At 35.9% G+C, this 123,983-nt stretch overlaps 2 protein-coding genes, 1 long non-coding RNA gene and 1 other non-coding gene across 5 annotated transcripts; 3 read left to right on the forward strand and 1 right to left on the reverse strand.

Annotated features, from left to right (window-relative positions):
* The first annotated feature begins 22,049 nt into the window (after window positions 1-22,049).
* On the forward strand, window positions 22,050-37,284 carry PRRG4 (proline rich and Gla domain 4). Its single transcript, XM_032488415.1, has 6 exons — window positions 22,050-22,319; window positions 22,677-22,798; window positions 27,306-27,469; window positions 28,832-28,880; window positions 29,741-29,873; window positions 33,805-37,284. Exons 2-6 carry the CDS (start codon window positions 22,699-22,701, stop codon window positions 34,037-34,039), a joined length of 681 nt encoding a protein of 226 aa, XP_032344306.1. The 5' UTR covers window positions 22,050-22,319; window positions 22,677-22,698; the 3' UTR covers window positions 34,040-37,284.
* A 13,315-nt stretch (window positions 37,285-50,599) lies between these two features.
* On the forward strand, window positions 50,600-116,169 carry QSER1 (glutamine and serine rich 1). 2 transcript variants are annotated; one of them, XM_032488416.1, is made up of 13 exons: window positions 50,600-51,321; window positions 79,736-79,848; window positions 80,250-80,411; window positions 82,785-86,480; window positions 95,194-95,522; window positions 96,445-96,561; window positions 97,303-97,436; window positions 98,577-98,794; window positions 104,042-104,179; window positions 106,597-106,694; window positions 109,826-109,978; window positions 111,235-111,330; window positions 112,535-116,169. In XM_032488416.1, the coding sequence occupies exons 1-13, from the start codon at window positions 51,140-51,142 to the stop codon at window positions 112,673-112,675; spliced, it is 5,577 nt and encodes a 1,858-aa protein (XP_032344307.1). In that variant the 5' UTR covers window positions 50,600-51,139; the 3' UTR covers window positions 112,676-116,169. The 2 variants fall into 2 exon arrangements, with proteins under 2 accessions (XP_032344307.1, XP_014423573.1); XM_014568087.2 differs by lacking the exon at window positions 50,600-51,321 and adding an exon at window positions 53,070-53,171.
* LOC116666338 lies at window positions 79,457-89,867 on the reverse strand. The gene is made up of 3 exons (XR_004323144.1): window positions 89,773-89,867; window positions 79,665-79,668; window positions 79,457-79,467 (listed from the first exon to the last, which is right to left on the reverse strand). It is a non-coding gene; the product is annotated as an uncharacterized LOC116666338 (long non-coding RNA).
* A 4,084-nt stretch (window positions 116,170-120,253) lies between the features above and the next one.
* LOC116666745 lies at window positions 120,254-120,357 on the forward strand. The gene has a single exon (XR_004323642.1). It is a non-coding gene; the product is annotated as a U6 spliceosomal RNA (small nuclear RNA).
* Window positions 120,358-123,983: the final 3,626 nt, after the last annotated feature.

The raw sequence follows: 123,983 nt of genomic DNA on the forward strand, positions 1-123,983 counted from the left end.
CCCCTATCTTGCCCCGTCCCCCTCCCCTCTCTGCACTGGTAACCACTAGTTTGGTCTCTGTATCTGGGATTGCTTCTTTTTTGTTAAATTCAATAGTTTGTTGTATTTTTTAGATTCCATATATAAATGGTATCATATGATATTCCTGTTTCTTTGTCTGACTTATTTCACTTAGCATAATACCCTCCAAGTCCATCCATATTGCTGCAAATAGCAAAGTTTCCTTACTTTTTATGGCTGAGTAGTAAGTATTCCATTGAATATATATACTACATCTTCTTTATCCATTCACCTGTTGATGCACACTTAGGTTGCTTCCATATCTTGGCTATTGTAAATAGTGCTGCTCTGAACATAAGGGTGCATGTATTCTTTTGAATCAGTGTTTTGGGGGTTTTTTTTAGATATATACCCGGAAGTAGAATTGCTGGATCATGTGATAGTTCTATTTTTAGTTTTCTGAGAAAACTCCATACTGTTTTTCACAGCGGCTACACCAATTTACATTCCCACCAACAGTGTATGAGCGTTCACTTTTCTCCACACGCAACATTTGTTATTTGTCATTTTTTTTGATGATAGCCATTCTGACAAGTGTGAGGTGATATCTCACTGTGGTTTTAATGTATACTTCCCTGATAATTAGCAAAGTTGAACATCTTTTCACGTTCCTGTTGGCCATCCACGTGTCCGCTTTGGAAAAATGTCCATTTAGTTCTTCTGCCCACTTTTTAATTGGATTGTCTGTATTTTTAAGGTTGAGTTGTATGAGCTGTTTATATATTTTGGATATTGACCCCTTATCAGTCATATCATTTGCAAATATTTTCTCCCATTCAGTAGGTTGTCTTTTCATTTTGTTGATGGTTTCCTTTGCTGAGTAGTTTTGTTCACTCCTGCATACCAAATTCTCAAAAAGTGCCTGGCCAAATAAATGAATGTATGAACTATGACCTTTTGATTTGGTGTATGCCAACTATAACATCTGTACTATAATAGCGACTAATATTTACTGATAATGTACTATGTGTCATACGATGAGCTAAGTGTTTTACATATATATTATCTGGTTTTAGTCTCCACAACAACACTATTATTATATACTTTTTGCACAGTAAGAAATTAAGGTGTACAGAGGTTAAGGAATTGAACTTAATGACTCCTGATCCCCTTCTAATTCTATGCAAATTTCCCAATGATTGATAAATTTAAATTATAACTTGTTCCTAAAAGAAAGATTTAAAATAATTTTTGGAAGTGCTTTTTGCCATTTTTCCTTTTCTAAAATATTCATTATAGATACGTCTAGTTCAATGGAAAGCACCTTGGTTTCCATTAAAGTGCCTATTTTAAAACAAGAGCAGTTAATCACTTTAAAATAACCTCATTATTATGTTAACAACAATAAAATTAAAAACATCCTTTCATCCCCAAGTCTCACTTTTGAGATAACATTCCAAGGGCAATAATCAAATAGAGACTGGAGAAGGAAGGATAGTAATTGTACAAAGGTGTTCATAACAGTGCTACTTCTAGTAATAAAAATTTTGAAATAATCATTCTGAAATAGCTGGATATTTAGAAAACTACATAGTATACCAATATATTCAAACCCTTTATAACCTTTAAAAAATAAGTATACCATTTCAATGCATAAAAATGTAAGTAATCTCAAAGAACAATGGGTACACTGATTAAAACTGTGATCATATCTTTGAATTCTGAGAAAGATCATAGAAAATTTGAGCACAATGTAACTTATCACTCAAATTTATGGAATCATTTTTTTTAATCGTTGAAGTATTTAACAAAACTTGATAAATTCTAACACCTTTTTCTTTCGAGTTATAACTATATAGACTTGCCTTAGGCCATAATTGAAATTTTCTTCTACATACAATAAGAGAACCCACAAAATGGTGATCCTTGTACTTCCTCAAAGAATTGCAAGTCGAAATAAACTTGAGGTACTATTTCACGCCTATTATGTTAGAAATTTTTGTTGTTGAATTGTAATAACCAACACTGGTGAAGTACGTGATTAAATTGGTTGCTCATACTTTTGGTGACTTTATGATTGGTATTCCCTTCTTGGAAAGCAATATGGTAATGCACGAGAAGAGCTATGAAATATTGTTTTTTTTCTCTCATTCCTGGGAATTTGTACTAAGGAAATAAAATGAAGGAAAAAATATGTATGCAAAGTTACTTATCATGGCATTATCCATAATGGCATGAAATTGGAAATAAATTAATTAAAATTTAAAAATGAGTAAATTACAATGCACTAAAATGATATTTTGAAGATTGCACAAAAAATAATAGGGAAATTATTGTGAGAGAACAAACCCCTTTTTATTATAATCATAACATTGTTAAGCATATAATTTTATCATATGATTGCCATAATACTTAACTACATAATTATCATATGATTAGTTAATGGGCTCATACTAGAAACAGTGCTACCTACCCCGCTATATCTGTCAGTGATCTAACTCATGGTATCAGTCAATTGTATGGGAAGAGGTGAAAGGAAGAGTCTAAAAACTAAAAGTGGAAAATCCTAAAGAAGGGCTTTAGAATTCTTTGGCAGCCTTGGATTCTTTATGAAACGGTCTGGAAAACTCAAAAGACCTAAGTGAGGATTCATTTTAAGCTAGACATGTAGAGATTTTTCTGTCTCATACCTCATAGACAGAAGCCTTAAAACTTCATTCTGTAAGTTATGAATTGATACAAATTCTGACTCTGCCTTTTACTAGCTGATGACCTTGGGAAAGGCACTCAAACTCTCTCTACCTCAAAATCCACATGAGTAAAATGGGAATAATGATAGTACCCAACTCTAAGATATAAATATGATAGATAAGGTGCATAAAGAGCACACTACTGTGCCTGGCAGGTAGTAAGCACTCAATATGTGATGGTATTATTATTTATTATTATTATCATTATTGTGCCTGTTATTTTTAAGAATTCAATAAATATTAATTAATTAAATTAATTGACTGGGTGAGATAAATATTCGGTGGCTATCAGGCATCTAAGTCAGAGCCCAGTTGATAGGACATTCTTCCTCTTTCCTCTGCACTCTCTCTTTTCCCTTTTAGCTCTCTGTCCTCATGTCCTCCTCTCAATTAATCTGATGTAACTTTACCTATATGCAGAGTAAAAGCTTTCTTCACTGCAAAGTGTGTGTTCTTTTATGAAGAGATTGTGAATCTTTATTATAATGTGGAGTCATTTTTACACTTAACGTAGGTTAAGGCTTCAGAATCTTAATCCAGCCCTAGCCATAATTGTCAGAGAGTGAAAGTATGTCATTTTTACTTGATGTAGTAAAGGGAGTGAGCATATTTACATGTCTCCCAAACTGGTTTCTATATAATCACAGTTTTCACATCCTATATTAATAGGCCTGGAACTACTTAGAATTTGTCATGAATAAGCACAATGACTCCCTAGGAGAATAACAGGAGATGATATGTACATTGAAGAAAGATGTTTTATACACAAAGTAAATGAACAGGTTTCTGTAGCTTAATATAAATGCTATAGTGAATACAAGTGCTTATAACTTGTTAGTCACAGCACTTATCACACGTCATCATAGTTATTTGTTTCCATGTTTGTGGGAAGGGATTTGTATCTTATTCATCTTTGTATCTGCAACCTGACCACGGTGCTTGGCACATGATATACATTTAATAAATATTTATGGATATATACTTAAATTTAAAGTCAAAGTTGCATATAACTTAAAAAATTTCATGTAATGGTAGTACCACACGGTCAAAAATCTCTCTAATATTTTTTAACATATTTGGTTTTCACTCTGGCTTTTCTCTTTGACATGCATAAGAATGTAACACGTCAATTAGCTATTGAATTTTAAGTGTCAATATCAAAGTATGGATTAATCAACTACAAAACATTCACTGTATGTATTACATACACTATGGGAGAGGCATTATTGTAGGCTTATGATTTGTTGACTTTACTTAATCTTATTTTGTACATATACTACATAGGAGAACAAATCAAAAATTATTCATATCAGAAAATTTGCATTAAACATGTTCTTCCTAAAACTTCTAAATTTCTTTAAATTTTATACAATTTTTAAAGATTACTTTCCATTTTCAGTTATTACAAAGTATTCACTATATTCTCCACTTTGTACAATGCATCCTTGAGCCTATCTCACACCCAGCAGTCTATACCTCTCTCTCTCCCACCCTTATATTGCCCCTCCCACTAGTAACCACTAGTTTGTTCTCTATATCTGTAAGTCGGCTTCTTTTTTGTTATATTCATGAATTTGTTGTATTTTTAGAGCCCACATGTAAGTGATATCATGCAGTATTTGTCTTTCCCTGTCTGACTTATTTTACCTAACATAATTCCCTCCAAGTCTATCCATGTTGCTTCAATGGCAAAATTTCATTCTTTTTTATGGCTGAGTAGTATTTTATTGTGTGTCTGTGTGTATGTATATGTATATGTATATGTATATGTATATGTATATGTGTATATATATCAATCACATCTTCTTTATCCATCTACTCTTCCTGAAACTTTAATTTTTTTCTAATATACTGGATTTTTCCTTTAACTTCCAATTCAAATCTTAAGGAAAAGCAATAAGACAAACCCAGCGAGTGTATGAAATCTATCTTCTCTACCCCTTCAACCAGATCCTGTCTCTGACCCCTTTACTTATGCCATTTTTGTAGCATTAGTCTCCTAGTTAATCAAAATAAAGACTTCAGAGTAACAATATTCTTGTCTTTTCCTCTCTCTTACTCCTTTCCTCCAGGTTTCAGGACTTACTTATGTATCTTGAATGATGTAGATGAAGGAAAGTGAAATATTGACTCCTAAGACCAATTGGGTCTTAGCATCCAGAAAAGACAAAAACAATGTGACTAACAAGGGCTTAATTTCCAAAATATACAAATAGCTCATACAACTCAATAACAAAAAAACAAACAACCCAATCCAAAAATGGGCAGAAGACCTAAGTAGATATTTCTTCAAAGAGGACATTTGACTGCGTGAAAAGATGCTCAACATCACTAATCACTGTAGAAATGAAAAACTACAATGAGGTATCACCTCAGACTGGTCAGAATGGCCATTATTAAAAAGTCTACAATTAACACTGGAGAGGGTATGGAGAAAAGGAAACCATCCTACACTGTTGATGGGAATGTAAATTGGTGCAACCACTATGGAAAGCAGTATGAGGTTCCTTAAAAAACTAAAAATAGAGTTACCAATCCCAGTCTTAAGCATATATCCAGAAAAGACAAAAACTCTAATTAGAAAAGATACATGCACCCCAATGTTCATAGTAGCACTATTTATAGCCAAGACATGGAGGCAACCTAAATGTCCATCCATAAATGAATGGGTAAAGAAGATGTGGTATATGTACACAACGAAATATTACTCAGCCATAAAAAATCAAATAATGTCATTTGCAGTCCATTTGGATGGACTTAGAGATTATCATACTAAGTGAATTAAGTCAGACAGAGAAAGACAAACACCGTATATCAATTACATGTGGAATCCAAAAAAAATGATACAAATGAACTTACTTACAAAACAAACAGACTCACTAACATAGAAAACAAACTTACTGTTACCAAAGGGGAAATGGGGTCAAGAAGGGATAAATTAAGAGTTTGGGGTTAGCAGATACAAACTACTATATATAAAATGGATAAACAACAAGGTCATACTATATAGCAAAGGAAACTATATTCAATATTTTGTAATAAACCATAATGGAAAATAATATGAAAGAAAAATATATATGCACGTATATATCTGAATCACTTTGCTGTATGCTAGAAACACAACATTATAAAGTACATTCAATAAAAAAATAAAATCTGGAAAAAATATTTAGTTCATATCCTCCAACAAAAGTTTACTTAAGCCTTGTCTGTATTGAATAAGTGAAGAAGGGATATTCCTCACTGAGTATTTATACTGAGATAAAAAAGAGACACTGATGCTAGAATATGTAATGGAATGTTCAATCTCTACCCCTTCTTTCACCAAAATTAGCTTTAGAATATAGATAAAACACCCACCTGTTTTTCCTTTACTCAAACTGTGGGACAAAGGAATGGATGCAGAGACAAACCATCTTAAGAGAACAGGAGCGGCACTAGGAGGGTGGGGTGGTATAGCTCACTGGTAGGTCTCATGCTGAGCATGCACGAGGTCCTGAGTTCAATCCCCAGTACCTCCATATAAATAAGTAAGTAAGTAAATGAAAACCTAATTACCTCCTACCCCCAAGTTAAAAAAAAAATTTAAAGAGAACAAGGAAAAAAAATTTATCGGGAAGAAAGTAGTTCTACCCTTGCAATCTTTGATATACTAACTCAAACACAGGGAACCTTATATCTGAAAGAAGGCACTTCCATTACTCAGCTTGAGCAGTAGGCCTCTCCCAGTACTTTGTCCCAAACTTAAAGTGAAAAAAACAAGGCAGTTACCCAGATAATTAATTCAATTCCCCCTCCAATTCTCTTCAGTTGCTAATATAGACATATCTTTAACATCTTATTTTATTCTGTTCATGTTACTGCTGTTTAAACTTTTATATGTTTTTCATAAATATATAATACCATTTACGTATCTAAAGACTGCTTACAAACTTTTCAGGGACACAGACTCCCTTCATTTCAATCACAGTAAATCCCTCTGACATTAATAGGAGTTCCACGTAAGTAGGGAAAGGATGAAAGAGCTCTTAAAACTTATACTGCTATAATATACACTAAAATGCTTGTTGGGCCCCTTTATTCACAGAGTTCAGTAAGTAAGAAACTGTATCCAAAACGTGGGTCTAAGTTAAATAAAGATATAAAACACAAGGCCAACTTGAGGTAATTTTTGCAAGATCAGATTTATCTAACAAATTCATATTCTGGCCAAATATGGCTTGAAACATCCTTAGTAAGTCAGCTGAAAATGACATCATAGGACCTAGTAAGAGAGACCTGGACCAGTCTTGGGGAAAACTATAGTACTGTTTTTCAATGATTTTCTACATTGTTATGCCTTTCCCTACTTCCTGCCCAGCCATCTGAGCCACCAAGGGCTCCTCTGTGAGACCCACTGGAGCTGAGCACTATTCCAGGCTCCAGGACTGTACCCAGGTGTTGTTACAGTAAAGAATTTTAGAGCCAGAAAGAAATAAAATTCTCAATTCCTACCACAATTCTGAAGCTTGAAGAACCAGAAGGGCAGAAAATTCAGATTTTATCCTCCCAAGACAATAATGGTGTTTAACTCACATTGCCTTATGTGAACTTCCTAACAGGTGTATGATCTATACTATGGGTGGGAAACCAATTAAAGGAGGTTAAAAATGCAAGTTTATTTCAGTTACTGGTCATAGCTATTTATGTCAAGCCAAAGCTGCTTAAAGTAACATTTTGATTCCTGTCAGTTTGTACTAACATAGAGGAGAAACAGGGAAAAGCATGGAGAAAAAAGCTAGTCTTCCAAGCAGACTTCATCCAGGCAGTTAGCCTCTGCAGGTATAAATCACAGAGCTGGCCATAAAGGCAGATGCTCAGGGCATCTTCCAGACAGTGGAACCAGGGTAGTGAGAGGAAGAAGGTTGGCACAAAAGAGAATTCAGATTTGGTAGGTCTAATGGGGGAATCCAGGCAGGCAGAATTTGAGAGGGCCCCCTTTTGATTCTGGTACTAACCCCTTGTTCATAATCCTTATTGATATGCAAATAAAGAAAAATCTCGGGACCTATGAAAACATCCTGAAATTCAAAGTAAGACACGACCTAGAAAAGTAGTTAACAAGCTTTTTCTGTAAAAGGCCAGATAGTAAATATCTTCTTAGCTTCTGCAGGCCATGCAGTCTTTGGCAACTAGACAGAGTTGTATTGTCACAGGAAAGCAGCTATTGTAGCCTTTCCAGTGCAAAAGCAGTCAGAGACTCTACGTAAATGGGGGAGCATGGCTGTATTACAATAAAACTCTATTTTTAAAAACAGGCACCTGAGAGCTGTAGTTTGACCACCCCAATCCAGAATAATCAAAGGAATGACTCCCTCTAAAATAAACTCACTACAGAAACACGAAATGTCTAGAAAAATTTCTGACTCTTTTTCGTAATGATTAAAGAATAGATTGCATTTATGAGAACAAAATAAGCCTTCATAAAAATGAAAGAATTTGAGAATAAACAAGATTGGACTTAAAATTGCACTAAAGGCAGCACACAACAAGGCTGGAAGCAGAATTATTAAAGCAGGAGGCAAACTCAGAAATTTAATCAAAATAAAGAGGTAAAGGAAAAAGGAAAGAAAATTTTGAGAATTATGTTCAGGAGTGAAAGAAGGTGTTGATTAAGAATTCCTAAAAGGGAGAATAACATATGGGAAAGAAGGAATAATCATTAAATTATTATTAATTAAATGAAAAAAAAAGTCTCTGAGCTGATAATTTATCATGAGTGGGAATAGGGCACATATCAGATGAAACAAGAAGGGGCACATAGAAACCAAATGATGACTACTTTTTTCTCTATGTTTGTAAGATGAAGACTGGTCTTTTTCTATTTCTGTCTTGTTAAAATCACCAGATGAGGTCCAAGATGGAGTTCATGCAAAGCCTCCTGCCAGTAAACCAAAACTGAACTGTTTCTATGCTTGGCTCTCCTAAAAGAGGAAGTCCTAGGTCAACCAATCATCGCTTGTCTGCTCAGCAAGTTACCTGACATGCTCCAAGAACGCACTTTTACTCTGTATAAGGAAAATAACCTGCTTCAACCAACCAGTAAATGCCCAATATAACTTCCTTGTTTCTGCTCACTCTGGTCTATAAAAATCTCTCATTTTATATAGCTCCTCTCTATCTACCAGTTTGGTTGCTAACCAATTCATGAATCACTGAAGTAAAAGCCTGCTAAATCAGTAAATTGTCTGTGGAAATGTTTATTGTAACAGTAAATTTCTATAAGACACAGAATTTTAAGTTACTATGGGTTTTCCTAATTATGAAATAATGTGTTAATTTTGTAATGTCAAAATAAAGCACAAAGAAATCTAACCTATATTTCCACCACACTAATATTTTCATTTTCTACTTTCTTCTGTTCATAAATATGTTTATCAAATTGGTAATATTTTATACATTCTGCTTTGTATCTTGCTTTTCTTTGCTTATATAATGGAAATATTTTCAATCTATAATACCATTTTAACTTTATTAATTAGGCCCAGTAAAAAATATGTGACTGACATTATCCTAAAGGCTTTGTACATAGGCTTGTGATTTTGTTCCTAGACTTCAACTAATATGGTAGAGAATTTTTTTAATTTAGTGCAAAACTTAAACATCCTGATTATATAAGACAATACAGTGATTAAAATATGGTGCTTTCAGAAGCAATAAGATTAAGGAAATCTGTGTTCTTGTGTGCATGCAATTGAAATCAACTCTGGCTAACATAAGCAGAAGAGGAATTTATTGGAAGAGTATTGGGCAGCTCACAAAATCCCTGAGAAGCTTGAAGGAGGAGATTCAGGAAATGGACAGAAGCCAAGGAAGCCTGAGCATCAGGAGCCACAACCCAGACAACACTGGGGGAACAGTTTGGTTAGGACACTGGTTAGAGGTCACATCATAGGACATGACTGACAACAGACACCCAACACCATTGTAGATTCTTGCTGTTTTTCTACTATGCACAAGTAATTTCTGCCTCTGTGTGTTACTCTCTCATGATTCAAGGCCCTGAGCTGAAGTGCCCCCAAATCCTGGTTCCTGGATAAGGTGCCCTTACTCTGGCTTCCCCAAGCCCTGGAGAGGGAACATCACCCCTCTTCGGTTTCAGTAGTAGGAGGCAGGCCCCTGCATCCCACTAGGGTTGCACACAATGGGGAATTACCCCTAAAAAGGAAGTGGATGGGGGAGGATTATATATATATGAGAGAGAGATAATCCTAATGTTCATAACAAAAATTACTACATGATCATGACCTATGATCATTGACTTTTAATATTCTCCTCTAAATTATGAGAACAATACTTGCTTCTACTGGCTTCACTGATATGCTGTAAAGATAAATGATTTAATATCTGCTAATTACACTGAACACCTTAGGAAGACATAGGCACTTTGGATACAAGTTATTTTCATTAGGAAAACTATAATTAGTAAAGACTGTAATATCTGCTGTGCTTCAGACAAAGATAATAACAAATGTTACAAAGTCAAAGATACTGGAAACTGTCTGCAGGTATTTTGTTCTAACTATAATATACAGTAATATATATATATATATATATTTAAGTTTTAAAACTGCATTCATTTTTAGTTAACTTTTTAAACTTTGTTTACATAAAATACAGTTCCTGGGCTTGGAATTGGTGAGGGGAAGAAAGATGCATGGATGGTTCAGTTGGTTGGATCTGTTACATTAATTTCACAGTCTGTGAAGGAGTGGATTGCCCCTTGAATGGTAATGGAAAATTAGTTTCCTTATTTCTTCATTAAGACTGTGGGAGGAAAATTAATACTCTCTTCGGCTTTTCCAAATTAATAGAATATATCTTTATTAAAATGATGAATGTACATGCCTCCTTTCTTTTTGGTTGAGAGGCTCTCTAACTTACAGAATGACTGAACTTAAAGCTGAGCCTTAGAAATCATCTTGTTAAGGAAACAGATTCAGTGAGAAGAAATTAGTTACCCAAGGTCACACAATTTATTAAGGACAGAGCAAAACTAGGAACTTGGGTCTCTGACCCTTGATCCAGTGCTCTTTCAAATTTATCAAGTCATTCCTTTATTATACTTTCCACATTGTTATTGTATGTAGTGTTTTCAATTCCTATGCCCTGAGGGGTGACAATCCCTTATACAAAATGTTAAAACAAAATATGTACCTTTTCCCAATTTTCTTTTTGTGAGCTTCAGATGTAAAGAAATAGAATCCCCTATCTTGCAAAAAGCCAATCTTGGGTAAAACTTTGAAAAGGAGATTTTCTTCAATCCTCCCCCTTTCCCATTTTATACTCTTATGCAAACCCAGATTCCCAATTAATCTATGCCTCTTCCCACCATTCTTCTTCATGAGAACTCCTCTGAGATTTTATTTTACTATTTCGTACATAAACAATGTGTACAGACACACATCATTTATATACCACTTTTTCTTTATCCCTACTTGATTGCACCTTCTCTCCCATGCTCAGAAGTAATTAACCACTCTCCTGCCATTTCTTTCTCTATTCTATCATTTCTTTACTTTTCTTCATGGTTTTACTACATGTGAATGTACTCGTAATCAATATATTGTTTAATTTGCATGTGATTTCAAACGTAATAAAATTGGCATATGGTAATGTAAATATGTTCCTATACTTTCTTTTTTCACTCAACATTTCATTTGTTAAAAATTGTTATATGTTGCCTTAAGGTATTTGTTTTCGGTGCTGAAGTGCATGCCATTAGATGAATACCAAAGTATATTTATCTATTCTTCTGTTTACTGTAAGAGTCAGTATTCATAATTAAGCCAAATGGCTTTAACCAGGACCTGAAAACTCAATTATCTATGGAGCCAAGTTTTAAAAAAAACAATGTGGAAAGCAGCCCAAGTGTAAGACAGTGGATGATGATGAAGATTGGAGGGCCTCTGCTCAGCCCCAGCCAGTCGTTTCCCACTGTTACCAAAACTTCCAAATATTCCAGACTTTCTAGAAATTTCCCAATTTTTAAAACACTGTGTAGGCTGCCATTTTCAACCATCCGTAGATGATTTAAAATGAAGAATAAGGATAAGGGAAATGTCCTCATGCAAATAATTTTTGGATTTGGGGTAGGAAAAAGGAAAGAATCAAGAATGCCTAGAAGTTTCTGGCTTTAGCAACTTTTCCAATTGTACTGCCATTTTCCAAGTTTGGGAAGACCAGGGTCATGGAGGACCAGGTTTAACATGGTAAGTCTGAGCTGTCTGTGAGACGTCAAGTGGAGGTATCAAGTACAGATGTATTAGTCTGCAGTGAGATAATATGCGTCTGAAATACAGAGGAGAGATTTGTGCTAGAGGTATGAATCTGGGAGTTGTGAGCATGTAAGTAATGTTTAAAACCATGAGAATGAACACAGTCACCTAGGGAGGAAATGTTTCCAAAGAGTGCTCAGTAAGTTAAACAAGTTGTACCATAGTTTATTACACAAATCCGTCTGTTTTAACATATGTGTTCCCCATGTTTTGTGTAATTCATAAGTAATTTTTATATCCTCCACAAATATTTATGACACTTTTTTTTTCTAATACAAATTCGGTTTTTCTAATAGAAACCTACTCAGAATGGATTTTGATTCTCAAAGAAAAGAACTCAAAACAGTTAAAAGAGGTAAGAGGAAAGGGAGCAGGGCTTAGGGCTGTGTGGGGAAGGGTCAGAGATATGAGCATCCTTGCTCAGCACTGTGAAAAAGCAGAAATGTCTAAGGAGTATTTATCACGTTTACTGAGCGTTTTTTCAGTTGTGTGTGTGTGGTTTTTTTAAATCTCTCTTCCTTCTCCCTTGCTGTAATCATTAGTAAATTCAACACTTCTAACTTAATGGTTTTCATGCAGTGACTTCTTTACTGTGAGTTAAATGCTGAGTCCTGACTCAGGTGGGCTGGTGACAAGAAGGGAAACTGCACAGCCAGTATCTGGGCTATATTTGTTTTTCAAAATGGCAATGCAGTGAACAACTTTGGAGCTACATCTCTGCATATTTTCAGAATTACTTCCTTGGCATAAATTTCCAGATACTGGATTTAAAAGAATAAACCATTTTAAAGGCTTTTTATACATGTTACCAAAATGCCCTCCAGGAAAGCTGAACTAATGTATCACCAACAGAACATTAGAGTGTTCATTTCCTCACACCTATATTTTAATCTTTATCAAATTAATGGGAAAAAATGGTAGTTTCCTGTTTTAACATGGCTTTATCGCCACCCACTAAATTTTTTAACATCTGCCTAAATGGTCTCCTTGTTTCTAATCTTTCTCCATGTCAATTCATTCTGTATGCCACTGCCAGATTAATCTTCTTATAGTAGGATTCCTATGACAGCATTCTTCTGCTCAAAAATCTTCAATGACTCCTCACTGTCTCCTGAGTTAAGTACAAACTCATTTAATGTCTGTCATTTAAGACACAGCACAATATGGCCTCATCACGTATTTCCAATCTTATCTGAGCCTCTACTTTCCTACACATATCCTGTGATCCAGTCAAAAACCATGTAAATCATCGTTTTCCAGAACATGACCCATAATTTCTCATCTCCATGGCGTAATAGTCTGGTGATGAAAATTCGTATCACGAGGTCTTTAAATCTCCCCTCCCTTGCCCATGGCAGATTTTGCTGATTACTCATCATACTCTTTCCCACTGAGCTGGCATACAATATCTTAATACAGTGCTACAGACAGTCACTGCTGATCAACTGGGATTGGCACTTGATATAAAACTAGCTTGCCATCCCTGTAATAGTCCTTTCACCTAGTTGGCCTTCACCCCAGCTCCTCTTCTTGAATTTGTTCCCATAAATTAAGGTTCACTTCAAATGTCCCCTCTTCTAGAAAGCCTTTCCTGAGACTTTCAATTCTCTGAACACATTACACGGTGCTTATACTTCTTAGTTCATTTCACCATGTTTTATTACTTGTGAGCTATCTTCTGCTCACAATTGAACACTTCTGCTCACTATTTGAACAATACGTGTCTTAAGGTAATGAGTAGTAAAGAGTTCAGCTTCTGGAGCCAGACTGACCGTTGTATACTGTATGGTTGCATGTATATGAAATGTCCGGGTCAGGCAAATCCATGGAGATTGAAGTAGATGAGTAGTTGACAGGGGTGTGAGGATGAGGGGGTATGAGGACTGATTGATTAAGGGGTATGAGGCTTCATTTGGAGTGTTGAAAATGTGCTAGAATTAGATAGTGGTGATGGTTGCACACCATGGTGCATTTTTAAGTGGTTAAAGTAATGAATTTTATGTTTTCTGAATTTTACCTCAGTTATTTGATGTTATTTATATTACTATTCACTTTCATATCCCCTAGAGTGCCTAAAGAGATATCATTAAGAAAGTGGGGGTTTTTTTTTAAGGGAAAGATATTTAATATGGTCTTAAAAGCAAAGGTGAAATGATTCGAGCAACTTCTATAAATTACAGTGATCATAGTTTGCATACAGAACAAACCAGAGATAAATGGTAATTTATTGCTCTATAGAAACTCCAAGAACAGACTAGGCCCAAGTGAAACTAAACAGTGGGATTACACTTGACCAAAATACAATCCAGCAAAAAATATTAATAAGGAACTCAAAAAGAACTATAAATATCCATTGAGTATGTTTAAAAAAAAATCTAATTAAAACAAGAGGCTATTTTAAAACCATTTTTGGCAAAAGGAAATTATAGTCTTGCTTGTCATTTCCCATTATATGTAAGTGGGCATATGCACTTATAATATTCTGGAGGTTAATTTGACAATGTACATAGTACATATAGTTATGGCTAGAAAAAGGCCTAGAATGAAGTACTCCAAGTGGTACACTTGTAGGTGGAATGAGGCATCTTTGGGCAATCTCCCTTGTTCTTATCCCCTAAATTTTTCTTCAATAAACATAAGTATTGTTTTTGTAATAGAAAATAATAAAAATTACTTCTTAAGTTTTTTGAAAAGTCATGGAGGCAGGAAGAATCAGTTTACTTTCTTGAAGTCAAGTTGTTAATTCTTTTAAACTTTTATGAATAAACTAGAACTTTATTGAGCTTGTTAGTGGTATACACAGAAAATGATAAATAGGTGAAATACGGAAATAACTGAGGAGACTGTTAGAGCTACAGTTGGATAGATGACCCATGAGATATTATCTTTACAAATCAGCAATGCAAAAGTGCAATAGTTAGGTGGATGCAAATAGACAAGGCAATAATCTCTTGTGATGTTTCAGAGCAAAATCTCCATGTTTATTGAAGTGAATTGCTAAATTGCCTCCTCAAATGCTTATTCCAGTAGTGAACAGAGAATGCCCTCTTTACCACACCCTTCTCAGTACTGAATGTAACTAGCAAAAAAGGAATCTCATTTTACTTTTCATCTCTTTGATTATTAGTGAAACTGAACATTTTCTGAGGTTTATTTATTAGCTATCCATATTTCTTCTTATGTGAGTTGTCTGTTCATGTGTTATATCTGTTTTTTAAGTGATCTTTTTTCTTATTGGTTTGTTACAATACTTTAAAGGGTAAAGATCTAAACTCCTTATCTGTCATATATGTTTCAAATATTTTTCCCATTTTGTCATTTGCCTTTCATTTTAATGATGTCTTATAATATCTAAAAATGTTTAATTTTTATGAGGTCAAGTATATCAATCTTTTCCTTAATCATGTTTCCTTTGCTTTTATTATTAGCGAGTCCTTCTTCACTCTACAGTAGATATTATCCACCTATATTTTCTTCTAATTCTTTTATGGGGTCATTTTTTCATTTTATTCTTAAGTTACCTGGAGTTCACTCTGGAGTAAGATGTGAGAGAGACAGCTCTTAAAAACACATTAAAAAAAAAGTTACACATTACAACAGATTCTGTGCAAAGAAAATATTTGAAATATTTAATGTGTCCAAGGAGTAATCACTTAACATAACAAAATTTCCTAAAAGACATAAGCATTTAAACAGTTCTTCAGCATTCATTTAAAAAGTATTGGGCTGTGTAAAAACCTACTTTAATAGTTTCCTTTTGGAGCAGTTGTCTTTTTACTAATTAACTTCCACAGTATTTAGATATTTTACCAAGTGTACATATTGCTTTGCTATGAAATACTTGGAAATACATTTTTTAAAAAGGAAAGAAAAAGTATGCCCTTCATTGCATGAGTGGTTGATGCCACATGTCAGAGTTAGATCTTGAATTTCACCTTTTAGTGACTAAAAGAGGACAAAGAAACTCTTCATGAATCATAGGGTGTGAATCATAAATGAAATTACTGAATGATTAAGTAGAATTCTAATGACAACAGGGTGAAGTGGAAATCCTATTGGGTAGAAACCAGAAATCCAAGTTTCAATGCTCCCCCTGATTCACTTACTAAATGTCCTCAGATAAATTTCTTAAAATTTCTGCACCTGTTTGTCAGTGCATGAAACAAAGATCTTAGTTGTCAGAAAAGATGGGCTTATGAATGAGCATATTAAAGTATTAAAAGCATCTTGAACTGAAACTCTCCATGGACAGTAATTCCAGTCATTTGCAACTCAGGAAACTTACAATGTTTCCTCAATTAATGCCTCCTCTCCAGGGCTCAGCTGTCATTTCAGTGTGCGTAAATCTCAGAGGCCCATTGAGGGTAGTGGAATATCAGAGGTGAATGTTCTAGGAATAACAGGCATTTCATCTTACTGCTAATGAGACTAAAATAGTATTTTAAGAAACCTAACCTTACTTTCATTTTCTGCTGCGTCTCTTTTAACATATTTCAGCTTTTTGAGCTGCTAATCACATATATATCCACAAAAGCTCACAAAAAGACACATGCTCCAAAAATTTACATTTACTAATATTCGTGCATATATGTATATAATAACATTGATGTGAGTAACCACATGCCTGCTCATAGGCATATCCTCAGGTTGACTTTTAGCATATTAATGAAAAAGCTAGTAAAAATCAGGTAATGATCAAATCAGTAAGATTATTGACGAAAAAACTTCTGAGTCCACAACTGGTAAAGCATTCTCTCCTTAATGATATCCAGGCCTTCAGAAAAACCAGTGGAAAGGAGAATTTATTTATTAATTCACTCAACAAATATCAATTGAGCATCTGCCAGGCTCTGTGCTAGGCACTGAGGAAAACTATTATGTTGAACCATATGAAACTGCTGATATTCGAGCATTTTTTTTACCTATGACAATGGCAATTTCATTTGGTTCAAACTAAGAAAATTACAAAAATTCCTTAAAGAAAATGAGTTGAAAATCATGAGAAAAACAACATTTTCCAAAATAACAACTTAGAAGAAATAAGAGGGAATGAAAGGAAAAAGAAAAAAAATTGAATTGGAAAATGGAAAAAATGGAACATACAAACAAAAATAGAACAATAAAAACATATAGCAATAAAAACAAATAAATTCTTTTAAAAATTTTTATTGAAGTATAACTGACATACTTTATATTAGTTTCAGTGGTACAACATAATAATTCAATATTTGTGTATACTATTGTGAAATGATTATCCCATAAGTCTAGTTAGCATATGTCAAACATATTTACAAAAAAATGTTTTTCTTGTGATGAGGACTTTTAAGATCTACTCACTTAGCAACTTTCAAATATGCAATACAGTATTGTTAACTGTAGTCACCATGCTGTACATTACACCCCCATGAGATTTATTTTAGAACTGGAAGTTTGTACCTACTGACTCCCTTCACCCATCTCACCCACTCCCCACCCTCTGCCTCTGTCAACCACCAATCTGTTCTCTGTATCTATGAGCTTGGGTTTCTGTTTATTTGCTTAAAAACTAATAAATTCTTAATAATTAATTCATTCGATATATACTGAGTGTCTGACACTATATAGATAATCTCATGGTAGGCAGGATATGTGCCTCAAAAGAAGAGAAAACATTATTCCCCTTAAAGAAGAAAGAGATCAACGTGCCCCATACTTTTAAATTCCTAGGATAAAAGAGAAAAGGAAAAAAATATTGAGATAGTAGGAGAGTTAAAACATGGAAAATGGTAGTAGAAATACTATATATATAAATTCAATACAAATCGAAGAAAAAGACAGTAAAGTTGGAAATAAATAAAATACGATCCCTGATGGTAAGAAAAAGATTCTGCAGCAACGTCACCTGATAACATGAGACTGAAAAGTACAAATCAGGTTATCAGAATAGAGAGGCCAATGAAAGTAAATCTAAAAATGTTTTAATATCTCTTTTATCACATAGAAAATTTGTCAATTTCCAATTTTCTATAACTATGGGCGAACAAATAATAAAATATGTAATTTGTGAATATAGACAAATTCTAAAATTTATGTTTTGATATGATTGGTTTCCTTTTAAATGACATAAATTATACAAAAGGAAATAATCCAAGACTATCCAGACAGGAAAGAACAGCTAGGAAATTATTTAAATAGAGCCTTCTTTACACTTTTATCATTAAGGATGATCAAAGAAACATAAAATTTTAGCATAGGAAGGAGGCTTAGAGTTCATTCAGACCAAACAATGTCTTAGAAGAGGCAGGGAGACTTCTAAGAAGGGATTTGTTCAAGCTAGAGAGGAGACCTAGGACAAGATCTTACTCATTCTTTCCTTCACTTAGCAGTCAGGAAATCCTGCCATGTGCTTAATAAGGTACAAAGATTGGTAAATTTGGTTCCTGGCTCTCAGGTTGTTGTTGGAGTGGTAGGGTTGAGGGTGGGAAAAGGAGAGCCATAAACTCCACTAAAGCCATTAGTGCACATAGGAAAAGAAACAATGCTTAAAACGCCACATATTATATGTCAAAACTCAGTCATTGAGAACTCTCATTTGGAAGTGTCAAGCCAAGCTGGTACATGATAACAGAGGAAATTCCTTCACCAAAGGAGGATAAGCAGGATTCTGGGTTGTAGATATCCTAACAGGTTTTCCATACAATGTGTGTCTTTAATTGGTACCAGCAACATCAACACTGCATTATTATCCTTCTTAGATGCAGAATAAATGAATAATTCTCATTCTGATTATACACCATCAATTGTATAGCTAAAAATTTGTCTATGTTTCACACATTTTGCACAAATTTGTAACAGTTTCACACATTTTGCATCAAAGTATGGTTTGATGATGCCAAATAAACTTAGGTATGAAAAAAAAAATCTGTGTTTACTTAGAACATTATGATTACCTGAACATGGGTTCACTAAAAAAAGAGGCCAAAAAATTTTTGAGAGTAAGATTATGATGATAAATCAGGTCCCGTGAGTGAAAGAATTAATTATACCTATAAAAATGCCAAAGTCTGACCAAAGAGTGAAAGTTTTGTGATCAACTGTGACACAAGTCCTTGGCACAAGCCCCTGAGGGTAGCTCCAGAACCACATTGATTCAAGTTTCTATGTGTCCTGTACAGACAACAAGGATTATGATTATTTTTTTAACATGATGTGTAGTTCTTATTACTACCCACAGCATGACATGAAACCAGATGACCAGGAAATCAGCCAACCTCTCACACTTTTTTATTTCATTTAATCATTGTTCTAAAATGATAGAATTAAATGTGAGCCCTAGTCAAAAGTTCCTTTAGAGGGCTGTAAGAAAAGGTTTAAAATAAAATCTTTAACCCTTTTGCCTAGGTGTTGAATCTGAAAATACTTGTATATGGATATATAATCCATCTTGAACAGTCAGAGTTTTTCATTTTCCACCTACTGATTTTACTGGGATAAATTAAAACAACAACTGATGTTGAAATGTCAAGGCTAAAATGTCATAGAAACGTAAGTTCAGTAAAGTTGCATTTCCTGTTCTGAGTAATCCAATGACACAGTTATCACTGTGCCTTTAAAGATGTGGATGTGACCATAACACTGCAGAGTTTTATGGCTGCAACCTTAACATTTCCTGTCACAGTCTTTGAGTCAATCCTCATGCCCACACAATCGAGCAAGTTTCCATTTCATTCTTGAGTTCACACAGGTAAGTGGGTGGGTTTGTGCTCAAATTCAGAGATGTTTTATCACGTTAATCCAAGTCCATTAATCACATTGCTCTGATTGTTTTTTTCTTTTGAAAATAAATAATTCTTTACCTCCTGGTCTCCACTGCTTGGTAGTAGCACAAAAAAGCACTGAAAAGAGGAAAGAGCTGGGTTACTACTTGGCCAATGACTGTGCAAGATCCTTTACTTCTTCATGCTTCAGTATCCTTCTTTGTAAAATAAGAGTCATAATATCTGGCCTAACTCCTCAAATGGCCAGAATAAAAGCTCTTAAAATGTTTTGGGAGAAAGGCATAAGAATATTGTGACTTTTAAATGTATCCCCCAAATGGTATAAAATGAGAAAATGAAAACGGCAAGTAAATAACAGAAGAAATTGACAATCTTGGACAATGTTGTTGCTGACTATTCTCTTTCCTCTCTTTGCTTCCTGATCTCAAAATATCTTGCAGCTCCATAGTGGCTGAAGTTTGTGTGCCCGTGCCAAATGGTTTAATACTCTTTAGGATCCAACATTACAGAGAAACATACAGGGATGTAACTTACCACTGAGAAACAGACTTTTGCTTCCATATCTGACTTCCTCTCAGATTGTAAACTCTGGTATTTGATGTAAGCACAAAGCCTCATTAGTTTTGGTCCAAATATTCGGATATATGGGTGAACGAATTCTACCAAGAAATGTCTACCAAAGTTCTGCAGCATGAGGCATTTGACTATTTGCCTCTCCAAATACAGTGTGAAGCACTTTTCTGATCTGAAAATAAACTGCTTCTACCCTCGCCCCCCTAGAAAAAGTGTATTGAGCATGAACAACGCAAAAGGTACTCTGCTGGGAACTGTGGAGGATATAAAGATGAGTAAGTCAGTTCTCCCCTGCGATAAGAACTTTACGGGCTCACATTCTTAGATACAGATCTTAGACTAAATTCTACCGCCAAACAGAAACTATGGTGTTTACCTTTCTATCCTCAGGGCTTAGTCTGGCTAAGCAAATGAATAAATAGTAGAACAGGTCTTCTAAGGAGATGTTTCCTGTTCCTTGCTTCTAGCAAGTAACAAGCCACTTTGGCCATAGCATGGAAACTTGAATAATGTTCTGAAGAGCTGTTAACCATGTTGTTCAGACAAGGAAGTCTGTGAACATCATCTGGCACAGGTGATCTTCATTACCTGAGGCAGCAGTCCTCAAACTCTTAGATCTCTGGAGCTCTTTACACTCCTCAACATTATTGAGGACCCCTTATGTGATTTATATCTACTAGTATTTATCATCTTACATACTAAAATTGAGAAATTTTCAAAATATTATTTCAAATCAAGACAACAAAGTACTTACTTCTTGTTGTGTTCCTGTATGGGCTCAAAGAAAAGCTCAAGATTTCAGGTAACTATTTGAGCATAATGAAGTTACAGCTATCTTAGCAGGTATGACTAAATTAAAGGTAGCTAATAAAAGTACAGAAACACTGAGAACAAGCAGATTTCATTAATCTCTCTAAATCTCTGTAACAAATGTTCATATTAATATTTAAACCCACTACCATAGAAAGTGCTGGAAAACACAATACACGTGCAAGCATTCTATTAGGGAGCTGAGTGATAACATCATTACACGTCAAATGGCCTCTGGAAATTTCCGTACATTCATGAGAGAATGAAAGTGAAAAAGGCAAATCGTGTCTTTGTACCATAATGGAAATAGTTTTGGCCTCGGCCTCTTGAACGGATCTTGGAGATGACCCAAACCCAGAGGACCACAGTTTGAGAACCGATGTAATTGATTAATTTTAAGCACTTTCCATTTCATATTACTAATAGTGTATTTTCTCTGATGACTATCTTGTTCTCGTTCCCGAACCACATTTTTGAAACCTAAGGTTGCCCCAAGACAGACCCTCTTGCCTCGGGGTCTAGTGGAACCCAAAGCCAAAAGCCCGGGACGCGCCGTGGTCTGGGTTGGGGCCGGGAGGGTAAGGGCTCTGTTTAGCACTGGGAGCTGAACACGCTCCCCTGAGTTGGCAGAGGACGCAGGATCCAGAAAGGAATCTAAAACCTGCCACCCGCGCGCCAAGGCGGGGCCAGAAGTGGCTGCAGGCGGCCAGGCTCGCCCAGCACTCAGGGCAGAAGCAGTGGCGGCGACAACGAGGCGTAGGCTTCCTGGAGACTCCTGCCAACTGCCCGCCCGCCGCAGGCAGGCCGGCCCCTGGGAGGAGGAGCGCGGGCAGGTACTCCCAGGTAGCTGCCTCCTCCCTTTCCCACCGCTCTACTCCGCGGCCTCCCGGGATCCAGGCAGGACTCAGCGCCGCGCGTCCCCGGAGTGGCCAGGGCGCCCCTCTGCCGACCTCAGGGGCTTTCTCTGCCCGAGCGCGGGGGCCTCCCCGACTCTTCGGAGAGAGACGCACGGATCTGGGTGGCGCCGAGACAGAGGGTCTGGCGGCCTCGGGGACTACCCAAGCACGGGGCTCCGGCCCGGGAGCTGCTGGAACATGCGCCCGGAGCTGCAGGTGCGGGGTCCGACGGCCCGGCCCCCGGGTGGGGAGTGGGTGACTCGGAGGCGGCCACCTCGGTAGACTGGGTCCGATTCGAACACAAAGCAGAGGGTCACCCACGGCAACAGGTGCCCGCTCAGCGGTCTGTAAAGTCCTGGGGGCGGGGCGGCGGGAGGTGGCATTTATTCCCCGGCGCTGCTTCCAGGCGCTGGTCCGACCCTGGAGACCGAAACCGCGCTCGAGACACAGTCGCGCGGTGGCTTTGAGCACAACAGGTCGGTGACTCAGTTCCCACAGAAACTCCAAGTGCTGAGCCAGGGGCTTTTTTGACATGTTTTCTTGTTTGCTTGTTGGTTATTTTGTTTGTTTCAGTTTGTCTGACAGTTGCTGGACTATGTTTATACTTCTGGTGCTACTCAGCCAATTGACCATAGTTACCTTCGCGTTTCCTCATTGCGCAAGAAGTCCGGAGGAGTCGAGGCATGAGGAAGAAGGTAAGCCTGGCTTCAGTTTCCAAGAAAACTGTAGTGGAAACCCGAGCCGCGTATTACAGGACTTAAAGGAGAAAGTGTAGTCTTTGAGATTACAAGCCACCATCAATCATAGAAGCACTAAAACATCCTTCAATTTACGGCTTATTTGGTAATGTTGTGGTTTGTTATGTTAAGCGCATTTTATACACATTTGTTTCTGTGAGTTACTTTTGATAAACATATATATTTAAAACCGGGTTTGTGGTTAACTGAATGGAAAACCTATTTCAACTTCTGAAAATCAATGAGTGCCCTTGTTCTAGATGAGGCTATGTGGTAATTATAATAAACATAATTACTTGTTCTTCCTGGAAAGACGGACAGGGAGTCCAGGATCTAGTCTGGATTTGTTGTGAGGCCCTGGGCAAGTTACTTCACCCCTTCCAAGCTTGTAAAATGAGGGGGTGGGGAGTGGAATGATCTCTGAGATCCTTTTTAACTTTAAAATGTCTGGTTATCTGGGTAAAGCCAGATGGTGTGAGAAGATTAGGTTTGGGGCATGCTAACCTAGAATTCCACACCTAGTGGGCTCCAGGTCACAAACAGACTGATTCCTGACCACATTTTAAAAGGCCAACCTAGAAAAAAACAGAAAAGAGAGAAGAAGAAGAAAAAAAGGCTTTCATTTCTTCTTGTCTAGTCACTGTGCTTCCCTACACAGTGCCAGTGCTTTGGATCCACCTCCTGTCCTACACATTCCTGTCCCTATTCATTCTCATCAGATCCTACTCACCTCATTTTCTTTTGGGAAGGATCTAGTTACACTAATATTACTGGATGACTTATTAATAATACAGATTAGGGTGTCAAACCTTCTAGGAGTCTGTGTGTGTATTAAGATAAGGAAGTGTCCTAACCCGAAGGAGTCAAGCGCTGACAGCAGAATTCTAGGCAGTTGGATAGTCTAGCTGCTGGGATAGGGGAGATTTGGAAGGAGAGCCTTCTTGGTGCCTCCCAGGTTGCACTATATAAGGTTGACAGTCCACTCGTATATAAAGTTGATGATCTATACTCAGTGGGACCAGATGCTGATCCCCAGAGTGTTTGTGAGTGTGTTCATTCATTCACATGATATAGGCACAAAAGACACTCTTAAGGACATCACAAACTACAGAAGGAATTTAGAGATCATACTTGAGTGTGGAAGGCTGGAGAGATCTGTGGGAAATGTAAATGAGGAATCCTATATTAAAAAGCTGATTTGTTCGGTTAATAACTAATTTATCAATACATAGAACGTGCCAGGTATGGGAGATGTAGAAATGAAAGACTACAATCCCTGCCCCGGAGGATCGGAGGATTGCTTCATCTGGTGGGAGAGGTAGGGTGTAAACCTATGGCACAGAAGCCAGTGCTCTCTATCTTCATATGAGATATAATAAATAGAGATATGAGAAGCAGTTAGGAAAATAAAGAACCTTCAGCTACATTCTGACAAAACCCAAGAGGAGGGTTGAAATGACTGAAAAGGATTTTATTTAGAAAACATGGGGAGACAGGAGAGAGGGAGAGAATGGAATATCTCAGTTGGTGGGTTAAAAACAGCAGAATCCACATGCAGCCTCTTAATATGGTCTAAGACTGGAGAAAGAGATGGGAAGAAAATCTGAAGGAGGCAGATACAAAAGTTCAAGGCTAGTGCATCTTCCAGCAATGGCCAGAGGGAAAACAGAATTCTCACTGAGAGTTCAGGATACTCCAGAGGCAAGGAAGTTTACTTCTTTCAACTATAAGCAAATCCAAGGCTACTTAGAACCCAAATATCAAAGGATAGTATTTCTCCTAAGATCATAAGGGAGGCAGGAAGAAATCTGATAAGGCATTGAAGGTCTAAGGTCAACTGTGGACTGAATCAGAACTTTGACACTCAGGGAAGTGATAAACAGCAGCCCTTGGAAGGCACGTTTTACACAGTGGTAGAGACCTTCATTGGCATAAATATCATTTCAGGAACAATCAAAATGTTTATGACTCTCTTATTTTCCTTTCAAGCTGAGAATCCCATTTGGAGGGCAGAGGTGTTTTACAACTCAGATAACTGACTTGAACAGGAGACTGACAATGAGAAATTTGGCATTGCTCTTCTAGCCAATAAAATGTAAATATCTGGGCATATCTGAGAAGCAACAATACAGAGGCAGATTGCTAATTCTCCATTCTAGAATTAGATTTCATGTAGTAAGTACATTATAGCTAAGTTAGGCAAGCTCAGAGTTACTTTATCATTGGTTTAGTATTGTAAACCCATGCCAAGCTGAGTAGCAGGCTATACCTCTGAATTGCTTCAACTGGTAGAATTTCGGTCTAAGAGCTCCTTCCCACTATAGGAATGTCGCATATATTCATGTAATTTATAAGTAATTTTTTGGGCACCTCTGTGTGTTGGGAACCAACATCCCTGCTCTAATGGAAATTTCCTTCTAGTGAGGGGAACAGAGTGGTAACAAATAAGTAAGTAAAGCATAGGGACCACCAGATGGTCATAAGTGTTGCGGAGAAAAACAAAGTATAATAGGGAGTGGGGATTGTGGAAGCGGGTGGTTGAGGATGGGTTTCAAGGTAATATTGAACAAAGTCCTGAAGGAGGTGACAGAGAAAACTGAAAGAAGGAAGTTCTATTGAGAGGAAATAGCAGGTACAAAGGCAGGAGATAACCAGGCATATTGGAATCCAGTGCAGCTGTAGGGCACAAGGAGACCCCCTTAGAGGACCGTTGCAAGAATCCCAATGAGAGATAGTGGAGACTTGGAAAATTTTTCGTTCTGTCTCCATTTAGTGGTAACATAACATCTACAAGAAAGGGAAGGAAATGGAGAAGAAAAAACAAAAATGTTTCATCACACTGGTCTACCTCTTAGAATATTTCTCAAAGCAGTGATCACTAATGACCCCATTCTAGCTTCCTGCTTGGTTCAGATAGCCCATGTATTTTATTTATAACATAAAAATGAATCTGCTAGAGTAGCACTGGCCAACAGAAATAAAATATGAACCATATACATAATTAAAAATTTTCTAGTAGTCACATTAAAAAAGTAAAAAGAAATAGGTGAAATTGATTTTAATAATGAATTTAATTTAACCCAATATATCCAAAATATCTTTTCCAAATATAAGCAATATAAAACATTGAGATATTTCACTTTCTTTCTTTCTTTTTTTCACTATGTCTTTGCAGTCCCATGTATATCTCCGTTCAGACAAGCCACATTTCAAGTGCTCAATAGGCACATGTGGCTAGTGGCTACTGTATTGAACAAAACAGCTCTATAAGATTCAAACCAGCTTGGAAAAGTGATTGATTAGTAGGAAAAATATCCTGGCCAAGGTGTGACTGTTCTCAAAGGCTAAGAATAAATAGCCAACCTGAGGTCACTCTCAAATCAGTCTTAGTCTTCCAGGCCATGCGCTGTCCTCAGTCTTGATCTGTCTTTCAGTCGCCCATTTGAACTTGTTCCTCCTTTCGTAATGGTTAGCAATGAGAAATACCAACGCTTTTAAATTCTTTTCAGCACCGGATGTAGTTCTCAGAGTTTCTGAATTCCAGTCTCTGTAATGTGATCTGGGGCCAGATCCCTTCAGCTTTGTTTGTGACACCAGAACGAGTTTGAAGTCTGTGGGTTTTGAAAATACTGCCATGGTAGGATATTTTGGTTTTGTGTCAACTTGTGATTAACTATCATGTTTACCATTTACCTTCCCAGCAAATGTAAAAGGAGTCCTTGTAAAGCTTTGTAGACACGTGTTTAGGGACTGGGTGGAGGGAGCTACTCCTTTGGGAAGGACTGAATGGCTTTTAATGAATCTTACAATTAATTTATAATTTTATCAACTTAGAAGTTTAAACATTTTTAGTATAAACTTGATACAACAATTTTAACATGTATCAAATTTAAAATTTAAAATGTATCAATTTAAAAATTTAAAACATTAAGAGATCTTAGTGATTATTTAGTTCATATTCCAATTTTACAAATAAAGAAATGGCAACCCAGAGATGTAAGTGACTTATCCCAGGATATACAGCTGATAACTAAGCCAAATCAAAAAAGAAGAATCTCTGTCTTCTAACTCTTAATCCAATACTCTGTTCATTACACCAGACTAATTTTTCTCAGTCAAGATAATAGGAAACCAACACTTTAGAAATAGAATAGTCTGGCCTGTCATTTATTGGAGAAATAATTGTCTAGAAGGAAAAGTGATACTAAACAATTTTCATTTATGCTGATAATTTTGGACATAATCAACTCATGTATGTTCTGGAGTTTTGCTAATATCTGTATTTCATGATTAGCAGAAATTATTTTTATTTATGATTTTTCTTTTTGTCAGATTTTAAAACCACACAAGAAAATTTGGTATAATTTAACCACATCAAGAGAACTATTCGGTTTTCCCACAAATAAAACAGGAATTTTCTGCCTTGTTTTTATTAATGTGTGAAATCTTTCTGTTTCTTCGTTAGTCTTTACATCAAAAGAAGAGGCAAACTCATTCATCCATAGACACCTTCTATACAATAGATTTGATTTGGAGCTCTTCACTCCCGGTGACCTAGAAAGAGAGTGCAGAGAAGAACTTTGTAATTATGAGGAAGCCAGAGAGATTTTTGTGGATGAAGATAAAACGGTAATTTGGTTGATGATGTTAATTGGCTAGACATTTATTAAATTGCACTTAAGAAAATGGCACTTTCATTTCCGTAAGTCATTAGAGATTGTACGCCTTAAATAAAACTAGGATTGTATACCTGTTATCTCTTTCTACTTTCCTAAAATGCTAATTACCCCATTTAGACTTGACTTTATACTTAGCTGGGTTATGTAATTAGCAAAGTATCAATTATGTTGTGATTTTGTGTGTTTAACGTTTATGATGTTCAAAAACAATCATGAAGCAGAGTAGATTAAACTTCAGGATATTATTTGAGTTAGCTCTCTGACTTAGGCTTTAATCATTCAAGACTTAACAATTTTTCCTATTGGACTTACTTTTTTTGATTACCTTATGTATACTTCCAGTACTTACTGACAATCTGCTATGTGCCAAGTGCTCTGCTAGAGACTGAGGGTACAGAATATATAGTCTCACCTTCAGGAGTTTATTGCTTGGCAGTGAACTTTTAGAAGCTCTCCCTTAAAATATAATTAAATCCTGTCTTTTAATCCTGAAAAAGTACAAAAGAAGCAGCACTATCTCTGTTATAATCTGGCATATTCTTTTAAAATGTAAAGTGACTTAAATTATTTAGTTTTGTATCTTAAAGAACCGCTTTCTCCTTTTCCCCTTCCTCAAGAACCCCATTTTACACTTTAGTCAATTAGAACCTCTCTGTGTATCCTTCAAATGCAGGTGTTACTGGAACTAAGTTCTTTTTCCTCCCAAAATTGTGCCCAGGCTCCCGTTCCCTGCCATCATCTGCTGCATCTGTCAGAGAAGGGAAACAAAGTCTGTACCTTGTAGCTGTGTCTGTTGAAATTTTACTCTGTTTTTCACAAACCCATTTTCTAATTGTATCACAGTTCCTTAAAATCGGCTTCCATTCTGTCAAGTGACACTGAACTGAAACCGTCCCAGGGATGTCTTTCCAAACCAGTAAATACCTTTCAGTAAAATCTCCTAGCAAACTGAGGGCCCATCTAGTGTAGAAAAATATCAGACTCCTTTTCAAACGTGATAGTGAGTCCCCTGTTTCAACGTTCACCTTTGCTACTTTCATCTACTTTCTAATGTGACAGTTTTCCCTGATGCCTGAGTGAGGGCTCTGGGCCAGCGAAGGGAGAATAGCAGAGGACAGTGGTAGAAAGCTGGCAGAAACAGTGGTGGGTGCAGTGCTTTAATGAGAGTGAGTCACTCCCTCCAGCTTGAATGGACTGGTATCCTACCTGTGGCACATGCCAGGAATTTTGTACCCCTAGTCTGGGTCACCGAGACCAAATGAAATTATAATAAAGCAATTAAATAAACTTGGAATATTTACCTTTCTTTTAGATGGCATTTTGGCAAGAATACTCTATTAAAGGACCAACCACAAAATCAGGTAAGGCAAGAATCGATCAATTTTAATGTTTTTTTTTTCCCACCCTCTCTCTGTTATAATACATTTTTCATTTCATTGTTTTAAGTATGGTTGTTGCACAATATACATACCTTGTAAATCCGAGGAAGATTTCTCAATTATACACTGGGCTGTCTAAGACAGAAAAGGTCACATGCATCTATTTATACACTGAAAATCAAGTTTGGTGAGATACTAGGGAAACGAGATAATAGGCTTAATGCTGTTTTTAACAGATCAGCTAAGTCAAGACTTGCACAGAATAAAAGTAGGACTCTGTTAGTTTCAAGTAGTAAACTGTTTTAATTCTTTTCTTTATACAAGTGACTAGAATACTTATGCTAGTAGGTAAGTTAACATTGTTAGAATTAAATAACTCATAGAAAGGCGAGATCCTTTATTTTATTCACATTGATCATCTCTAACTGCTTTTCAGTCAGGTTTTTGTTTTGTTTTGTTTCGTTTTTGCCAGCTATTTTTTCATCCCCTCTAGGTAGGTCCCCACTGTAGGGAGACTACATGGCTCCACTGGAGCTGCATAGGACACTTATTTTAGTAGTTAATACCAAAATACGTATCACTGAACAAAGAATGTTTATCCCACTTAGTCTTGAATGTTATCCATTTAATATGACTTGTTTAAAATAAATGAAGCCATAACTAGGGCTTTTAGAAAGTGAATTGAAATTTTTTCTGGTCATGTCTTTAGCACAGACTTTTAAAAGTAATCAATATTAATTATTAGATGCTTAATAGTGTGCATACATTCAGTATGAAATTTATTGAAATCATAGGTGGTGCTTTTCAGTTATACTTATGTTATTTTAATGATTTCTCTTAAGATGGCAACAGAGAGAAAATTGATGTTATGGGTCTTCTGACTGGCTTAATTGCTGCTGGAGTATTTTTGGTTATTTTTGGATTACTTGGTTACTATCTTTGTATCACTAAGTGTAACCAGCATCAATATCCAGGGTAAGTACCAAGTAAAAATACTCAATTCACTATTATACATTCTATACTGTTATTTTTAAATGGCTTTAAAAACGGTTGCCTATTTTTTAAAATACTCTTTTGATTTTGGAATAATTTTAGATATTCAGAAAAGTTGCAAAGAAAGCACAGAGACTCCCATATATCCTTCACCCAGTTCCCTTGTTGTTAATATCTTATGTTGCCAGAACATGTTTGTAAAACTAACAAATCAATATTGGTACATAGCTATAAAATGAACTCCAGTGCATGAGGAAAGCTTCCTAAAGCTTCATAAAGGCCACAACTGTCTGCATAATACAATCTCAACATCCTTATTAGAATAAAAAGTTATTATCTTCTATACTATCCATAGTATCTTCTCTGTAAGTATAGATGGGAGAGTGTAGAAATAACCTTTATTCAAAAAAAGCACCAGGTGCTAAACAGGCTATCAAAATTTATGCTTTTGTGTCCCTATTCACACTTACAAATTCTGTGAAGAAGCTCATGATGGTAACCAGGTAATGAAAAGATTATGGAAACAGATCTTGGTGATGGTTGCACAACATTGTGAATATAATTGATACCACTGAGTTGTACAATTATAATGGTTAAAGTGGCAAGTTTTATGTTATACATATTTTACCACAATAAATACTTTTTCTTTATTGTTGAGGTAAGAGTTTAGGACAACAGATGTGGAATTAGGATTCCTCCATTTGGGATAAATTAGGAGTCTGGAATTAATAGATACACACTACTATATATAAAATAGATAAACAAGAAGGACTGACTGTATAGCACAGGGAACTATATTCAATTTCTTGTAATAAACTGTAATGGGAAAGAATCTGAAAAATATATGTATGTATGTGTGTATATTTAACTGAATCACTTTGCTATACATCTGGAACTAACACTGTAAATCAACTAAACGTCAATAAAAAATAAAATAATTTTAAAAAAAAAAAGGGATTCCTCCATGAGAGGATTAAAGCTAAGCCATGAGAGTAGGCAAGTTCTCTGAGTGTGATGAAACGACAGAAGGCAAGGGACAGAACTTTAAAGGATGCCTCGGTAAGGGTGCAGAGGAGGACATGGCAGCAAAGAAGGCAGAGGACAGGGGCACCACAATTGTAATTCTGTGCCCAAGCTGGAATTCCTGAACAGTTCCCCAAGGCATTAATGTGATTGATGGGCAGGGACTAAGGAGATTGTCAGAGACCTTTGTAAATCCTATAAAATTTCGAAAAGTGAGAGAAAGTAAGAAAGAACTTGTGCAGTTTTTCTTAAGCCACTGTCTTTTAAGCTGAGAGAGTTCTACTAATTTCCCTTACTTAACAGACAGGAAATGACTCTTCACTAAGGTTTTACTCAATACGGCTTTTTCCACAAGCTGCGGGATACCTAGAAACTCACAGTTAATGAAGAAATAGGCAAAATGGGTCTTTGGAAACTCTTCTTGCCTTTTAGCTTTCCTTCTTTTCCACCTCATCCACAATATTTTGCCAAAACAGTCCATGTATGCACCTCGTGTTTAATCATTTCCCTCAAGGTATGTGATAGCAAAGCCGTTATTCAGTATCCTCATGACATTTTATTCTCTCTTCTCCCCAGTTTTTCTTCGTTTTTCTACTTTTCTGCACTCACTACATCTTCTTACCTTATGCCTTTTTTCTGCAAAACCTCTCGCTTCTTTCCTGCGTGAGGTTGGAAGACGAATTCAAAAACACAGAGAGCAAAGAGGTGTCATTATTATGTGTGTTTTCTGAGTATGTTATCATAAGATTAAAAAAAAAAACTAGCTATCTCATTTTAAAAGTAAGATTGGTTATACTTAATGTTAGTACAGTATAATGCTGTACCATTTACAGATCATTTTTATGTCTATTGTCTCACTTTGATCCTCAAAGCAACACTTTATAAGGGACGTTTCAAACTAGGTTTACTAGACATTCACTTATGTCAGAACTAACTTTTAAATACTTACTAAAGTGCTTTTCATCAATTGTCCCAAGACATTTCTTCCAGCAGAAGTATTTGTTCTCTTTCTATAGTCTGCAAGTCTGGAAATGGTGGATGGGCGAAGGACTATTTGAAAAAGAAAAGAGTAAAAAATAAGCTCATTGTTACAATAGTTTGCCTCATTCTTCTGTAATACATGCCAAGAAATGGGAAACAAGATCTTTTCATTTCTTAGTCCCTATATTTTATGGAGGAAAATTGGCATAATATGATGTTGTCAGTTTATTTGAGATGTTCTTGGTGGGTACTTACTGATTTCAGTCATTTAAGATGTGCGTAAAAAATCACTGTCTAGACACTTAATGACTTTAATATAATTATACTGTTCCTATAACTTAAATTTTGAAGGCCAACATGGAAAAATTTATTTGCTCAAATAAAACATGTCTCTCCTGTCTCCTATAAGCAAACAAGTAGCACTTTTCGTCACAAGCTAATGAATGTGGCAAGTGACGAGCCTGCCATGAATACATTCCAGATTTCTGACAGAGGAGGAATTGTGTTGAGCCCGCTAAGTAAACTTCTGATGCTGTCCGTCACCTCTCAACTATCGAAGGGTTAATTATTCAGTTCCTAGATTTACGCAGATCTTTTTCTTTTTGTCTCTCTCTCTCTGCAATTTTCTTCTCTCCTTCTGTCCAGTTTCAGATCTCACTATTACCTACAAAGGAAAAGGTATCTTATGGGGCAAATTGACTAATTTAGTTTGCAAAAGTTTACAGTATTTTGGGTCGGCTGAACTATGTCTTGTGGGAAGAATATTGTAAATATTGAGTAGAGGTTGGGGATTACCCATAGATTTTAATTATATTATCAGCTGTAACTGTAGGAGGTAAATTTATGCATAGATACTTCATAGACAGCCAACTTCACAGTCTAACCAGATCGGCTTACTGATGTTTAAATTATAATTTGTAATTCACAAGTAAGAAGGGAAAATGTAGTTTCAAAACACCAGACCTGTGTTGCATTTCAATTTTCATTGGCTGGTGTAGGTAACAAAGTTTTGTGAAAATGGCGGGACTTGGTCTAAGCCATATTTTTTTTTTTTAATTGTTGGGCTTGGATCAACAAGTGGGGAAGTGGGGAAAGGACAGTAATCTGAGAAAAGGAACAGTACCAGTGAAAGAGAACAGAGAATTCATTGCACATGCAGAGGAGAGTCAAGAAGCTACTTTGGCAATGGCAGAGAGCTACAGAAAATAAGGCAAGGCCAGAATAAGGGAGATTTTGAAAAGGAGGCACAGGAGTTAGAACTTGATTCAGTGGAAAGTAGACTGCAGGTTAGACTTTCCCAGAGAAGATTGACATGATGGAAGTACTGTTTAGAAGGGGTGGACCAGGCAGCTGGGCTGCAGGGGGGGACAGAGGAGAGAGACAGGCATCTGCTGTTGTGATCATCTCTGAGGCATCAGTTTCCTTGGCATGGAGTAGTGCTGCCTTTCAACAAAGCCTGGATTTGGTTTCACACCATCCTTTGGAAAAGTTTTAATTCAGGAGCGGAAGAAAAAGGGAATTGCAGGTTTTGAGTCTTCATTATAGTACTCCAGACACTGCTGAGATGCTTCACATATGACATCTTTCTCAGACCACACGAAACAACTCTGTTGAGGTAGCTATTATTATCCCCATTTTACAAAGGAGGAAAACTGAGTTAGGTTAACCGGCCTTTGGTCTCATAGCCATGAAATGACAGGATCCTGTTTCATACCCATGACTGACTTCAAAGCTCTTGATCTTTCCCCTATACCAAGACTTTTTCAGAGTTTAGGGATAAAATAAAACCATTCTTATATTAATAAATCAGGTTCAACTTTTATCAAAATAGTTGGATTTTTTTTTTTAATATTGCCATGTTAACCTAAAAATACTGCCTTTCCTAGACCTAAATGCTGTTTCTGTTTAGTTCTTCAGACACCTACGTAAGAAGGGGCAGACATACTCCCTCCATCATTTTCAGAAGACCTGAGGAGGCCGTCTTGTCTCCGTCGCCATCTTTAGTGGAGGACACAGGATTACCTTCTTATGAGCAGGCAATGGCACTGACCAGAAAACACAATGTTTCACCGCCACCACCATATCCTGGGCCAGCAAAAGGATTTAGGGTATTTAAAAAGTCTATGTCACTCCCATCTCACTAAGCCTGCCTTGTTGTCTTGGTGATATAGAACATTCACATTATTTAAATGGCTCATTTTCCTGGACCAGAAAAGACATGTCAATTCAGCCCTTTATGACAAACTACAGAGCATAAAGGAGGAATAAGCACATGTAATATGCTGCTGAAGTTCTGTCGGCATCTTGGACCTGGACTTGATCATTATCAGCTGGATAAAGAACTGTGACTCCATATCCTTGCAGTTAGGAGAGCACTTTTTTGTTCATTTAAGTCATTCAAAAACTCTGCATTATGGATATCACAGCTAGGACTGGTGAGCTGTCTGTATCCTTTGTACAGAAAAAGGTTTTAGGCATCTTGTGTTGAATATTTTTTTAAAAAGTAAGAATTTCTAATTATTAGATTATCCCAAGTCATAATATTGGACCTGCTCTTTTTTAGGATTTCTTTTTGGTTGGAAATACTTCACAGAATTTGGCACTTAAATATAAACTGGTGACCTTAATGTGATCACTTGGTTTTATGTTTTAAATTATTGCACAGCATTCACTATATTTTGCACAGTTTAGTTGTGAACTCTTGCTATCGGTCATATTTTATTATTGGGAGTGGGGTCAGTAATTTCTCTTAAAAAAATACTTGCTAGGGAACTAATTCTTCAGAGGGTACAGGGTTGTAATGGCAAGGATTTGCAAGGGTTGTTATACTATTAAAGAAATATACAGGCCTCAGAGCTAAGCATGAGTAGAACTTGATAAAGTTGCACATGTTACTGTCAAGTAGACACACCCATTTTCATTGCTAAGTTATCTGCATATAACTATGTAAATTATTAATCTGGAAAATTCGTTGAAATTCATAAATAATAATTTGAGAATCTAGAAGAAGTAACTTACTTCTCTGCTAGCAAATAATATTGATTAAAGTGACCAGCAACCCCTTGTATCTCAACCCCAATGTCTGGACACAGAACTCCACAGGTAATCACTTGGACCTGTATTTTGTATCTTCTTCTAATCTTATATATGACCAGTCTCCCCTCAAGAACGTAGTAGAGTATAAGCTATAAACGTCTGGAATGGATGTGTTTGCACACATTTATTTGAGTGGGTGTGTATGTATATGTGAATTTGTTTCCTCTTTGAAGGACCTCAAAAAATAACCTACTTCTGAGAAATAGAAAATTCTGTTCTCTATGTTTTTGCTAGGCATTGCTTTTTCCTATTATTTAAGACCATTTATAAAACGGTATTTTGTTCTATCATTTTTACAGAGGTGAGATTAAACCCCACAGGCATTTGATAATTCTTTCCAAATAAATGTTTAAAAAACATAAATCATATTACACTGTGTGAGTGTATGCCTCTCTTTTAAGACAGCATGATCTTAAGACAGATAAAAGCAAAACCTTAATCACTACAGACTGCCAAAGACTTTACCTTTTAGATTTGCAGTCTCTTCAGTTGCTTGTCACAAAGAAGTCATCTAGCAACATTTAGATATTACAAAAAGTGGTCCTCTTCAAGCCACACATATTACCTATACAAATTTTACTATTAGTCATGCCTTGGCTTTACATAAGCACTTTTCTTCATGTAACTTTGCACTTTGCACTTATTTTAATCCTCTTTAAAAGGTCGGAGGCAAACTCTACTTTATTACTTTAACAATCAGACTAAGGCATAGAAGGATAACTTGCTCAAAATCTAACATGTTGGTGAGAGCTAAGTTTAGAATGAGCAAGCACACTTTTCTAGGCCCATCTCATACCTACAGAAATATGCTGTCTCAAGTTATAAAATTGTTAAATACAGTTCTAAGTCTTTATGAGAAATGTATATGCATTTGTCATATATATATATATATAAATCTATATGTGCATATATTAGATATCTGTATAGTATTGTCATATTCATATGTGTTTCTTAGGAGGAATAAGAATATAAGATATAAGATATGATACATCTTTTATTGAATCACAATTTGAACTATTTCACGAACTTGTTTACTCCCATTGACTCACAAGAATCTAAACTGTAAAGCTAGCTTCAGAGCCTGTGACAACCCCTGTTGCCCCAGTGGTAGCCTAGATTTGTCATATGTCATCATTTAGTGTAAAACTATTGCTCTAACTTGAACAAATCTAGAGTTCATCATTAAGATGAATCACTGGTATTTGTAGAGCATCCAATATTGAGCTCATAATACTTTAAATATAAAAAGGAGGGGGGAGGGTATAGCTCATTGGTAAAAATGTGTGCTTGGAATGCACGAGGTCCTGGATTCAATCCCCAGTACCTCCAATAAAAAAAATTTTTTTTAAATAAATAAACTAATTACCTTCCCCCTCCACCCCCCCAAAAACAAAAATAAGACAAAACAAAATTTTAAAAAGCTTTAAAAAAATGGAAAATGTGATAGAACCATAATTAACAAATGCTTATGATAATTGAAAGGAAAATATCTCAATATAAAATTATTGACACATATTTCTATCTCATGCACCCTTTTCTAGTCCTGTTGTACTTTTGGTGGTGGGTTTTTTAGTTTGACTGATTTGTTTTGTTTGTACTTCTTCCCCAGGTAACTGATTAGTGTTAACCATTAAATCTATTTTGACAAAGTTTTATATTTAATTAGAACAGTTTTCCCCTCTATTACAATCAGGAAATGAATGTGATATGGGCATGAAAAGGGAATAAGACTAGAAAAAGATAAATACACATTTATAGGGTTATGCCTTCAGTGGGATAGATAATTCTACACAGAATATTCTCTTTTCAAAATGAAAAAAATTAAACAGAGCACAAACTATGATTATGTCAAAGTTTTGCATCTGATAATAAAGTGCCCTCTGAGTAAATACACAGAGTTTGGTGAAAATTCTCAGAAAAATTGAAAACTAGAGCAACAGTGTCCTCTTGGTCTGGTTTCCCATCTGCCTGTAAAATTCTGACTTTTTTTTTTCTATTTCTCAGATAACTTATGTGTGTGTATACTTTTCCTATAGGTACAAGAGAATTTTTTAATAAAAAAAATTTTGTTGGTGCTGTTTAAAAGCTTAATTTCATGTATATCATATTTCTTTTGTACTAATTGAATGTAACAAATTTGTATTAGTTACTGGTTTGATTTGATGTGTTGTGTATGGCATTTATACTATTAAAGGAGTGTCTAGAATTTCTGTGATTTAAAAAAAAATGATTCTTTTGTAGATCCTGCCTGGTGGCATTTTGGAACATGTGTGGCATATATTGATACCTTCAATTTTCTGTATTGTGTGTTTCCTTCAATGCCTTTTGTTGTTTAAAAATGTTTCCCTAATAGTACAAGATTTTGGTGCAAATATATCAGCATTTTCATTATCTGGAAAGAGCAACCCATTTTTTAATACAAATTTTCCCTCAGGCTTGATTATGTTTTGGTTTTAATGGACTTCCTATTACAGATAGTTTTTATACATGTGAATAAAAATGTACTTACTTTATGCTAAGCAAAAATTTTTTGCTTGTTTCAATGAAACATTCTTCCTCATATAATGAAAATGATTATGTGAATTCAATGTGAACAATGCATTGCATGTTTTCATAACAATGTTTACAGCATGGTGTTGCTGTATGTATCTTTCACCCATTGCTAGCTTTCTATTTAAACAATTTAGCTGCAGTTATGAAAATGCTATTTTCCTTAAAACAGTTTTAATATTTAATATGTTGTCTGAGGCAAATTTATAAAACATTACTCCTGGATTCCTTAAAAAACTAAAAATAGACTTCCCATATGATCCAGCAATCCCACTCCTGGGCATATATCTAGAGGAAACTCTAATTCAAAAAGATATGTGCACCCCAATGTTCACAGCAGTATTATTTACAATAGCCAAGACATGAGAACAACCTAAAAGTCCACTCACAGATGAATGGAAAAAGAAGTTGTGGTATATTTATACAATGGAATACTACTCAACCATAAAAAAGAATAAATAATGCCATTTGCTGCAACATGGATGGACCTGGAGATCATCATTCTAAGTGAAGTAAGCCAGAAAGAGAAAGAAAAATACCATATGATAGCACTTATTTGTGAAATCTTTAAAAAAAAAAGATACAAATGAACATATTTACAAAACAGAAACAGACTCAACATAGAAAACAAACTTACGGTTACCAATGGAGACAGGGAATGGGAAGGGATAAGTTGGGACTTCAAGATATGCAGATACTAACTACTATATATAAAATAAACAACAAGGCCCTACTGTGTAGCACAGGGAACTATATTCAATACCTTGTAATAGCCTATAATGAAAAAGAATATGAAAAGGAATATATATATATAAATGAATAATTATGCTATACATTAGAAATTAATACAACAATGTAAATCAACTATACTTCAATTTAAAAAAATACTTTCTTTTTCCCTGATCATTTAATAAGTTGCCAACCTGATAGTCCAGAATACTTTCTGTGTATTTCATTTAAAAAGGGACAATCTCTTACAAAACCACAATACAACCATCAAAATAAGGAAATTAACATTATTTCATTACAACCATCCAATTCTTAGTCCCCAGTCAAGTTTCTCAAGTTGACTGAACAATGTCCTTTACAGCAAAAGCACCCAGCTCAGAACCGCACGGTACAGTTGGTTAGCCTGTCTCCTTCATTGTCTTCAGTGTGGAACAGTTTCTCAGCCTTATTTGATTTTCATAACTTTGACACTTTTGAGGATTATAGGCCATTTATTTAACAGATGTCCCTCAGCTTGGTTTGTCTATTTCCTCATGATTAGATTCAAATTATGCATTATAAGCTAGAAAATCACGGAAGTGATCATGTGTTCATCTCATTGCATCCAAACACACGGTACAGATTTGTCCCATTCCTGATGATGTTCCCTCTGATCTCTTGATTTACGTGGTCTGCCAGGCTCATTCAATATAAAGTTATTCTTTTTCCTTTTGTAATTAATAATTTTTTGTGTGGAGGGAGGTGCTCTGAATTATGTAAATATACTAATCTTTACCAAAAATCAAAAACAAACAAACAAAAAACCCCACAAAGAGTACAGGATTGTCAAGTCCATTGACAATGCATATTTTTCTCACTCGGGGACTAGAAGAAATGATGTAGGGGTCCCTGGTAAATGGAATAGGAGGAAGGGTGTAAAAGACACTATCTAAGTCTAAACTGTAGTTGAAAGTCACAAAAACTTAATGCAAACTGGCCTACAAACCTGGGAAATCAGGAGTTGGAACAGTCCTCAGGGACTTAATACCTTAAGCTCTTCTAAAATCTCTTCTTTATGTTAACACTGTCCTGCTGCCCATAGGCTTTCTTTAAGTCCAAGGAAGGGCACAGCCACCAGTTTACATCATACTGCCCAGTGACTGCAGAGAAGCAATTTTCTCTCACCAAAAGCACACATTACCACCAAGATTCTAATCAGCAAAGCTTGGGTCACAGGACTTTAACTGGGCCAATCAGTGGGCAGGCCTGGTTCATGTGTCCATCCTGTATCCAGAGGGCCACATACCACAATTGGAAGTTGGAGAGAGACAGTTCCCCAAAAGAAGACGATGCTGTTACCAAACCAGGAGGAAATGGATGTTGCGCAGCAAAACCAGCTCTCTGCTGCTGACGTCAAGAATCAGCCCAAGATGAGTGGCAATCAGAATCTCTTGTACCAAACCAGATGAGGTGGGGCAGGGGTTAAACAGTCCAGAACGAAGAGGATAGTCAGAAAGAAGGCACTTAGACAGTAGTCCTAACCTTATTTACATTTCAAATCAACTAACATTTGTTGAGCACTGTAGTAGTTTTCTTTGGCTGTATAACAAATTCCCACAAATTCAACAGCTTCAAACAACACAACACTTATTAACTACAGTTTCTATGAGTCAAGAGTCCAGGCACAGCTTAGCAAAATCTCTTTTCAGTGTCTGACAAGGCTGCACTCAGGGTGTTGGCCAGGCTATGTCCTCATCCGCAGGCTGTACATGGAAGAATCCTCTTTGAGGCTCACTCAGGTTATTGGCAGAATTCATCTTGCATTTGTACAACTGAAGGCCTTTGTGGGCTGGAGGCTGGAAGCTAGAGGCCAACATCATCTCCAGAAGCCACTTATGGTTGCTAGAAGCTGCCTGCTGTTCCCTGTCACATGACATTCCTCAACATCATCGCTTACTTCATCAAGCCAACAAAGAGCTCTCTGGAGTGTTTCTGCTAGCAAAATGAAGCCTTATATAATGCAACATAATCACAAGAGAGACTTCACATAACCTTTGCTGTATTATGTTGGTTAGAACAAAGTCACAGGCTCCACCTGCCCTCCAAGGGATGAGGCTCTACAAAGATGTGAATACCAGCAGTGAGGGATCATCAGGGTTCAACTTAGGGTCTGTCCACCAAAAGCATCTATCATGTGCCAGTTCTCAGGCCAAATGATTCCTCTACGATCTTTCATTTCATATAAGCACGTTTAAAAGTCTTTCAATTGTAAAATGTTATGTAAATGTGAGTTAACACCTAATACTTATATTATTTTTGCTTTTGAAAACTTTGTAAGGCCTCATTATTTACCATTTTCACCTTGTTCATTTTCCTACAGTTTCTAGCACTAAAAAGCCTTAAACAGCTTGAAGTGCTTATCGGAGATGATAACACTGAAAACAATTTGAGAAATGGGACCTATTTCATAGCTGGTCAAGGCAAGTAGCTGAAAAAAGTGAATCAAATCCCTTATCCTTACTTGCCTCTGAATGTTTTCGTCACTCTCATGTTTGATTTATAATTTGGTTGTGTGTAATGTTCTAGATTAAAAATAATTTTCCTTGGCATATCATAGATATTCCTCTAATACCTCCTAGCATCTAATTGCCATGACAAATCCTAATAGCGTTCTAATTCCATTCCTTTACATATGGACGTTTTTTCTCCCTCTGGAAACCTTTTTTTTTCCTTAAACAATAGAAACTTATTTTCTTACAATTCTGGAGGCTACGGATCTGAGATCAAAGTGTCAGCATCATTGATTTCTTCCGAGGCCTTTCTAGCTGGCTTGTCTAGCCATCTTCTCTGTGTTTTTACCTCCATATGTCTATGTCTTAATCTCCTCTTCTTGGAAAGATACCAGTCATACTGGATTTGGGTTCATCCTAAAGACCTCATTTTAACTTAAATAACCATTTAAAGACCACATTTTCAAATTCAGTCACATTCTGAGATGCTAAGAGTTAGGGCTTCAACATCTTAAATTTTAGGAAGACACAATTCATCATAACACTGGTCTCCCTGTTTTTGTTCATGTTTCCTGAAGTCTAGTCTCCATCCTCTGGAATTCACAAATCTGAGCCTTGGTTTTCATTTATAGTATCCAAAGTTTCCTTTTAATATGAAGATCTGGGCCCCCCAATTCTAGAAAATTTTCCTGTGTAATTTTTTCTGCTACTTTCTTCTCCTTTGTTTTCTCCACTTTTTGCGTAATTCCTAGTGGTATAATGTTGGATTTACTGGATTGATCCACTATTTTCAATTTCTTTCTCCATCTGTTCTTCTTTCTATATAAGCTCTTACACTTTAACTTTCAACTCTATTAAATTTTAAAAATTTTAAGCTGGTGAGGGTATTGCTCAGTGGTAGAGCACATGCCTAGCATGCCTGAGGTCATGGGTTCAATCCCCAGTATTTCCTCCAAAAATAAAGAAATAAATAAACCTAATTACCTCCCTTCCCCCACCAAAAAAAAAAAAAAAAATCTAACTAAAGAAAGCACTCCTTAAAATCTTTCAGAGCGTCATGTTTTTAATTTCTAAGAGCACTTCTGTATTCTCTGGGGTTTTTTTTCCACATTTATAACAACTTTATTAGTGTGTAACTTACATGCCATAAAATGAAGCCATCTTCTCTGAGCAGTTTCATGAGTTTTAACAAATAAAGGCATCCACGTAACAATCATCCCAACTGCAGAGCGTTCCCATCTATCCCTTTAGTGTCAATGTCCTGACTCTCCAGCCTCAGGCCACCACTGATCTACTTTCTGTCACTATAGATTAGTTTCACCTATACTAGAATTTTATATACTAAATTAAACCATGTGACATGTATTCTTTAGTGGCTGGTTTCTTTTACTCAGCAGAATACTGTTGCATATATCAGTAGTTTACTTCTATTTATTGCTGAATAGTATTTCACTATACTGATATATCACAATTTGTTTATCTATTCACCTGTTGCTAAGCATTTGTGAATAAAGCCACCATGAATATTTATAAACAAGTCTTCGTGTGGACATGTAATTTCAGTTCTTTTGGGTAAATACTTAGTAGTAGTATTGCTGGTTATAGGTGGGTGTATGTTTAACTTTATCAGAAACTACCGAATTGTTTTCCAGAATGGTTGAACCATTTACATGTCCAACAGGAAGCTTCCAGTGACTGCACATCCTTGCCAACACTGGCTGTAATTTTATCCACTCTTGTAATTTTATCCACTCTGGGGGGTGTCTGGAGTGATATCTCATTATAACTTTAATTTGCATTTCCCAGATGACTGATGACATTGAATATCTTTTTATACGCTTACTAGCTATTCACATATCTTCTTTTATCAAGCGTTTATCCAAATGTGTGGCCTTTTTTTAAATTGGTCTATTTATCTTCTTTTGCATTACAAGGGTTCTTTATATAGTCCTGACATAAGTCCACTGACAGATACAGGTTTGGCAAATATTTTCTCCTAGGTCATGGCTTGCCGTTTCATTTTCTTAGCAGTGTCTTTCAAAAAGCAGAAGTTTCAAGTTTTGCTGGAGTCCAACTTACCAGCTTTTCTTTTTTGTTCATTGTTTTTTGTGTCCTGTCAAGAAATCATTGTCTGGCCCAAGGTTGTGAAGATTTCCTTCTGTTTTGTTCTGGCATTTACAGTTTCAGCTTTTACATGTAAGTCTAATTTTTGTGTATATATGAAGTTAGGATCAAGGTTCATTTTCCTTCGTTCAACTATGCAGTTGTTTGAGCAAGATTTGTTTAAAAGGCTGTCTTTTCTCCACCAAATTCTCTTGGAATCTTTGTTGAAAATCAATTAATGATATATTTGGCGCCCTGTGCTATGTTTCATACATCTCTGTCTATCCTTATGCCAATACTGTACTCTTTTGCTCACTGTAGTTTCATAAAGTCTTAAAAAGAAGTAGTATAAGTCCTCCAGCTTTATTATTTCCCAAAATTATTTTGGCTATTCAAGGCATTTTGCATTTCCATATATATTTTAGAATTAGCCTGACAACTTCTAAATCAAAATACTTCTGGGAATTTGGAATTGCATTAAATTTATAGAAATATTTGAGTTGAATCAGTCTCAACAATTATGAGTCCTCCAATCCATAATATATTTTTCAAGATATTAAAAATATCTCTCAGCAGTGTTTATAGATTTCAGTATACAAGTGTTGCATATAGTTTGTTAAATTTATCCTTAAGCAGCTGATCTTTCTATGCTATACAAAATGTAACTTTTCTTTAAATTTATTTTGGAGGGGAAGGTTATTTATTTATTTGTTTGTTTGTTATTTATTTTTAGAGGGGGTAATGGTGTTTGAACCCAGGACCTCATGCATACTAAGCACACACTCTACCACTTGAACTATACCCTCCCCCCCAAAAATGTAATTTTTTAAATTTAATTTTCCAACTTGTAGGTATATACCTAAGAGAATTAAAAATATAAGTTTACATAAAAACTTGTATATAAATATTTATAGTGACATTATTCATAGTAGCCCAAAAGTGGAGACATCCAAATGTCAATCAACTTGTGAATGAATACACAAAATGTGGTATATCCATATAATGGAACTCAGCTATAAAAGGAATGAAGTACTAATAGATGCTACAACATGGATGAGCCTTGAATTTGTGAATTATATCTCAGTTTAAAAAATTATTGGGGGTAGGGTATAGCTTAGTGGTAGAATGCATGCCTAGCATGCACAGGGTCCTGGGTTCAATCCCCAGTACCTCCATTAAAGATAAATAAATAAATAAAAACCTGATTATCTCCCCCTGAAAATTATGTTTTCTAATTTTTTCTATGTTTCTAATTGTTTTCTATTGTTACTATATAGAAATACAATTAATTTTCATTTATTGACCTTGTATCCTTTGATCTTGCTAAATTCAATTATTAGTTCAACATTTTTTTTTTTTGGTAGATTCCTTAGGATTTTCTATGACATAATCATGACATTCACAAATAAAGAGAGTTTTACTTTTTTCTTTCTGTTTTCCTTACCTATTGCAGTGGCTGAAGCTTCAGTACAATGTTGAGAAGAATGGTATGTGAGAATTTGAAAGCAAATGTAGTAAATGTTAACATTCATGAAATGCTAAAGAATGATCTAAGGTTTTCAATGTACTATTATTTAACCTACTTTATGTCAAAATTAAAAGTTTAAAAAAAGCGAAATCTGAAAGCTATGTGCCAAGTACTGTTCCTAAGCATTTATTGTTTTTTAATTCTCTCAGTACCTCTATGAGGCATATATTACGACCTAGTTTTATGGAAGAGGAAACAGGGAACGTGATGCGGGCAACAGAAGGGTCTGCTACATGTCATGAGCAATATTTCCTCTGAGTTTTCAAAGTTATGAGCAAGCAGCCATGTTACGTGAGTAACAGAAAAATGAGTATGCATAAATATAATAAAAGTAGAATAATGAATAGCCCAGTGCTTACTTTGTTACTTTCATAAATGTTCTCTGAGTAGATTTTGTGTGTCTGTACGTAACTCTATAAAGAAGCTGAATTTCAGTTTCTCCCTTGGAAAGGGAAATCACTCATGGAAGCAGAAGAAACCTGAAGACATGTTGAGCAAGAGACTATAAGTTTCCCCAGAATTTGCAGAAAATTGGAAAAGGGTTTTGGACTTCCACATGATGTTTGAGCTTACCTTATCCAGATCTTAAGTAACTGAGAAATTCCATAGGACAAAACTGAATCTGATACCAGATAGAGATTTGCTTAGTAGGTAATATACATGTGCTAACATTAATATGCTTGATAATTAGGTGAAGTCTAGATCCTCCCAACCAAGCTTCCTTTACCACTACCATGTCTAGGGTTTTGGGATGAAGGGAACAGAGAAGTAGCAAGAGAAGGGAGAGGATATAAACCAGCTATGCAGGAGGCTTTCTGCTCAGGCAGAGTGTGCTTTAATGCCTTACACTTAGACTGTAGCCAAGAGAAGCTGGAGGCTTGAGAATACATACTCTACCATCCTTGGTTTGAGGTTCAATCCACCTGCAGCCAAACCTCTGGAAAACATTTGCCTCAAGTTGTGTTTGCAAACAACCGGGACAACGGGCATATAATGGAACTGTCCTAAGTAGTGGAATGCTTTTTTCTTTTCTTGTTGTTGAGGCTGGTGTTGCTGGTAGTGGTGGTGGTGGTGTGTATGTGTGTAAACCTAAGAAGGGACTATACGTCTCCTGTTGGTACACCAATGTTCCTCTAAGGCTAAAGATACAGAATAGGGTGGGACATTAGGAAGGGCAAGGGAATGTTTTCCATGGCTTTGATCATGTACTCCCTGTTTAAGAGATTCTCATGGCTCCTTATTGTGAGGAATTATACTAAAGTAATTAACTGTTTGAGTATTGGGCCCAAAATGGGACTATTTGCACATCAAAATAAACACTATGGTAATGGATTATAATCTTGTGTTCAAGAATCCCCAAGACCATCCTTGCATTCAATGATTTGCTACAAGAACTCATAGGGAAGTGAAGCTGTTATGCTGACGGTAGTTACAGTTTGTTATAGCAAAAGGATACAGATTAAAATCAGCGATGGAAAAAGGCACAAAGTGCAGAGTATAAGGAAGATCAGTTACAAACTTGAAGTTGTTCTTTCTCAGTGGAGTCCATCCCCCGCCCAAAAAAAGGAGAAGTTATTACCCTGGAGCCTGGCAAGGGCCAAACTTTTCTTTGGAATGTACAGGGTTTGGACAACCTGAGCCTGTCGAGTTAATTCTGTACTGCACAAATCCATTGGATAAAAAAGAATTCATGAATCTATACTGTAATAAGTAAATAAATAGGTAGATAAATAGGAGGTAAGGGAAATTTCCTTCTTGTAGAAGAATGATAATAATGATTATAGACGAAGTGTTGGAGTTAGTAAGAAAAAAATCACAATTTGATAACCATGATAATAATTTCTTCAATCAAGAATCATCAGTGGATGCTATAGTGAGTTGATTGGTGGTTCCCAAAAGGTGTGTCCATTTCCTAATCCTCAGAACATGTGAATGGGACCTCATCTGGGAAAAGGGTCTTTGCAGACATAATTAAGTTAAGGCTCTTGAGATGGGATCATCCTGGATTACCCAGGTGGGACCTAAATCCAATGACAATTGTTCTTATAAAGGACAGAAGAGAAGACAGACACATAGAGGAGAAGGCAATGTGAAGACAGAGGCAGAGATTGGAGGGAGGTGGCCAAAGAATGCCATGAGAAACTGGAAAAGGCAAGGAAGAATTCCCTCCTAGAGCCTCTAGAGGGAGCACACAGCCCTGCAGACATCTTGATTTCAGACTTCTGGCCACCAGAATCGTGAGATGGTAAGTGTCTATTGTTTTAAGCCTTAAATCCAGCTTGTAATCATGTGTTGCAGCAGCCACAAGAAACTAATACAGATGCTAAAATGAGTGGTGAAGGAATGATGCTTCAGAAATTTACAGTCTTAAAGTACCCCAAAAATATTTATTAATTATAAAAGAAAATATAGTAACTCTTCAGTGGAGTTACCTGGCAGTAGGATTTTAACCAAACTTTTTGGGGTTTGGAGTCAAACATAGCTGGTTTAAAGCTCTACTTGCACCATCATCAATTCATATAAGCTTGCAAGATTTGGGCAATTAACTTAATTAAGCCTCAATTCACTTTAAAATGGAAATAACAATACGATGCCCACACTGTAAGGATATTTTGAAGGTTAAATAAGATAATCCATGCAAAGCCCACAGCACAGGACCTAGCATATATGTATTCAAACTTTACATACTGGTTATTCTGTTAAGAATAGCTATCATCTACAGAATACGGTTTAAATTTCCTGTAATCTATTCAGGGAGATAAAAGATACACTCAGTGAAAGACTTCATCTTTCCAGCTCGCAAACTGTGCTTCATCCCCAGACCTCTTGGTCTCCAGTCATTTAACCTGGCTTCTTCCAGATCTCTATTGCTAAGCCAGTCACCAGAGCTCAAGAGTCCATGCATACCCACAGATCAGACTGCTTCCTCTACATACAGAACTGATGATCAAGTATGCTCCTTGAAGCTTTGCTCACTGGGAGGAATGTGACTCATCACTGTCTTTCAGTGACACCTGTAGCTTCCAAAGAAGCAGGCCTACATGCAGCTCTACTGACTCCACTGCTGTTTTCCTGAGGGGTATGACAGGCCACAGAGAGAGCAGCCAAAGATGATTGACAAGATCAAGCCTCAAAGCCAGAGAAAATGGAACTGGGACTCACTTCATTTCTGATATTTCAATTTCTGATGTTGACCTGCAAGACTGAAATCAGAGCTCCCCTAGTGAAGACAGGGTTTATAGTCCCTCCCCTTCCCCCACCAGAAAAGAAAGAAAAATGGAAAAGTAAGGCTCTCTCACCTAATCAACCCACTTCACACAAATGTACCCCTGGTATTCTCAGTGAAACCACAAACTTGACCTTCTTGGATCTTACTAATTAATGGTTGGTCAATTTGTAACATTGGAATATATGGACTCACTGACTACATTTCTGGTCAGACAATCCCAAATTCTGCATTTTCCAACAAGCTAATAAAAAAGGCTGCCTTGGTGGAGATGGAGTTCCATTGCTCCCTCCCCCAAATGATTGCCTTTATCACCTTAAAGCAGGTTGCTGAACCCTGGACCTCAGTTCCCTCAACAACAAAATGAGGGTGATGAACTACTCAGTCTAACTCCAAATTTCCTACCTGTTGAAATACTTAGCAATTTTCTAATGGGATGGGAGGAAGATTGGGAAATGTGAGGAGATTGTTCATGGACATGTTTTAGGGCATCACTAACTTCTAGAAAATAAACTCAGAAGGAAGTGAAGATGAGAGTGGGGAGGAGGAAAGACTGCTTTAAGAGTAGGATCTCAATTTATCTTGGAACCAAACTGCCTTTGATTTAATGTTCAAGCCCTGTCCCCCAATTTTAGTACTGAAATCAAAATAGTGGTTTGTTTGTTTTTAGAAAGATGTATGTAAATGACTAAGTGGAATTTCTTGAATGGGTATTTCTAAAATGGTATGTGTATTTATTCATTCAATAAACATGTATTTAGAGCCTACTATAATGTCATGCACAGCACTAGATACTGGGGATACAAAGATGGATTAAATACAACTCCTACCTTTAAGGAACCCATGATCTGTGAGGGAAAGAGGCAGATACACAAGTGACTGTAATGCAACAGGATAGTGTTAAATATAATAAACATAATAAGCACCATAGAGCAATTGAAAAGGAAGCAATTGGTTTTGCTTTGGAAAGTTTGGGAAATGTCATGGAAGACATGACATTTGATCTGGATCTTGAAAGACGAGTAGAAGTTCCACAGGCAAAGAATGGAATGAACATTTTTTATCTAAAACAATAACAACAAAGCTCATTGTAGACTTTTGACTTTGTCTAGACCCGACTTACACAGCTTGGTTCTCTTATTTGAAGGAGAACATGAAAAGTTTGCGGTGTGGGGAATATATTTTTAAAAAGGAAGAAGACATTCTTCAAATAATATCATCACTTTTACCAGAAAGATTTTATGATCTTATTTATAGACATGTTGTAACATTGGAAATATACTTGTATGGATTTAGGGTAAACTAAGGAAATTTCACTTAATGGGCAAAGGAACATCACATATAGTGACAGAGTAATATTATTTTTTAAATGTTCACTAAAATTTTCCCTTAATATCTTTTCTCTGATTTATGTGACATAAACAAACTACATAATGGTGTGAGGGACTATAAAGTTTTTATTGCCACTTGTTTGGTATTGCCTGCATAACTCATTCTGAGTACCAGTTGTGGGTATCAAACTAAGTGTCATAAAACATTTACAGCATGCCACTCCACTTCCCACACTTTCTGTACAGACAAAACTTTAGTGCTCAAAAAAATACTTACAAATGAATAGTTAGTAGTTTAAAACTTTTTTTAGATTACAGATCTCCAGTCTGAAGTAATAAAAATAAATGTAAGGAATATTTAGGTTACTTCTCTGCAGGATCTCAGATTATCTGGCAAATTCCTTCCCCAAAGAAAACCACTTTTCAAAGATATACTCAGTAAATGCATACTGGGATTAACATAAAATTGGCAAAGTCACTTGTGTCTACACATTTTAATTCATTTGTAAATAACGACTACTCACTTCTTTGCTTCCCCACCCCAGGGACCAGACTCCAAGCATCACAGGTGCCGAAAGACTTACAAAAAGGAATGAATAGGAACAAAAGGATGTAGGCGTCAGGAGGAAAACAGAATCTCCCAGAACAAAATTAATCTCAGAAGGACTAGCAGATCCAATTCCAGGTATTACCAAAGTTTAAACTGCTTTTTAATGGTGATCTGAGATAAAGTATCAAATTCATTAGGTCTTCTACTATACTTGTTTGATTTGCTTAAACCTTTAGTTAGGCTTATCTTGAGGGATAGATTTCTGTGCTAAGCACATAAATAGGTGTTAAACCTGTATTGATTTTTGAGGGGGGTGGTCAATAAACTTTACAGTTAATTTTAACTTTATGCCTTAAGGATCAAATGATGATTTCTATGATCCCTAAGTTCCACTAACTCATTGAGTTACTAGAAGAAACGCAACTCCGATATACAATAGAAGAACCGCAAATAATCTTTAAATTATCCCTCACCAAACAGCTTGTAGGTCAGATAGGAAATGTTTAGGTAGAGTCCTGCTGAAGTTTCAAGTCTCAAACGAAAAACTCCAACACAAAGTGTACACAGTGAGTTTAAATTTATCGTAATTAAAGTCATTCAGATGGTAGTTGTAGTAATCGATGAAGAGGTAGTATTCTACCCTGGGATAGAAGATTCTGAAAACCAAAGTGAGAAAATCCCCAAGGTGGGGGTGGGGACAGTTAATAAGAGCCCCTGGGAAAGGTCCTTTCAACAAGGACTGGAAAATAATACGTTTGAATTTGAATATCTTTGAATATAAATCTCCTCTAACAGCAGGAAAAGGGTCCTCTAGCCCAGCAAGCTTTGGGCAGGAAGGGAGTAAACGGAACTGTGAAACAGCCCGCTCAGCTGTTTCTGCTTTGGGACGAGGCGCAGAGAAAGGAATCGCGATGTGGAAACTGAGTATTTGAGTCACTGAAAATAACTCGAAGGGTCAAATAACGAACTCCAGGCAAAGCGTTGACAAGCCTCCCCCTTGGCAGCACCCTGCGCTGGATTTCCGCTCAATTCCCCACCCTCGCGCAGGGCGGACGGCAGGCGCGGCCCCTTCCCACGCGGGGCGCGGCGAGCGCGGACAGCTCCCCATTAAGCCGCCGAGGGCGGGAAGTCTGCGGCCAGTGGGCTACGGCTGGCGGCGCTCCGGAGCCCGCTAGGCCGGACAGGCCTCAAGCCTTCTCCGCCCGGGCTGGCCCTGGAGAGGCGGCGGAGGCCTCGCCCGCCGCCCGCCTGGCCCGCGAGCCGCGAGCGCGGGGCGCCGAGGGGAGGCGGGGCGAGGCCGCGGGGCGGAGGGGGCGGGCGGTGCATCCTGGGAAATCCACCAACATGGGGCTCAGCGGCCGCCGCCGCCGCCGCCGCGAATCCCGGCCGCGGATGCCGCCGCTTCCCTGACGTCCAGCTGGGGCCTCGCCGCGCGCCGTGGCCCGAGTTCCCCCGGCATAGCCTGGCCAGCGCGCCCTCCGCCCGTCCGCCCGCCGGGGCCATGTGAGGGGGCAGCTCCCTCCGCCGCCGCCACCGCCTCCTCCTCTTCCTCCCCCCGCCCCCTCCCTCCCCTCCCGCCCCCCTCTCACAGGGCCCTAGAGGAGCCCCCACCGCTGCCCGCCCTCCCTACGCAACCCCCACGATGGACAGGAACTACGCGACCTCCGGCTTCGCCGACCCGCCGCCGCCGCTCGCGCCCCCCGCCGCCCCAGCCAGTGCCGCCGCACAACCCCCCGCCCCCGCCTGGGCCTACGAACCCCGAGCCGCGGCCGCCGCCGCCAGCAGCAGCTGCAGCAGCGGCAGCAGCCCCAGCCTCAAGGCCAGGTAGGGAGGGTGGGCGGCGGGGTCGTGGTGGGCCAGGAAAGGCCAGGGATGCGTTTGGGGCCTTCTGCCCTGTGCAGTACCGCCCAGGGGTCTGGGCCGGGTGGGTAACTCTCCGCTCGTCTCCTCGCCCTCGTCCCCGCCGGGAGAGGCTGCTGATGACTCCTGTGAAGTGGTCTCGGGCTGGGTAGGGGTGGCCGGTGCTGGATTCGCAGCTAGGGCTGGTCGGGGACCGTGGGTAAAAGGGAAGGTTGGGCCGGGAGTCGTGGATCTCCGTCACGTCCTGGGTCCTGGCCTCTCACATGGTGAAGTTTGGGTTCGTGGCTGAACTCGACGATCAGGGAGACCCGGGACTGGCTTCGGGGGGTCAGGGGGGCGCCGAGGAGTTCAGCGCAATGACATTCCATTGTATTGAAACCGACAATGTGGTCTTGGGGGCCCCCGGAGGTGAGTAAGGGTGGGGGAGGCGGGAGAGGAAGAGGTACGGAGCCGCGTCCCTGACATTGGGGGACTCGGGCGGGCTGGGCTGCGGGAGAACCCCCGGGGAGTGGGGCCTGAGAGGGGGCCCGGTGGGGCGCGAAAGCTGCGCCAGGGCTGGGTGACATATGTTTGCAGTGGTGGCCAAGATTAAGCTATTGCTCTTTAACGCGTTCAAAGTAACTCTTGGGTTTCCTCCTCTTTTAACAACAGCAGGAAGTAAGGGATCTCTCTTTGCCTTCTGTGTCTTGGGGTGACTAAGAGCTGGGAAGAAATTGAAGGTGGGGGCGATCAGTGAAGGCCATAAAGGTTGAAGAACAGAAGCATGCTTCTCCATCTCGGTTTTTGAAGCCCTGGCTCATTATGTAGCGTGGGGTTCAAGAGTTCATCTTTGCTCCAGCATGACCAAGGGAATCTGAAATGTTGACTCTAACTAGATATTTAAGCTCGCGGGAAATGTGTAGTAGTGCCCCACTGTGAAACGGTCCATTTGAGTGATAACTAGAAGGCGTGGTTTGGTTTGGACGATTCGGGAGCGGGGTGTTTTTAAAGCCACCTCTTCCGAACAATGCAGAATCTGGTAGGTGCAGCTTCTGATTACAAGGACCAGGGAATCCTGGGTTGCTAATGACTTCATATCCTCAGCTACCAACAGGAAGCTTCGTGGCTTTATGATCTCATCAGATTTCTTTATTATTGTCACTACAGAAGTGAACTTTTTTTTTTTTTTTTTTGCTTTATATAGCACAGTGTTCTAGGTTATCTTCTTTGTTTTTATAAAAGTGCCACGTTCGTGATTTGTGCGAAAATTTGTGCGAAGAGTAGCTGGTCTTTGTCTTAGTTCCTTGGGTTGATTGTGAGAGAATGAGAAAAATCTGGTTCAAGAAAAGAAAAATAAGCTTTCTTAGAAAATTTTAGGTCCCTTGTTTTAAAGAGATGGGGTGGAAAAAATAATAATGTGATATGCCAATTTGGAGATAAATGAATGCTGAGACCTTTCAGAAATAGTCATAACTTTGTATTATGTACAAAAAGACATTTTAAAGAGTTCTATGAAAAATGTCTGGCACCTCCCTTTTTTTGGGTGGTAATTTGACTCTCATTTTTCAAGTAGCTTTTGCATCAGATACCATAATTTACAAATTTAAGTTACTTTCTCTTTAGTGAACAGTGATGATAGGTATTTGTGCAGCATTTTTATGTTTTAAATGAAAAAATGTTTTATTAGGTACATGAAACAAATGCTATCTAGTTATTTCTGTTATTTCTTTTAGCAGAATACTTCTGAGGCAAGAAACTAAAATCTACTTGTCATATTTTCCAAATGTTATTTATCAAAGTAACAAAGAATGACTTCCCAAACACATTTGAAAACAGTAAGTAGATTTATTTGGAACACATAATCTAAAAGGGATTTATTTTCTGTTTATTGGAAATTATTGATTCTTAAATGCTAAGCCCCTCCCCTCTTAAAATATATTTTGGGGGTGGAGTTAGCTAAATTATAGCATAGAAAATGCAGGCTTTCCCCCTCCCCCACCAACTTGCTTTGTTAACATCTTGTGTTAGAATCAGGCCATCTGTACAGGGCTACACACTTCTTAATTGTACCTCATTTTATTCCTCAAAATGTGCAATGTCCTCTTTCATTTCAGTTATATAAAAAATACTGAATCCAAAATATGCCCTGTACGTTTTTAAGTATTTTGTGCTTTCAGAAGTCTATTCGTATTTTTATAACATTTTAAAAACGTTTTTCATAATTCATGTATCAGTTGAATGTTTTTGTTCCCCCTTGTGGCAGTTTTTCTTAAAGGTGCAAATGAGTACTAGTTGTGATGATGTAATATGGATACTTATCCATAAGGAGTTAGCCTGTCTGTCACCTTGTTTCCAGTAACCTCTTCTGAAGCTAACAGATGGCAATGATATTCAGTTGTTACCGACATGGGATCTAATATCCTACTTTATGTCTTTACTTGGTCCTGAAATGGGTCATTTTTATCAGTTGATAGGAAACAGCATGGTAAACAATTTTTCATGAGTTTGAAATAATATTCTTTTGGTATAACAGCTCCTTCAGATTTAGGTATTTCCATTGTTTTTAACAATTGAAAAAAAAGGCTAATGGGAAAACTCTACCATTTTACCTTAAGTAGAGTGTATAGAGAGATTTCTGAATGTTTAGTTTCTTAAATAGTGCTTGTTGCGTTCGTGGGAAGTTCGGAGATAGGCCCTGGTCATATAAATCTCCATTTGTTTGTACTCTTGTCAATTTTAGGGATCAAATAAGCGTATCTTTGCCTGTCACCGTGCGGTTGGAAATACTTTTTTGTGGAGCTGTTTTAAATACTGGTATCTAAAATAGATACGCTATTTTAGATATTTTTGGAAATAAAGTGATCATCAAGAAGCTACACCTGCTACCTTTTCTCTACCTGACATTTATATCTTGTAGAGAACAGACAGAGACAGGCTGTTTCATCATGGTGGTCATAAATGTTGTGTTTGTATTTGAATATATACCAGAAAGTGACTAAAGTGGAAGTGTTTTGTTTTAAAATAGAATTATATTTGTTTTTTGTCCTTTCTGAATTGAAACAGTCTTTTTTTTTTTTTTGCCACCAGTTTTTAGAATTTCCTAACACGTAAGTTCTTTTTGATTGTAGCATGAATATGTAATGAGTGTGGTAGGTACCCTTCCAAAAAAAACAAAACAATGATTAGCTTCTGTAAAAATAGTCAGCTCCCATATTAAGGACTTTTGGGGTAAGTTTTAAATCTAGAATTCCCCTCAAGGCTTTTGGAAAAAGATCTATAAGATCACAATTTATAAGGAGTAGACATTCCCAAATTAGTGAAAGGTTATTTCAAACAAACTTCTGTGTTCAGAAAGTATTTCCCCATAGAAACAATGTTGTAAGTAATAGTAACTGTATTTATTGACAACTGATTTGTGCTAACTGCTGTTTTAAGTGATAAACACACACACACTGATTTATTTAATCCTCACAACAATCCTTTGAGGTAGGTATTATTTTCACTTTCTTTTTTAACAATCAGAAACTGAGGCATAGCACATTAATAAGGTTACAGCCACGTAGCTAGTAAATAACGGAGCTGGGCTTTAAACCTGGGCATTGTGTATCTAGAGCCTGCATACTTCATTACGGTACTGCATTACTTCATGGTAAGGTGGTCTGATGCTGTAATCTGCCTATGTAATAGGTTAATAACCTTTTATAACTGGCCCGGAAGCTTAACCATCATTAATATCCTTATTTCAGTGTTCTTTATCACCGTTGTCCTTTGAGTACTTTCTGGTTTCCTCCTACCTCTCTGGCCCACAGCTTTTTCCTGTTCTTCACTGGTTCTTTGCTCCTCTGATCTCTACATGTTGTTTCCTCGGGGCTTGGGATTGATAGGATTTCTTGTCCATTCTCTCCTTTCTCCTGAGGATAATCACTTCCATGCCTGTGGTTTTAAATACCGTCTCTGGAGGTGGTGGTCTATGTATCTAAAGCCCAAACCTCTTCTGAGTACCTAATCGCATATCCAACTACCTCTTTAAGCTTTTTCTTGTGTGTATAGCCGGCATCCCTAGTGACGAGCTCAAACCTTCCCCAGCCACCTCACCTCTGTTTGTCTAGTGAAGTCTACCTCAGTAAGTCACACTCTGTCCACCTAGTTGCCCAGGCCAGAAGCTGGGAGTTGCTTGGGCTCAGTCACCAGCCATACTTCTTTTTTAATCTCTTAAATAATCTTGAAATTGTCTACTTTGTATTTCTGCTGTTTCACCCTGATCTAAGCCACCATTATTTTTCACTTGGATAACTAAGTAATCTTGAACATTTTCTTTCCTTCCTTCAGTTCATTCTCTTCATAGCATCCAGAGTGATTTTTAAAAACATAAATCTACCAGTTTGATTATGTTGCTCCTTTGCTTAAACCCTTTCTATCACTACTACATCTTAGGGTCAGGTTTTTAAAAATCTGTAATGTGCTGTACATGGCCCTGCATTTACTGGCCCATTTAATATTCCTTGGATCATCCTAAATTCCTTTCTACCTTAAACCTTCATACATGCTGTTACCTCCACCTAACTAATTCTCACCCTTTCCCTACCTGCCAACCTGACTTCTGAAGGTATCTCATTTTAAAAATATGCTGCCTTCCAACCTCCGCCCCCTGTTGTTTTGTGCAATGATACACGTTTACTGCACTTTTATAAAATACTTAGGAAAAATGTAATTACATACCTGTGTACTATTTATGTAATAGATACCTTCCTCTTTAGAATGGAAGCTCTTTGAGGGACACTATCTGTTTTGCCTGCTGCTGAATACTCCAGGGCCTGGCATGTAGTTTGTGTTTAATACGTATTTATGACATGAAGGCCAGAACTCTGTTTTAGTGTGGGAATTGGAAGTCCTTTTTTTCCTTGCTGCAGCCCCTAGTGCCATTCCTCGTCTTCCCCCTCTGCCCTGTAATAGGGACCAAGGTGAAGGGTTTAGGGTGTTTGTGATGGTCATTGGTTAGAAGTATGGGGGTGTAGGCTGCTGCTTGCTTTCTGCCTTTCCTTGCTGTGCTTTCTGGAACAACGTGAGTGCTAAAATGCATAGCAAAACACAGTCCAGGTTTTTTCTTTCATTCATTAAACTACATTTGAGGGCCCACTATATGTGAGGCACTGTTGCCTTTATCCTCAAGTGTCATATTTCTGCAGTGAAAGCTTGAGAAATCAAATGGTAAGCTTTCATTCACTTATTAAAATGCATTGAGCATCTCTGAGTTTTGTTACTAAGGTGAGTTCTAGAGAGTACCACAAAAATGAGAGACACGGTCCTGCCTCTCAGAACTTGTGATCCAATAAATGGAGTATAGCCGTTAAAAATTGTGAGTCACTATATTATATACTCTTAACTTATCTAATATTGTACATCAACTGCACTTCAATTAAAAAAAAACAAAACTTGTAATCCTGAAGGGTGATAGGGTGATATACTTGCTGCCTCTCTACTTGGGTTCTAAATGTTGAAGTGCCCAGAAACGTGGGGTTCCATCCTTTTCCTTCTCTTTCCACTCACCCTGGGTGAAGTTGCCATATATATCAAATGATTTTCACGTTTATATCTTTAGATTCATATCTGGCTGTCTCTCTGTCATCTCCATTTGGATACTGAATAAGTATTTCAAACATAATATAGCCAAAATGTGATTATCACTCTAATCCCCAACCAGGTCCTCCTTTAATCTTCCAAGTCCACCTTACTAAATGATACTATCATTTACTTTGTAGCTCAGGCCTAAAAATTTGGAGCCATCTATGATCATTTCTTTCCTCATATCCACTCCCTCTGTAAAACCTGTTGGTTTGACCTCCATGTTCATAATTCCCCACATGGACAATTGCAGTTGCCTCCTATTGCTTTCCTTGCTGCTGCTTTAGCCTTTCTAGAGCTTATTAAATATGCAACCGCCAGGGTTAACATTTCAAAATGCAAATCGGGTAATGTCATTACCCTGCTTTAAACTTCCTAATGTTACTCAGAGGAGAGTGCAAAGTCCTTATCATGGCCTGCCAGGTCCGAAGTGATCTGAGCCTCAGCTGCTTCTCCAGCCTCGTCCTTCTACTCCCACTACTCCTTCAGCCTCACTGGCCTTATTTGTGTTCTTGAAACTTGCTAAGATTATTTGTGTCATAGGAATTTTGCACTGGTTGTTCTCTTAATCTGGAGTTCCTCTGCGGGGCTTTGCTGGTGCTTCTGGACATTTAGGTCTTCTCCCAGATGTCACCCCTCAGAAGGGCCTTCTCTCCCTGCCTTATCTAGAGTCACTTCTCGTCACTGTATCATATCACAGAGTTTTATTTTCTTCATAGCATTATCACTTTCTGAAGTAATTTTATAGATTTACATGTCATTTATCATTGCCCTTTCCCCATACCACTAACCACCACTGGTAGAATGCATGTTCCCTGAGAACAGGGAGCTGTCTTATTCATGTCTGTAGAGGGCAGATTAGAGAAGTAGTTGACAGCATAAGCTCTAAAATCAGAATTTGGGGAGTTTATATTTTGACTCCACCACTTGCAGTGTGATCTTAAGCAAGTTTTTTAATTTCTCTATGCCTGAAGTTCCCTATGTAAAAGGAGAAAGCTTTTTTGAAGGTTAAATGAGATAACACAGAAAAATGTTTCAAACGATGTATAGCATATAGAGTAGTATATAGAATATTAGCTTTATTGTCAGTGCTTAAAACAATGTCTGGCACACTGTTAAGTGCCCATTAAACATTCAGTGAATGAATGAAATAACTATACTAGACAGAATATTTGTTTCTTTTTAAGAGGTATAGAAATATTTGGGGGACTTAGAGGGAAAAATGATACCAAGTTCAAGGGGATCATGAAAGCGTTTTTCAGGTGTATTACATACAAACTGATCTGCATATTGTTAACATTGCATGAATGGACTAAGGTATTAGCAGAAAGAGGGGGCTTCCAAGAGCAGGTATTCCAAAGAGGGAGGACATGGAATCTGCTAGACCAGTTAAGGGCTGGTCCTTGAACTGGCACAGCATCACTCCTACCACAGTCTGCTTGTCGAAGCAGTCCTGGGTCCAGTGCTGAGTTATGGGAGGAGACTATACAAAGGTGTGTTTAATTGGAGAAGTCACCAGAGTAACACTGTACCATAGTGTATTAGTACTAGGTTTTAGAGGGCCTTCCATGTCAGGCCATGGAGTTTAGTCTCTATAGCTCGGTAGGGAGCTTTGAAAGATTTTTGAGAATACTGATGATGATGTTAACAACAAAAAAAAGTGTTTTTATAAAATTAACTTGGCAGTCAAGTACAGAATGAATTGTCAGAGGTAGAAAACAGGACACCAAGTAAGAAAAATCATCAGACCACACAGGAGGGAGGTTGTATTAGGATTCTCCAGAGAAACAGAACCAATAAGCAGTATATAAATATAACTGCTATTTGCAGTCTGGAGACCAGGGAAGCCTGTGGTATTATTCATTCTAGGTCCTGAGAACCATGAGAGTCCATGATGTAAATCCCAGTCCGAGGGGAAGAGAAAATAAGATGAGATGCCCCAGCTCAAACTGTGAGGCAGGCAAAAGAGGGCAGATTCCTTCCACCTTTTGTTGTATTCAGGCTCTCAATGGATTGGATGATGCCTGCCTGCCCTGGGGAGGGCAGTCTGCTTCATGGAGTTCGCTGATTCAAATGCTAATCTCATCCAGAAATACCGTCGCAGACACACCCAGAAATGATGGTTAATCTGGGCTCTCCATGGCCAGTCAAGTTGACACATGAAATTAATCATCACAGAGGGGATAGGAGGTTGGAGCTGACATTGATATAGAAAGGAAGATTCCTTTGGATGTGAGAGTCATTAAAGATCAAATTGCCTGAGACTGTTGGCAGAGTACATGTTAAAAAGTAAGAAAAAGGGAAATATTGCTGACCTTTTTTTCTGATGAGAATGATGCAGTGAAAAATATTAATGTTCATTCATTTTAGTCAACGAATATTCCATGCAATATTCTAGGCAATAGGGGTTCAGTGGTAATTAAGACAGACAACATCTGTTCTTGTGAAGCTTACATTCTTGGGAAAGGAATGGAAGTCAGAAAGCAAAAAAAAAAAACAAGAACATTTCCTGCTTAAAGAAGTAGCATTTCCCTGAGAGCTGAGGAAAGAGCACATGCAAATGTCCTAAGGCTGAAACAAGTCTGTTAATTCCCTGCTCTGACATGATCTTACCCTAAATCAGTGGTTGTTAAGAATTTAAGAGTCCTTCAGAATCACCAGAGGACTTGTTGAAACACAGGTTGCTGGGCCTAACCCCAGAGTTTCTGAATCACTAGGCCTGAGGTGGAGCCCAATAATGTGCATTTCTAACTAGTTCTTTTAGGTGATGCTAATGCTGTTTGTCATCTTACCACCCTCTCCATGTTATCTCTTCTTAAAAGTGATCTCTCCACAAAAGTCTTCCCTGACCACCAAATCCGAAGTAGCCTCATCAAATTTTCTTTATTACAGCACTTTTATGTTCTTTAAGTTATTTGTCCTCAGCTGACAAGGCCAGAAAGGCGAACGTATGGAGTCTGAATAGACATCTGCATAGAGACAAGCATGGAACCTCAGAGATTAAGGTTTCTGGGAATGAAGGGTAGTGGGCTGAGACCTGAGCCTCAGCTCTTGGCGATAACTAGCAGGCCCTGAATGGCTGCCATGTGCCACTCATTGGTCTGACAGTACCTGCGTGTTCTCATTTAATTCTCACAACTCTATGAGGTGGCTGCTGTTGTTAGCTGGTTCACAGAGAAGGAAACTCAAGCAGAGAGCTGTTAGTTACTTGTTCAAGGTCACTGCTGGTCAAGGGCAGAGGCAGGATTTGAACACATGAAGTACAACTTTAGAGACTGGGCTGGTAGTCAAGGTGTTCTGGCTCTCAGGGAAAACTTTTTGGGTGTGTGGGTTTAGGATGAAGTAGTATTGGCAAGTGAAAAAAAGTCAGAGGCTTTAGTAATGGGAGACTTTTAAGAAGGATGTTGGGTCTCTTGGGCATTAACATTTATGCTGGAAAACAATACTTTTCTCAATTATTTTAAAAATTATAATTATTTTCCCAGACCATACTTTCACTGAAAAGGTTTTGGGGAAAACTTGGGAACCTGAGTTTATACCATATTGAATGGTTGCCATAAGGTTATGGAAATCTTACAGATGTTTACTGAACAACTCTCATATTAAACACTGCTTTAGGAGCTTGGGATACATCAGCGAACAAAACCAAGATCCCTGCCCTGGTGAAATTTACACTGGGTAAGTGGAGTGAGACAGATAATAATTAATAAACATGACCCTGTAAATTATTGGGAAGTGATATGAGGGGGAAAAAGCAAGATTACGAAGAATGGAAGGTTGATGGGGAGGCACTGCATGGACTGGGCAGGCTAATTGAAATAGTGTTATTGGAACAAAGACTTGGCTGTGGCAGTCTTTTCAAAAGAGAAGTGTTTTACTTGAGAAATGGTACTTCAGTAAGGGATCCCCCCCCTCCCAGCAATTCAAATGAGACTACAAGTTTTATTTTTAAAAAATGGGGGGTAGAGTGTAGCTCACGTGGTAGAGTGCGTGCTTAGCATCACAAGGTCCTGGATTCAATCCCCAGTACCTCCTCCAAATATAAATAAATAAATAAACCTAATTACTTCCCCCCTCATAAAACAAATAAAGGGAAAAAGAGCCTACTCCTTTGCTAAACTTGCTTACAAAAAAATCTTACTTCTTTATTAAATATTTATCCTTTGTTGCTGCTACTGCTGCTTTAAATTTTAGGAACATGCTAGATGACTTGTTTCGGGCTGCTGCTAATACACAGTTTCTGAATCTTCACTTGGACCGAACCAGCCAGGCCTTTCCAGTCTAGGCCTTTTTGCAGTCAGTTCTCTTTTCTGTTTGGTCAGTAGTAAACATTTGTTAATCACCATGCCAGCTGTATTCAAATATATGTGGAGATACTGTATAATATGAAGAGGGAAATGGGGGGACATGGGCCTGGCTTTAGCATATCCACTCGTTTTTCTTTCACTTTTTTTCTACAACCATACCACAGATTCTCCCTTGCTCTCTGTCTCTTTTATCTCTGAGTGAAACACGCCATTTTCCCATTGTTCCCTGAACAGCAGCAGGAATGCTCTTATCTCAGGGTCTTTGGGCTGTTTCCTCGCTAGGACCACTCTTCCCTCTGATAATCTCCATGGCTTTCTCCCTCACTTCATTCAGTTCAGAATGTCACATTGTTAGAGAGACCTCTCCTGAGTACCCTCAGTGGGGGTACCCCTGACCCTCATTATATTGTCCAGTACCCTGCTTTAAGGTTCTTGATAACACTTGTCAATCCTTGATACTAAATATTTCTCTGTTCTTGTTTATTGTTGGTCCCTGTCCATTAACCCTTGGGTGTTTGACAGTCCGGCTTGAGCTGTTTGGTCCTCCCCCCTGCCCCCCCCCATATCTCTATCTGTCATAGTAAGTATTCAATAGATAATGATTTAATAAAGAATATATTTAATGCTGGAGCATATTCTGCTTTGACTTCTTATCTAATATTTTGGAGTTTAAATTTGGCCTCCGTAAGTTTCTTTAGAAATCCTGACCAGGTAGTTTGTTCTATGTGGATAGGACTGTAGGCATTTATAGAATATAACTAACCATAAAATAATGAAATTTTCATATGATTTAATGCCATCATTCTCATTACTGTGTGATCACTGATCCTATTTAAGTTACTTGAGATCAGATTTGTCTGACCCAATGAAGCATGGCAAACACAAAAATGTGGATAAGCTAAAATACTTTTGCTTGGATCTGCTTAAGTTAGCTTAACATTTTAAAACATTTCTCATATTGAGCAAACTGCAAAATGAATATTAATCTGGTAAGCAGCTGGTACTATCCCCACTTAGACATTTAACTGTTGAAGTCAGAGTTTGATTTGGCCAAATCCACAAAGGGTCTAGTGGAATAATGCCAAAATAAAAGTGTGAACCATTGGAAAGGATGAGGTTTTAAGTAGAACTGTGGCTATACAAATAAACAAACAAAAAAACAAAACTAGAGATGATCTTTTGCTGTTAGTTAATATCTTTGTATTACTTTTTTTTTTAACAAGAGTAAATTTGGCTTCAATCTGATCCTCTTTAACATATATTTTAATATAGCATAGAAGATGATGGTTCCAGACTTGCTATTAAAAGCTAATCTACTATATCAGCTAATTAACACTGTGTACCTTATTATGGACATTTTAGCATCATCTTCATAAAGTGTATTTTGGAGTGAGTATGTCTGTTGTTCATGCTTAACAGACATGTTTATTAAGAAATTTTAAGATCCTTTAACTTGTAAATTATGACATTTGAATATGTTTTATGAAATCTTTAACTGTTGTTTCAAAATATATGCCTTTTCTCTAATGTTTGTTATAATTTCTTCCTCTACCAGAAATCTAGAACATGAACTAGCCACCTAGAAGTTGATTTTCTCTAGTGCATATAACAGCAACATTTTTATTATGGAAAATTTCAAATCAAACACATTTAGAGGGAATATACAATGAATCCCTATGTATCCATTAACCAGCTTCAACAATTTTAGCATGTGGTCAGTCTTGTTTCATATATGTCCCCTTTTCTCTCCCTACTTTGTATTTGCTTTGTTTTAATTCAAAGCAAATTTCAGACCATGTATGTGTCAATTTCAACCATAGTATGTCTCTGAAAGATAAAGACTTGAAAATTTTTTTCAACATGACCACAATATGTGGGATATTTTAAGGCAGTCTAAAGATGTCCTACCTGCTTTGGTATCTGAAATCAATCTTAGTATAAATAATATAGTACAATTACAATCATATAAAATACTATTGGTTTTATTATAAGTCTTTGGTTAATGGGCTTACAGATTTCTGGGAATTTCCTTAGGAAGACCTTTCGAGCATCTGAAAAATTTCTAATTTTTATTCGAATTTGTAGGGAAAGAAGAAATAGTACAATGAGTATCAAAATGAATATTCAAACTTCGGATTTTGATTCACCTGAAAATCTTTTCCCCTCTAAAATGTTGTTCTTATATTAAACTAAAGATGTATAGATGTTTATCTATAAAACTAGTGCACAAATGTTTATTATTGTTATAAATGTGTATCTTTGGACAGACTTTCCTTACCTAATGGCAGAAATCCTAGACCATATTAACATTAGTTAACAAAATTGTGATGGCTAAATATTCAACTCTACTAATTTCTCAAATACAGAGGAAATTTAGGGAAGGAGGATATAGTTCAAGTGGTAGAGCAAATGCTTAGCATTCATGAGGTCCTGGGTTCAATCCCCAGTACCTCCTCCAAAAATAAGTAAATAAATAAGCCTAGTTACCTCCCCCTCCCTCCTCCAAAAAAAAAACTGAAAAAAAAAGTTTTTTAAAAAAAAGGAAACTTAATTTGGTATGGGAAAGCCTGGGCCATAAAACTAAGATACATTGAAGAAATTAAAATGTTTCATAGCATCTATGCATTTGAATCATGGAAATATGAACTCTGCTGTGTTATTGTGAGAAGTAACCAGCTCTCTACTAGTTCATTTTTTTATAATCTCTTCATAGCCTGAAATCAGAGGTAATCATCCAGGACCCACATGACCATTTTGTTTACCTCTTAAATGAATGTTAATATCTGGACATTACAGATAGTTAATACTTTGAGGCAATTCAAATCACAGAATAATTTGCTTTGACAGATGTATTTTTTTTTTCAAAAGAAAAGTGTTATAGAAAAATATTGGGGATGGGAAAAGTTGTACCTGAAATTTTTTTCTTTGTTCAAAGGAAAGGTCAGTGGTGCAGGCAATGGCAGAAATAAAGAAGGAAGATGATGAAATGGGATTTTGGAATTGTGTCCAATCCAGGTCTTGGTGACTCTTGTTATCATGGATATAGCCAAGCATATGCCATGTCACCATCACATTTCATTTATTTTCCGACAAAACGACAGACGGAAACTCTGAGTGGCCTTGAGTTTGGCATTGTGTTTTGGGGGGCATCTGTTACAAATCTGTCCCTCTGTTGTAGGTAATGTTTGGAATTCAAGATTGGTTTTTGATTATGTTCTACTGCTTCACTAGGCAGGAATACCATACTGTTCATTTCACCTTAGTGAAAACAGAGACACCTTCTGTTTAACCACTTGTATTTTTAATGTATATTTAAATGTATCATTTATACAAAATGAGGTGGGTTTTTTTTTTGGTAAAGATCATTAATGATAGGTCATTAATGATGTATATAAAATTAAATCTACTTATCTCAAGAAATCATACTTGATTTAACAATAACTTGTTGGTATGAAGTATCAGTTGTACCTCCTTTACACCAATGATTAGTTGGGAGCCCTGCATGAAATGGAATTTCACTCAGATGATTCATCTGAGGCCACTTTAGTGGAGGACTTAACTTTATTGCTGGGGGCAGTGTTAAGGGAACCAAGCAGGGATATTTAGACACTGAGTAGGTAGCAGCAGTGTGAAGCCATTTCTAGGCCTGTGATGGGGCAACAATTACTGGAGCCCAGAAGGAGGTGTAGTTGTGGAGAGATGTAGCATAGCTGGAACCTTGGTTGGGAAGCAGGGAGGGAGTGGACAACAGTACTCGGGCTCCTCTCTTCTGCCTTCTGATCTCCTTCAGGAGCTACCTCTCATGGTGCCTGGAGAGCCGCGGTGATGCAGTGTGTAGTAGTTACCTGTGCTCTGAGGTAGGCTTAAAAATTGAGCAAGTTAAGGCCCAAAGAAGCTATAAATTGCCAGAGATCCCCTTAGAGATAATGAATCCAGGCCATTTGACTCCTCCAGTCCTTTTTTTTAAAATAACTTTATTGAAACTTAATTTATATACCACAAAATTCTCCCATATTGAGTGTACAATTCAGTGATTTTAGTATATATACATCACCACAGTGTCACCACAATCTAATCTTCAAACAATTTCATTATTCCCAAAAGAAACCTCACTCCCCATCCTCACCCCTAGTCCTTTGCAACCATTTATCTATTCTCTGACTCTATAGATTTGCCTTTTCTGGACATTTCATATAAATGGAATCATAAAATATATGTTCTTTTGTGTTTGGCTTCTTTGCCTAAGCATAACGTTTTTGAGATTCACCCATGTTGTAGCATGTATCAGTACTTACAAATACTCGTAATGGAGCAATATACCTTTGTATAGATACAGCTCATTTTGTTTATCCATTCACTAGTTAATAGACATTTGGGTTTTTTTTTTTTCTTCACTTTTTTGGCCCTTTTGAATAATGCTGCTGTGAACACTTGCATGAAAATATTTGTGTGAAAACGTGTTTCATTTTCCTTGTGTAGATCCCTAAGAGTGGAATTGTTGAGTGATATGATAATGGTGTTTAACATTTTGAGGAACTGCCAGACTTTTCTAAAGTGGCTGCACCATTTTACATTCCCACCAGCAATGTTTAAGAGTGCTAGTTTCTTCACCTCCTTGTCAACACTTGTGATTATAGCCATTTTTAAAATTATAGCCGTTAATATCCTAAAAAGTTCACCATTTTTAACCCAGAGTTGTCTCCTCTCACGTGATTTTCTGTAAAGTTGTGTTCAAAAGAAAGGGGAGTATCTTTTACCATCACGTTGTTGACACTAGAGGACATCACTGTAGAATTACTCAGCAGTTGGTAGTCAACTTCATTAAACTACATCCCTTAACACTCTTTTTTAAAATAGTCTTTGTAAGACTAAAAGCCAAAAATGTTTCTAAACACTTGTAAACCCTCTTTGTATTTCTTTTTTTTTTTTTCTTTTATCAAAGTATAGTTGATTTGCAATGTTGTATTAGTTTCTGGCCTTAATACTTATTTTTAAAGTAGTATTTCGTGAAACTTGGAGCTACTTAGATAGTAATGTTTGTACGGAGGGTCGTTAATGACATTGAAAAACCTATTTGAGTTTAGGATTCCCTTTGCTTTCAATTTTAGTTTGGAAACTAAGGGAAGTTTTGTAGCAGATGACAGCTAGAGTCACCTTTTAAAAGTGTATTTCATCACTCTTCTTGCTTAAAAATTCTTCAGTTGTTTTCCATTGCACATGGAATAGAATCCAAACTCCTTATTGTGCCCACAGGGTTTTTATGTCTGCCTCTTGCCTTCTGCCTCTCCAGGTGAATGCATTCTCCTGCCACCGTCCTCTTCCCTCAGTACACTCACGTTGGTCTTTTTTACTTCCACTACTCCCCATAGCAAACTTTCCCACCTCAGGCAACTCATAACTCTTTGGCGCAGAGTTAGCTTAATATCCCCTTTCCACGGAAAGTTTTGCTGATTGCTGTCTCCTCCAGAAGTAGTGTCCCAATAGCTTCTGTCCTCAGCCCGTCTCTCATGGAGGACACTCTTCAGGCAATTTCATCCACTTTCATGACTTCAGAAATACCCAAGTGGTAATGATTCCCCATTTTTAATCTCCAGCTCAGTTTTCTTTCCCGAGTTCTGAGTGGGGGTGTTCACTAGCCCTCTTTTGGGTATTTCCCACTTTATCTCTTATGAACACCTCACCTCAAATGTGATGCATTCAAAATCAAACTCTCCCAAATTTGTTCAGCCTTATGAGTGGTTCCCTAACATTCATGATTCCTCTGTCTTCCCCCACAAATCATTGTGGGCTGAGTCTTGTCAGTTCTATTCTGTAAGAGTTCTTAAATGTCTAACTGTTGCCACTGTTCTGTCCTTATAATTTTTTACCTGGTTTTCTGCAGTAGGATCTTGGCCTTCCTGCTTTAGGCTTGCTGTGTTCCTCACAGTGCTTATCAGATATCCTTCTAAGAGTGATTCTCTACTCTTGGTGTATGGCAGAGTTGCTTTAAGAGCTTTTTCAAAGTGGCTTACATGGTCCCATCATAGAACTACTAATGCAGAACTTCTGAAAGTGAGAACTGGGAGTGTATAGTTTAAAAAAACCCAGCAGATGACGCTGATGAACACCTCTGGTTAAAACCATTCTTCTAAAATCACATTTAATCATTTAATGCTGGTTAGAATTCTTTAGAGGCCCTTGATTCCCTTGAAGATAAAATGTGTGATTCTCATTTTGGCATATAATTTTCCATAATCTGGCTCCTGTCTGATTCATATCCCCATTTCTAATGCATGTTACTGCATGCACAACCATGAAGAATTTAGTTAAAGGTCTACTAATGTACCATCTTATTTACATTTCCAGGTCTTTATATATGGTATTAACTCTTCCTGAAATACTCTTCTTTTTCTTTCCTTCTATAATTTCTCCTCTTTTTTTCAGTACTCAGCTGTCATTTCCTAGAGGTAAGCCTTCTTATACTGTGTAATGTTTGTTTATTTATTTACTTATGCCTTTTTATTTCTGTGTCTTCTAGTGCATAGCATAGTAGTTGGCAGTCAATAAATGTCAGTTGTATAAATGCGGACTTCACCTGTAGGTGCAATAATAATGGCATTGATTTGTGTGCCAAACATAGTACTGTGCTAAGTGCTGTATGTATGCTTTATCATTTACTCTCACAACAACCTTAAAATGTACATATTATTATTCACTATATTTTACAATTGAGGAAACTGAGACCTAGAGGGACTATATGGTTAGCCTCAAGTTGCAGAATTTGTAAAGTACAGAACTGGATTTGAATCCTGCGGCTTATTTGCAAAGCTTGTGCCTTTATATAGCTGTCACATAGTTGTCTCACCATTCATTTGTTTATTTTTTCAAATTCACAATAAATAATTCCTTAATAAGGGCTGATTATTCTTATGCTTCTGGTTTTTCATTTTTAATTCTCAGAGTACAATTAGTTAAAAAAATAAAGATTCATATTGTTTAATATTTAGATATGAGGGGGACGGACATGCTAGAGAGATCCAAAGCAAAGTTCACTCAGTGAACTCAGTGTTATCATTGTACTCAATTTTGAAGGCAGATTTTATACTAAAGAATACTGTGTGATAGAGGAAGTAAAAATATTTTGCTTAACTCAGAATATTAGAAATACACAGAACACTAGTCTGCATAAATAGGGAAACTAGGGCTCTACAAGATTATGTGCTTTGCTGAAAGTCTTGAAACACGTTATTTGCAAAATCAGGACTGCAATCTGGGCCTCCTAACTTCCAATCCAAGTTTCTTATCTTTCTCAACTGTGGAAAGTTGATATACCGAAGATAAAAATAATAACTTCTAAATTTGTTTTTTATTGTATTTTAGAATGTATGTATTTTCAGTGGCCTAGTTCTTTAGCACAGAGAAGAAAATACTACTTAAGGCCAAATCATTCATTCAGTGCTTAAGTAACTTATTGTGTGCAAGTTCTGACTTGTTTACCTGGGATTTAACATATTTCATGGAACTTTTGCTAATTGATTTTAAAACTTGGAATGTGTTTTATTTCTTAAGTATTATGAACATAAGAGTATGCTACCCAAGGAGAAGATTTGTACATGTTATTAATAATCTGGTTATAAGCCATTAAGATAGTTTATTCTCAATAATACACTCAGAAGCGTTTTTCTTAAGGTCATATGCCATCTTCACTGCACAAATTGCAATTTTAGATGAGATTTTTGTCACAGCTTTCTTACCTACCTTAAACTTAATTTTCTTTGTTAAACAAATTAAACTAAAATTAGGAAAGCAGCTTAGTGAAAGAATGTTCACACTTAGAGTAAACAAGGGTAGAGAGTGGTAACTGAATGATCTTTTTGTTTTTAATGGAAAATGTCAGTTTTTTAATTTGGAATTTAAGTAACAGCCATTGAAGGAAGATGATACTCTTCAAAGTTCTGACCCTTCTTATCACCAAGACTGAGTCTATACCACACTTTGAGAGTATGGGGAGGGGATGGAAGATGGAGGTTTTATGCTCGGCTGGGAATCTGACGCAGCTGTGGCTCTTACCTTTGGCTCCTCCCTCTTCCTTGGGCCTTAACTCCTATAGTGCTTGGAGCATGGAGGGTTCTCTCTCCCGACCATCCATCCAGGCCCTGGGGGCTAGGAGGAGCTGTGCCACAGGAGGTCCTATATTATTTATATTTATTTATAAAGGTTCTTTATTCGAAAGAGATTTTATATTGGTTCAAGTATAGGACTTAGAAACAAAGACCAATGTTTTGAGACTTCCTTTTTTTTTCAGGATAAAATCTTTTTTAAAAATGTGGCTTTTGTTTAAAAAAATTACCTCAACAAGCCAGTTACCATCAGATAATTTTGAAACTTACTTTAAAACCATAAAAATATTATATACAAATAATAACCAAAAAATCATTATTATATGACATGTGGAGATGGGCCAGCCATAGGAGGGAGCGTAAACACATGCATGACAGCAAATCTGTCTAGAACCGCCTTGTTTGATGATATTGCACACTTCATGAAAAATTGTCCATAATCACTAAGTTTGGATGGTTATAATTTTTACTGAGGTATAATTCACAAATCATTTTAAATTCTACAATTCAGTAGTTTTTAGACTATTCACAAGACCGTGTAACTATCACCACTATCTAATTCTAGAACATTTTCCATCACCCAAGAGGAAACACATAACTCATTAATAGTCTTTTCCCAGTCTGCCCTCTCCCTAGCCCCCAGCAACCACAGGAATCTGCTTTGTGTCTCCAGGGATTTGCTTCTTTCACAGAAATGGATGGCGTCATACTATGTGTGGTGTTTTGTGTTTGGCTTCTTTCGCTTAGCATAGTATTTTCCAGGTTCGTCCATGTGTAGCATGTCTTAGTATTTCATTTCTTTTTAAGGCTGAACAATATTCTACTGTTTGGCTATATCACATTTTATTTATCCATTTATTAGTTGTATTTGTATTGTTTCTACCTTTTGACTATTACGATAATATTTCTATGGACATTCATGTACAAGTTTTTGTGTAAGTGTATACATATTTTCAGTTCTCTTAAGTATATAACTAGAAGTGGGACTGCTGGGCCATGTGGTGACTATGTTTAATTATTTGAGGGAAGCACAGAATTTTAGTTTTTTAAAAAATTCAGTGAACTAGTGTTGCTTCACTTAGCTAATTGTTTTATCACATTTAATCTTTATCCCATTATGCTTTATATATAAGTTTTTTTTTAAACTTATTTTATGTGATTATTGAGAGGGTGTTTATCTGGATTGCTCCCTTTACGACTTATGGTGTAGAACATTCTTAATTTGGGCTTCAGTAATTAAATCCATTGAACAGTGGCCCAGTTAGATCTCTGCCTTATACTGAAAACTCATACAGTGCCTAAAATTAATAGAAGTCTCAGGATATTCAGTTTTCTTAGAAAGGGCTGTCCTTCTAGCTTATTCCTTCATTTTTGAGTTCTCAACCCTTATCAGGATGCCTGGCAATCAGAATAAGTACTCAGTACATATTTGCATGGGAGGTGATTGAGCTGTAACTTAAAGGTGGCTTCTCTTCTGAAACTGAACATAGATTATACCTATACATTTATGAGTATCTACAATATGCCAGATACTATTCTGGGTGCTGGGGATATAGCAGTGAAGAAAGCAAAGTTCTGGTCCTCATGAAGTGTTCATTTCAGGGGCTAATGGGCAAACTAGTCAATTATGTCAAGTGTTAATTAGTGATACGGAGACAAATAAAGCAAGGAGAGAGGGTTAGGCAATGTGGAGAGAAGATAGAGGAAGGATGTTATTTTATATGAGGTGATCAGGGAAATCTTCAGTGAGGTGAAGTTTGAGCAGCGACCTCAGAGGAAGTGAGGGGAGAACCAGCTTCGTACGTTTGAGGGAAGAGCCAGGAGACTCGTGTGATTGGAGTGGAAAATACATAAAGTTGGAGTAATTTAAAGGGGCAGCAGTTAGATCACTTAGTGCATTGAGGATTATTGTAACAACTTGGGCTTTTACAAGGGTGAGATGGGGAGCCATTGGAAAGATTTGAGCAGAGAAGTTTCATGATTTAGCTTTAGTTAAAAAAAAATCCATAATTGACGTACAACACTATGTTCCAGGTGAACAACATAGTGATTCAGTATTTATGTACATTGCAAAATGGTCACCATGATAAGTCTAGTTACCATCTGTCACCATACAAAATTATTGCAATATTATTGACTATATTCCCCATGCTGTACACTACATCCCTGTGCCTCATTTCTTTTGTAACTGGGAGTTTGTGCTTCTTGATCTCCCTTACCTGTTGCACTCATCCCCCACCTACCTGTTTATTCTCTGTATCTGTGAGTCCGTTTCTGTTTTGCTATGTTCATTTATTTTGTATTTTAGATTCTACGTATAAGTGAAATCATACAGTATTTGTCTCTCTGACTTATTTCACTTAGCATATACCCTCTAGGCCCATCCATGTTGTTGCAAATGGCGAGATTTCATTGTTTTTTATGGATAAGTAATATTCCATTATATACATGTAATGAATACAATATTCCGTTATACATACCACACGTGCACACACACCACATCTTCTTTATCCAGTCATCTATTGATGGACACTTAGGTTGCTTCCCTATCTTGGCTATTGTAAATAAGGCTACAGTGAACACAGAGGTACATACATCTTTTTGAATTAATGTTCTGTTTTGTTTTTTTTTTTTTGAAAAATACCCAGAAGCGAAATTGCTGAATAGTATGGTAGTTCTGTTTTTTAACTTAATTTTTAATTTAAATTCTATTGGTAAGGGGTTGAAATCTAAAATATACAAAGAACTCATGTAACTCAGTATTTTAAAAAACAACCAACTTGATTTTTAAAATGGGCAGAGGACCTGAATAGACATTTTCCCAAAGAACATATATAGATGGCCAACAGACATATGAAAAGATGTTCAGCATCACTCATCATCAGGGAAATGCAAATCAAAACCACGGTGAGATCATCTCACACCTGTCAGAAAGGCTGTTATCAAAAAGACAACAAATAACAAGTGTTGGAAAGGATATGGAGAAAAGGGAACCCTTTTGCACTGTTGGGAATATGAATTGATACACCCACTATGGAAAACTGTATGGAGGTTCCTCAAAAAAAACCAAAAATAGAACTGTCATGACTTCGCTTTTTAAGGGAGTGACTCGAGCTGAGAATGAGGGGTGAGAAGGGTTAGGGCAGAAGCAGAGAGACCAATTAGGGGTTATGTCTGTTAAAGAAATGATTGGAGTTAGCATGGATTTATAAAAAAAACAAGACAAAACAAAGCCAGCACCAGAACCTCCTGATATTTACAAATTACCTTGATCATTATTCTAACTCTTAAGAGGGTTTTTTCAGATTTAACATAGCTTACAGATTTTTTTTTTTTTTAGTGTAGACTGTATTTTTGAGAGCCGTTTTAGATTTGCAGATAGTGCAGGGTTCCCATATACCCCCTCACCCAGTTTCCCCTATTGTTAACTTCTTACATTCTTACAGTACTTTTATTATAAGTAATGAACTGATACTGATACATTGTTTTCAACTAAAGTCCATAGTTATTCAAATTTCCTTAGTTTTTACTTAATATATATTTTTTTTGGTCTCTCCAGAGATCCCCCTTTATGTTTGTTTATTGTGTTCCAGAGTTTCTCTTGGCTGTGACAGTTTCTTGGGCTTTCCTTGTTTTTGATGACCTTTATAGTTTCAAGCAGTACTGGTCAAGTATTTTGTAGCATGTCCTTCTCTCAGGATTTACCTGATGTTTTTTCTCATGATCAGAGGCTGGAGTTACGGATTTTCCAGAGGGAGATTACAGAGGTAAAAAGTGTTATTTTCATCACATCATATTAACGGTCCATCTTATTAACATGATTTACCACTGTTGATACTGATCTCTTCCACCTGGCTGAGGTAGTGTTCGTCAGGTTTCTACACTGCAAAGTTATTCTTTTTTTTTTTTTTTTCTTCTCTTTTTGATACTGTCCTCTTTGGAAGAAAGTTGCTGTGTGCAGCCCATTAAGGAATGGGGAGTTAGGGGTCCACCACCTTGAATGTAGAGTTTCTATATAAATTATTTAGAATTCTTCAAGGGAGATTTGTGTTTTCTCCATTTATTTATTTAATAATTTAATTTTATCAGTATGGATTCATGGATATATACTACTTAATGTTTTTGCTCAGAATGTTTCACCTTTGGTCATTGGGAGCTCTTTAAATTTGCTTCTTTGTCCCTTTGACATATCCTTATAAATGTAAGGTTTTTCCCCTCTGTCTTTTTGTTTGGTCAGGAAGAAAATAGAGAGATGCTCAACATCATTAGGTAAATGCAAATCAAAACCACAATGAGATACCACATCACACCTACAGGATGGCTATTATAATAAAAATGAAAACACAGGCAATGACAAGTATCAGCAAAGATGTTGAGAAATTGTAACCCATTAAACACTGGTGATGTAAAATGGTGCAGCCATGTCGGTTGGCCATTCCTCAAAATGTTAAATATGGAGATACCATAAGACCCAGCAATTTCACTCCTAGGTATTCACCCAAGAGAATTAAAAATACACATCCACATAAAAACTTATACGTGAATTTTCATCACAGCATAATTCATAATAGCCAAAAGGTGGAAACAGCCCAATGTGTAGCAGTTGATGAATGGCTAAACAAAATGGAGTACATTTGTACAATGGAAGATTATTCAATCATAAAATCGAATGAAGTACTGATATATCCATGTTGTAACATGGATGAACCTTGAAAACATGCCAAGTGAAAGAACAGTCACAAAAGGCCACATGTAATATGATTCCATTTATATGAAATGTTGTGAGTGGGCAAATCCATAGAGACAGAAAGATTAGTGATTGCCAGAGGCTGGCTACAGGGGGATATGGGTACAGCTTTATTTTTGAGGCAATGAAATGTTCTAAAATGGGATTATGGTGATGAATGCACAGCCCCTGAATATTCTAAAAGAGCTCTGATTTGTACACTTTAAAAGGGTGGCCTTTATGTATGTGAATTATGTATCAATAAAGCTGTCATTAAAAAAAAACATTTAGAACAAAATAACATGAATGAGATACTTTTAGGGATTTATACTTGTAAAACTTGTACACTAAACACTATAAAAGATTGCTGAGAGAAATTAAAGACCAAAATAAATAGATGTAATGTACTCACGTATTAGAAGACTCAATACTTTTATGGTTGTTTTCCCTAGTTGATATATAGAGTCATTGTGCTGTTTTTGTAGAAACTGACAAGCTGACTAAAATTTATATGGGAATAACTGGTATAGCCAAAATAATTTTGAAACAGAACAAAATTAGAAGTTTTGTACAACCTGAATTGTTTATCAGACTGTGTTGGTGGCCTAAGAACAAACACTGATCAGTGTAACACAATAGTTAAGAAGAGAACCACAAATATATTGTTAGTTGATTTTTTTTTTTTTTGGTCATAGATTCATATTGGTTCAATAGGTAAACAGTAATCTTTCTGATATATAGTACTGGGACAATTACATATCCAAATTGAAAAAAAATGAATTCCAAGCCTTATCTCACACCGTTTACAAAAAAATGAACTCCAAATGAATCATAGACCTTAATGGAAAAAATAGCTTCTAGAAGAAAACATAAGAAATCTTTGAGATAGTGGATTAGGCAAAGATTTCTTAGCTATAACATAAGAAGGACAGTTCATAAAATAAAAAATTGTTCTGCTCTTCTGAATACATTGTTAGGAATATGGAGGTCACAGACTGGGAGAAAATATTTGCAAAACATGTCTCTGACCAAGGATTTGATTCCAGAATATACAGGCAACTCTTAAAACTCATTGATGAGAAAGCAAACAACCCAATAAAAAAATCGGCAAAAGATTTGAGTAGATACTTTACCAAAGAATATTTCTACATGGTAGACAAACAAATGGTGCTCAACATTATTAGTAATTAAGAAAATGCAAATTAACCGCAGTGAGGTACCACTGCACACCAATTAGAATGGCTGAAATTTTTTAAAAGAAAAGGAAAAGAAACAACCTACAAACTAATAATACATAGTGCTGGTGAGGATGCAGAGTAGCTAGACCAGACATACATTTTTGGTGGGAATGCAAAAAAGTAGAGCTACTTTAACAAACAGTTTCTCTAAAGTTGAATACATTACCGTGTAACTCAGCCATCGCCCTCCTATGTATTTACTCAAGTGAAATGAAAACTTATGTTCAGACAAAACCTTGTGCACATGTTTATAGAAGCTTTATTCATAATTGCCAACAGGAAAGAACTCAAAGTTCCTTCAAATGATGAATGTATTAAAACCACCACCAAACTTTGGTACATAATGGAGTGCTGCTCCACAATACAGTGTAATGAATTACTGACATCAGTCAATCTCAGAGGCATTAAGCTAAGTGAAAGAAGCCAGATACAAAAGGCTACATATTAAATGATTCTACTTATTTGACATTTTGGGGGAAAAAAAAACTATAGGAAGAGAAAATAGGTCAGTGTCTGTCTGAGGGTAGAGGTGGTGGGAGGGGTTCACTGCAGAGGGGTATGGGAAGTCTTTTGTAGTGGTGAAACTGTTCTCTCTCTCAGTTTTTGCAGTGTTTACACATATTTGTCCAAACTCACTGACCTGTACACTAGAAAAGGTGACTTTTATTGATAACTTCTTTAATTTTTAAAGGAGTTAAAATATGAACCTTACTTCACATCATACACAAAAAGTATCTCAAAATGATTCCTGGACCTAAACATAAAACCTAAAACTTTGAAACTAATAGAAGAAAACATACAAATGTATTAGTGACAGGATTCTAAAAGCACTAACTATAAAAGAAAAAAATAGTGATAATTCGGGCTGATCAAAAATTAAAACCGTGTTATTCAAACTCAGAAGCGTAGGGTAGAGTGGTGATTGCCAAGGGCTGGGGGAAGAAGGAAATGGGGAGATAAAAAGTTTTAGTTTATCAAGATGAGTAAGTTCTTCATCTTGCATGACCAGATCTACTACAACATAATGCACGTAGTTAACAATATTGTATCAGATACTTTGTTGAGTGCATAGATCTCATGTTAAGTGCTCTTACCACAATAAAATTGATTAAAACTTTAAAGACACTAGAAAATGAAAAGGCAAGCCATCAGCCTGGAAGAACACATTCACAGTACTTATATCTGACAAAAAAAAGTGGATCCAGTATATATATAAAAAACATCTCATAATCCAGTAAGATTGCTAACAACCTACTTTTTTTTTCTAAGGGCAAAAAATTTGAACAAACTTCACAAGTGAAGCTAAAAGAATAGCCTATAAGCACATGAAAAGTTGCTCCTCATCGTTTATTTATTAGTGAGATGCAAATTAAACCACAGGATACCACTTTACCTACCTAGAATGGCTAAAATTTAGAAGACTGAAAAGATCATGTGGTGACAAGGATGTAAAGCAAAAATGGAATGTTAATTACTGATACTGATGTAAATGGTACCTGCACCTACCTTATCACCCAGTAATTCCACTACTAGACGTTTAACTTAGAGAAATGGAAACATATGTCCACAGAAGACTTGTATACAAAGGGGAAGGTTTAGCTCAAATGGTAGAGCATGTGCCTGACTTGCATAAGGTCCTGGGTTCAAACCCCAGCACCTCCATTAAAAATAAATAAAACCTAACCACCTCCCCCCAAAAAAAACACTTGTATACAAATGTTCATAGGAGGTTTATTCATAGTAGCCTCTAACTAGAACCAATCCAAATGTTCACTGTAGGTAAATGACTAAACAAAATTGTGATATAGTCATATAATTCCATGAAGAGGAATGAACCACTTAAAGATATGTAACAACATGGGTGTATCTCAAAAACATTATGCTGAAATGGAAAAAAGCCAGACACAAAGGAGTGCAGACTGTGGGATTCCATTTATATGAAATTTTGGGACAAGGAGGCCTAAATTTTAGTAACATTAGGCTTCTGGGGTCAAGGGTGAGATAAAAGATACAGACTGCAAATGGGCATAAGAAGCCTTTTGTTGTGATGGAAATGTTCTGCAAATTGGTTGTGATTGTAGTTATACTGTTGTATACATTTATCCAAAAATGTGTATATATTGAACTGTACACTAAAACTGATGTACTTTATTATATGTAAATTATACCTTAATAATTTAATTTATACAGTTTAAAATAGATTTTAAATTAATCCTAAAATTGAATCTTCAGACTGAAACAAAATCTAACTCCTGTGTCTAATTTAATTACATAGCTATACAAATAATTTACTTAATTCTTGAATCAATGTTCTAGCTGTATATACTTTGTGGGATATGATCTCGAGACAGAAAGTACTGTGAAGTAATACTTAACTTTACTTGGGAGTTTTGTTTTTGGTAGAGGTTATGTTACAGTATTTTTGGATAGAGCCAATGAGCAAACATTAATGTAGTTGTGAACTGGGGTTCTGACTGTAGAAAAGGGAAATACACATGTGAAATGGAGGAAAATGAGGAATACTATACGAATTTTAATTAGAGTTGTCATTATGAATTCATGTTTTTCAAAAGAGAGGTATTTAAACTTTGTCTATTGAAAGGGCCTAGAAGCAGTGACACCTCAGGCATTGAACACAGCTGCCATCCAGTTCTTGGTTTGAAAATGCCATTCATCACTAAAAGGGTTCCTAGTAGAAATGATTGATTTCAGGTCTGGTACAGGGTAAAAATACAAGGTGAACCTGAAACATTTTGTGCTAGAAGGTTAGGATTTCTGAGCACCTTGGAGGACCTGTCAGAAGGAAACAGGATGGAAGGGACAAACTGAACATCAAGAGTCCACAAGATATATATTTTTAAAGTATAATGTATACACATTTAAAAAATATATTAAAATATATAAGTATATATCGTATATATTCTATGTAAGTATATATTTATATAGATAAGAGAGAAAAGGGAAAACCTCATTTTTGTTTTATAGAACAATGATAACTTTTAAATATTGAAAGAATGGTGTAATTAGACAACTGCTGTTTCTAATCTGCAGTGCGGTCATTGAGATAAAGGTTGGGATGCATGGTGTCTGAAACCATTGGCTCTTGGGATAAGATCTTTACACTGTCTTAAAAATACACCTCACAGTTGCATACTAATTTCAAAGAGAAGAAATAACTATATTGAGAGACCTGGCAGATAGTACCTTTACTTCAGTTTTAGCATTACCAATAATGAGACAAACTGACATTATGTGCGCCCTCATGTAATGGAGTAAGTTATAAAACATCACTTATGTAAATCTGATGAAGAAATCAGACAAATCCAGAATTTTGGATAGCCTACATTCAGCTGACTTGAATTCCTCAAAATAAAAAGTCTGTGTCATGAAAATAAGGCAAAAAGAATCTAGGATTAGGGGCAGAGTAGAGGCACTGTTCTAAATGTAAACATACATAACCAAATACAATTCTTGAATTTTACTCCATCCTACAAAGAAAGAGCTTTAAAATCTCAAACATTTTCGCAACAATTGGAGAAATTGGAATATGACCTTTGTATTACATGCTATAATGACTTAATGTTAAGTTTTTTCAAGTCTAGTAATGATATTTGATTATATAGCTGAATGTCCTATTCCTAGGAAATAAAAATGGATTATTTAAGGATGCAGTTTCATGATGTCTGGAAGTTATTTTCAAGTAGTTTCAAAGAAAAGCGTGTGTATGTCTGCGTATAAAGATAAATACAACAAAATGTTAACAATTGTTGAATTTTAAGTGACAGATATATAGGTTATTCATTGTACTGTTTCAATTTTTCTGTAGGTTTAAAATACTCAGAAAGGGGAGAAAAATATCTTGTTCTGAATTACTCTCAAAATATATAAGCTTGAAATTTTCTCAGGAGAGTTATTGAGAAATAGTATTAATTATCAATTTATTTGAATTATCTGATATTCCAGGGAATGTTAGAATTAGAGGGGCCTTAGAGATGATCTTGTTTAGGTCCCTTATTCACACATGTGAGGAAATTAGTTTGACAGTAACTGAATCACTTACTGAAATCACATGGTAAGCCAGTAGTAGAGCTTGGACAGTGAATTCAGCTCTCCTGTTTTCCAGGATATTGCTCTTCCTACTGTACCATGTAACCTCTCCCAGTAGAAGGACTTTGTTGGAGGTAAAGTTGAATTAAGAAAAATACTATGTATCATTTTTCTTCCTAGTATATCTTCAGAATTTCCCCCCTGTATTGAGAGTATTGTCAGACTGTGTTTGATCTCTTGATCTGTAGGTCAGGAATTCAGTCAGACTTATACTACTTTTGATAATTACTCTCCTAGAAATTTTTTGATCATGTGGGTTGAGCTGTGTGCTTTTTGTCACTTATTTTTATTCTCCTCTAGTCTAAGCTATGAAGAAGGACATCCCTCACACTCTGAAACAGATCTCCTTCAGAGACAGACTTTTGCAGCCTCTCATCAGCTTCCTGGATATGCTACCACACCTCAGCCAACCGGTAAAAATTCTCTTGTGAAATACGCCATGAATCTGGGTACATTTAGTGAATAAGAAGGAAAATCAATTTTCACACATTGGGTTATTGAAAGTGTGTGGGACATAATAGTGCCATGAGCAATGTTAAAATGAAAATGAGATTATAAGCTTTGTTTTTTTTACTGATGGGGAATATCTGTATTATTAATTAGTAGGAAGATCTTTTTTTCATGTATCTTTGTAGATTTTAAATTATAACCATGCTTTAGCAAATTAATGTTTATTTGCTATTCAAAATAGTTTAGAGTTGTAGAACTTTTGGCCTCAAATTTCAGAGGTTCCTTTTTTAAAGTAGAATCAGGAATATCATTTTTATATTAACATATATTTTTACTTTGGGATACATTTTATCTTCAAATGTAGGTCTTTCTGGAATATTTGATACTAGTGTGAACAGTGCCAGCACTAACACTAAAGAATCTTCAGTGATGAACTTTCTCTCTGCTGTTGAATCCCGAACTGCCCAGGCTGCTTCGTCAGGAACTACTCTTTTACCACAATTCAGGGCCCCATCCTGGCAGACAGGTGATTCTTTGTTTTCAGAATTTTTTTAAGTCCTGTGAAAATACTGATAAACATTCACTTTTTATAGTCTTGTCATTATGGTAGCATGGCTGAGAGTGATATTAATTATTGATTTTCCAGTGAACTTTAAAACCTAGAATTTTTCACTATTTTAAGGTGGACAAAATTCAAGAAATTGTTACTAGCAGAAATTCGGTTTTAGCACTCTGATGAAAACTAACAAGTTGAAGAAGGTAGGTAATTGTTAAAGATAAATCCTAGATGTAAAGTTTTTAATCTGGCAGTTTAAGTAGTTACTTGTTTACTTGAGAGGAGCAAAGACAAAATTTCTTTTCTTTTTTTTTCATCTCAACTTTATGGCAGTATAATTGATAAAAAATTCTAAGATATTTAAAGTGTACATTGTGGTGATTTGATATACATTTACATTGTGAAAGAATCCCCTCATCTGGTTAACACATCCATCACCTCACGTATTTGTCTTTTGAGGGGGGTTTGGTGAAAGATTACATTTTATTTATTTAGTGACTTCAGGCTGGGTAGGAAAAAACAATCTTGGACTGGATCCCATCATAAGAGTTCTGTAAAGTTATCCTTAACTGAACACATTGTCACTATTTAACAGAAGCCATTACAAGTTGATATTATTACATTATGCACTTTCCTATTTTATTTTTATTTCATTTTTCAACTATTGCCTCCCAAATTATTTGTATATATTTTTATTTTTTGTAGGATGACAGGTTAGGTTTTTTGTTTTTTGTTTTTTTGTTTTTAGATTTCATTTTAAAGAATACATTTTTAAGTAATTGTTATAGGAAATAATATTTTATCTTTCTGGTAAATCATTCCATTAATTGAGCTTCTCTGTCTTAGAAACTTTTTTTTTTGCCTTCAAGGAGATAATTAATGTTTTAGTGTGAAATAATATATTTAATTTTTAAAGAATATTTTAAACCATGATAGCTTTATTTTTTGCTTTCTGGAGTAAATTTTACACTATGTGTATTTGATTAGACTTTCTATTCCAGTTTCTATGATTATATTATTTTAAGCATTAATTCTAAAGTGTTATTTATTCTTTCAAGAGTAACTACACATTTTCTGTTCTTCTACTGGTAATACTTTTCTGACATTTAATGGAAGAAGCGAGAGAAGAATGTTTTTGAAAGGACCAGAGAATCTTTTCCTCTCCATTTTTCCAAAATGAAAAGAATTTTTTAATGAAAACTCACCAAAAAATAGGTAAACAATAAAAAGGTGTATTAAATGGAAAGTGATCTATCATTCCTGGCTATGGTCCCACTTTTTAGAGAAGAGTTAACTGTTTGGTATTTACTCTTCTTTGGTATCTTTGTATATCAAAACTTTTTTTGTATAAACACCTAAGCAGTGTTTATAGCAACAGTATTATTAGGATATTTCATAATTATTGAATCAGTCTCCTATTGATGGACATTTAGGTTGTTTCTACCTGTTAATCACAATAACTTTAATGAATATCTTGAATAAATCTTTATGTCCCCTTATCTCCATAGGGTAAATTTTTTGAAGTGAAACTTTTGGATCACAAGGGTGTACACATTTTTGCTTTTGATGTATGTGGCTAGAATGCTGTCCTGAAATGTTAATAATCTCTTATTCTTTTTTTTTGAGTGGAATAGGCATAATTGTCTTTATTTTTATTTTTTATTCTGTGAGCTTTTTTATTGAAGTATAGTCAGTTTACAAAGTGTCAGTTTCTGGTGCACAGCATGTTTCAGTCATATGCACATACAAATATTCATTTTCATGTAACAATCTCTTCTTGACAGTACTTTATTAATTTGTGATCAGCTTTTTGTGATAAGCATGCGTCTACTGTTACTGAAAGTTGTTCACAGAAAGTCAAAACTTGAAATGCAAGGAATTTTTTAAATGCATTTATTTTGATAAAAGAAACTTTGTAGTGTTAACCTATTATTTTTAGTATTGTGTTAAGGGATGTAGACAGTTTAGTTTTGATTTTATGTTATGAACATTGTCCATTGGTATTTTGCATTGGGATCCAGGGTAAATTAATCACTAGAGATTATGTGCATTTTTACTGGTTTTGTAATTTTCAAATGATCTTATCTGACTATATTTAAGCTCATATTTATATGAGTCATAAATATGAGCTGATACCTTTGTAATTTTATTTTTGCCTTATGAAAGCTAGCTATTTTGAAATGTAATTTTCAAAATTTATATGCAGAACTAATTTGTCAGGCTTTTCAATTTTAAAGAGATTTTGATGGGTTGAAGGTTATGTAAGTTTTATAGGTCTGTACTATGAGAACAAATGTAAGTGTGCCGTAACTGCATAAAGGTAGTTACATTTTCTTTTCATAGGTATGCATTCCTCAGCAGCAACTGAGCTGTTTGTTACTGGACCTTTGCCAACCACTGGAACACTTCCACCCTCTGCCCTGTCTGCTTATCAGCATCCCACCACCTTCAGCAATAGAAACTTTGCTACCACCTCACCTTTGGTGCTTCAGGATTCAACTTTTAACACTACATCAAATGGAATTTTAAATCCTCATGACCCTTTGCTGCAAATCAAGACTTCCCAGGGAACTGTTCCAACCGCTTTGGCATTTGAGCGCCTGGGCAGTTCTGTGTTAAGTAACAGCACACCACCTCAGTCTTCAACATATCGCTCAGCTCAAGAGTCTGCACCCCATCTTTTACAACCTCAGTTTAGTTTGTTGCCTTCAGCACTTGGGGGAGCCCAGCAAACCCCTCAAGCCTACGGTTCAACTCTCTTTACTAGTTCTACTGCTTCCATTGAAAGAGCTCTTCTTCGAGAATGTAGTGTTATCAAACACCATCAGCGGCCTTCAGGTAGCCAGTCTATTCAGGCACAACTGACTGGTTCACAGCATTCCTTACACAGTTATCTATCAAACGCAAGTGTGGTTAATTTTCAGGAAACAAGCAGGCAGTCATCTTTATCCTGTAGCCCTATTGGAGATTCTACTCAGGTGAGCAATGGAGGATTGCAGCAGAAGACCTCCCAGGTCTCCGTGGAACTTGCTCAGTCCTATTCGTCTGCAGTTCCATCGTCAGGGTACCCTCCTTCTACTACAAAAGTAAAAAGCTGTTCTGCAAAACAACCACTAACGTCAACCAAGACCCCCAAACCTCAAAGTATAATTCCTCCTGTGCAAACACTAAGCTATTCCAAACCTTTACACAACCAGAGTTCTGCAGTATCGGGCCAAGCACAAATTTATTCTACAGCGCAGCTCCCAAGCCTTTTATCAGTTAGTCAGTCCCAAAATTATGGTTTAGTACAGCCACATAATGTGCCATCTATTGTTCATTCACAGGTTTATAGGTCCAGCAAAGTTGAGAAGTTGCCATCCTTATATAAAACATTGACTTTTTCTGAGTCATCTCAGCCTATAACTTCTGAAAACCAGACACTTAATTATTCTTCTAATCAGCAAGAGGTATTATCTTCAGTTACAAATGAGAATTACCCTGCTCAAACAAGAGATCTGCCTGCAGTTAGCCAGGCTCAGAGTTATACATCTGGTCACTCTCAGGGTTTATCACCAGTTAGCCAGACACAGGTTAGTTATTCATCTCAGTCACAGGTTTTGTCCGTTGTTAGTCCTTCAGAAAGCTATGCTTCAGGGCAGTCCCTAACATTAACAGCCCCTTCTCTTTCTTACTCTTCCGCCTCCCGGGCTCAGAATTTGCCAGATTCTAGCCCAACTCAGAACTATATTTCTATGCATTCTTCCCAAAATGCTCAGACTCAAGGGTCATCATCTCCCCAGTCCCAGAAGTTTTTGCCTGCTGTCCAGTCAACCTTTGCATCCTCTACTCATTGTCAGTCATTACAGAATAACATACCTTCCCCTGATCCGAAGTCTTACGCTGAAAGAAAACTTGACTCAAATGTGTATACATCTTCAAAGCAAGAGGATGATTTTCCAATGCAAGAGTTACAAGTATTACAGCAACAAGTATCTCTTGAATCATCAACCCAAAGGCTATCTGATGGGGAAATTAATGTTCAAGAATCAGCTTATAAGGTGTCAAAAGCAGATGACAGATATTCTCAGAGCGTAATCAGAAGTAATTCCCGTCTTGAAGATCAAGTAGTTGGGATTGCTCTACAAGGGTCAAAAAAAGAAGACAGTGTAGTTGGTTCAGTGACACAACTTAACCAGCAAATTGGCCAAGTCAATAATGCAGCAACCCTTGATATTAAGAAGACAACTAATTTAATGCAAACTCCACAAATAAGGTTGAACACTAAAGACCTAAGTCAGCAGCATTCTCTTATACAGAAGGTCCATGAAGCCAAGGTCCAGGAGCATCAAGATCAAATAATTAATGCCTCACCTCAGATTCAAATTCCAAATCATGCTTTAGGGCATGGCCATCAGGCTTCTCTTCCTAGTACACAGGTACTTTTAGATTCTGCCTGTGATTTACAAATCCTTCAGCAGTCAATACTGCAGGCAGGTTTAGGACAAGTAAAGGCATCTTTACAAGTACAGCGTGTTCAGAGTCCTCAACAAATAATACATCCTTTCCTTCAAATTGACGGTCATATTATTCAGAGCAATGGCGATAATTCTCAGCAGCAGCAGCTCCATCCTCAAAATTCTGAAATTATGAAAATGGACCTCTCTGAATCTTCAAAACCATTACAACAACATCTAACAACAAAGAGCCATTTTAGTGAGACAAATCAACACGATTCAAAGAATCATTTTGTTTCTCTTGGATCAATATGTTTCCCAGAGGCAATGCTTCTCAGTGATGAAAGAAATATTTTATCAAATGTAGATGATATCTTAGCAGCTACAGCAGCAGCTTGTGGGGTTACACCTTCTGATTTTTCCAAGTCAACTTCAAATGAAACCATTCCTGCTGTTGAAGATGGTGATTCTAAATCTCATTTTCAGCAGTCATTAGATGTTGGGCATGTGACTTCAGATTTTAACTCCATGGCAGCTACAGTAGGAAAGCCACCGAATATAAATGATATTTCCTTAAATGGAAATCAAGTTACTGTAAACCTTTCACCAGTACCTACTCTTCAGTCAAAGGTGACTCTCGATCAACAGCACATTGAAACACCTGGTCAAAATAAATCTAAAGTAACTTCACCGGTGATTGGACCAGGTCATGAAGTCCAGGAGCAAAATTCTGGCCCATTCAAGAAACAATCTGCTACCAATCGTGAATCTGAAGAAGACAGTGAAGTTCCTGTTGATAGTACATTAAATAATAACAGAAATCAAGAGTTTCTTTCTAGTAGTAGAAGTATAAGTGGAGATAGTGCTACATCGGAGAGTGAATTCACCTTAGGGGGTGATGACAGCAGTGTGTCACTGAACCCGGCTAGGAGTGCGCTTGCTCTGTTGGCTATGGCCCAACCTGGGGAGGCAATCAGTGTCAAGATTGAAGAGGAAAACCAAGATGTAACGCATTTTAACCTTCAGAAGAAAAAAACTAAAGGAAAAGGGCAAATTAAAGAGGAAGACAACAGTAATCAGAAACAGCTGAAAAGACCTGCCCAAAGCAAACGCCAGAATCCAAGGGGAACAGATATATATTTGCCATATACTCCCCCTTCCTCAGAAAGCTGCCATGATGGTTATCAGCATCAAGAAAAAATGAGACAGAAGATCAAAGAAGTAGAGGAAAAACAGCCAGAAGTCAAAACCGGATTTATTGCCTCTTTCTTAGATTTTCTGAAATCTGGGCCCAAGCAGCAGTTTTCCACTCTTGCTGTACGAATGCCTAATAGGACTAGACGACCAGGAACCCAGATTGCTCGTACGTTTTGTCCCCCTCCACTTCCAAAGGCTGCATCTGCAACATCCGCACCGTTAGTGTCTGAAACTGGGGGTAATAGTCCATCAGAAAAAGCTGATAACGAACTTAAAAACTCGGATCATTTGTCTTCACTTTCTTCTGATGAAGAAGATCCTGGCGTATGCAGTCATGATGTTGATAAAGGGGCCTCTACCACCTTAAATACTTCAAATTCTACTTCTGATAAAAAGAAGAAGACAGGTACAGTTTTAAATTTTAGATTCATAATTATGGTTTTCCACTATTATTTTTCTGTCTATAGACTGGGTTTTAAGCTTTCTTAGCTTGAAGCAGGTCTGCAAATTTTTAGGACAAAATGCACGGTTAGATATCTTGAAGACGTATTTTAAATGTTCTTTGCATGTAGGAAAGTTCTGGGTTTAGGTTGAGTAGTTGTGGTTTTTCTCAGCTTTTTACAATGTGCAACATAATTTACATAGTATACTATCCGACTATTCTAATCTGAGACATCTTGAGATGGTTTATGAATATAAAACATTGTATTGAGGTCCCTGTTGTATAAACTGGCATAGTTTCTTGGTATGCCAGTTTTACCTAAAGACTCACATTTTACTATTTAATATGGTTGTTTTGTGTGTAGCATGCAAATTAACATGATTAAGTTAAAACTTTTAAAATTTTGAGCCAGCTCCAGACTATATGCCCAAGTCTTTGGTTGTGTGTTTCACTTTACTTTGTAGTTAAGGGAACATTTAGAGGAGCTGTTTTGAGAAGCACTGCTTTATGTAAACAATTGACAAGTAGTATAAAATTTACTATTTTAAAGAACATGCTAAGAAAAATATATTTATAACAGTAAAATAGCTACCATCTCTGTGCCAGGAACTACTAGCAATGTTGTGAATGTTCATTGTTATCTCCAATATACAGATGATATAACAGAGTAAATGAATTGCCCTGGTCCATACAACTAGTGAGTGACAGAGCTGGAATCTGATCTCAGGTTTGTCTGGTTCTAGAACCTGTATTCCTGCCTAGCTCTTTTGTACAAATAGAGTGGTGCTTTATGAGTTAAACCTTGTGATGTACTTTTCAGCTTCTCTCCGGACTTGAGACTACTACCTTTTTAACTACTAAAGTGATATAAAACAGCTGGTATCCGAAATAATCTATTAGCATAAATGTCTGCTAATCCATTTCTAAAGAATCCTCATTTTGTTATGTAGAGAAATTAGCAAAATGGAGTATCATTGTTTAGAGTCAAAGATATTACAGATGTGGCTAATCCTAGTAAGGTTTTACACTTTTCTCCCCCCAGTTCAGTGTTTTGCAGTTATTGTTATATTCCCCCTTACAAACCTTTTATAATCTCTGTTCCAAAACATGAATCTAAAAGTAGTTTCTTCCAGACAACTGCTGTTATCTCATTTTAATTTATAATCATCACCATCAGCCTGATCCTTACTAATAGGTCTTTGAAGTTCTCCCTTTACCATCCCCATTGCCTCCTCATCAGCAGGAACTCATCATCTCTTGCTTTGACTATTGCAACAGACTTCTAATTAGAAACCTTCCCACCAGTGTCTGAACCAGGCCATCCTCCACATCGTCATCACATTTACCTTTATAAAAAAGGAAAACCAATTGTTACTTCTGTGCTTTGAAATACATCTTGGTGTTCCATGGGAAAAAAATTGAAAGTCATGTGTAAAAATTCTCCCTTTTCATGTTTCACTCTCTTGCTCCATTCCTTCCACTTGCCCTGTTCTGTGACAACTGAATTTCTCATTGTTCCCTGGACCTGTGAGTTACTTTGACAGTTGTGCTCCTTTAAATAGGTTTTTCTCTACATAGGCCCTTTTCTCAATTTCTTTTTTTAACCCGGCAGACACTTAGTTATCTTTGAAGACCATCTTAAAGTCACTTTGTGGAAGTTACTCCCAGCGGAATTAGTGCTCATATCTAAATTCCCGCATCTCTTAAATATCTCTGAAGGACAAAGTTTTAAATTGCAACAAGATCTAAATTATCCATTTTTCCTTTTATGATTTGTGCTTTTTGTATCCTGAGAAGTCTTTGCCTAACCCACGGTCATAAAAATTTTCTGCTGTTTTCTTCTGGAAATTTTTAAGTTGTGCATTTTACATTTAGGTCTAGGATCCCCCCCTTTTTTTTTTTTTTTTTTTTGTATAAGATATGAGGTATGCATTGAAGTTAAATTTTTTCTGTATAGTGAAACCATCTGGACCCGGAGCTTTCTTTGTCTTTATCAGAGAAATTTAAAGTATGAATTCAGTTTCTTTGATATAGAACTATTCAACTTACCTATTTCTTCTTGACTGTGTTTTGGTATTTTGTATCTTTGAAGGAATTGGCCCGTTTCATTAAGTTGTCAAATGTATGGGTATAGAGTTGTTATTAGTGTTTCCTCCTTATCTTTTTAATTTCTGTAGGTTCTGTAGTGATTTCCCTTCTCACAGTCTTGATGTTGGTAATTTATCCCTTCTCTCTTTGCATCTAGGTCAGTCTGGGTAGAAGTGTATTAATTTTATTGATCACTTCAAAAGACCAGCTTTTAGTTTCATTAATTTTTCTCCTGTGTTGACATTGATATATGCTATTCTTGTTAATTCCTTTTCTGCTTATTTTGGTTTATTTGGCTCTATTTTTTTGTAGTTTCTTATGATAGAAGCCTAAATTCTTAATTTGAGACCTCTCTTCTGCTATAAGCATTTAATATTACAAATTTCTTTCTAAGTCCTGCTTTAGCTATATCCCACAAATTTTATTTTTATGGCTTTGTTATATTGTGGTCAAGGGAATGTGGCTTAAATAATGTCTGCATTTTGAAATTTATGAAAATTTTGTTAGTAGCTTAGTAAATGATAAATTTTTATAAATATCCCATGAGTGCCAAGTGCTAATAGATTTTATTTTTAATATTGTTCAAATCCTTTTTTTTTTTTTTTTCGGTTTAATGTAATAAACAAACATTAGGTTAAGACATTAGGTTATTTTTTTTTAATGTATATGTTGGAAGTAAATGACAGGTCTAGAATTCATCTTAAATTATCCCAGCAAATATAAAAGGGGTGACAGAAAGATAAAAGAAATATACCAAAATGTTCCAGTTTGTTACAACTGGGTTATGGTATGTGAGGGTTTGTATTCCACACTTTTGTGTATCTTTGAAATTTTTAATAAAAAAAAATTTTTTTTAATCTTCCCTATCCTTATTTGTTTTTAGATTGCTTGATCTGTTGATTCCTGAAAAAAATATGTTAAATTTTTCAACTATGTTTTATTGTTTTTATTATACTGTTTACTTGATGTTTTGAGCCCATGTAGTTGGGTGCATAAAATTTTACTACAGTTTAATTTCCTTTTATCATAATTAAATCTTTTTCACATTTAATTTCTCATTTCCATTTTTAATATTGCCATATTAATCTTGTTACTGTTAGCATTTTTAGTGTGTTTTCCACATCTCTGTTTTGTTTCTTTCAGAGCCATTTTTCTTGTGAAATATAACTCACATAATGAAATAGAATACACATAAGGAAAACACACACATAAAATTTCCATAAATTTAATAATGCAGACAATTAGTTAAGAAATATTCCCTGACCACAATGCAGTAATTTCATGAAAGAATAGCAGAAAGAAAAAATGGACAAAGAAATAAAGGTAAGTTTTTCTTTTTAAAACTTTTAAATAACTTCTTCTAAGTAATTCATGGCTTTAAAAGGAAACCAAAATTGAAATGACAAACCGCTTAGGACAGTGGAGCATTATATTTTGGAACCAATGGGATATGCCAAGAGTGGTAGGACAAAGAAGGAAATTTGTGATATTAAATGCCACTCATTAGAAAGCAAGCAAGTACAAAAATAAGTGAGTATTAAGTTAAATCCAACTCATATTCTCGAGGACTGACCATGATCTGATTTGGGTAGTAATCACTCCCCTGATTTTCTTTTGTAATTTTACTACCTGTGTATGCATCCCTATACTTTTGTTTGGCTCATTTTGAAACTTCTCATAAAGGGCATCATATAGTATTGATACATTTTTCCTTCTACTAATTTGGAAGTTATTCTTTTTATAAAATACTTCCTTAACTTTTTATTATGAAAATTTCAAACATAAACAAAATTACAAAGATTGGTGTTTAATTAAACCAATTTATGTATCACTCAGTTTCAATAATCATCAGTACATGGTCTTGTTTTATTCCTATCTTTTCTCTCTCACCCCCTGATTATTTTGATGAAGTATTTCTGTTCTTTTCCTGGTTGTAATAGGAATTGCAATATACATTTTCAGCTTCTCCAGATCTATTAGTACCTTGCTCTCCTCCTGAATAATATGAAGACTTCTGAACACTAGAACTCCGTTTTACCCCCTCCTAATAATTTAGGTAACTTTAATGTTACTGTTAACCATGTATTTTAATTCTGTCTTGTTTTCTGAAACTCAATGGGACATCATTAATAGTGTTTTAAATAGTCAGGATTTCTTTAGATTTATTTCTATATTTGCCACATTGCCCTTCATTCTTTCTTGCACCTCACATCTTCTCTTTGAGATTACATTGTTTATAACTGAAGCATGTCCCTTACAATTTACTTTTTTGAGAGTCACAGAATCTCTGTTTTTATTCATAGGTAGCTGTGTGATTTGTTTTGTAACTTAGAAAATACATATTTTCAAAATTCAGTAATGCTGCTGTAATAAAATCCCTTTTATTTCATCATTTGGCTGTTATTTATAAGAACAGTGTTTCCCAGTTCTTTATCGATAAAAATGGACAGAAATAAAGTTGGTTGTAAAACTTTTATCTCAATAAGTAATATTCATCCATGGATCCATAAATGAATAATTTTAAAATGCCACATCCACTCAAAAGAAGCGTCCTTTTTACATTTCCATTTCCCTTACATTAAATTTGAAAAAAATTAGTTTGGATCTATGTCCAAGTGTTATAATATTAGAAGTGTTTAATATTTAGAGCCTTCTGGTTACAGACATAAAATCTGTTTCCATTTATGTACGTTTTTAAGTTAGAAATTATGGTATATAATTACAATAGCATAAAAATACATTGCATTAGGATAAAATTCTTTAGTGTGGGCTCTAGCATGATTAGATTATTTCCCCACTGTTAGTGAGATTTAACTGATGTACAAACTGTAAGTTCAAGATGTACAGCATAATGACTTGATTAGATTATTCGTCTGTATTTTCTCGACAGTCCTCTCCCTTTGATTGTGAGGAATCATGTAAGTGTATGAGGGTAGTTTTAATGTGGGATACAGAACAGGTAGGCGGGCTGGTGACAGCTGCCAGACCTGCCCTCCCTTCCCCCAGATGCCCCTTCTCTTCCTAATTAGCTAGAATAAGGGAGAGCTTTACTCTAGTTGCTGGACTCGTTAGTCCCTTACTTCCCTTGCCAGTCTGCTCGTCCACTGTTTCTGCTCTTTATATGTCTGGATGTGCCTTGGGCTCTGCTTTGATTCCCTCTCAACTCCTGTAGGCAGGTGTCATTCACTTTCTTCAGGAAAACAGCTTTTGCATTTTGGCCTTTCATCAAACCACCCCTGCTGCCTAACAGCTCAGCATAAGCAAGCGGATCACTGGCCTTCCTGTTTTATTTACTTATTAGTGTCTATATTATTTAGTTCATCAGCACCACTCAAAATTACCACTGCAGTGCTCCATGCTCTTTATATTTATTTCTCAACCTGGAGTTCCTCTATCAGCCCTAGCCGTCAAAGTCCTTTTTTAAACATCTTTGTTAAATTATAATTCACATACCATACCATCCACTCATTTAAAGTGTACAATTCGGTGGTTTTGTAGAGTTATGAAACCATGACCACAATCTAATTTTAGAATATTTTCATCATCCAAAAAGAAACCCTTTATCAGTCATTTCCCACACCCAACCCTAGATAACTGCTGTTCTACTTTCTCTATGGATTTGCCCTTTTTTGGACATTTCATGAAAAAGGAATCATATAATATTTGACCTTTTGTGACTAGCTTCTTTCATTTAGCATAATGTTTTCAAGGTTTATCCATGTTGTAGCATGTATGAGTACTTCATTTCTTTTTATTCCCTAATATGGATAAACCACATTTTGTGTGTCCATTCATCAGCTGTGGGTTTTGGGTTTTTTCCTTTTTCTGGCTATTGTGAATAATGCTGCTATCAACATTCATATACAGGTATTTGAGTGGAAGGTTTTTAAAAATTTACTTCTCTAGAAAGTAGAATTCAGAAGTGGAATTCCTTGGTCATGTGATAACTCCATGCCTAACATTTTAAGGAATGGCCAAACTGTTTTCCAAAGTGACTATACCATTTTACATTCTCTCCAGAAATGTACAAGGGGTCCAGTTTATCATCACACCTGCTAGCCCGTTACTGTCTGTATTTTTTATAGCCATCCTAGTAGATGTGAGATTGTAATTATCTACTGAAGTTGCATTGATCAAATGACTAATGTTGAATGGCCTTTCATGTGCTTATGGACAATTTTTATATCTTCTTTGAACAAATGGAGCCCTCTCTGACTTTTTAAATTAGGTTATTTGTCTTTTTATTATTGAGTTGTAAGAGTTCTTTGTATATTGTGGATACAAATCTCTAGTAAACATAATTTTTTAAACAGTGTTTCCCATTCTGTAGGTTATGTTTCTACTTTCTTTTTTTTAATTCTTATTTCTTAACGAAGTGTGAATTTACTCTTTCCACTTTCTTGATGGCATCAATTGCAGCACAAGTTTTAAATTTCAATGAAGTCCAATTTGTTTTTTGTTTTGTCACTTGTAAGGTCATGAAGATAATTTTTGTATGTGGTGTGAAACAGGGATCCAACTTTATTCCTTTGTGTTCAGTTATCCTATCCAGTTGTTCCAGCACTATTTATTAACAAGTTTATTCATTCTTTCCCCACTGAATGGTTTTGGCACCCTTGTTGAAAATCATTTGACAATAAATAATGGAGTTTTTTCTGGACTTTCATTCTGCTCTTTTGATCTATATGTCTATACTTATGCCACCATTACACTGTCTTAACTATAGCTTTGTGGTAAAGTTTTGAAATTTCAGAAATGTTAGTCTTCCAACTTTGTTAATTGTTTTCAGGACTATTTTGGCTCTTCTTGATCTCTTGCATTTCCATATGAATTTTAGGAAGTTTGTCAGTTTCTGCAAAAATAATGCAGCTAAAATTTTTATAGGGATTGTGCTGATTTTGTAGATCAGTTTGGGGAGGATTGCCATCTTTACAACATTGAGTCTTATACAGATGGCCAGTAGGCACATGAAAAAATGCTCAGTATCGCTAATTATCAGAGAAACGCAAATCAAAACTACAATGAGGTAACACCTCACACCAGTCAGAATGGCCATCATTAAAATGTCCACAAATGATAAGTGCTGGAGAGTGTGGAGAATAGGGAACCCTCCTACAACACTGAGTCTTCGATCGATGAACATAGGATGTTTTTGTACTTATCTAGACCTTTAATTCTTTCCACAGTGTTTATAGGTGTCAGAGTATAAACTTTGCACTTTTGTTAAATTTATTCCTAAATAGTTTCTTCTTTTTGATGATATTATAAATAGAATTTTATTTCTAAATTCATTTTTGAATGGCTCATTGCAAGTATATAGAAATACAGTTGATTTTTATATCTTGTACCCTACAAACTTACTGAATTTATTTATTATAATAGTTTTTTAGTGGATTCCTTGGGATTTTCTGTATACAAGATCATTTTATCTGCAAATAGAGATAGTTTTATTTCTTTAGTAGACATCCTTAGGCGGGAAGCATCTTTATTTTTACTGTTAAGTATGATGTTAGCTGTGTTTTTTTTTTATAGATGCCCTTTATCAGATTGAAGAAATTCCCTTCTCTTGTTAGGTTGTTGAGTGTTTTTATCATAAAAGTGTTTACATTCATTTATGAAGTTTTGCCAAATGCTTCTTTTTTTGTATCTGTTGAGATGATCCTGAAGTTTTCCCCTATATTATATTAATATGGTGATTAATTAAGTTTCAGATGTTAAACTAAGCATGCATTCCTAGGATAAAACCCACTTGGTCGTGGTGTATAGTTCTTTTTATGTGTTGGTGGATTTGCTCATATTTTGCTGAAGATATTTGTGTTTATATTCATAAGGGATGCTGGTCTATAGTTTTTTCATGATGTTTTTGTCTGGTTTAGGTATTGGAATAATTCTGGCCTCAAATGAATTGGGAAGTGTTTCCTCTTATTTTTTGGAATTTATAATGGATTGGTATTAATTATTATTTAACTGTTGGTAGAACCCACCTATGAACCCATTTGGGCTTGTGCTTATCTTTGTGGGATGCTTTTTAATTTCTTCTTTCGTTATTGGTCTGTTCACATGTTCTATTTCTCCTTGAGCTCTTTTTGGTAGTTTGTGTCTTTCTAGGAATTTGTCCATTTCATCTAAGTTACTTGTTAGCATACAGTTTTTCATATTATTATTTTAGGAATCCTTTTTATTTCTGTAGCTTCTAGTGCTGTTTTAAAGTATTTTGGTGTGGGATGGGGGTTTTTGTTTTCCACATCCAATTGACTTTTCTTCTAGGAATTCACAACTTCAGTGGCTGACCCTTCCTTCCATCACTTTTATGTGTCTATTCTGTTTAAAATCTTTGTGCTACTTAAGTGGAACTGGGGGTAAGTGTAGGTTGATGGAAATTCTCAGTCTGATTGTCATCCAGATGTAACTCTCATCACTTTGATTCTTGGAAATTAACAGTCTTTCTTTAATTTCTTACTGTGGTTTTTCATTGTTTCAAATAATTTGATGGCAAAAATAATCAAGTCTTTTTAAACTGTTCAGGTTTTACTCGAAACAAGTAAATGTTTAATTGTTTGTATTACTAATTTGCATTTGCTTGATCTAGTTTCAGAAGCCCTAAAGGTGGCGACTACTAGCCAGACTGCCAATACTGGTGGTACTGCTACTACTTCCTCCACCACTGGGGGTGCAGTGAAGCAAGAACCTCTCCACTTAACTTCATCTGCAGTAAATACCCTGGAAAATATCAACTCTACAGAACCCTCAAAGCCCGTCGAACTCGATGGTCTTCCTTCAGACCAGGTTGCAAAAGGACAGGATACTGTTGCCATAGAAGGTTTCACAGATGAGGAGAACACAGAAAGTGGGGGAGAAGGCCAATACAGAGAGCGTGATGAATTTGTGGTAAAGATAGAAGACATAGAGACTTTTAAGGTGATGTGAATGTTCACAGGTATTAAAGGTCATAGTTGTGTGGGCATGCCCTATGATAGCCTTCATGATGACTTAATAGCATGCATCTAGCTTGAATTGCAAAAAGTTGTATTTTTATAATTATTCTAAGTTATCATAATTGTTAAGTAATAAAATCAAACTAGTAGATGCCAGATATTTTGAAAAAGAAAATAGCTTAAAATAATTTTAACTCGTGTCTGAGTTTTAGGTATTTCTGACTGGTCAGTATGTTGCGTTTAGGTACTAGTATTTGGAACAGTTTTGAAATGTTAATTTTTTCCCAAGTCATTGTATTATTAGGAGTTTGGAGAAAATGATTATTTATCTAATTTAAAATTTTAAAGAAAATAACAGGAATATAGAACAGAATAGAATTAGACTTATTTTCATAATTTCAAACTGTAGAACAGTGAGTAGAATGTTATAATTTCATACAAGAAAATTTAAGCTATGTTTAAGTAAACCTACTTTAAATTGAGGTGGCAAGGAATGGCATTTAAAAATACAGTGAAGAATATAACATTTAAATTATCCATATTCCTTCCATTCACAATTAAATATTGTTAATATTTTAGCATATTTGTTTCTGGTCTTTTTGAATATGTACATACTATTATAAAATTGCATAAATAACGTATAGCAGTATCATTAAAGGAGAACTTTCCAATAGCTATACAAAAGGATAATGGGTTACCTTTGCTTGTTTGTGCCCTTTAGTTCTAGAGGAATTTAAGCAGAGGCTGAATAGCCAACTTACAAGAATCATGCAAAAGTTCAGCTAGGTAAAAGACAAAAATGTTTGAGCTAGATAAGTCTTTAAGATTCCTTTTAGCTCTTAAGATTCTATAAATCTAGAATATGTTGCTAGTTTTTATCAATTAATTAATTCTGCTTATTACAGGAGGCTTTAAAAACAGGAAAAGAACCCCCAGCTATTTGGAAAGTACAAAAAGCTTTATTACAGAAATTTGTTCCTGAAATTCGAGATGGGCAAAGAGAATTTGCGGCTACAAATAGTGTGAGTAAAAAGCTTATTTACATTAACCTTCCTGTTTTTTTTTTATAGTGATCCTGAGTAAAATACAGAATGATTTAAATTTATTTTATATTGAGCATTTCTAATATAAAATAGCATAAAATTTGAACTACAGAGTATGTGATACTCTTGATTTTAAAATAAAATCAGTGTCTAAATACAAGATACTTAAATTGTTTAGTCTTTGTTTTTTGATAAAGGAAAGGAATTAATGTTAGTCTGTGAAGAATTCAGATGGACTCAAAGGCTCTTAAATTGATTATTCTGCTAAGTCAAATATGCTGATATACCAGAAGACTTACAGAAGTTATTCTTTCATACTTAAGTAGTTGTTCAATGGCATCGAGTAAGTAAGCATCTGATGATTAGCCAGATAAGACTGCATCTGTGTAGGGGCGTGCAGTTAAGAATGAGGTTGAGGGGGAAGGGTATAGCTCAGTGGTAGAGCACATGCTTAGCATGCACAAGGTCCTGAGTTCAATCCCCAGTGCCTCCATTAAGAAATAAATAAATAAATAAACCTAATTACCCCCTCCATCCCCTCAAAATAAAACAAAAAAAAATGAGGCTGGGATCACTTTCATTGAGGGTACAATTAGCCTGGCCAGAGCTACATTTTGAAAAACTTGAAAGATGACCGTGTGATACTCTTATCAAGCCAATAAAGTAATGTTTTATGTACAGAATGTACAATTATATAATTCAGAGTGTTTCTTTCCTTAGTACCTTGGATATTTTGGAGACGCAAAGAGTAAATACAAAAGGATATATGTGAAGTTCATTGAAAACACAAACAAAAAGGAGTATGTCAGAGTGTGTTCCAAAAAGCCGAGAAATAAGCCTTCACAAACTATCAGGTATTTATTATTTTATGTAACATATTTGTAGTAGTTATTGGAAGGCTTATTATTGGTGATGTCTTTACAAAGAATTATATCAATTAAAGAGACTGATTTTTCTTTTTCATTATATACATAGTCTGAGAATTCAGTGCCTGATGTAATAGGTGGCTCCTTTTGAAGCAATGAGACAGGAACTCTAAAGCCCCAGCTATCATGGTGGGATGAGTACCCTTTTCTTCCCTGAAATCCTTTTGGTGTCACCCTAGCATAGGGAAGAAAACTGGATTCAGATTTTAAAAGTCTGAGTCTGTCTTTTTGTGACCTAGATTAAGATAACCTTTCTGAAGCCACTTTTTAAATTCATAAAATGAAAACAATAATGGAATGTCAAATTTAAAATGAAATAAATTTTGAGAGAAAACTATAAGACCTGTTGTACGTTAACAAGGCAAGTGCACGGCAGAATTGTCATCATATGTTAACATGACTCTGGATTGTCTGGAGTTAGAATTTGGAAGACAGCTGACCTGGCCACGGTCCCTTAGGTCCGTATGGGAGAAGGCATGTGAACCTAGATGTTCTCAGTCTAGTGGTAGGAAGATCTAGTTTGATTAAGATTCCAAGTTACTGGAAGCAGCCCACCTTGTTTTCATGATGGAATTTTGTCCACTCACTCAAACCTCTAGAACTATAATATTACCACAGATTATGCTGAGGAGCTCTAGGACAGATGCACTGGGACTCCCCAGCCTGTGAGAGTTTCTTATGGTCTGAGCTGGATGGGGCTGCCAAGGGTTTATCATGCATTGCTTCCTGAAGCCCATTGATCGTCTGTTGTACAGCCTCATCCTCAGAAAAATGAGTTCATGAAGGGAGGGGAGGAGTGGAGAGAGAGAGAAATAGGGATTGAATTAATAGTCCCTTAATAACTGAATATTCAATGTCAGTGTTTAAAGAGTATATTTCAGGAGAACTTAGGGGGAATTACCATTGGAGATGCATACGACTTGGACTTTATTTTGAAGGTATTGGTGAGGTAATTAAATAAACTTTTCATTAAATAAACTTTTCTTTACCAGTGTTTCTCAGTTTTTTGTCTTATTTTAATTTGACGAGATTTCAGTGTGTTAATGAAGTCTGTTTGTAACATTGCAGAACTGTTCAGGCTAAGCCAAGCAGTAGCAGTAAAAGTTCTGATCCTCCAACACCAAAAACTACAACCACAAAAGCCCCGTCCACAAAACCCAAAGTTAAACAGCTAAAAGTAAAGGCTGAGCCACCACCAAAGAAAAGGAAGAAATGGAAAGAAGAATTTTCATCATCCCAGTCTGACTCATCTCCTGAGATGCACTCTAGTAGTAGTGACGATGAGGGTGAGTTCTCCATGAAGTGAATACCTTGATAACTTTAGATTATCTGCATGAATGGAGAGGAGCAGTGATGCTGACAATTCAAAATGTATTTATTTTTCAGGGAATCTAGCTACCTGATTAAGTTATGCTTAGGCATAGAGTTGCCCGTGACTAAGCTAGGTAACCTGTGCCTTAGCCCTCTCTTTTATAAAATGAGGGGGTTGAAATAGATGGCAGTTATCACACTTTTTGACCTTAGAACCCTTCTACACCAAAGAGCGTTTATGTAAGCTATATATATTGATATTTACTTTACAGTGGAATACACCATTCCATCAGACTTGTGTAATATATGCAAGAAATTTCTAGCAGCTCAGTAGTTCAGATGAGAGCTTGGCAAACTGCAGCTAGTGGGCCAAATCTGACCTGCAGCTTATTCTTGTAAAGTTTTATGGAAACACTGATTCTTTCATATTTTTATACAGTTGCTTTCCCACTACAGTGGCAGATTTGAGTAGTTACTGCAGAAAGCATATGGCAGTTAAAGCCCCAAATATTTACCATCTGGCCCTTTACAGAAAAAGCTCACTGACCTTCTTCTAGTTCATACATTTGAAGGTCATCTGGAAAAGATGAAGATAATGGAAGGCTGTGTATGCCATGCTAAAACTAAGAAGCTTGGGATCCCATAACAAAAGAGAGCCCTTGGAGGGATTTAAGTGGGGGGGTGACATGGTAAAATCTGAAGTTGAGGGGGCACGTTGGAGAAATGCAAGATGTAATCTTGCGGAGGTTGAGTGGTGAATTGCGTGTCGAGGGTATGATACCCAGGATGGTTTCTGACACTACAAGTATCTTTACCTGGGACCTGATTTTAGAGATTACTTGAATAGAAATAGAATCATAATAAAAATGTTTCTTCATTACAGAAGTTTACTTTAAATGTATTGTATTTAAACACTACTTATGAACAGTTGTTCAGAAGTGTGTGCATCAGCATTTAAAAAGAAATTCAACGCTTTGTGGAATTATGTGTGGAAGGCATTACACATAATTTTGCAGTCAGCATTCCTGCCTACTGTTTAGGATGGAGAAGTTTGGGTTCTGAATCTGCACTCGATTTATACAGCTTCCTCAAAATGACAAGCAGAATGAAAATTTTCACTGGTAACTTGAGTTACCATTAGGGTGTCACTAACAGCAAGCATTTTTAGTCCTTTTTAAAAAGAAAGCAAATATTGATAATAAACATATTTATAGGCTGGTGGTTTTCAAACTTTTTGTTTCAAGACTTCTTTATATAAAATCTTCTAATTTATTGAGGATTCCAAAACACTTTTTTTTTGTGGCCTGTATCTATGTGTATCACTAAGAACCGGTTAAAACAGACAATTTTTAAATATTTATTTAAGATAAACACATTACATATTAACGTAAGTTTTCCTAATCAACTGTATTTTCCTAAACCAACAGTATTTATTTAGAAGAGTAGCATTTTCATATTTGCTTCTACATTTGGTTTGTTATTCTATATTATTTTGGTTAAAGTATATGAAGAAAACACAGCCTCAAATAGATATGTAGTTGTGAAAGAAAGGAGTATTTAATTATCTTCTCAGATAATTATGGATATTTTTCTTCAGTACTCAAAGGTTTTTATTTTGTAAACTTGACAAGTAGTAGGTAGTTTTTTCAGCTTTTCATACTTGTTACATCAAAATCGATTGATTTGCCCTTTGAAGTATCTTTCACCCATGAATGACTTTATAACATTATTTATTGGTCAGGTGAAAATATTTGTTAGCTCATTGATGTACCTGGTCTAATTAATTTTTCCACGTTTAAAAAAATTTGGTAAAACACATATAACATAAAATTTACCACTTTTAACCTTTTTAAGTGTATAATTCAGTAGCATTAATTACATTCACACTGTTGCACAACTATCACAGCTATTTCCAAAACTTTTTCATCACCCCAAACAGAAATTTTGTAACCATGAAGCAGTAACTCACCATTCTCCCCTTCCTCCAGCTGCTGGTAATCTCTAATCTGCTTTCTGTCTCTATGAATTTGCCTACTCTAAATATCTCATGTAAGTGTTATGTTTGGCTTATTTCACTTACCATAATGCTTTTAAGGTTCATCTATGTTGTATAGCATATATTAGAACTTCATTTGTTTTTATGGCTGAATACTATTCCATTATAAATTAATCCATTGTATGTTCTTTGTTTATCTTGTTTATCTTTTTAATCTATTGATGGACACTTCAGTGGTTCCACATTTTGGCTATTGTAAATAATGCTGCAATGAACATTGGCATACAAATACAAATTTGTGTCCTTGTTTTTAATTCTTTATATACCAAAGAGTAGAATTGCTAAGTCATATAATTGTATATTTAGCATTTTGAAGACTTACCAAACTGTTTTCTATAGTGGTTGCACCATTTTACATTCCCACCAGCAATGCATAGGGTTCCAATTTCTTCACATCCTCACCAACACTTGTATATATGTATTTTTATAACCATCTTAGTAGGTGTGACATGGTGTCTTAATGTGATTTTGGCTTGTGTTTTCCTAACGGCTAATGATGTTGAGTATCTTTTCATGTCTTTACTGGCTATTTGCTTATCTTCTTTGGAGAAATGTCTATTCAAATCCTTTGCCCAGGTTGTTTTTCCTTTTGTTCTTTAGTTGTAGGAGTTCTTTATATATTCTAGATATTTAACCCTTATCAAATATATGATTTGAATATATTTTATCCCATTCTGTAGGTTGATACTTTACTTTCTTGACAATGTCTTTTGGTCCACAAAAGTTTGAAATTCTGATGAAGCCAAATTTATCTATTTTTTCTTTCATTGCTCATGTTTTTGGTGTCATGTTTAGAATCCATTGACAAATCCAAGGTCATGAAGATTTATCCCTGTATTTTCTTCTAAGAGTCTTATGGTTTTAGTTCTTACATTTACATCATACATTTTTATAGTATCAAAAAATAACATTTTTAATATTAACCACTGATCCCATCAGTGCAGTCTTTAACTGTTGGGATGTTGTCAAGCTCACAGTGGTGGAAAGTGGTTTTCCAGAGTTCTGATTTTCACTAGAAACATCAAATTTTATCTTTGACAACGAGTACTGTCAGTTGTTTTCCTTTCAGTGACAAGTTCACTTACTAATTTTTAAGAAAATATCTGCCAGATACCCAAGTCTAACTAGGTAGGCATAGTGCGTCTCCAGTTATATTTTTCAAATAAAAATAGTATTCCATAGGGGAAAAGGTGACTGGTTCATCTTGTAATGAAAACAATTGCATGATGCTCTTCATGGAGATCATATTTCATAGCAGAAGTGCTTTGTGTGTACCCCTCATTTCATCACACAGAATGTTAAGACAAAATTTACTCAAGAATAACGATTAATACAATTAGTAATTTTTACTACTTCATCAAGGATTGTTCTTAAGTGAAACTGGTTTTGTTTTTTTACCCCCTTCAAATGGATGGCAGTTAGATGACAGTCCTGGCAAAGTATATGGCTACTAGTAGTTTGGTGTCCCTGCTTCAATTCATGCTAAGTAAGACACCAGCAAATTTATCCATTACTTTTACAAATGTCAACAGAGTGAAAAAAGTATATAACATCTTAATATTATTAGGAAAACAATTTGACATCAGAGACCCCCTGAGGGGTCTTTGGACCCACCTCTAAGAATTCCTGTTAAAGGCTGCAATAATAGTTATATATTTGAATGAAAAAGTCAAAATTGAGACACTTCTAATCTTACAGTTCTTGCCATTGAATTTAAGTGACGTTTTCTTGCACAGGCTGTTTACATTAAAAAAAATTTTTTTTTAATATATCTTGGCTCTAGACCAGCATTATACAGTAATTTAAGTATAGAAGTAAAAAGAAGAGATATGTATATATTAAATCATACATTAGGTGTTTTGTGGTTTCTTTGCTAATTAAATACTATAGAGAAACCATCAGTTCTGAAGTAGCCTGACCTGGCAGTATTGCCGAAACATGGCGTCCTTCCGTACCCTGCTTACCAAATTGAGACTCGAGGACAGAGTATTGGATGAAGTAGAAAAGACAGCCTTATTTCATTGCCAGGCAAAGGAGGTTGCAGGGGGCTAATGCCTCCAAGACTGTGAGCCTGCTGGAGGGTTTTATAGTAAAAGTTCCAGCTTAAGGGGCAGAGCTAGTTTTCATAGAGATTGTATACAAGGTAACAAATTGTCGCAGAGTTGTTCTTGTTTTTGCAGATGGCAGTGATCCCCTTCCCTCTTCTGGGTATGAAGTTTACCTCTGGCTTTGGGGCTCTTGTCATATTCTTGTACCTGGAACAAAGGATGCATAGGAAGGGGGTCTTTGGAAAAGAGCTTTAGAGAAAACGTGTTCAGTTTAAAGTCAGACTGATAAATACTTGTAGCCTTTTCAGCAGGCTGAGGCCTAGGATCTCCTGCTACAGGCTGAGGCCTGCAGCTTGAACAACAGGATACAAGCAAACCACAAGGGGGCAAAAGCAACTGCAGACGTGGGTAGTTGGGGGAAGTTATGAACAACAAGAAGCATAAAACACCCAGTTGCTGTTTCTGAGGTGCTGGGGTCAAAGGCAGGGTAGTGGGAGCAAAAGCAGGACACTGAGCATGATCCCCACAGGCAGCACCACTGGGGGGTTGGGCAGACCACCCAAGCCTCCCTCCTCTGTAGTCTACTCCTGGTCAGCAAGAGTGTGAGAAAAACCCTTTAAACCATTACACAGTTAAGTAGTTACAAACACGATTACAGGTATCAGATGGTCACTGATGATGGCAATAGGGTCCTGCTCGGTTACAACAGCAGATCCCTGGGGGGGCCAGGGGAGGTGAAACAGTTTCCTATGGAGCAGATGTTTTCAAATGCTGGGCTGGTTTTGGGCTTCAGAGTCACCTGGGAACCTCTTTAAAAATACAATATTTAAGCTCCATCACCACGGCCACCATCACCACCCCCAGAGATTCTTTTTTATTAAGTTCAGCTATCTGGCTTATTTTGTTTTAAAAGCCCTCCAGTCATTGATTGTGATGTGTAAGCCAGCTTTGGGAATCTCTTACCCAGGGTGTTTTTCAAGGCAGAGTGAGAGAACCTTGAATTTGAAGAAATTTTATCCATAACTTTTTAATCTGCTTATAGGCTGTTACTAGAGAGCAAAGTGTTTTTAAAGTTGTCAGGAAGGAATATTTAATATTTCATCTTTTCTCCCTCCCAGAATTTAATCCTCCAGCTCCCTTTGTCACTCGTTTTCTGAACACAAGAGCAATGAAGGAAACCTTTAAGAGTTACATGGAATTGCTTGTTAGCATTGCTTTGGATCCCGACACAATGCAAGCCTTAGAGAAGAGCAATGGTACAGTCTGCTAAGTAGTACTTTCTTGGTAGTACTTTCTGGATCTTTTTTATTCTTCTCTGTTAGTTACATGTTTAATATGTGGTTTTTTAAATATATACCTTTATGTTGTCAGCTAACAAACTACTGATATATTGATTCTATAAAGTGGGGTCATATTTTTCATGAATTGTTTGACTACTTGACCAACTTCACATTGAGTGTATTTTTTTGATTCCTACTCATGAGAATATTATTGTGTAGTTACACACTAGTTTCTTTGAATTTTAGAGTCTTTATCCTCATAATATTTTACTGTGTCTGTTACATGAAAGGTCCAGATGTCAATATAATCTGTTTTCTAATAATTGGAAAGATGAACCAGATAATAGCAGAGTAATGATTAAAACTTTGTATTTGTGTCCAGTAAAAGATATATCACAGAGTAATTATTTTCTAATCAATTAGTAGTAAAATGATAAATGCCTTGGTTATATTTATTAATATTATTCCTTTTGACTCTTAGTAATTTTTCTTATAGTAAAGTAGGGGTGAAATTGACATATGAAATGAACTAGTAATTCATATATCTAATGTTGCTCACTAATATTTACTCTTTAGCTACTATACCGTTCACAAGGGACAACTAAAGAGAGAATGAAAGGATTAATGAACTGGTTTCCATTACCCTTACTCTATCAAAATGAGTTGAACAGGTGTAAGTTCAAAAAGATAGTAACAAAGAATAGTCAGTAACACTACACTTAAACAACAGTGCTTATTAATATATATATATATATTTTTTTTTTTTATTACTTCCACGTACTTTGACTACGTTATTCTATGTTAATCCCAGAACAATTTAGACAGCCATTTTTTGGATGAAGACAATGAGGTGAGGCTTAAGTGACTTGCTTAAGAGCCCACAACTTGCAAGTAGCAAAGAAAGGATTATAATCCAAGGTCTTCTAATTTCTGGTCTTGCATTTTTGACCATATAATCAGAGATAGTAATATAATCAGAAATAGTAATTCATACATCAGCCATTGTAAAGCTCAAAGAGACATTAGAGATTACCTAATCTAAGTCATTCACTTTGTAAGTTAAATTTCAGAGAGATTAAATGTATTTCCTGTGGTTGTAGAACAAGTTAGTGGTAGAAGAGCCACAATTAAAACCCATAATTAATTCCCCAGGTCAGAATTTCTACCATTTGTTTTCTCTCTCAATCAAAACTCTTTGCATCATAAAATACACATTTCTTTGTAGTAGTCATTTCTAGGTAGCTGTATTTGTGGAGTGGGTAGTAATTAGGTTTATTTATTTATGTGTGGAGGGAGTACTGGGGATGGAACCCAGGACCTCGTGCTAGATCCTCCCGTCTAGGTAGTTGTATTTTAAATGATTTTTTTCTATTGCTTATTGTTTTCTTATTTTTCTCCATTTAAAATGAGGGAAGAAGATTTTAATAGTTATGTTTTAAAATAGTCTACAAATGTTTGAAACTTGTTTTTGTGAAATATAAATTCTTACAGTATTTGAATAGATTTAATCACTGTTAGATTACTGAAAGCTATCAGGTGTGCTGTCATGACAAAGACATTCCTCACTGAAGACTTTTCTTGAATTCAAGGAAGTGTTCTTTTGCTGGTCTCTGTTCTTGTGTTTATTCTCCAAATGTAGTCCTTTTATTTAACTATGAAATTAGTAACCAGATTCTGAGGATTATATATACATTATAGAATGGTTATTAAAGATAATTAGTATTATAAAATGTTATGCTGATAAATTAAGAAATAGTCTAGTATCCTAAAATATTTAATACAGCACCAAAAGTAATTAACTTACACTCTGAAAGTGCTTTTCTTAAAAGAGCTTTAAGTTTCAGAGGGTGAAAAAGAGCAGAATTGTTGGATAGGCATCTTCATCATCCTTTTAGTCTCTCCTTTTCTGAAATAACAATTTTGACTCTTCCCTTGTGTTTTTGAAACTGGGTTTTGACTATTTTTCTTGCCCTACTTTTTCTTTGCCCTAAACTATAGTGAATTAAGAATATCACACACAGTGTTTTATCAAATTTTGGTGTTAAATGTATATGTTGTAATACTGTTACTGTTCACATGGTTAAGTGAGGTCTAGACAGATTAGGCAGTTTGCCTACCCGTCAGTCAGTTCTGGTGGCGCAGACAGGCTCACACCCAGGACTCTTGATTCCATCATCACCCTCCACCGCTTCCTTCTCACCTGGCTGTTGTAAATTTTTTTCAAGTTAGCTTTTGTTCAAAAAGCTTCATGTCTAGTATTTTTTAAATGATACATTACATAACCAATGAATTTAATGTCTTAATCTATTACTGTTTTAAGGAAAAGTTGGATTTCTAACAAGTTTTTGTGTTGATAGTTTATCCTGTTACAATAAATTTTTATCCTTTTTTAGATGAGCTACTTTTGCCTCATATGAAAAAAATAGATAGCTTGCTGAATGATAACCGAAAAAGACTTCTTTTGAATCTTCATTTGGATCAGTCATTCAAGGTATTTCCTTCAGATGGTTTATTAGCAAACTCAGGAGAGAAAACTTATGAGAGTCATTCTCAGTTTTATAAAATTTTCCACCCAACAAAAATTTGATTTTTATTCCTTATGAGTCTGATCTTAGTTTGTCTTTTTATTTTATTAAGCACATTCTTAGTGTTAATCATTTGCTTTTTCTCTGCTTGAATTCATTTTTCAGCTTTTTATGTTCATCTGGTATTCCTTCTATACAATAATTTCCAGGTGTTTTTGAAAGTACTTCCTTTAAACTAGCATATACCAATCTTGTTTTTCTTATAAACCTTTCCGAATTTTTCACATTTCATCTAATTAGAATTGGCCTTAGCAGTTATTGAAATTCCCTTTACTTGGCTGATTTACCCAGTATCTAAGGAAAAATTGACCCTCACATAATGGTAAGAGATATATACATCTGTTAACATCTCTTGGCCCACTATAAATTGGTTTTTGGTTATTTCCAACTATAGAGAACAGCAAAAAGCTAATCTAAACTCAAAATTTATCATAGAAGCTACTTAGTAGTCAAAAATTTTCCAGATTTTCTTAGTCAAATTATAGCATAACATCTAGAATCATTTGGTTATATCTATCTTGAGAGAAGTTTTTAATACATTTGTATAGCTTTTATAAAAAAAGACTTTATTTTTTGGAACAGTTTTAGGTTCACACAAAATTGAACAGAAAGTACAGTTCCCGTGTACCCCCCATCCCCACACATGAATAACCTTCCCTCATTACCAAAATCTTCCACCAGAGTGATGCACTTGTCACAGTTGATGAACCTACATTACGTGTCATTATGACCTAAAGTCCATAATTTATGTTACAGTTCATTCTTACACGTTCCATAGATACAGTAGTTTGTCGCTGCCTCCAAAATCCTGTGCTGTCAAATTTATCCCTTTCTCTCCCCTAACCTCTGGCAACCACTGATCCACAATTTTACTGTCTCCATAATTTTACATTTTCCAAAATGTCATATAGTTGAAACCATACTGTATGTAGCTTTTTCAGGTTGATTTCTTTCACTTACTAATACGCATTTAAAGTTCCGCCATGGTTTTTCATGGCTTAGTAGCTTATTTCTTTTTAGCACTGAGTAATATTTCATTGTCAGAATACCACAGTTTATCCATTAACCTATTGAAGGACATCTTAGTTCTTTCCTAATCCTGGTAATTATCAGTAAAGCTGCTATACAAATTTGTGTGAAGGTTTTTGTGTGGACGTAAGTCTTTTAACTCCTTCAGATAATTTGTATAGCTTGTTTTGTTTTGTTTCTTTTTTTCTTTTTTTTTTTTTTTGTGTTTATATTTTTTCTTTTTCAATTTTTTTTTTTCAGTTGTATTTTCTGGTGTACAGCATGGTGACTCAGTTATACATAGTCTTTTTTATTATAGGTTACCACAAGCCATTGAATATAGTTTTCTATGCTATACAGTAGGACCTTGTTGTTTATCTATCATGTACATAGTAGTTTGTATCAGCCAGTCTCAAACTCCCAGTTTATCCCTCCCTCCCTATTTTATCTGAACAAATAAAAGTGAAAATCGACTTCATTTTAGCTAGGTGAATGTTAAGGCTCTGAGACTGACTTCGAAGTTAAATGATACCAAACTCTACTAGTAGTCATGTATTCTTCACTGCTGTGGACTTGCAGAGGAAAAAAATGTCAGAAGCTAAGTAAGAAGCCCAGTGCTAAGAATTTGTTCTACTCACTCCTAGTCCAGTATTTTCTGCTTCAACTGCTGTCTTGAAATACTCCTTTGAGAAATGTTTTCCACAAACAAAGGAATGTTGTTAGGTTATATTTTCTGAATATTTACTAAATCTTAAAAATGACCAGTTTGGCCAACCATTTTAGAAATGTCAAACCAGTTCTCTAACAACTTGTATTAAAATAAAGCTACCACTTGGAATTTTAATAGATTCAGTCGATATTTATATCATATATAGTAGTTTATGGTGAACAACTGAAAGATTCATTTTCATATTCTTATTTTCATAGAAAAAGCACAATTTCTAACTTTGAAATTAGTTATTAATATTGATAATTTTCATTTACAGCAATTTGTATTTCAAAGCCAAAATACACACACAATATTAAAAGTTAGAATGATCTAATGTAAAATATTACAAACAGTAGATTATAAAAGATTTTCTGGTCTTTAGAAATAATTAGCACTATTTCCTATAATGATCTTGGTAATTTGAGGAATCATAAATCCTTTTGAAGTTAATGATGCTCTGTTTTCCTCTGAAATCCATGTACTTCCAATTATCTTTAGCATCTTGTGCTTATTGGAAAAATCAATAAATTTTTTGCTTTCATCTCCATGTCATTGTTTCTAAATTTAGAATCCATTTTTGTCTCTAAGTGTCATTTGTTGTAAATAATACTTCTGGGTCCAAAGTTTTTCAAGCCTGGACATGTTCTATATGGAAAGCACCAAAGTATATAATAAAAGCAGAAATAACCTAAGAAAGAATATGAAGCTAGAAATTAATAGCTCACCCTGGTAGGGAATACCAAAACTTCTGTTATTTCTATAAAATGAAATGGTTCATTTCTACACTTCAAAAAAAAAATTAAGTTATGTTTAAAAATGCACTGTTTGAGATGTCAAAATACCAGGTTCTTGGGAACTTCACAAAGTTCACAAAAGAGTGGCCTTAAAGGTTGTAACTATTTATAAAACAGTTGAGGCTTACATGTATTCTTCTTTCCCCTGCCTTAAGCCAGAGAGGCATTTCTAGAAGGAACTCTCTGTCTCATTCGAGAGTCCCCACAGTGTCACACGCTATTGCTTAAAACAGGTCATAAAACATGGTTGGCCCAGATCCAAGTGATGGAAAACTAGATTCCACTTCTTGATGGGAGGAGCTACAAAGAACTTGTGGCCATGTTTAACACCTCACATATGTATGTATATGTATGTATAGGTTGTATGTATTTACCATACCCCAGTCAGTACCCCCACATATATTCTATGTGTATATGTACGTGTATGAATATATTTCTAAATTTAAAAAAAAATACATTTTGAATAGCTGGAAATAGTTGAGATCACTTTTCCTCTGATATCAGTTATTTTTGCTTTATTTTAAAGAATGCTTTGGAAAGTTTTCCTGAACTAACAATAATTACTCGAGACACTAAAGCAAAAAGTGGGGGATCCACTATTTCTAAAATCAAAATGAATGGCAAAGCTTATAATAAAAAAACTCTAAGGACTTCTAAAACAACCACTAAATCTGCACAAGTAAGTATATATTGATTAATGTAATTATACCTTTTCCAGTTATTAATATAATTTCTACTTAAAACATTGAAACGAGCAAATATTTTACTATATTGGTAAATGCGAAGTGTTTTTCAGGTAGGAATGAGCAGGTCTGGCCTAAGGAACAGGGACTTGGTCTTACTCTGTTTTTCTCTATTGCCTATCACAGCATCTCATATGATGAGTGCTCACAAATATTATAAGTAGACTAATAAGCAAGGAATCATCCCACATTTGTATTTATATTTTTTATATTTTTGTGTATCATTGGATACAAATGCATACAGATAAGTGAGTGTCCACACATTCCATAAGGTTCAATATGTCTGTAAAATTATTAAAATTGGAATTCATTTATTTTCAATCATAGTCTAAATTATTTCCTTTTCAGAAAACAGTTTAGCAGCATATCAATTCCCCATCAGAAATGTGTTTTATAGAAACATTCACAAATACAAAAAACTGCATGCCTTGGCATACTGTGGAATTTTCTGTAAGAGCACTTCCAGTCAGGTTTCACCAGTGTGAGACTAAATAAACAGCCACCCAGATAAGGTAATACTATGTACTTTTTAAAAAGAAGAGTTAGATTTATTCATTCTTTCAATAAAAAATTTTTGAGTGTGTATAATACACCAAATACAGTTCTAAGTATTAGGAATACAACAATGAAAAGTGGTCCAAAATCCCTACCCTCATATAATTTATGGGTGGGGGGTGTAATAAATAGAAAGATAACCAAGCTTTATCCAAGTTAGGTTAAAAAAGTTATAAAAAATAAAGTTGCAATAAAAAATAAAGTTGCAGTACAATATGTATGGTATGATTCCCTTCCCATTACAACAGTAATGTTATTAATGTATGTTATACGTGGGGGGAAACATGGATGAATATATGACGTGCTCTTAACCTTGTTTACCTCTGATGCAAGAGATTATAGAATTCTTTTACTTCATAAGTCATCTCATGTTTACTGTTTAAATTTTTCTTTACTGTTTAAATTTTTTGAAACAGTGTATGTTTATAGTCAGAAAAAATAATAAAGATTTTAAAATACAACTTAAATACTTATTTTGAATAAGCCTTTTTGTCCATATTAATACATATTAATATCTAGCCATATAAGTCATTTTCAAGATTTCCATTGAGACTTTTGGTCTAGTATTTTCATAGAAGTATTCTTAGTTCAGATGCTCCATGAAGTAAATGTATCTGTAAACTTTGTCTTTTTATAGGAGTTTGCTGTTGATCCAGAGAAAATACAGTTATATTCTTTGTATCATTCACTCCATCATTATAAATATCATGTTTATCTGATATGTAAGGATGAGGTAATTATTTTTTTCATTTACTTAAAAAAGAAGTGTATGTTTTTCTGAACTTGAAGAAGACTGTAGCTACAGCATTTTTATGTACAATTTTTAAAGGTTAAACTCCATTTGCAGTTATTACAAAATACTGGCGATATTCCGCACATTGTACAATTCATCCTTGTAGCTCATCTTACACACGATAATGTGTACCTCCCACTCCCCTACCCCTCTACTGCCCATCCCTGCCGGAACCACTAGTTTGTTATCTGTATTTGTGAGTCTTCTTTTTGTTATATTCACTAGTTAGCTATAGTACTTTTTGATGTTTTAAAGAGAATTTTTGAAAATTGTTTAAAAAATTGTGTCCATGCTCTCTCAGATTAATCTAAGGCTCACCACCTCTCATAGGAGCTGTAAGTAGTAGTTTTAAGCCATAATACTTGCTTTTACATTGCCATAATAATGGCACTTTATTGCATTTTCTTCTCTCGTAATACATAATGATCCTGCTTTAATTAAGTCACTTCAGTCACTACTTTAAATATCTCGCTGTCCTCCTTATCATTAGAATCGCCTTATCTCAGAGACATTGCAGAGAAATGGGGTTTTGGCGCCTTGGCATGAAGAAATAATAGTTAAAATTTAATTGTAACTTTTAAGTATCATAATTTAAGTTGCTCAGAAATGATGTATGACAGTAATACCACTTGGTGGATGGGGATGTAAGGATTAATTTCCTTAGAGGTTAAATGTTTGTAAACAGTAACCTTTTTTGACAAGCATTATCAGTTTTTTAATTAAAAATGGTTAAGTTGGCTCAAGGCTATACATGATGTATTTGCTAATGGTCTGGTATGGGAAGATATTCTTAAATCTAACCTGTCTAGCAAAGATGGTCATGCAAAGTACGTTAGCAATTTTTACAATGCTCTGAAACGCAGAATTGACCGATTTGTTTGTCATTTGGTTTTTAAGACAACTGGAACTGAGAAAGTCTGAACCACTTCCTCCCTGCCCCCATGGAGCGAGAAATGATAGGATTAGACTTCACCCAAATTTATATGAAATAATCATTCTCCATGGATGGAATTTAAAAAAAAAAGATCTGTACTTGTAGGTGAATTTATAAATCCTCTTTTCATTCAGGATATAGAAACAGTAATCCCTCATGAAGAGTGATAAGTATAAGTGATAAGTAATTTGGCATTTCTTTTTATTTTAGATTTCTTCTGTGCAGAAAAAAAACGAAGATTTAGGACAAGAAGAAATTGTCCAACTCTGTATGAAAAATGTAAAATGGGTGGAAGACCTATTTGAAAAATTTGGAGAACTTCTAAATCATGTACAGCAGAAATGTTCTTAACATTTCCTCAAAAATTCCATTTATTTTCTAGCACTAATGAGATGGCAGAGGCGGGTGGTCAAGGGGGGTCAAGGGCCTCAGATAATCGAATGTCAAGCAGTGGTCTCCTGCAGGCACACCTGCTTTGATCATGAACTTGCATCACAGCCTTGCTGAGGGACAGTGGTGCTGCCAAGGAAGTCAGTCCTTTGGAAATGGACCTAAATCCCACCACATTTTTATCCTAATGAATGATTTTTCTATTTTGTAAACCATTGGGTAACTGAGTTTTATTTTCAGAAATGTTTTTTGACAAAGGATGAAGCATGCACTAAATATAATTTTTCTTTATTGCTAGAGAGATAACACTTAAGTAACTTGATTACTTTTTCCTGACTCTCTGACTAAACACCAGAACGAAAGAGAGGTAGCAGAAAGCACATGTTAATATTTACGTCTGGCCACAAAACAGAAAGTATTGTACATTATGTAAACAGATCTGGTGTGATGTGACATTCTGTATGAGAATATCATCAATTTAAAATGTAAAATTCAGAAACTGCATTCTGCTTTATGAACTCCTTTTACTCTTAACATGTTCAGGAAACTGGATGTGGAATTGGTGCAATTCTATGACTGCTTTTTGTGTCAAATTATATCGTGATGAGAAAACAATGACATACTATTTTCCCTATCGAAGAAAAGTATTTTCCTTTATACTGTTTTTCCTTTGGAAAAATTTTCAATTGTACATTTTATTTCACTAATAGTTGTATTTTTCACAAGGAAAATGTTGTGGTTATGATTATGTTCAATGTATCTGTACTACACTTTTCATTATTTTCAGTAAATCTTATTTAGTTATATATTGAATTTCTATTGTGAATTCTCTCCTGAGGTAACCATTTTTGTTTATACAGATTTGCTTCAGTGTTATCCAGAAAACGCATTCAGTACTAGAATTAGTTTAGCTTTATAAATGGGGTTGTGTTAGACACTGCAGTAATTTTCTAATTCCATGAAAATAAATTTCTTAGTAAACTAGCACTTGGTTAACTGATTTGTCAAAATAAAAATTAACCACACTGTACATTTTGAAGAATAAAATTTATAATTAGACTGCATGCAGTGTTCAACACAGCTCACTGACCTAACTCTCGGAACTGGAAGTGGTAGAGTCCTCCTCTGGTGCCTTTCCGACCTTTATACATGCTGTGGTAGCTCTCTTTAGTTTCATAGCTAGTGTTTCAAGTAGTTTAGCTGAGACAGTGAATGTATTAGGTTCAACATGACCTTGTGTTTTCTTTGTGTTTGCCAACAGGATGCCTTATTTGTTTGAGAAAAAGATTTACTAGTGTCCTTCTAAACGATCTCCTTTTTTAGGATTCTAAAGTTGTTAATCATCATACTTTTGTTTTATTTTACCACCATTTAGTGCCTTAAGTCCTATCAAAAAAGCAGTGTTACTGCTTTATGCCCAAATAAGACATGCTTATGTGGATATTGCTGTTAATCTTGATTTTGAGTTAACATGCCAACTTCATATACTTAAAACCTCAGTAAAGTGGCAAAGAATTGAAGGTAATGTGACTTGATTTGAGAATAAAACATTGTAGCATTTGGGTGAAAAATGAGTATTTGAGTTAAGCTTACATATTTATTTCTGATGGTTATCGTATTGAAAGCAATAATCCTAAATCCAGCAATCCTTGTATTTACCATTAGACAAGATAGTAATAGAAATTTCTCTGAAGGATTAAATCTTCCATTTCTGAAAGTTTTTTAAAAACTTGTTTAGACAGCTTATTTTGAAACCAAAAGTAACCTATTAGATTCATTTTTCCTAACTCAAACGAGAATATCAGCAGTGAGAGCATCACAAAATTAATTTTGCTAAGTGGAGAAGAGTAGGAAGCAGCCATACTTCTTTCCAATACTGACTCTGGACAGAATTGGTTTCTTTCATTTCCAAAGTGCAGAGTAGGTAACTACATCTCCTGTGTAGTTTTGTAGGTATACGTCTTTCCATTACTTCCCCCAGCTTACTTCCCTGAATCACTGATGGTTTAAACATTTTTAAAAGCCATCTTGCATTTAGGTAACTCTTGAAGTACATGTTTGAAATCACTAGTCACATTTTTTTTCCATGATAAGGCTCATGGAAAACAGACATTTCCTTAAAGGTAATCTTGTTTCCTATAGAAAGTAACCCATTTCCTTTTCAGCTGCATTCAGTTGCCCTCCAGCTGTTTGCAGTTGTATTCATATTAGTTAATTATTTTCATTAAATCAGAGGCCAAGCCTATGCTACTGCCTGGAGGTGACCCAATTGTTTTGCACCATCTTCTCATTTGATCTGTATAGCAGAGGCCAAGACATCAAACTCCAGCCTCAGTGAAAAGTGGGACTATTACAATGACATCCATATATGAGTCCTTTCTTTGTACTAAGTTGAACAAATACCTAGCTTGTTAATATTCACATTCCTTGCCAGGGAGTTTGAAATTTATAATATAGAAATAACCTTAGGTTGTAGATGGAGTTCAAGAGAAAAAGCACATGTTGCTACAACCCAGGAAAACATTTTTAAGAAAACTGGATTTTCCTACCTACAGAAATACAGAAATAACTTACTATAAAAAACCATTTTATGTTGGTGTGTACTTTAGTTCGGATTAGTGGTTGAAGAAGGGGCCTCCTTATTCCCAATTTCATGATGACCCAGTTTCAACTTAATTGATATTCTGATGAAGTCGTAAGTTTATAATGATTTATGAATTATATTAAGTCAACAGTAGAAACTGTCCATTTTTCTATTATGCTGTCAAATAGAAAACATTGGTAAGGTAGAAAAATCTAAATTTAAAATGGCTTAGAAAATATTCAGATTACCTTTAAATTTCTAAATTTCTTTTAATTTCTAAAACAGTGAAAATTATGGATGACTTATACATTATTATTCTCAAAGTCTCAGTCTTTTTAATATATATATTTATTTTTGTTAAAGCAGCTATTTTCCAACCTATGACTTTGGAAATATACTCATAAAACTAATATGGCAGCAGGGTTATTGAATCAGCTTTGAGTCCCAGAAGTTGCTTCAGATGTGCAAGTTGTGAATTTTTATTGTGTCTGTAAAATACAGTTTTTGTTTTAAACTGTAGTTCCAACAGTTTCTCAAAAATACTTTTCAAAGAGTGAAACAGCCCAAGATAACTGCTTCTGTGTCAATTACACTTGACACATAACTGCACAAATAAACCATGTACTCTGTTGGTTGTACATTAACTTACACGTACAACTTTCAGCTTCTGTGTTCACAAATGCATGTTTTCGCAAATCACAGTTATTTATGTGACAATAATTGAATTTAAGGATACAAAGAAACTGCATTTGTAGTCCAGAGTTTTAAGTGGTCCATAATACAATGTATGGAAATGTGAAAGACAATTTTGTATATTTGTTTGTTACTAACTCAGATCATTAAAATGAAAACAATTTTTTAAACAACAAAATCAGAATGTTTTGGGGTTTGGTTCTTTTATTTTCAAGAATTGAAAACTGAGGTATTGTCCATGCATTGTCATGTTACAGATTCCTCACACAACACACACTGTACTATAGATTCCTAAATACAGTTATTAGGTACAAGTGGTGTAGGGCCCACCCTTCACTTTTTCAAATGATTAAGTTGTTATTTGATGAATTATTCTGCTTTGGCAGACAATATCAGAAAATACCCTAGAGTTTCTGTGTTAAGATACAACTCTTTCAGGCCTTTTCTACCTACAAAGAAGTATAATTCATTAAATCACCTTTCTAATTTTTATTTGAAAATAATGCATAGCTGGAAGTAATTGCTGATACCCAGATACTTTTATCTATATAAACTATTGAACAGGTAAAAAGGAGTTTGTCTTGACTGATCCTTTAATTTTCAAATGAAAAAGACTGCCTTATATATAATATATTAAAATATTAAGTATTTCAAGTAAAAAATAACGTGTTGGCTAGGTTTTAATTAGTTTTGATAGTAAAAGCACTTTTCATTCTTTGATTTATTTTACACAGTACAAAAATAAATCTAATCAATGACCTCTATCAAAAAGTTTTAGAATCCTGTAACATTCCTGTTGTATTCTTTGGTTGCTGAAATTGCTGTTCACTTTAGGAAATAGTCATTATTCAAATAACATATATTGCAAACCTAAATAATAGTACTTATACTATATTGCTTCATAAATGTCTTGTTACTATATAGTTCTTTTTATTGGCATTTTTAAAATGTACTTTGTGTCTCAGAGAAGGTCTCTAAACTCAATTATTTAACGTGACCTCAAGAAAGATGTGAAAGAGGATACTTCTACTCTTTGCTTTCCATGTGGAAATGTTTTTATTACCAGAAAAATAATAAAGCTACTCATTCTTACTGTATTTAAAAAAAAGAGAATACAAAAAAAAGTTTTTGAAGAGGCCATAAGTCACTTCCTGCTAAGTCTTGACATCAGCCTAGAACATACTCTCAAGTTCCCAGTATGGGATGGGTCACAGGTGTTTAAGTCTATGGATTGACCCTTTTCTGTAGTGTGGCTTTAAGTAAATACCTAGATTTCAGAGACACCCGTATTTAAATGAAAATGAAAAGATATATTTCTAAGTGAAATAGAAATTATCTGGATTATTGATCATTTTAGGTTATATGTTCTTCAATTAGCATGAATAATTTAGAACTGACTGGTTTCAAATAAAAGGAAGATACAATTACCTATTAGTCTATTGTTAAACCTTATCTATTTTGTGATGTTAATCAGGAGTCAAGAAGTTGCTTTGCAAGAATAGCTTATGTTTTATATAATTTACCTGTAATGTATAGAGAGTTTTCTCTCAAATCAAATACAGATTTTCTTTTAATTTAGCTTCTTACAGTATTTAGACTAAAGCAGCAATTAAAATCATTTAAGACTTAGAGTTTAAAAAAATGCACATGGTAGAAATGTTTTTCCTTAAACTGCAGCCAAAATTATATTTTTCCTGTTCTTCCTCTCTTCAGAACCAGTTCCATGGCTTTTCATTGCCTTTAACCCTCTCTGTCATAGATTATAAAGCCATTTATGAAATGATCCTTCTTTCCCCATTGTGGCCCAGGCTTAAAGAATGTGTATTTTTTCTTGCCTTCATGTTCCCTCTGCTGAATTATTCTTCATCTCTTAATTTTTGCATCTCACTTTAACATCACTTCTGTCCAGTCAGACTAGGGTTTAACCCTCTGGACCAGATCATATGCCCTGTGATTCCTTTAATGTAGGATCTACCACATTGTGTTGTGGTTGCTGGATTGGTGGTCTCTCTCTCTCGTGTTCGATCCTGTCATCTGATGATAGGACTATATGTGTTTTCCTCTCCATTGCATCCCCAACATCTAGTGCAGTATCTGGTCTCGTTAAATATTTGATGAATAACTGGATATATGAGCGGGAAGTTACAGGGAACATAAAGGTAAAAACAGGAAAGTACTCATTGGGATTTTTTAATAAAGGTGTTCATGATCTTAATGAGCAATAGTAGTTGCAACATCAGAAGAAAATGACAATATTGAGTTTGTATAATCAGAAAATTGCTTGTATTTTATGCAAAAGTCAAATGTAGTGGCCATCATTTTCTGTATTTTGTCCTTGTATGCAGAGAGCCCAGGGACCAGGACTTCACATTCCGTTTTTTGGGCTTGAGACTCCCCAGATGGAACAATTAGGGAACAAAGTACTGGTGAAAAAAAAATAAATGAATGTTTCTGTTAGATGTACTCTCTGTGAACAAAATACTCCTGGGACGAGGGTTCATTACTTGGGGAGGGTCAGAGAAGGCTTCATGGAAGCATTAGTGATTAAGCCATGGAGCCTCAGGTTGAGAGGACTTTTAAACAGCTGGATAAAGAAGGCATAATACTTAGTTTATATTCAGGAGAATGGTTTTCAGTCCTGACACTAAACAAGCTCTGTCCTCAGGCATGTCGTGTGAAGCCTAACCTGAATCTGTTTTCTCATCCTGAAAGTAAGGTAAGAAAGTCTTCTAAAGATGTTAATGAATGTTGAGAGGAATGCAGAATAGTTCAGTTTGGCAGCACCTAAAGAGAGGTATAGCAGAATAAGAGTGGCCTTATACTATTTACAATCTTTTACTAACTTGCAAGACTTCTATCACAATCGTTAAGTAGGTATTTTATACATACACACCCTAGCAGCACTCAGTTCATCTTGAGATACTACTGTAAGATTAATGAGGATCATGTCTGGTATCATCAGTCAGTTGTGAAGTACTTACGGTCTGTATCCACAGTTATCACCTTTATATCTTCAATAGCATGGAGACTTTTACACAGTAGGCATTTAATAGGTATGTGTTGAATGGATGGATGAGAAATGAGAGTTTCTTTGGAATCAATTTAAAGTGTGTTCAAACTGGCCTCTAAGTAGTTCAAAATGCTGTATTGTCAGTGATCCATTCCCTGCTTTCTCTTTCTACCTCTGGAAGAAAATCTCTCTCTTATAGTCCCCACCCTTTGCAAGTCATTCAGAATTCTCACTGTGCTTGCTTCTCAGCAGACCAGAGTCCATTCTCTTAATTCTTATTTGTAACTTCCACTTAATCTATGGCAGTTAATGGGCTATCATCAGAGAGCAGCTGTCTTTAAGAGAAGCAAGAGAATTCAAAACACTAGCAACAAGCCTAACAGAAAACCTGGCTTCAGAATGAGATTTTTTAATTAGCCTTGTTTACATAGACTCTTTATCAATGACTTAAAAACTGTTAATGGGCCGATCAGTAGAAGGTCTTTTCAATGCCAGTACTTCATTGAGTTTATTATAAGATAATGTTATTTGACTACGGTAGAAGTCAGGAAGTTAAGGTTTTTCACAGCCAATACTAATGCAAATGCATTAACATTATCACAGGAGTTTGCAAGCAATTCACTGTCAAAAAGATTAAAAGCATTGCAAAGTAAAAATTTGCCTTTTTTAAGTATACCCAAAAGTTAAAAAAAAAATCATAAAATAATACACCCCTACTGCTTATGAGAAAACACACTCCCATCCAAATGAGAAAGATGAGAGGTCATCACTAACTGGAGGCTGCGCACCACTGTTAATGTTCTCAGGCTGCTATCACAAAATACCACAGATTAGATGGCTTAAACAATGGAAACTTATTTTCTTACAGTTCTGGAGGCTGGAAGTCCCAGATCAAGGTCCAGCAGAGTCAGCTGCCAGCGAGGGCTCTCTTCCTATCTTGCAGATGGCTGTCTTCTCACTGTGTCCTCAAGTAGCAGTGAGAGCAGGCTTCGTCGTGCCTTATAAAGGCACTAATCCCAACATGAGTGTCCCTCACTTATGACCTCATTTAACCCTAATTACATCTCAAAGGCTCCATCTACAAATACTACCACGTTGAGAGTAGATTATTAGCTCACTAGGGCAACAGAATTGGGCCTGGAATATAGGCTGATCCAGGACCCATTTAACAGAGCTAAAAATTGATGACCTAGGCCTCCACCTTAGGAAATTAGAAAAAGAAGAGCAAATCAAAACCAAAGTAAACAGAAGAGTGCTCGCTTCAGCAGCACATGTAATAAAAGTGGAATGCTACAGAGATTAGCATGCCCCCTGTGCAAGGATGACATGCAACCTTGTGAAGTGTTCCATATTTTTACTAACTACCATATATAAAATAGATAAACAACAAGTTTATACTGTATAGCACAGGAAACTATATTCAATATCTTATAGTAACCTATAATGAAAAAGAATCTGAAAAGGAATATATATGTATATGCATGACTGAAACATTATGCCGTACACCAGAAATTGACACAACATTGTAAACTGACTATTAAAAAGAAAGAATGGATCCTGTCCCTCCTTGATCACGCTCAGGTGTTAAGCTTCACTAATTTCCAGCTGATTGCGCTCTTGTTTTTAACAATTTATCCTGGGCATAAATTGCCCTACAAACTACTCTAATCGAGGCTCATTTGAAGGAATAGTACTGAGGTCAGTGTTGAATGTTTGTTCAGATTCCATGAGGGCTCCCCCTTGCTGTCTTAATTCGGATTTTCGTCTGAAAACTAGTCAGCCTACAGTTTAGCTTGTATCTTGAATCTCCTTCCAGTTGTTTTTCACCATAACCTGTACTGTCCTTGTGAATTCTCTTAGACTTGGTCTTCTCCATGCTCTGCTGCAAATCAAGTCACTTCCTTTGGAAAGAGATGAGTAGTTATCTTTTTTATATGACCTGCTTCTACTGCCAGACAAAATTTCTGAGCCAGGGCTCTGAAGCTAGGTGGAACATGATGGCAAGCTTCTCTCTAAATAACATCACTTAAGAGCTGAGTGCTCATGGTAGTGGAGCAGCTGAGTGGGGAGCAGCTGAGCTCTTGGCTTGTCTCTCCTGACATGGAACCAATGCTTGATGAGCCAGGGCAAGGATGATTAGGGTCCCAGTATTCTCAGCATGTCACACCCAAGATAGAGCCTCCATTCCATCAGTGGGAGCTAGGAAGAAGAAGGGAGTCCCCACCTCTCAACCATACCCTACCAGGACTTAGCCTCAAAAGAGGGAGTTGGGGGCAGAATGAGAAATGCTGATTTTCTGTTCCACCTAGAACGAAAGTCCTCCCACTGGGAGCTGGGGTACTAGGGAACCCTGCAGCAGTCTGGAGTACAGTCTCTTCCTTGCTGAGTTGAGAAGAAGAAGGAGGGAGTGGTCTGGACTCAATACCACAGACTCTTGCTTTTCTTACTCAGTTTTCATACATTTTCTTGAATAGATGTTGCTATATTTGCTATTTGTGCTTAGGACCTCCAGCTGTTAAAATTTTTAAGTGAAAGTTTTTATGCAAAACTACAATGGTCCATATTTGATATGTGTATGAGTCTTTGTATCATGTTTGCATTTGATAAAAATAATGATTAAATATATTTATAATAACATGTAAAAATATAAACTATATACATGTTATATATATATAATTTTCAGTCAAACATTCTTTTTTTAAAAATTCTTATTTCTTATTGAAGTGTAGTTGATTTACAATGTTAGTTTCATGTGTACAGCAAAGCAATTCATATACATATTTTTTTTCAGATTCTTTTCCAATACAACTCATTACAAGAAATTGAATATAGTTCCCTGTGCTATACAGTAGGTCCTTGTGCTTATCTACTTTATTTTATTTATTGAAGTACAGTCAATTACAATGTGTCAATTTCTTGTGTACAGCACCATGTCCCAGTCATGCATATATATACATACATTCGTTTTCACATTCTTTTTCACTAAAGGTTATTACAAGATAATGAACATAGTTCCCTGTACTATACAGAAGAAACTTTTTTTAAAATATATTTTTATTTATAGTGGCTAAAATTTGTAAATCTCAAACTCCCAAATTTATCCTTTCCCACCCCCTTTCCCTGGTAACCATAAGATTGTTTACTATGTCTGCGAATATGTTTCTGTTTTGTAGGTGAGTTCATAGTGTCCTTTTTTTTATATATATTCCACATATAAGTGATACCTATGGTATTTTTCTTTCTCTTTCTGGCTTACTTCACTTAGAATGACAATCTCTAGGTATATCCATGTTGCTGCAAATGGCATTATTTTATTCTTTTTTATGGCTGAGTAGTGTTCCATGTATAAATATACCACAACTCCTTTAGCCAGTCATCTTTGACAGGTGTTTCAAATTAGACTATTTCCCCTTATAATTTCTCAGTGTTTCAAGGGGAAAAATTCTTTCTAGTATTCAATGTCTAGTCCCATAATTTCATTGGATCTTTTTTTTTTAGCAGCATTTTGTTTTGTTTTGTTTTGTTTGTTGGGGGGCAGTACTTAGGTTTGTCTGTCTGTTGTTTGTTTGTTTGTTTGTTTGTTTATTTAAATGGAGGTACTGGGGATTGAACCTCATGCATTCTAAGCATGCACTCTACCACTGAGCTATATTCTCTGCTTCATTAGATCTTAATTATGGAATTTAATCATTTATCCATTCAAAAAATACTGAAATGTCAGGTAACAGTCTTGTTTACTGAAAAGGTAGGCAAAATTCTTTGTCTCACACCTCTCAAGCAGTGATGATAATTTGATGTCTGCAGTATCTTGATTTTGGGTAATGCCTTTGGGTTTTGAAAACAACAAGGAACTGTCAGAAAAAAAAAAAGCTAAGTGGTGACAAATTGAGTGTATGCTTAAGGCTCTCAGGTAAATTTGTAGTCAGCACAAGGTTTCTAAATCCTAAATATAAGCCTCACTGATGATCTGATCTAGCAGTCCCCAAATCTAGCTGCATCCTGAAGTCATTAGGGAGCTTATTTCCAAGTGCAAAAGAGATGGAAAATTTCTGAACATATCCTACTGGTAATTATTAAATTATATACTCTATGGACTTCCAAGCACCAGTTTATAACTGGCTCCTGCCAAACTACAACTGAAAAGGCCAAAAGAACTTAAAAACATGGAAAAAATCTGCATCAATAAGTAGGTATGATCTAAATGCTCCAAAGATTCTGCTACATGGACTGTTGAACAAGACTAGATTAAAAAAAAAAACAGAGATGACCTTCAACTTCTCTTCCAAAAAAAACAGGATGTTGATATGTTAAACAAATAAAGGAGATCTTGGCAGAATCCAACTATCAACCTCTGATTCAGTGGAATAGAGTGGCAGGAAGAATAAGGTCACAAGACTTTAGGAAAGCAGTCCAACTGAAGGCCACATTTAAAAAGCCTTCAAAAACGACAGGAGTTGGAAAGCTTCAGGGCAAGCACGCCCACAGCAAACATAAGCCAGCAGGTGATGTGTTACTTCTGCAATAAGAGAGATGGAATATAGTCACAGTGTCTATGTGGAACAGGAGCTGGACCAAATAAAAAGTTAGAAAGCTGACCCTGGTACAGAGACTTCACCAGACACAAGAAAGAAACTCTCAGGAGATTGGATTGTAGATCTAGTAGACTTTATAGACCTTACACAATGAGCTCTGCCGCTTACAGACTGGAGAGAAATTACTGAACAACACAGCAGTGTATAATGTGGAGATCCAAAGAGGATCTCCTCCCCCTCTTTTTAAGCAAATATTAGACTTGAATAGACCAAAAAAACTCAAAATGGAGCCCACAGGACAATTCTGAAATGTAAGTAAGAGAGCCTAACACCAAGGAGATGCGAACTTTTCATTCTTTAATTCACCAAATGTTCACTGAGTACCTACTGTGAGTCAAGATGTCAGTGAATCTTGTCCACATGAAGATTATATTGGGGGAGAGGGAGGAA

Source organism: Camelus ferus, chromosome 10 (genome assembly GCF_009834535.1).
Source record: "Camelus ferus isolate YT-003-E chromosome 10, BCGSAC_Cfer_1.0, whole genome shotgun sequence".
NCBI lineage: Eukaryota > Metazoa > Chordata > Mammalia > Artiodactyla > Camelidae > Camelus > Camelus ferus.

Bases quoted from the DNA above. Each gene is read 5' to 3' on its own strand.
- PRRG4 (XM_032488415.1), top strand. From the start codon at position 22,699: ATGTTTATACTTCTGGTGCTACTCAGCCAATTGACCATAGTTACCTTC. The intron at 22,799-27,305 runs GTAAGCCTGGCT...TTTCTTCGTTAG, and splicing joins GTCGAGGCATGAGGAAGAAG to TCTTTACATCAAAAGAAGAG. The intron at 29,874-33,804 runs GTAAGTACCAAG...GTTTCTGTTTAG, and splicing joins AACCAGCATCAATATCCAGG to TTCTTCAGACACCTACGTAA.
- QSER1 (XM_032488416.1), top strand. From the start codon at position 51,140: ATGGACAGGAACTACGCGACCTCCGGCTTCGCCGACCCGCCGCCGCCG. The intron at 79,849-80,249 runs GTAAAAATTCTC...CTTCAAATGTAG, and splicing joins TACCACACCTCAGCCAACCG to GTCTTTCTGGAATATTTGAT. The intron at 96,562-97,302 runs GTGAGTAAAAAG...TTCTTTCCTTAG, and splicing joins AATTTGCGGCTACAAATAGT to TACCTTGGATATTTTGGAGA.